Below are 144,179 nucleotides of genomic sequence, written 5' to 3'. Positions count from 1 at the left end.
GTGTATGATACATTGATTTCTGTCAGCAGACCACAGTTAGAATATACTGTGGTAGAAATGAACTCCATCTTCCATTCTGAATTATCTTAAGCAGCTCTGTTAATATAATAGGCTTGTGGGCATATATTATACAATGACACAAGGCGTAACCTTTCCCTTTCAAACAGTTTCTCATTTCCTGACTTCAACAAACATAAGAGAATATCACATGGTAAAAGAATGCTGTGAAAAGTATATTGAATCATCTGGCAGTATTTAAACCATGAGATGACATTTTATTTTGCTTATTCTACATGGAAATTCCTAACATCAGCTCTTACTCAAATACATCAGTCCAAGCTCTGCTGTTTCTTTTCAAACATTCTTTATTCCTCTCTTCTTGTTCTTGTTATATCTTTTTATCTCTTAGCTGGAATGTGGATTTCTGTGGATGTCTAAACATCCACAAAGTCTGAACTTTTAATTTTTCCTTCTGAAAAACTCTGAATGCAGAATTATCTAAAGGATTTTTTCCTTTCTCTCTTTTTCTCCCCCTAAACTACTCCATAGCTAATTGAGTGTGTTTATAACAAACAATCTATGGCTGTCTTAATAACTCAGGGAAGCTCTAAGGATCCTTCAATAGATGACTGTCAAAGTAATGACATTACAGAGTTTATATCAATTGATTTCAGGCAAAGTGGCCACTGTGCTCTGGAAGTTTTATCTAAACACAGGGTGCTCCTTAGCCCAGACTATTTGTACACCTAAAGCTGACCATTCTCTTAAGAGCTTTCTTGGAGAAGGCCCAGAGCTCTCAGCACCTTGAAGGAGTGAGCCTAAAACAGAGAGTTATTTCCCAGAAGAGGCAGCACTTAGTGAAGCTATTAAAAAAAACAATTCAGTGGGAAAAAAATATATAGGGAAGGGAAGGGAAGGGAAGGGAAGGGAAGGGAAGGGAAGGGAAGGGAAGGGAAGGGAAGGGAAGGGAAGGGAAGGGAAGGGAAGGGAAGGGAAGGGAAGGGAAGGGAAGGGAAGGGAAGGGAAGGGAAGGGAAGGGAAGGGAAGGGAAGGGAAGGGAAGGGAAGGGAAGGGAAGGGAAGGGAAGGGAAGGGAAGGGAAGGGAAGGGAAGGGAAGGGAAGGGAAATAACTGATCAATTGCATACTGCTAGAGACAGGCAAACAATGCATTACAGCCAGAAAGTAGCAACTGATTTCTGCCATTTGAAACAAAGGGGAAAAGTTTTGCTGTTAGCAGTAAGGGTCTTATGACACCACATATTTTTTCATGGATTTGAAACCCAGAAAGGACTATTAGATATTCCAGTTTTACTTCCCTCATAGCACAGGCCATAAAAAATCATGCTTCTCGTTCCACTCAGTAATGACTTGTGTGTTGGCAAAACCAGAGTGCTCCCAAGGGTACCTCCAGCCTTAGTCTGAAAACTTCAAGAGGGGAAGAAGCCAGTCTCTTGGCCCATATTGTGTTGTTACAGACCATCTATTCCAGCAAAGGTTTACAACCCACATGCACTCCAACACCAACATTACGTTACTCAGTGACATATAATTCTGCACGACAGCCCATGATTCATTGCTTACAAGTGTTCCTAAATGTACATTGGTTATACTCCACAACAGATGATGACAGCAGGTCCCAACTGGATGGGACACTCCTGCAATGTGCTACTTCACTCTAGTGCACATACTGTAATTTGGAAAGAACCAGTCTAGCTAAAAATTAGCTCATGGTAGCTACCATACCTCTGTCCATCATTTCTGCCTAGAGGAAGGTAGAGATATTTGAATGTCATAGAAAAGTTCTGCTTATCTCAGAAAGCTTGATCTCAAATTCTCATTAATCACAAGGGAAATCACTTTCTATTTCATCTGACTCCATGGAAGACACCTTAAGGGTAGACTTACTCAAGGAAAGGAGAAATATGAGATTACATCATTAGGTATGGTATTAGATAGGCCAAAGCACCATGACCTTACTGTGTTCTTTAGGTTGGTTCCCAGTGAATTGCTCCAGTGCATATGAAAAAATATAGTTTTTGAATCTAAGAGTAGTAACAGTTAATCTACATCAAAATGGAAAGAAGTAGCTCCCAGAACAGGCTGTAACCATACTTAACTCACAAGGAAAAATCATGTATGAAAGCTTTTTGAAAGGCATTTCTTTCTACCTTTCCCTTTCTATTGTTCTCTTTCTATTTCTTTCTCATTCCCAATTTCTATTTCTCATTCCCTCTTTCTCTCTCCTTTTTTTTTTTTTTTTTGTAGTAATTCCTAAACTTATAAAAGACATGTAAGGATCCTCTCTATATTCTTCTGTGTTATATAAAATGGAAGCCTCAAAACACATTTGTTGTCTGGGTGAAAAGATAGTGCCTATATAAGATGTATAACCACGCCCAGCTTTTGTTGAGGAGGGCTTCTGTGTTGCTTTGTGGTTTTGGTTGGTTGGTTGTTTTTTCTTGTTTTGCTTGATTTTTAAATAATGAAGGAATTGACTAAATTGCATCTATAAACATACGCTTTTTATCATGGAGATGCTGAAGTTCTGCAATTGTAGCGGAAAAACTTGGTGAAACCATAGAGGGAAATTATTTTCAATAAACTCTTTGGACTACAACTCTGGTGTCAGCACTATTAAAAAACAAACAAACAAACAACAACAACAACAAAAACCTTGGAAGTGTGGTATAGAGCACCCCCAGTCTGAGATTATGTTCCATTTGTCCTATATTTTGCAATAATGCAAATTTGGAGTTTGCCCTAGTCTTTAATAAATGTTGATGAGATTTGTGCATACAGAAGATGAAATTGTAAATGGCAAATGGAAACAATGGCAGCAGCAAAAGAAGTCCAGGCCCGAGGGGATTTTTCCAGAAAGCAGAACAAGAGGTTTCATTGTTCCTATGTGGTGCATATCAAAAGAAAGGATAGGGAAAAATCATTTAGCTCTTGTAGAGCAAGTGCAGGCTTTCCAAAGAGTGAAAGGGAGGCGATATGGAGGAAAAAAGAAATTAACTTGATTAATTCAAGGCACAGTTAGACTTGCTTACAAACAAGAATTGATCAGACACAAAGCCCAGTCTTTGCTAATGCTCAGCTTTTATTGAATTACATGGATGCTCTGCACTCTGCAGCAGTTACATTGCCTATTTCAGTATTAAAAGAAAGCTGGAGGCTTAGGTAACCCTGCCTGACTTTCAGTCATCCTAGTAACAGCCAAACAACGAGCATGCAGAGTCTGTGAAACATCCAGGAGATGCCAGACAAATTAACTCTAAGATTTTTCCAAAACAAAGGAGAATCTTTAAAGAGATTTTATTATCCATAAACAGCTCTGAGACAGATAGCAATTTAAGGAAGGCGAGCAACTTAAGAAACAGTGGAAACTCTGAATTTGTTCCCAAAATTAAAATAACTTTTTAATGGCCTTGCCCTTAAAGAGGAATTAATGAGGTCTCTTTTACATCTTCACAGAGAGCCAGACTCTTCCAGATGTGAGATAGATTACTACGTACAACATAAACAATATTTGGTCTTTTATACTTGCTGCATGGAGCAGACATCTCTGCGCTTGAACAGGAGATCATCAGAGGATGTAAACGACCCCAGTCACGAGCAGTGCTCCAGGAGCCCACAGGAATACCTGGGTAACATTTCTACCAAACCCTGCAAGCTGAACTAAGGGGCAGATGGGGGGAAATGGTGACAAGCCTGGGGTAGCAGGATTTGGCCCAATCATCAGGATTCATCATTAGTATTTGCTTTTGTACAAGCTGAGGACTGCCAGCCCCTGCCCAGCCGAATGCTTCAAGCTGTAGCTAGGAGACTAAACTCTAACACACTAAAAATACATCCCCTGCACTGGGCAGAGACAGCTTTTTTGCAAGCAAAGAGAGGAGACCTGGTGTCAGCAGGAAGGGGCAATTGGCTCCAGCACAGCACAAGCACCCGATGCAGGCACCCCCGGACAGGCTCACAGCACCCTGCTTTGGCATGGGCTGCCCAGGCTGGTCCCACTCCTGCCTCGTGAGTCACCACCCTCAGATGGGTGCTGCTCACCCAAATTCCCACTAGCTGGTTGGAGCACCCTGCCCTGCTGAGAGGCTGTGTCTTCCACTCACCCCCTGGCCAGTGGGGTGGAGGAGACTGCAGGGAGCAGTTCTGTCTTTGGCCCTTATAAAACCAGTCCCCAGCTTTCTTTTCTGTACTCCAGGTCACCTGTGTTGGATATCAACCAAGCTTTGCCACTGCAATCAGGCTGTGGGCGGTGTAGGGACTCTGTCTCGCTGCGCATGGGCTGGAAACAATGCCCTGGGGTGCCCTGGGGCAGTCACACATCACATTTCCAGACCAACTTATATATGGCTGTAGCTGATTTTTCATCTCCAAACTAAGCTGAGCAATGCGATGCGGTGCTGCACATTGGTCTGTGTGTGGTCAGCAGTGGGAGGATGGGTTAATTTGGGTCATCAGCTAGTGAGATGTGCCTTGCTCATGCTGAAAACACAGCTCCAGGATGAAAAGTACGTTAGCATGTATGCCAGAAGAGAGAAGTCATTTATTGCCAATTATCCCCCGGTAGCACTGCTCTGCACATTGTGCCAAGCTAAAGGTAAGACCTAGAGTAAACAATTATGGGATTCTTCACAGAGATTTCACTGTGTCCAATTTCTGCAGATATCTGTGGCTATTCCTAAATTTCCATCCACATTCCAAACACATGCATTTGCAACACAGGAATATTTGTTTTTCACAACTGTGCTTTCATAGTACAGCAGGAGCCCTGGGCAGAGGAGCTATGAGGAACAGTATATGCCATAACCACAAAGGTACCTTTGAGGAACTGGATCTCTTACGTTTGCACATTTATGATCAAAATTAGGGAAAAAAAAAAAAAAAAAAAAAAAAAAAAGTAGTTTAACTAGAAAAATCTATACCTCCTGTGTAACATCAGTATCCATGGAGACACAGCACCAAAAGCTATTCTAGTGTTGTTTTATGACATCTTTGTTTGAAACAGCAGAGAAGAACAAGTACTAATACTGATTTAGGTGCTTTGAAATGAGTAGATACAATGTACCACACCATCCACTGTACGTGGATGCATACAGCCACAAAGTCACCTTCCCCTCCTTTTCTGTGCTCGGGACTTTCTTCTGCACTTACTTCTCATTTGTATTAGTATCAATAATTCTTAATATATCACCTTACAGTAATCAATGTTTAACGTCAATCTCTTTCAGTATTTCAGCTATTGTTACACACTGGAATGTGGACAACAGCATTTGGGTGGAATCTGGGTTTGCAGGAGCACAAAAACGGGTTTTCAGAGAGGGAGCAGGTAATGGAACACCAGGTAATTGTTTAAAAGATCACAGATTGCATATGTTTATTTGAGACACAGCACTGCAACAAAGGATGTGCCTACCTAGCATTGTCTTTCCTTTTGTATTTCCTCTAATATCCTGATACCTTCAAGCGGTTAGTCATAAGAGCTTTATTAAACTTACTGAAGATATTAAAGGAAAAACAAATAGAGTGACCTGATAGAGATGGAGCTGGCAGAAGTTTGAGAAGCCTGCCTCTTGTTTTCCCTTTGAAATCTTGGCAGGCATGCAGAGTGCTCAAACCTACTCCCACAGCCTGGTTGTCATTCCCCATCCCATGCTGGCTACCCTCATGATAAGCCAGGTATACATGTAGTCCAGAGGTTTTTATGAGTTTCACAAAACGTGTTGCACAAGCTGGAGACAAAACATATACAGAATATATTAGCTCTTGTAGACAGTTTTGCAGACAGCGGCTCCTGCAGACAACCACAACTGTTTACAGTAAATGCTATCGTCGGCTGATCAGGTATCCTGTTGAATCAAGACTGGAGGCCACGTCCCGAGGTGCCTCAGCTGTGCACAGCTTTCTGCCTGGCACCAGCTTTGTGGCTGGCTTCTCCCTAAGCTGTTGATAAACAGCTGTTTTAATATTGGTTTCTAATGTGCTGGAAGTCTCCTGCTACCCCAAACAAAGCCGTGTTTGAAAGCACCTTCACTTTTCTCAGACACTGGGCATGCTTTTGATCCTTTATGTCAAATCACACTCTAAAGAGGAACTGAAAATGTTCCTCTGATTCCATTGCTTTTGTAATTGGGTTTGATTGAGAAGGAGTCTAAAAAGCACATTTGCATTGTATCTATAAATCTAACTAGCTGGCATTTTCAGCCAGATTTGCCAGGGTGGACAGCAATAGCTCCCCCTACCCTGACTGTCAGCCCTGAACTCAGTAGTCCTGCTTGTGTGGTCAGGTCGACCAAGTTCAGCACCCATTACAGAAACTGGTTGTCAGCTCCTTGTTTGTACAGCTGCTCAGGGTTTGTTCTCCAGCATTTTGGGGGTCGGGGGCCTTTTGCTGATGAGCTGTGAGTGTTAGCACCCTGTCTTCTTTGGGGGGGGTGTGGAAGGATGCTAGCTTCGCACTCCTGCATGCCCGATGGGCACTGAAGAGCTTGCTGCACAACTGTTGATATAGTTATAGGGATACCAGACAATGAGAAGGGTCACCTCCAACTCTTGCATGAGACTAACTGGGGAACAGAGGTGCAGAACAGTTTCTCCAAAGGTTCAAATGACGTTTCTAGCAACACTATCCTGTGTTCATTTGTACACTCCATGGGCATACCTGTGTATACATGAGAGTGTACTTTAAAGCATAGAGTTTAATAATATTCTTGGAATAGGTATCATTAAAATACATTAATTTATGGAAAACATAGTTTTCCATATGCTGCTGACTCCTCCACTTTCTCGCTTTTTAATTATGCATGTATATGTTTCTCACAGTCTTTTTTTTTTTCTACTTTTTAATTTGAACTCTGCCCATGTTGATGTTGCTCCTGCTTTCTATTTCCCTTTCGGCATCCTTCTCTGGTATCCATCTAAAACACAAATCCTCCTCTTCCCAAACACTTTCAGACTACTTTGTGTTATGGATAGTTGTTTGGTTTTTTGTTTGTTTGTTTGTGTTGTGCTGTTGTTGTTTTAGCTTTTATTTTATTTATTTATTTAAACATGGTCATTAGGAAGCCTGAGGCCTCTCTTAGCTTCCTTGATAATGGTTATGAAAAACTCTGAAGGTGGCTGAGATGGGCCCATTCCAAGCAGTAGACAGAGAACTGCCTTTCCTCTTACTCTGAGCTTGAAAACCTGGTATGCGTTGACCCTTTCTGCAGTTGTGTGCCAAAGCTAATGTCTCTTTAAAGAAGGAGAGGGAAGAGCTGATTCAGTGCAGCTTCTGAACAGAGTGGGCTGTATGTTCTCTGTGAGTGTGGTGTCTGCACACCCTTAGCAAGACACACTAAATTCTCTCATGCAAGCAATGTCCCTGCAACACAAAAACTGTTTTCCTAGGATATGCAGAACATTATTTTCAGTGTGATTCCTGAAATATATAGTCACCCATGCCTCAGAGTAAGAATAAGGAGTCTTTATATGACAAACCATTTGAGAAGAAAATTATTATAACTACAGTGACTAGGCTTTCTCCCACATATTGAAATACAAAATCAAGAATAAATGATCAAAAAACAATTGTTAAGGGAAAAGCTCTGAGGATGGGTGAGCATCCAGATGACAGCCTTTTTTACCCATATTAGATAACACAATACTATGCTAGCTGCAGATGACTCACCAGCAGTATTCAGGACAGTGAATAAAAAAAATACCTTGCAGTACTTTAGGATAATGATTTGCTAGGGACTAATATCATCATACTACATCATACCACCCCTAGAAATACTATGCTGGAGTATTGAGTTTTTAAGTTATATTTTCCAGGACCTTTTCTACCCATACAAAACTGTGTACACAAAGTAGAGGCTGTGTGGAAACAGCTGTCAGATACACAGAATTGCCCCAGCTCACAGTCCAGTCCTTTGGGAACCCTGGGAGGCAGCAGGAGGTGAAGTAGACCAGCGAGCATCCCTGAAGCCCAGAAAAAGACAAATGGGAGGCAGCACAGCAGCATGGGGTCTCCTCTGTGCTGGTCACAAGACCTGGGGCCAACTGAAGATCTCCCTGCGAGATAGGCCCTGCACCTATGACGTTGGTATGTGATGGAAAAAGGGATGCACTACACACCACAACAGCCATGGTGAAGTGGTGTCAGCCATGACTGATTAGGAAAGGAACCGTGTCATTCCTTATCTTGAATAACTTCTCTTATCTCCTGTATATTTTTTTAGCCCCAAAAGAAAACAGTGGAGGTTGGTAGATGGGCTGGAGCACAGTTAGCTATTCTGCTTCAAGCAGCTGCGACTTCTCTTGGTCTAATTTTAACTGAGTCACAGTATGTATTTGTAATTGAAACCAGTCATTTTACTTTTAGGAAATCCTATGCTGTCGGGACAAAACATCTGCTTTAATGACCCTCAAAATGGTTTTCAAGTCTATGTAAAACCACCTTTTCCTGTGCTTGTAGTTTTTACTGTGTGCTCCCAGCAAAAAACACCATTTTCAAATCCACAATCTTGCTCAAAAATACCTCAAACGATGCAGTGTTTTGATTCACATGGCTATCCTTATTGCCAAATATTTTCCCCCAAATCCATGCCATGTCAGTAAAGGAATATGACTAATTCATACAGGTTATCTCCAACATCTGTCACATGAAAAATGAATTGATGAACTCACCCATATTTTTATGCTTTTCTAGTACACAAGCCAAGTTTCAGCTTTCAAACTAAGCAGAGATGTGCCAAATATCATGTAAGGCTGTTCAGTGCTATGTGTACAAAAAAAGTCTACACACCTTTTTCTCCCCTCCCCAGACTCTGTTCGTAAAGTTTAGTGATCAGCTTAGAAGTTCAGTTCACTGAAACTCAGTTTCTTACCTGCTGCTTCTGAAGGTAATGCCTGAGTTGTCAAAGTGGAGAAAAGGTTGCAGATGGCTCTCTTGATGTTTTTAAAACACCAGCAAGTGCTTTGGATGTTCTTGGAAGTAACATGACCCAAATCATCACCAGCTTTTGCCTATACAACAAAATTTCTAAAATCAATGCTTCATTTATTTTTTATAGGAAAATCTGCATAATCTAAGAAGAAAACTGAAATATTCAATTTGAGACTTGCAAGTTTAGCTGGTTAGCGTGTATCTTTTCCTGTCACTTTGCAACACAGGGTAAATATGGATGTTCACACACTCACCCCACGACAGCTTACGTCTTTAAAATTAGTCTCAACATTTTGGAATTATGATTTATATTTCAAATACTGAAAATGTAAAGTGGGCTAGAAGTCCTAGAAAAGTAGCAAAAGTATAAATGGACAAGCATTATCTAATTTGATTTTCCCTTCACAGTATTAATGTTAAATAAAGTCAATTAAAAATCATGATAAAGACATTTCACTGGCAAGGAAATATTTATGGTGCTATATACTACATTTCTGGATTGATGTGTTTTCAAAAGAAAGCTAACAGGATTTAAATTATGAACTTGTAGAGACAGCAAACAGCTTAAAAAAAAAAGCAGTGCATTGACTCATATTTTCTATTTGCACTTTTAATCACAGATTTCAGCAGACAGGCCCCTTGTAGTGACAGTGGTGTTACCCTGAGAAGCTCTTATTAGGAATTAGAAAACCAGCAGTGCTCTATCAAAACACTGCTGAAGTAACAAAATTGGGGGAAAAAAAATAATAAAATTAAATTAAATTAAAAAAAAAAAAAAAGAAAAAAAAAACCTTTTACTTTGTTTGTCACAGAAAGGAAAGCTTAGAAAAGCCCCAAGGAAAAGACATGCGTATTATGTTTATTCATAAATCCAAATGATATGACCTGAAACAATTAGGTAGTAGTTTAGAAGAACTAACTTCAAGCCAAAGTGCTACAATGATATTGTACTACAGATTCATTAGTTGGCACTAAGCTTTGATTACTCATGTTCAGGGACCAGCTTTAGTCAATTAAAAATGATGTATATCCCTTTGTCTGAATTACTGCTTGTTTTAGGGATAATCCATCCATCCAGAGAGTAACATCCATCTAGCTTTTGACAAGATTTCTTTTTTTCTGGAAGTCCTATAATCTGATTGGCCTACATCAGGCGGGAAGGTTAAATAATTAAGTGTATATTGATTAGTATAGCTATGGCTACATTTGTTCACTCTGCTGTGCTATTGATGGGGGTGGGAAACCCTTTCTATTATTTGCTTGGACATCCTTCACTCCCTGGGAGAACGCTCTACCCTCCTCTGCTACCTACTGATTGCTTGATAATTGAGATGGACAAGCAGCCACACACCACAATTGATTCTGAGTTATTCAGCAGATGCTGGAAAGTTCAGATTAAAATGTCTATCCAAATGTTGCTGTTTTTCCACATGTTTATGTAAGGGGAAGGGAGGAGAGACTGGCAGCTCTGGATGTCATGGAACAGACAGTGACAGAAAAACAAATGGAGCATGAAATTAAGTTTTAGAACTTGTGCAGTGCTTTCTACCACAGTGATAGTCAGGTAATGTAATTCCCCAGGTTCAAAGTATCAAATGATTTCTATAACCCCACATACTTAATCCTGGAACTCAGTCAAGTAACGATTAAACTTGCCAAAAGAAGGTCCACGAGAATGTAGTTAGATTTGACAAAGCAGTCAGGAGTTTGAAGACATTTCAAACCTTGAAACATGGTGGAAATGTCCAGTCCCCAAGCAAAGGAGCTTCATTCTTTCCACAGAGAGAGGCAATCTACTCACTGATCAGGGAAAACATCTGTCTAACACCATCGCAGGAGGAGCCTAAACACGGCTTTTGGAAAAGGAAAGGGCACTCCTTTCAAAGATCACACAGTGATTTTGAAATTCTGTTTTGCATAGGTAAGACTGAATATGGAATGTTTTTCTTTCTCTCCTTTTTAAAGAACTTCATCTGTGAACTTTTTAGCTCCCATTTTTATGCTCTCTTCATTTTCCAGTCAGCAAGGATGGTTGTATATCCCAAGTACTGCTGTGGTTTAAGTAGTCTTCCTTGAGAAGGTTCAACAAAACTGGAAATTTTCTGCTTTATTCATTTTAAGGCCAGATAAAAGGCCTACAGGAAAAGGTACTAGCTGTGTGAGCCAGTCACTTAGAAATCTTCAAGTGTACACACAACTGTCTTGTTCTTTCTTAAAAAAAAAAAAATACTTTTTACTAGTAATAACCAGAACCCTTTAATGCAACTTTATTAAACACATTTTGAGAGACATGTGACAAATGCAAAAGCAAGAAAATATAATAGATCTGATTCAGGATAGTGTGGGTTTCTTGAAATAGCCAGCTTGTCTGTATAGAAGTTGCAGGCTTTATTTGTTCATTTCGTTTAGACCATCTTTTCCTCAAATAGCTGAAATATTACTCCACCAGATAATAAATCAGTGCATTTCTCTTGATTCTCTTGTCTGGTCGATCACTTCTTAATCTGGCATTTATTCCTGCAACTATAGTGATTAAATACATTCATTGGCCAGAGTCACAAAACTGAAATTTCATCCTCATTTGTCATTACTGAAAAATGTGGCAATTAGAAGTAGATTTTAAAAATAGTGAGCTTTTCTCTTCCTTCAATTTGCAAAGCATATCCAGCCAGTTTGGGGTGATGTAAAGTGATGCACAAATAACTTCTGCACTGGGTTCTTTCTTATGCTGTGTTTACTGTCACCAAGGGATTAGGTTCCAAAAAAACACCAGTGAAATTTGTAGCATTTCAACAGCACATAGCATGCATGTCAGTGAAATGAAATGCCAGTGCATCCAGCAGTGACATGCCCCAGCTGAAAAGGCCTTCTGCGACATGCATTTTACTTCACTGAAAGCCATACCAAATGTTATAAAATGCAGAAACTGTTTTGTCACATTAAGAAGATCCATTTCCATTCAGGAGTGCTTTTGACACAGGACATATGAAAAAGCTAAACAAAATGCAGAACATTTTTTACTGTATGCAAGTAGCTAATTGTTGCTGCTTTTGTTTCTTTCCCCCTTTATTTCATATGTTAAGTATATTTGTCCTTCCCTGGGTCTCTGAATAGGTGTAATCCAGACATTAACATGAAGAACTAAAATTTGACAAGGAAGGTAATGAAATCACAAAATTATCCCAACTGTTAAAGCTTGCATTTACTCATCACTTAGTTGAAACAGGGGTTCAACGACATCTGTCTAAACAGCTTCTTGCTAATACTAATAATTTGAGGCAGTAAATGAACCTCCCGAATGATGTAAAGTGCACTCACAAAATTTGCTCCCTTGATCAGGTGGTACTCATTTCACCTATCTGGGTGAATGTTCATGTTTAAATTTCTGGCGATCTTTCCACCATGTAATCTGAAGGGCCTGTCCATAAACCACATTTAGACCTTAGAGCCCGTGGTCCTCAGAGCAGGAACCATAACTCTCTGAGGATCTGCAGTGCAGTGTCTGAGTATGAGACTTCAACTCAAAGGATGAGGATTCTGAAATCAAGGAAAAAGAATAGTTAAGGAATAAAAGAAAATTTGCAGTGGTGCAGGATTTAGAAGTTTGTTGGGAAGCATGAAGCTTTGCATGCCAGGAAGTGCCGGCCAGCTCTCCATGGCACAGTGCGGCGGGGCTTTGGAGCAAGGATAAGCCAAGAGACAGGAAGGGCGGTATCTCCCAGAGGTACTTTTAAATAAGATCCTCAGGGCTGCAGATTTGTTACGGGAAGAAGGAGGTTTGGGTTGTATCCCATCCAAGTCTGTTGGTGGTGTAATCCCTCACTGTCAGGACATGGGCTCCAGCCATTCCTTCCTGGAGGAGGTGGTGTTCCTCACAGAACAAGGGCTGGGATTCAATGCTCAGGCTGTAAATCACACCCGCGGGCAGCTCCCCTCATCAGCAAGCCCTGCAAGATAGCAGGGCCCGGCCAGCCACCGCCCTGGCCCACCTTCACGGGGTGAGCTGGGCTCAGCCATGGCCTGGGTGTAGGCCAAGCTCCCAGCTTCGGCAGGGAGAGCCATGCTGGCGGCGGGGAGATTGCGCAGGTGTGGGGGAGAGGAGATCCTGGCTCTGAACAATCCTAAGCATATGTGCAGTCAACGCAGGCTTGCTCTTTTGTGGCTATTTTTCCTTCACTTGCTCAAAGGGAATGCATATGGCCACAACACGGCTTCAGACAGGAATTCCCTCGTTTTGCCTTATCTCTGAGTGACACCAAGAAGGGCATCAGAAGGAGTCAGTCTGCCTTTTTCTAACGTGAAACATCTTGTTTTGATGACCTGCTCACATTCTCCGTGGCTGTGTGCCACCAGAAAAGTGTCCCGACAGCCGGGCCCAGCAGACTTTACGGGCATTTCCGAATGAAGCCCCTGACACCCTTGCTGAGGCACTGTTATCCTACAGCCCCAGAGGAACTTTGAAACAGAAAGGGATTAAACACATTCTTCAAGGTCACATAGCAAGTGTGTGACAAAGCTGGGAAAAGAACATAAATCGCTGCAGCTCACCATCCTTTGTCTCCATTAACTTCCGGCTTTTGTTGTTATTGCTATTAATACACACCAGTGTTATTACAGCACATACAATGAGGAGCAGAGACCCTTGCTCCAGGCATTGCAAAAATGCAGATGGAAGGCGTGCCTCTGTCCTGAAGAGATTGAAATCCAAAAATAAGCCTTCCAGTCCCTCGTGCTGCTGGGACGATTCTGTTCAACCTTGAAATTTTCACTGGCTGGTCACTCAGCATTTTACAAATGCCCTGTGTGAGAGAATCTGCATAGCCCTCCCACGCATGTGCAGCAGGCTACCAGAAGGGCAAGTGGCCCTAAATTTCACCTTTCCCTTTTTCCTTGTGCATCTTGGGTTGAAAAGCACTCAAAGCAGACAGGAGTTTTGCTCATTTCCTGCAAGTGGAGCTGAGAGGCAAAGCTAGTGACGGCACTGCGCGCGACCTATGAGAAGCACACACAGAGCTGAGCAGGACTGTGCTCAAAATTAAAATCAATAGAAACCCCTGTACCAGCCAAGCCTGATTTAACACCAATATTGCAGCATCTGGTGCTGCCAGGTTCAGTCCTGGCTGCCTTTACAGACTGGTCACAGTTTGCTCTTTGATTATGAAACAGCTTCCAGACATCAGACAAGAGTGCAGTGTGCTGACTCACTGCCACGTATGTCATGCACAGGACAATAATGTCCGGGAAGTGCAAGAACCTGGATTTATTTTTAAACTTATTTTTATTTAACACTTCTTAAGAGCAATAACAGTATGTTTCTGTTTTTTCAATTCCTCCTATTCCTGAGTTACAAACTAGGTGACCAGGCAATGAGTAACTCCAGGCACTGAATTTACAGGGAAATTGTTACACTTTTCAGGTGGTTAAAGTCATTAACTCATACCTTATTACAGCAGCTGAGGCGTGCAATAATCAGCCCCAAAAGTATTGCTCTTTAGGTCTCAATGCTCAATTAATTTTCTGGAATCCACATCAAGAAACAAAGGAATGAAACCACAATAAGAAGAACTAGGGGAAGAGTTATTATGTTTCCTTCATTCTTTAATTTCAGTCTTGTTTTATCAGAATTATAAATACTTCAACAGAAACCCATGCAGGTCAAGCTTTGCTGCCAGACCAAATTGTTCTTTCCTCAATTTCCGTTGAACCAAACAGGGTTAATTGCAGAGGGCAGCCATGCTGGTCAGACAAAAAGTCCATCTTCCTCAGTAAGAGTTTCTAAAAGAGCCCTGCAACGGATGCCTGGGGAAGAATAAAAGCATGGGGCATGCAGAAAGAATACACCCCAGACTCCAGATTTCAGCATCAGTGCAAATCAGAGAAGGTGTGTTTCTATCTAATGACCCTTTTTTATTCCAGGTCTATCATGTTGTCATCTATAGCATTCTGTGAAATGAATAAATATGAGCCTACCTTGGGTTATATGAAGAAGTGATACGGACCAGGCAACTGCCAATTTTCTTTTACGTCATGACATCCTTATAATGCTCTCATCCACTGTGTATTATTGGGGCATCACATAGAAAAGCCATTCACTAATCATCCAGACTCCCAAAATAAAAGGTTTTCGTTTTTAAATGAAACAAATGCTGCTTTCAGTGCAAGGTTATTATAAAAAGTTATTAGGAAAAAAAAAAATAAGAAGAAGAAAAAGAAAAAAAAACACACACACACACACACAACAAAATATGCATACAACAGAAGACAAAATGCACATGTATATTTTGCACAGGCCTACAGAAGAGTTTTTATGTCTGAAACACTCAAAGTGTCTGCCCTACAGGAAGCCCTTACCAGTGTGCTACACTTCAAAGCAGTGCAGGGGTGCAAGTTTCTGGCCAAGGCTCAACCTCCTTTACCAGAACAGCTATGCGGGAATGTTTTCAGTGCAAGCTCAGGAAACAAATATGCATCTCTGTATTCATGATCCAAGTTTAGTACTCCTGAATTTTTCTGCTGCTTACAAGGCCAGAGCACATCATTCTGATTCTCTACTCTGATCACATGGCTAACTAACTTAAAGAAGTACTTCTGTCATCAAGCCCACATTTACTGCTGGAGATAAAAAAAATACTCATGCTAATTGGGAATTTAAGAACACTCTCTTGGGTGCCAAAAATCCATAGCTGAGAGAGACATCTACAATGTTCTGCTTTGTTTTCAAAAGAAAAAAAAATAACTTAGAAGGAAAATATAATAACGAAAGTCACAAAATTATTAAAACAAATGGAAAGCCAAGAAAGCTGACTGCATCAAATATCATGGTACAGTGGGAAGTGAATAAGGCAGGAAACAGGACACAAGATAAAATCTATAGAAAAAAAAAAAAAAAGAAGATTAAGGACAAAATAAAATTTAAGTATAACTTAAATAAATGAAATCCTAACAATGGCTTTAGTGCAAGAGGGCAGAACTACTTAATAACTATTCCTGGACTTGTGGTTAGGAAAAGACAGATTTATATATTTGATAAAATATTTTTCATACCAATTATAACTATCCCTAAAGAGTATGCTAAGCAGCAGATTCTGAATAAAGATTTCATATCAACAAAATCAGATAATTCCCATGTATTAATTTTAAAGAGCCAGACAAGAATCTCCTCAATATATGTCATCATTTCTAGTAAATTTTGGAGCACCTAGTGATTCCAGAGGATTATCTGAATGTTATCTTTGTGACATTACATTAAAAGGGCAAGCACATATCCTGAGTAATCATGCTTACAGCAGCCTGGTATCAAAAGCAATGGAAGAGCTACTGTTGGTTTCTATTAGTAACAACTTTTACAAGGCAATAAAAGAAATGCCAATCAACATTCATTTATGCAAAATGCATGTTGCCAAGCTAACTTAGTATCATTTTCACAAGATTACAGGTTTGGGTCATTCTTTACACATTCATACACTGATTAATATCAGAACTGGAGGCAGAGAGGGCAGAGAGGTGTCTGACAGACACCTCCCCTGATGGAAGGTGATGGCACTGAGGGAGGACACCAGGAGCAGGGACCAGGCACAGCACACAGAGGGGCCAGGGGCTCCTCAGAAATGCAGAATCAAGAGGATATAGAGGTTTCATTGTTGTAGAAGCCATTTAGAAGTAATTATTTAATTAAAAGGCTGATGAAAGACTATGAGGCAGGAGAAAGGTCCACCTAGCCCTGTCCAAGTCCTAGAGTAGCCAAGGCTGGAAACACTCTTAAACACTGCTTTGTGAAGAGTGTGTGTACACAGTATGTAGGCTGTACCTGCAAACATGGTACCAGTTGCTCTGAGGTTTCTTTATTGCTTCTTTTTTATGGATTTTTTTTATGTGCTTTGGGTGATGACCATATGACAATATAGTTCAATCAGGGTTATGTTCCTTTACTAATTTAGTCCAATACATATTGTTTTATGGCTGATCTTTGCACATAGTTAACAAATACTGCATCTACCTATAAACTCTGCTTCTGACCAGCTGTGAGAACACGCTACGGTTTGTGTATCCCACGGCGAACAGAGAGGAAGACTATTTAATGAGATCCAGTCCAAGCAGTTTCTGAAAAATTAATTTAGCAGCTACATTCCCAAATATATGTATATTAGCACCTATTTCATGCACTGCCTAGTGTTTATGTTGCACAATTGAAAACTTACTTTTCATTTTCTGCCCACCACCAGATGACCAGTTCCAGCAAATTAATGGCCTAATATGTTCTAAAACATTCCCTTGCTTTATTTATTCAATCCTCTGTTCATTGTTAGCTTTCTAATAAAAAGCAGTCTTTCAAGTCCAATTTCATAATAAATCTAATTTCTCAAAATATTAAAAGCCTTTAAGGCTTGCAGTGAAGTAGCCCATGGATATACCTTCACCATTTGTCTTTTGTCATAAAGATTCATAATCTTTATGAAATAATGGCATTACAAGGGAAGGAAAATTAAACTTCAGATGGCCAGTGCTTGTTATATATAAATAGGTGTGATTCCAGAGAATACTTGAATTTTCTAGAGGGCACTCAGTGAAGCAATCATTTCTCTGCCTTTACTCCCTGTATGCTTTTACATCCCTGCTGTAGAGTAACCAGGATTTTTGCCTGTTTAAGAAGTGCTGAAGGAATGTAAGTGTTGAGTCATCAAAGAGCATTTGTCAGGGGCACGGATTGGAGGCTGAGATGCAATGCAATGGAGCCTCGGCTGTTGATACCAATGGAGGAAGCATTACCTTAAGAAAATAAAAGTCAATGAATCTATCAGCTGCTCCTGACACTCAGTTCCTCCCTCTATTTCCTGCTCTCTCCCACTCCGGTGACCTCCAAATCCCCTTGTTTCCTATCGTGCTGACTTCTTTTTCAGCATCCTCATCACTGTTATCTTTAAGCATTCTGTTGTTGGCCCTCCTTCCTTCTTTTCTGCATATTGTTTCCAAGAGACCATTTCTCAGCAAGAACCTAATAGCCATTATGTGGAGTAGGAGGCAGCAAAGGGTGAATGATTATAAAATATTAATAAAAAAAGATTCATTAAAAACATGCGTGTTGGACTGATTCCTGCGAATCCCCAAAGGTGAGAATATCTTTGCAACAACAGAATGAACTTTGTGGGAGCAGCATTTTAGGAAGGACTGAAGAAGAAAGCTGTGTTTAAAAATGCAGATGGCTGAATTCATTTCTTCAGTTCTTTTAGCAGCTAACCCAGCTACTGAAACAATTCAGATTTTTGGCAGCTGTTATAGAGTCAGATCCTATTCCATGCATATTTTGAATGAGCAAAAACTGAAGTGGTTAAAATACTTCATATTTTAAAAACATATTTCTAAATTTTGCCTTTTTAAAGAGTAACATTTAGAATGTAGAAATAATTTAGAAAAGAAATATCCAGTGAAATGCCCAGTGAATCCAAAACAAAGCTTCAACTGCACTCTGCCCAGCTACCAAAAGAAAATATGTTCAATATATGCCTGGCACTAACTATAAAACTGACTTTTGTTGCTGAAATATGAAAGTATTCTGCAAATTTAATAAAGGATACAATTTGAAATAGTTTCCTCTACTGCCATAGCAACTGATACCTGAAACTAGTACAAATGGAAGAGATCAGCAGAACTGTTTAGTCCATTTCTTGTGAGCAGATGCTGTCAGAGCTTCCCCCGTTACGAAGACTGGGTTGGGGTGGGGTGTTGCCCATCTTTGTGCTTCTTTCATAAAGCAGAAGTACAGAGAGACACAGCACTGGATGCAGCAAACGTGCTTACAAAGCCCAGACCAGTGCAGCAGGAATGTGAAGTAGTGGCTGCTTTGCAGTACTCTGGTATGATGTAGCAAGGTAAAAATAGTGTTTTATTTACTTAGATGATTTTGAAAGCAGTTAACAGAGAAGCCTATCCCAAGTTCATTACAAACTCCCCAAAATAAAAATGTATGTGTACAACCCACTTCCATCCATCCTCGGTGCCTGTGCAGGGAAACTGGTCTGTCCCCAGATATGGATTACAATATCCCATGCTCCAACATCCTCCATCCCCCCTAGACCCTGGGGAACAGCTTCACAGCGTGCCCAGGTTACAAATGTGGGCTCCAGGGCAGAGTGCAGCCCAGACGTGTTGGGCTGACAGGGAGAGCTTCCTTTCAGCAGCCCCTCTGCTAGAGCATCCAGACAAGTGTTGTGGCTGGGAAGTATGAGAAGAAAAGCTGTCTCCTAGGCGTATGAAAAGGTGACTCAAACTCTGCTTGACCTTTCCTATAAATGGAAAGATAAAGCCGTCAGCTGCTGAAATTGCAGCTACAGCAATGTGGTTGGTATGTGTTTTTTCAGTCTCATAGTACTTGTAAGTATTCAACAGAACTGATGCACTTTTTTTTCCCATCTTTTTCCACATTTATTTTGGTTAAGGGACAAAACTTACTCTAGATTTTAGCAGATATCACCATGGGAAAATAAGATGTGTCACCCTGGAACTGGCTGGCAACCCTGCTAACAAGGGTTCTGGTCTCTGAAAGGGGCAAATAGCAAACAACTGATGGAGAAAAGTGCAGGAACGTTTTCTGTCTCACCAATCTTTAAATCTCTATAGAAACCTTCACCGCTAAATTCTTCGTGTCCCATTTCTATCAATGGCTAACAGTGTGGTGCAGCTGTGTCCACAAATTCATCTCCTCTCGTGTGAAAACGTGTGGCCTTCTCTCAGCCTTAAACTTTTTGCTGTCTCGTCAGGAAGCGGGCTGATTGCCTTGCCTGGTGCGGTCAGCATTTCACAGGCAGCAGTCACATTCCCTGTTGTCTCCTCTCTGAGCTAAACATAGAGCAAGCTGCCTTGCAGCGGGCAGGCGGTGCGGAGGCACAGCGTTGCTGCAGGGGCTGCAGCTCCCCACCCGCCCGCGGTATCACAGGCGGCCTCTCCCTTGCTGCAGCATCTCTTCGAGAGGCCATTTCTCCTTAAAACTTCCTTGAGACCCCTTTTCTTAAAAGGAGATAGGTCTTATATATACGTCAGCCAGAAAACAGCCAAGCAGGCCAGCAGAAAGTCTGCTAAACAACCATCTCCATGCTTGGTGTGCGCTGACTGCAGGGCCACAGTGACTCTGGGTTAGCAAGGAATGTTCCAGCACCAGGTGTCAGCTCACAGCTGAGGAAAGCATCTGATAAACTAGGATTTTCCAAAGTAAAAAGAGTTGCTGAGAATTCATCAACCTCTCTAAGTTCTGCTAGCCTAATTTTACCCTGTCTGAATGCTGGACTGTGTGATGTCGTTCTGTAGGCATATGTATCACTACATAGCTGTAAGTGAAAATCAGGGTCATGGAAATTAAAGCTTAAAGAGTTTTTACGAGATTTATTGTTAACATTACTGTTATTGTCTTGGGATTTAACTAGAACTCCAGAACTTTACCTCTGTGAACAATGTCATTGGTAAATTGACTTAAATTGGTGCCACAAAAATGAATTCTCCTTCTCCTTCTCCTTCTCCTTCTCCTTCTCCTTCTCCTTCTCCTTCTCCTTCTCCTTCTCCTTCTCCTTCTCCTTCTCCTTCTCCTTCTCCTTCTCCTTCTCCTTCTCCTTCTCCTCTTTTGAATAAATCAGATAATCATGAAGCAGACATTTACTTGACTTTCACTACGATTTTGGAAAACACTAACAAAATTTGCTTTGTTCTTATCAGAGTCTGACTGGCTTTGTCAATTTTCTTCTCTAAATATAATTTCAAAAACTAAGGTAATTTTCAGGTCAGTAACAATAGTAAGAAAGTGAAACGAGATCGGCTGGCTGGTACTCAATGCCAGCTGTTTGCGATGGATGCTGACCTACACAGACTGACATTGAGTATTAACTGTAACAGGGTTTAAAACATTTGTGGAAAAACCCAGGATTTTGAACTCTAACTATGTGAATTTGAACAGGCATAAAATCATCCTTGAGAGGAGAGACAGTCAGAGGAAGTATATTTATTTACTTTTACTGACTTGTTTATTTTAAACTGTTCTAGTGTATACAGCATAGTGAGTCTAGTATTATTTTAAATCAGGTTTTCATAGAAAGGAGGTGAATCTCCATAAAAATGTTTGTACATCCTTTGTTCATCTCAGAAAAGTATTTTTGTAGATGGTTTTAGAGAGGACCAACTTAACAAAACCACCAGCTCCTACCTCTGGGAAATGACTGTCACTGTCACCTAAAGCACCGACTATCAGTCCTGTGAGCCACGGGCAGCAATAAGCAAGTTTCCAGATTTTTTCGTACTTTGGTCCACAACTGTATGCCCAGCTTGCTTCACAGTCTGAGATCTGGATGCTACTCACAATCCTCGTAGATTTTTTCTCTCTTCACTATGGGAAAAGTCAGAGGAACCACTCTGATGAGAATGCACTTAATGTAACTCTTGGTCCTTGTGGCTGTAATGTAGTGGCTGGGAACAACGAAGAGGAGCCATCAGCATGTGACCAGCCAGCTCCCCACAGTTTATTGTCAAATACTCCACAGACCACAGCCTGGCAACACTTCAACCCCCACAAAGCCCCAGATTCACTGCTTTCCCAACAAACCTCATTCCACAGCAAGGAGCTATGAGCAATCCTAACTTATTTTACCCAAAGATACAGAGCCAAACACAGGTCTACCTGCAGCATGGTGACAGCAGGTCCATATTTTCCAGGAATGCCCACACTTGTCCTCATCCTGTCCCATGTTCTTCACAGAGGCTCAGGACATCATCTGGGGCTGCGGCGAGGAAGTTGGCTGTGGTGTGAGATCACAGCTCCATCAAGGCTGTGTCTTTAGCTGGTAGCATGAGCATATGAAGTGTGGGCTATAAAAGAGTTTCCATTGGCCAAGGAGTCTAGAAAGCTATCCACAGAGAGCAAACTGGAGGAAAATTTAAACTCTCATGCAATCTCCTTACATTTGGGAGTTTCTGTTCATTAGCTGAAGACCTTAACACTGGCACATTCTACCTCTGCATTCCTGTACAGGAGTTGAGTGGAAAGCTGTTTCCTCTGTTTCTTGTTACAGCAAAATTCTTAGTGCTGGGGTGCTCTCCTGCTCTCTGCACAAAGCACAGGACACAACCACATGTGTGTTTACATGATAAACTGTTTCAATCTGACAAAGGCTGTTTTCTTGTAAAGGGATTGAAGCAGCAGATCTTGTATCTCCTGCTGTTGGCATCATTGACTGAGTCTGCACCAAGTGATTGTATCAGGATCTGCTTCCCTTTCTGACCAGCAGAAAGGGGCATTTGTGCATTAAATGAATGCAGGAGAGCAGGAGATCCAAAAAAAAAAAAAAAAAAAAAAAAAAAAAAGGAAGACGTACGCAATTGGAGGCAATTCTGGGGCAGTAATATTCTGTTACCCTCTTTTTATACTCCTTCCAAGCACAGACTTTCAGCAACTATCCGAGACAGTCGAGAGGACTAGGTGGACCTTTGGTGGGTCATGATAAGTCCAGTCCTATATACCCAGGAGGACAAGCCAGTGGTGGGAAGTTGTGCTTGGCCATCCCCCTCCTGCTCCTTCTTGCTGAATTTCCCAGCAGGTCACTCCGCAGCTCGCTGTGCTGTCTTGGAGGGAGCCCAGCTCTGGGGAGGAGATGTGAGCCTGGTCTCCTTCAAGCAAGGAGCCGGGACACAGACAGGGACTCTCCAGGAGAGTGTCCGTGAGGCACACCACAAAGAAGCCATAGCACAGACCCTGCCTGCGGGAGCCGAGCAACCGATGTCAATAAGAGAAAGATCAGACGCTAGTGCCTAAAATTACTTGCTTTAAGTTAATGTTAAACATATTGCCAAAGCATCTTACACAATTTCAATTATGCACTGAAAGAATCTGCATTGTGGAGTTCAAATTTAATTATATTGTCATTTACTCCAAGGAATGTTTGTGGTTTGAACAGTGTTTACATTTATTATCTTTTGGTTTACATTTTTTCCCAGATTAATAGATCATAAGATACCACTGCATCAAGATTTAGCATTTAGACAAAATACTATTTTAATGTTATGTGGTAACTCTTTAAAAAACAAACAATTGTCAACCTCATCCTGCTGAAGTACTTCTTTGTTCCAAATTCATGTCCCTCAAAGCCCTGGAATGTCCTTGTGGCAAGTACTGCCAAGTCCTTAAGCGAGTGCTGGGGTCAGTTTCCCTGCTGGTGCAGCACTAATGATTCCATGAAGATGTGCCAAAAGGGATTTTGGCCATCCATGTAACCCTCCCAGGATGTTCGATTATATGACACAAGCCCATGCTGGGAACGTGGAGTGCCCCTTGAATGATCCAACCCAGCAAAGTAGCTTCATCAGCTGGGTAATGCCCAGAAATAAAGAACCTGAATGATATGTTAACAGCAGGAACATGGTCCCAAGCGCAGAACTCTTTAGTGTAAGCAGTAATTTTGATCACAAACCAACCATGTAATGACAGACTAACCGCAAGACTAGTGCATGTCTGACGGCAGCACGAGTGCACTCAGGGTGCTGATCATGCCTTCCCCGACTACCCAAGGTGCTTGCACTTGCTGGCACTTGTACATATGTGCACAGCCTGCTCAGGACAAGGGACAGCCATCAGAGATTATATCTCCAGACAGAAAACTCCTGCATTATCAAAGCAAGATTTTATTTGCACAAAATTATCTAAACAGTATCAATAGCATTATTATAGTATAGGAAAAGTAGTGAACTGAAGGTATACTGTAAAAAAAAAAATGCATAGTCACAACACTTTACATCTTACAGATGTATAAATATTATGAAAAGGAGGAAGAGAATTAAGTCATTTATTTTATTCTTTCCTACTCCCTTTTATTTGGGAAATCCATTTGTCTGTGTTTCATTTCAGATTATCATGTAGGTAGGATGAAATCTCCTCAGGATGCATTCAGCCTACACAGACTCTAGATATCTCTTCAAGCAAATGTGTATCATTCAATGCAGTCTCAAGCAGAAAAGAAAAATGCTGTGGGATCAGGGAAAATATGTTGTCATGACATAATACACATACTATACTGGAGTAAGTTATATTATATAAAACAATGAAGAGAAATATGCATATATATTCACAGATCTGTGTGGGTCTATTCTTATCCCTTCTCATAACAAGGAAAAACATATGTGAATTTTAGTTGAGCTTTAATATAAGCTGTGTTTTTGTGAGGACTGCAGAATCAGGTCACATGAGAAGTACTAATAATGTGAGATTTTGTCTATATCCTCGGGTGAGTTACATATTAGAACAATGTACAAAGGGCTGTCACCTGTACTAATACTTTACTAAAATATACATGATCTGATCAAATCTATATACTTAATTCATATTTACTTTTTTAGTTAAATGTCAGATGTGTCCCATATGAATGATGAATATGTGTGGAGACTGTTAAATTCCTCGTTACAAATTCAGACCTTCCTGCAGTCAGTGAATTACTTGCAAATAAATTCTGATTTCATTCTAATGCATTCTGTACACTCAAGGATCCACCAAATATTTTGTATGACAAACTTTCAGCTGATGGGTGCTGCTCAGCATTCCCTGAGCACAGCGAGTAACCCACTGTGCAGTCCTCACCTTGATTGGATGGGAGAGAAGAATTTGTCAACAAGAAAACAAGGCATAGTGATTAATTCACTTCCCATCTGAATTTTAAGGCATTCAAAATCATTCATACTAAAACTAATGAGACTTTGAAGATTTATTCATACAGAGAAGTTCAGCTCGTCTGTGTAGAGACTGATTTGGTGAATCATAGACCAGTGACCAGCTCAATTCTTTTGTGAATCTGTTCAATCACCATTTGTTCCAGATTTCTCATTTATTTTCTGTTTTTGACCAGTTCTAAAATGAGACTCATAAGTGTTTTTACAGACATATATATATATATATGTGGACATAGGACAACAATACATTTCTTCCTGGTAGTATTCTTATACTTAACAGTTTATCTTTTTCTGCTTTCTGTGCTCCTAAGCTCCCCAAAAGACTGGAGTGTCTAAGTTACAGTGTGGTGGTCTGGCCCCGGGTGAAGCTGTCATCCACTGAAAGCACTCTTCAGGACTCAGTGAAAGGAAAATAAAGTCCTCCACCAGCAGCAGGAGGGCAGGAAACACCATGGTGGCCACCTCCCTGGAAATCTGGTAAGGGGTGGGAAGCTTCTGTGACCAGGGAAATACTCTGCCCCCATGAGCTTTCTGCATATCCAGGTTAAAGGAACTTGGAGGAGAATGAATCAGATCAAATTTTAGCCATCTAAAATTTAGACAGCAGTTAGGCTGGTCAGCCAGATGGTGCTTTGCACCCAGAATGGAGATGGCCCTTCCACAGTGCAACTCACCCCAGCAGTCCCAGAAGGGAACAAATCACCATCTGGAAATGTTTAGCTCTATCTATGGGGAGATGGCACTGTGGGGACAACTGAGGCAAGTAGCTTCCTGAGAAACTCAAGTCTTGTGTAGTTAAGCATAAGTCAGATGTCTCACCCTTTTGTCTGAACTTGGGAAAATAACAATAAAAATAACAATAAAATAAGGAAGTCATAAGAGACTCATGTTTTTGTTGTTGTTGTTGTTACTATTATTATTATTATTATACTCTGCTAAACCTCATACAAACGCTGGCTAAGGCATTTCTGTATCTACAATAATAACATGAACTGACATTGCTGGCTGCAGTTTTCTTCCTTTCATTCTGAGGAGGCTGCACATGGAAAACAAGTCACCAGGAGGGAGGGAAGCATGAAAAATGTGTCTCTGTCTGCAACTGGAACCTTTCCCTTATTAATTCTCAAAGGACTTAAGACAGAATCTCATGGAGGTTTGAAATCTGACAAAGCTTAAGAAAAAAAGAGGCAAGTACTAAAACTTTTAAGGTAATAAATCATAGACCTCAGATTGCCCATTTCTTAGAATGTCAGTTAAGATGAAAGAGCCTGAGAAGGAATAAAATACTCTATCTTCTTTAATTATCCTTCTTCCAAGTCATTAGTCCTGTTTCTTTTTATTTTACCTACAGAAGACTTTTAATATTTTTTTCTCAGTGTAACTTACAGTTAATTTGCAGGGGGTCAAACTTTTCCATGACTTTTTACAAAGAATGTAGAATAATCTCTATGATAGACTGTCATGAAATAAATCCTAATCTACCATACTGAAAAATTATCTTGATTTTATCTTCTATTAGACAGGAGAAAGATGCATCAGATCACACATCTATTATTCATATCAGTCAGACAAAGTATCGTTCTATTATATATGTCCCTGAAATTATAGAAAGAGTTGCAAAGTTGCAAAGTACAGCATACAGATGTTAGAAAGTCCCAAAATTAAGGGTGTATTAAGTGCAGTGCTACTGGGGCTTCACTGTACACATCCGTACCAAATTTAACGTTCCTGGACTGTGCACAGAACTCCCTAGATGCAGCCAACAGAAATGCCACATGTAACAACATTTCCTCTGGTGCTTACATGATTAAGTCAAGACTGAAGTCCAGATTGTGCATAGACAGTTTTGTCCACTTGGGATCTAAAATTCTGAGTTTACTCCAGATAGTAGGTGCCCATGTAAGTGCAGTAAAGGAGGAGATGTTGTCACCACAAGTCATGTTTGCAAAAGATCTGAATAGGTGAAGCACTTGACCAGGAGGAAATATGTTCTTAATTAACTTTGAAACAGCATTTGAACTGGAACGGTGTCACATTCCAGGAGACTCTGCTGACCACTAAGAGGGTCAGCTGAGTGTGAAGGGACAAGGTCACACCCTCATCTTTGGGAACGCTCACTGCAGTGGAAGCATGGAAACACTGTGCCACCAAAAAGACAAGAAGGAAGAAATACAGCAGGGCTCGGGTGCTTTGGGTAGGCTGGTAGGCTTGTCCCTCCAGAGAGTTAGGTTGTATTTAAGGAAGTCTCCACTCCTCCATCTGGATCATGGTGTAAGAAAGCAGAGACTGCACTCATGGCCAGACAAGTCAGTCTGTCTGACCTGCTGCAAGGCCTCCAGCAGCAGGGCAGGAGCCACCAGCAGAGGCCTGAGGAGGATTCTGAGAAGAAACAAAGTCATACACTACTTGTCCCAGTTCTCACTGTAATTTCTGATGTCTTTGTGTCTGATAGCCCCTGATGGCTTTTCCATCTGCAGACTCTCCGTCTTGAGACATCTTGAACAAAACTAAGAGGAGAGATGCTGATGGGCACTCATGTGCCCCCACAGGGACCTGCAGGCCCAGGGCGATGGCAGGCCAGCAGCAGCAGACAAGGCTCCTGAGGTGCTCCCAGCAGCCAGGTGCCCAGGCTCCACTCCAGCCTGCCAGAGGTGCTGAAAATAGCTAGACTCAGCCTGGCCTCAGGGGGTTAATGTTCCTTTTATTGCTGAGGCAATGGCATAAAACATCTGAGCAACAGTTCCAGAATGTAATCCAACACATTGTTTTGTTTGCATCTTTTAAAAATAAAATTACTAGGGTAAAAAGGCCTTCTATGAGTTATTTGGCTTTCATGTGTACTGGAAAATGACTTTTGAAGGCATTCAGAATAAGAGTCTGCTGTGGAAGAGACTGAGTTCACACACTGAATATAACACGATCTTATGACCTGAGAGGGGACATCTTCAGAGAAGGTAATCCTTAGCATTATTTTTTCAATTAATTTCCTTTGACCTGTGCAAGGGCATGGGCATTATGGATACAGCCGGGATGCTCCTTCAGCCTGTTTTAGCCATCTCCCCTCAGCAACCTCATCAACACAGACCACTGGTGCCAGAACTGGTCTCCTGCGTCACACCTCGGGGACCTCAAAGCAGACAGCATGGCCACTCCAGCACAGGTTGGATTTTCAAAAGACTTCAGCCCCTACAAGTGGGTCCAGACTTTTAAATCTGTGCGGCATCGACCAGCTCCCACGAAAGCTGAGAGCATTTAACGTTTCATCACTTCATTTAGCTGCCTACGTGGGAACTGGTAGGCGCTGAACTCTTTCTAAATGCCTGCCCTGTGAAACTACCCTCCAAGCACTTTACATCACAGCTGATGGTGTCAGTGCCTCCTTCTACATTTTGAGTAAGTCAGATCCTGACATAATACACTATAATGACTCCCTGTGCAGCTCTTTAAGGCTTTTATGTAAAGACACACTTAGACGTCTTAATAGCTCCGAGTTGCTACTTTTACTACTCATAGATACCTTACACATAAGGGTTTATATATCAAGTCATGTCGGTATAACTGCTAGGCATACATATTCACTTAAGCCTTGGAATTTTTCTTGGAAAATGTTTCAAAGCTTTTCGCCCTCCCCATAGAATAAATTCCATATACTTGATGGGGTGCTTTCTCCAGTATGCAAAAAGGCCATTGCTACAAGAGTTAACCAAATATCTGCCCAAAAAACAACTGTAAAGATATGCCTTTCTGTGTACCCACTAATCTAAGTGTTTCTTGGTCCACTTAATTAAAACAAGTCTGTGTTTTAGTTTCAAGTTTTTAAATTAATCATTCTTTGTTTTCAACTTTGGAGAAGTTTCTTCATCTAACCATTGAATTCTTGGAGGAAAAAAAAAAAAAAAAGAGTTTGTTTGGAGCTCTAGTGTAACCAGAGAAGCAAGCCTTCAAATTACATGTGAATTTTAGACTACACATCTTTTACAAACCCACTACATGTGGCTACATTTAACAATATAAAAGTATATCAGAATGAATGAAAATTTAAAATTAATCATGTAAAGGACAGGGGAGATCTCTGGATTAGTCACAACAGTTTATGGGTGGTCCAGGGTACGCATGTAAAATTTTATGCCGAGCACATTTAATATTTTGTAGAGAAAAAAAAAAAAATCTACTTCAGTCTACTTCACCTCTGCACTGCCAGGCCTTCCATTCTCCAGAATGCCCCTAGAAAAGCCAGCAAGGGCTCAGGCTAGGAGCTGGACTCAGCCCCTTGGAGCAGAAACCTTGGTCAGTTCCTGGGCTGCTGTGGGACTGGCCGTGTGGGTACGTGTTCACCAGCAGGCAATCGCCTCTTCCACTGGCATTAGCCAGCCTGGCAAACCAGCCCCTGCCCTCTGCTTTCATGTGTTCCTGATGCTGTTTGAGAATGTCTGTGTATTAATGTCTTTGGCTTTATTTTTGGCAAAGCAGACTCTCTGAACTCAACTCAAGACAAATAGTTTTTCCCCTGTAGCCTCTAGTGATATGTAAATAGGTGGAATCACCTCATACATTTGAAAAATAATTTAAAAGTTAGAATACCGTCAAGCTAAATCCACTTTTTCAGATCTGACATTTATTGTTCTTCCTGTTTATAAAAAGTAGGTCATGGTGTGTGTTCATTTCAAAGAAGAAACTTTAAATACACCTTTCAAGCACAAATTAATGTTTTCCAGTTCTAGCTTTCTGTTGTGTTCAAAAAAGTTATTTTAAATAACAAATTTATCATGGAAGTAATGAAAAAAATCTATTAAAAGAGAAAGGCTATCGTAATTTACTGACAAATGCTTGTAAATTATCAGTTCCATTAAGGTTATAAACAAAGCGATAAGCCTAGTAGCATCACTCAAGGAATAACTTTATTGGTTACGATTATAATTATTACACAATTCCCAAGCAGTATTATGTCTTTGTGAGAAATGTGGAGCTACTGAAGCGATATTAACTCAAAAACTTTCCAGCGAACAAAGAATGAATAAGTGGAAAATAATGTTTTTATGTAGAATAATTTATAGTATACATTAAGTGTCCTTTAGCGTATGCCCGACTGAAAGCTATTCAAACAAGAAAGTAATCCAAAAGCAAAAGCTGTTTGCTATTAGCATTAAATCTTCCAGGATCTTCTTCAGCTGTGATGGCAAGAGAGGAAAAGCAGTGGCAGGTTTGGTGTCCTCAGCTGTCTGCAGGAGCTCCCAGATGTGCGGAGCTGTACGCGGAGCCCAGCGCTCCCCTCCAGCCAGCACGGCGGCACTGGGGCAGTAGGAAAAACAATTTCCTCCCAATCATTATTTTTCCAATAATGAGCCAGATCAGAAAAAAGCCCTTAGCAGAGAGGAATGACGGGAACAACTTTGTTTCCCGCACAAAGCTTGATACAATTTTGGTTTTCCCTTGGGGCCTAAGGAAGCGAAGCCGTGCTGATCGCTACCAGCAGCAGCGCAGCACAAAGTGCACTTGTCGCCTTCAGGAAAATAAGAGCTTATTCCATGCTCAGTGAGCCCTCTTGGCTAGATGCAAACAATCTGGTGCACGGCAGCGACAGCACAAAGTGTCCGTACAACTCTGTTTACTGTGGTCTGAGGCTAGATATGCATGAGCTGGAAGCCACCACACGTGAAGCAAGGGGTGACTGAAACAACTGATCAGCCCCAGCACCAGCACGCCTGTTGGTGTCCCTGCCAGAGCCAGTGCTCACCCAGGTGCTGGTCCAAAGGCTGCAGGAAGGTGGAGGGAAAATTGGCCAAGAGACATGAGAGGAAATGCACTACTGCTGCTGCCTACATCATCTAGGATATGTGGATGGAAAGTTTGCCCATACAGCTCTGCAGTCTTAGAGCCTTTCTTTCTTGTGTGTACTCTTTTGTCTCATTTCCGTAATCACAAAGGAAGAAAACAAAAACAGCTCATTCTTAATGTTAAAATGCTCTTTCTTCATTGCTCAAGCTAAGAAAAGGAATGAAAGAAGATAGATATTGAAAAAAAAAAAAAAAAGAAAGAAAAAAAAAAAGAAAAACCTGTTGCTGATGTATCATAGAGGAAAACCATCAGGTTTCCAGTCTGGAAGTTCATTTTACAAAATCTCTCCAGCATTACCATTTTTCAGCTCACACCAAACATGTACAAGGATGAACAGGTCATCCTCCAACCCGCTGGCTGCAGAGAGTACCTCTGCGTATACAACCTCAGACAACCACAGATTAAAATAAGTGCAAGCAAAGCTGGTGTTCTAGACCCCTATTGTTTGGATCTGGCAGCAGAAACAAGGCAATAAAACTGTTAATAAATATTTACCTACAATACCTACTCAGTCATGGCTAAACCAGACCAAAACCCAATATTTTTTGGAAAGGGGGAAGAAACAGACACTTCATTTCTGCATCTCAGCTTCTCATGATCACAGCACTTTTGTAAACCTGGCAGGCTCACAGACCTTAAAGTTACAACAGCGTTACAAGAGAAAAATGTTTCAATTCACCCTCAGAAATATCTAATTGTGAGTCTTCTTTTGTCTCGGTCCACTGTAAGTACAAAGAGCATTAACACGAACATGCAAAATGGCTGGGATGTTGTTGACGAGGTGAGAACCCAGACAGCTTTTTCCTCCTGCCTGGAAGGATTTTGGTCAGGAAGGTAAATTCATGGGAACTGCTGGAATGTAGATTAAAACCTAATCCAGCTGTAATTGCAGATTAGAGCATTTTCATCAAACACAGGGTGAACTGGCTCAGCCTTTGGTTAAGATCAGCTGCATATATTTACTTGCGGCTTTGCCTCTCCTGAGCTATGGAGTCATCCCTAATAATCACTCCCCAGAGGACCCAAGCCCCACTGGTCAAGGGGCTGTACACACAATAAAAAGACTGTCTCAAGGAGTTTAGTCTATCTAATGTACAATCAGAGAATCAGCTGAATGCCAGCTGTATTTACTTAGCTGTTTTTTTTATCCCAAATGTACACAATATGTGTAATTTCTTTAAAATCAGTTGCATATTAGCTGAAAATTAGCTTAATAAATACAATTGGTAAAATACATTTAAAATACATTCATCCACTGATTTCTTACACTAGTTATTTAAAATAATAGCATATGATTAAAAATTGTTTTGGCTAAACCAAAATATCAGTTGTCCCAACCATTAAAATGTCCTGGCTGTGCTCCTAGGTGATGACAGTACTATATTTAGTCACTGAGTACCACCAGCTGTCTTGCTAACAGAAGTCTGGCATTTTCCTTAATTGAGAGATGCAGTATGTGTGAAATGATACCACTCACACTCACTCATGATAATACTAGCATGACCTAGTTGAAAGCTTTTGATTTTTTTGCTTCTTTGTTCAGAAGAATAACAGTTGGTTCAGTACAATGTTAAAAACTGAAACCTATCCAAGGAGTTTATAAGGAATTCTCGGCAGATTATGATCTAGAAGCCTCATTTTTCTGAGTCCCTCTGACAGGGACGAGAAGGTGAGGGGGAAGAAGTGGAAAAAGTAGCCTTCAGCATTTGACAATTACCTTTTCAGCCATGTCTTGAAAGTTTTGGTGATTCTTTATTTTTATTTTTTTTTTAACTTTTTTTTGCTTAAATCAACACTGGGCCAGAGAGAGCCCAAGATATTATTCTGGTGTATAATACTGTTTCCTGGAAATTTTCTACTTTAAAAGCAATGATAGAACTAGATGTTGATGATTTTTGTTGTTAAATAGTTCTTCTGCCCCAAAATTAATTTTGTTGTGTCCAAAATTACATTTGTGAATCATGCTTGGAATTCCTAGAGCAGGCATTTCAGGGAGGAGCCAAAAGTCCTTTTCACCACTCTCACCCCAAGGCTGTATTGCCTTTTAGTATGTAGGACAAACATCAAGTCAGAAATAAAATTAAGTGCACCACTTTCCAACAACATCTCCTAGGTGCTGGTGTCTAGGTGAACATTGCTCATTTACATGTATTTTCTTTTGCTGATGTAGTTCACTCATGTTCACAAACAAACATTCACTGAAGCAGCAGCTAAAAATCTGAAGTTCCCTTTGTCAAATGACCTAATCACCACCTTAGAAAAATATATTTTATTCTTCTTCCAATAATATTTTAATTTTATTTCCTAAGCAGTCCAGCCATAAAAGAAGATGCCATGAAACCCATGCATCAGCATACCCTGCAGCTTACTTAATGCTGGGGATATTTTGAGTGGGGCAGCCCAGGGTTAAACTTCCTGCTGTGGATGAGACAAAGAGGGAATCCAACCCAAAGTTTCCCACATACAACATGAATGTCCAGTGCTGGGATTTAGGGCACAGGAGGGAGGAACAACCTTAATACCAGCTTCTCATGATTACCTCATTCCTCTTGTGAATCTGGCCCTTGAGGTTCTTTTTACAGTGTCCTAAAGTGAAACTGAATGATTCAAGGTGAATTAAATGTTGCAAGTGGTCCAGAACTGCCTTTTTTTCATTGAAAACATTGAAAAGACTTGGCAGGGGAAGCAGTCGACCTCAACACATTCAAAAAAATGGAAGAATGGTCAATGAACAGGAAATATCCTTATTCACTCTGCCTGCTCCCAAACAGCCAGCTGGAGCTGACATGTGCAGCCAGCCATCCTTACTGACAGTGCAATGGCTCGTGAATGGACAAAATAAATATTTAATATCATTCACAAGCACTGTAGACATGTGAGGAGGCTGAGCCTGAGCCCAGAAGTCAGAGCTGTGAATTCAGTTCCCAGCTGGGCCACATGATTCCTGTGCGTTCTAGGTGAGTTGTTTACGCCCTGGATGTGCAGATGCAAATTCTTGCATGTCTCTCTACTTCTGTGGACTGGTTATACCAGATGGGGATCTGGGCCCTGCACCTCCTGCCCCTCAGTGTAACGGGGGGGCTAATGTTTCCCTAGACCTTGAGCAGCTTGTACTACTGATAGTCACTAATGTCTCATGGGTGCCTACTGTGGTAGTCTCATAAAGACCCAAAAATACAGAACAATTAAAACTAATAACAAGGGAACACATTAAACAACAATTTCTTGTATACTACATAGCAATTTGTCGTATACTATATAACACTAGGATCACGGGCTTTTAAAATCTTTAAATACAGGGTGTTGTCCTCTTTTCATTCACTTGATGTCTCCTCCCTAAGGGAAGCTCCTGGTGTGTGTGGCAGATCAATAGTTCATATATTCCTTGTTCTGTGAAGTTATATTTTTTTAAAATGAGGCTGAGACTTTTTGCTTCAAAGGTTATAAAGAAGACAGCTGAACCCAGACTACTTAGGAATATAATGTAGCTGGTCAGAATTTCTCACCATATATTAACTATGAAATGTACTTGAAAATTGAGAATTTAATTAAAAAGTCAGTGTTCTTACCTGACATAGCTGAAGGGTCACTGAGCATCACAAGAATGCAAATGAATTCTGGACTGCATTAGTATTGGCTAACAAGCCACAGAAGATTATAATTTCTCACTTAAAGGCAAAGAGCTGAATAGGAAATGCAGTGTTTCTTAGCCCAAGATCATCAGATCTGTTTTTCTACTTTTGTGGTTCCATACTTGTATCTGCCATGGGGAAGAATCCAGAAGGGATGAGCAGACTCTCAGTCATTGCTTAACTACCTTGGTTTTCATAAAAGTATGAAGCAGAAGTGTTGTTTTCCACTGCATTTCACAGCTTTTGCATGTTAAATGCCTTCAGATTCTTGCAGAAAGCTAAATCTGGTGTGCAAGCTGCAGCAGGTAAACAAAGTATATCTTAATGAACTGCCAAGTAATAACAGGAGGGAACTTTTTAACGTAGCTTTACTTTCATTACTCATTCTAAACACCATGACTGCTCCCATAGCCTTTAAGCCCTGAAAAAAAAAAAGTCCCTGTGATTCCTGATGTAACACAACTAAAAGACATGGAGACAAAAACCTGACCCTAATTTTGTGCAGCTGAGTCACAAGCCTTTACAGAAATAGTTGCCTAATTATTTTTAATCATTTGTTATTTTTGTAAGAGAAAAAAAAGAAAATGTTCAAGCATTACATCTAATTAGAGAAGATGTTTGGTTTGGAGAATATACCCAGCAGGGTGGCACCATGGAGATAAATCAAGATGGTGACTGCTCATGAGTGGTGTTCCCCAGGGTTTGGTGTTGGGGCCCATCCTTGTTCATATCTTTATTGATGACTCGGTTGAGGGAATTGAGTGCACCCTCAGTAAATCTGCAGGTGACACCAAGTGTTGATCTGTCGGAGGGTAGGAAGACTCTGCAGAAGGACCTGGACAGGATGGGATGATGGGCAGAGGCCAATGGGATGCGGTTCAACATGTCTAAGTGCCGGGTCCTGCACTTTGACCACAACAACCTCCTGCAGCGCCACAGGCTTGGGGCAGAGTGTCTGGAAAGCTGTGCAGAGGAAAAGGATCTGGGGGTGTTGGTTGACACTCACCTGAACATGAGTCGGCAGTGTGCCCAGGTGGCCAAGAAGGCCAACAGCATCCTGGCTTGTATCAGGAATAGTGTAGCCAGCAGGACAAGGGAGGTTATCATGCCCCTGCACTCTGCTCTGGTGAGGCCACACCTTGAGTGCTGTGTTCAGTTTTGGGCCCCTCACTACAACAAGGACATCAAGGCCCTGGAGAATGCCCAGAGAAGGGCTCCAAAGCTGGTGAAGGGCCTGAAACACAAGACCTGTGAGGAGCAGCTGAGGGAACTGGAGTTGTTTAGTCTGGAGAAGGGAAGGCTCAGGGCAGACCTTATTTCTCTCTACAGCTACCTGAAAGGAGCTGGGGGTCAGCCTCTTCTTGCAGATAACCAGTGATAGGACTAGAGGCAGTGGCCTCAAGTTGTGCCAGGAAAGGTTCAAATTGGAAATGAGGAGACATTTCTTCTCAGAAAGAGCAGTCAGGCATTGGAACAGGTTGCCCAGGGAGATGGTGGAGTCACCGTCCCTGGGGGTGTTCAAGGAAAGGTTTGACATGGTGCTTAGGGACAAAGTTTAATGGGTGACATTGGTGGCTGGGCAGCTCTTGGACCGGATGATCTTGGAGGATTTTTCCAACCTTAATGATTCTATGATTTAATAAGAACACCATCCCTTCTGGCAGTGGCATGTCAGAATCAGGGCTCCTGGTTCTACCTGATGTTCAAACATTGCCCAGAACATTTTAGGATCTCAAAATAAGATGTGACAAGTTGTAGCAAGCAAGTAAAGAGGGCTTGAAGTGGGTAAGCAGGGAAAAGGAAGGTCAGTGTGGTTTTGCTTAGTGTGAATTAGGCACATGGTCTTTTAAGAAAAGCACCTTCCATCAGCTGGCAGTTTGTCGTAGTAAGAAGTCTTGAGAACTCACCTGGAGGAATCCTTCTATTTATTCAGGCAACTAAGAACAAGTAGGATGTTCAATAGAAAATAATTCTCACACAGAAATTGCAAGACTCCAGATTTCTGCGTTCAGAAAGAATGAGATGAATGACTTGATAAAATTCTTACTGAGTTACTCACAAAACCCGGTATTTACAAAATAACAGTCAGCTCCAAGTTTTTTAACTCAAAGACCTTGTCTGGAAAACAAGCATACAAAAAGAGGAGATACTATATCCAATATCTTGCTTTGCAATAAACCAGGGGCTGCATATTCCATTTGAAATTGCTTTGTTTCTTAGGGTTTCTTGCAGGGTCATTTGCAATGTCACACTATCCCTTCATATGTTTCAACACAATCTTTCTTCTTTCTAAATCTGCCACATATTTCTCCTCTAAGCCTTCATTTTAAGCATAGTAAAATCGCTGGCCTAACAGTAAAGGAAAATATGAGGTAACTGATACAAGTTCTCTGAGGTTGCAAATCATGTGAAACAACAGCTTTGCTGTATGTAACCTGCTATCATTCATCTCGATGTGATATTAACAATGGCATATTAATTAGGAGCATAACGCTACTTCATACATTAAAACTTTAATCTATTTCACAGGTCACTTCTGTAAAATCATCACCAGCTGATGACTACAGCAGCAGATGTTATGAAGAGATGCAACAGGCAGCTTGCTGCTGTCACTGTGGATTTCAAGCATTCTTTGCTAAAGTATAGATTACTGATCAGAAGGAGAATATTCAGTTTTTACACTGAAGGCCTCAGCTGCCCTCTATTCCCAAGAATCACATCCTCTTTCATATCTTTGTGTCTCTCAGCCTCCTGGTTCTCCCAGGGTTGTTTTCTCGTGACATATGCAGTACAAAGCTGAATGATACCAGACTGGCCAGCTGACCAACAACTAATTTAGCACCGATTACATTGTTCCACGTGATGGCATATTTTTCACTCCCATACAGTTAGTGTTAGCTGGCTCTGGGTTATTTGCTGACTCATTATGATCTATTTCTTAATATGTAATGTAAATGCATGCATTGTATTGTGCAGCAGTGAATAAGTCAAGCTGACCTATATACATCAGAGCATCCATATTATGGTCTCAACACAGGAGCCAGATATCTAGTACTACATACAAATGGACCAAAGATTTTATGGTGTGGGTTTGTAGGGTTTTTTGTTTGTTTTGTTTGTTTGTATTTTCTGCCTATGTTAAGGTCTTAATACTTAATACTACTTAAAACAATAAGCATCTGATAGAATTTATAAAAGGTCCTTGTGGAGTTGGTGGGCTATTGTGTACTGTTTAGACAGTATAAAGCCCACAAGGGTATGTCTGCAGAACCTGAAGTTGCTTGAATACCTTTAAAGACCTGGAAACCTCAACACTGGAAGGTGCATCTCTGAAGATGTGCATTTCATGAGATGCTTATTATCAAAGTCAAAGAGCCATAAACTGCAAAAGGTAGAATCTGGTGGCAGCAAGCATTTGGGGACAAGGAAGGAAGTAATTGGAGGGCAGTAGGGTGAAATAGCACCTAACAAGCTACTAGTGTCTTCCTAGATTCAGAAGCCCATTGTGAAAAGCCTCTGAGTAGGAAAAAGAGCAGGAGCAGGAAGAATGGAAGCAAAGAATTACTCTGTTTGGCAGATTCTTCCGTCACGTCAGAAATTGGACAGCTGACTGTAATGAACAATGCCAGAAATTTCTTTGAGCCTGTGACTTTTCCAAACACAGTGACTGTGCAAAGAGACCAGCCATGCTTCTGTGTGATGCGCACTTAACAGGAACTTGGGTGAAGAGGGCATAAATACATCTGAACGACCATGGCTGGCATGTACAGTAAAGAAACCGAGGTCTGCGTAGCTTAGAGGCTTTGCCTTCATCAATCTGAAGTTGCTAACCCTTCTCTAAACAAAACTGTGTTGTCGCTTTTACAAATGGATTTCTCTGCTTTCCCATGCTCTGCCATGAGTGGAAAAAAGGATGGGAGTTCAGTTCCAAGCTAAGCATTTTTTCTGGCTTAGCTCTTTCTTGACTAAGATGAGCACAAATGAGCAAGGAGATAAATCACATCACACAGCTGATTCTCAATAACTGAAGCAGAGGGCACATAAATGGGTAAATAAATAAAATCTGAAAATACAGCAGGATCCATTTATAAAAATGTAGGCCTCATTTGCACAAAGTTCATTCCTTACTTTTATATATAAATTGCAGTGGAATGTCTTAAATATTTTCCATGGCTATTTATCTTACATTATTTTCATGGATCTAACCTCTTTTCCCCTCTCTGAGCCATTGTGGCTGGAAAGCCCAGCTGGGATGCAGCTGTGTACTGTCCAGCTCTGGTGAACTATAAACGTTTTCCTTAGTGCTAATGTTGTGACACTGCCTGCTGCTTTGGTTTCTTGAATGCTGGTGGTTAAAAGGCAGATCTGAAATCCTGGAAAATGTTCTTCTGAGTCGAACATTGTTCTCCTGCCTTTGTATCAGCAGTTTCTAATTAAACAGCACCATACCAGAAGAGCTGAAGATCATTAAAGGTGCACTCAGGGTGTCCGAAAGTAGTAACACAATGCAGGTGTTGTTCCTTCAGTGCCTTTCCAAAATGGACTGGTCAGTCCCCTCATTGATTAGTAATTGCACTAAATGTCTTATAAAGTCTGACCCTAACACTGCTAATACCTTCGGTCAGCCAAATAAATTCCTTCAAACTTTCACAGTGGAAAAAACCTTCTATTTTATGATTTTATAACCCTGTCATTAGAAATCTTTGAAACAGCATTCCACCCCCAGGTTGCGTTCTGTGGTTATGAACTTCATTTGATCACTGCCCCATCTATTTGACATTAACTGCTACAATTTACAACTGCTCTGGCTTTCTACCTATTATTGTCGTACCTCTGCAAGTGCAAAAAACTGCTGCCCAGGGGAAGTCTGAAAGAATGCAATGTCTTGTTAAAACCTGAAAGGGCAAGGGGGATGGGGGGAAGAACCTCCTAGAAGAGAAAACCAAAGGTTTGATAATGAATAATGCTTCAGTCTCTGCTGTGAACACGGGTGACCTGGCATGTAGACCACAGCAAAGTAGTGAATAATTCACTGAGAGAGTCATAGACCTCCTGGTAGACCACAGCATTGCTTTGTCTCACAAATATGTTCTCCCACAGAACAGGGCTCGACAGGATGTTTCAGTCTACAAATGTTTAAACAAAAGGCGGGTCTGACAGGGTGTGCAAGGGGAGTACTGTACATTCGAGGGAGCCAGTCTGCATGACTATTTTTCCATTAGCAGTTGATTGATAATTCTGTAGGTATTGCGCATGAGGGCAATGGAGAGAAGAATGGCTTCGACGGAGCTGAGGCACACAGCTCACATCCGATTGCTAACCCACACAAGACACCAGTTCCCTCCTCAGAAAGGGACATTTCGGCAGCTTTAATAGCTGGAGCTGAAACCACAGGAGCACGGACAGTTTGAGCAGCAGCTGGGATCCAGGCTGATTTCCTGACCTTTGTGCTCATACAGGGAAAAGCCTGCAAAACAGCCACTGGGGCTGGAACACGGTCCCAGTTTCCATATGAGTTGGTTTGTGGGTTTCTCAGCCTGACAGACAAACCTGAAGCCAGGCTGTTTCTGCCTCGGTTTGCAAAGGCAAAGAGACACAAGTGACTGAACACTACTCAGGCCCTACCTCCTGCCTCTGAGCCCAACACTGTGAATCCAGGCCTGGGCCATGCTGGGGAGGGGAGAAGAGTGCAAAACCCCCTAGATCCCAGTTATGATACCAGTTTCAGTTGTGTTTATGAAGAAAGGTACCAGACACTTCTTGTTAACTTGAATATCATACTGTTTATAGAAGCTTTTTGTCATTTCTCTGTTGCTTTTCCATCTTTGTAGCCAGAAATATTTTGATGCTAATCTCATGGCCTATCTGAAATTTAAATTGTTTGGTCTGATAGGGCTTCTGAGTAAGACACGTCTGTATCCAGATCCTTTCATGTTACCTTACTCACACTAAAAAATATCTTCTGATTACATTGTGGCTGTTTCCAGCATATAAAATAGCTAATGTCTAGCCTGTGCCTTTCTTTTCTAATCCCAGATGAGCTGAACTATTCTATAAATTACACAAGTACCAAGCAATTATTCCTAAGTTATTCCTTCTGACTATGTTCCCTGTTGGACACCTTCAATAGATCTTTTTCTAGCATACCAGACAGTGCTTTGTCCTCTCACGCGGTGAAGGATAAGTCGGAAGTGCCAGCTCCTGTGACAGGAAGAGGATGCTGAGATAGAAGAATCTAGTTTGGGACTGTGTCCTTTAGGCATGGGGCAAAGGACATGAGTTCTGCCCATGACATGGCAACAGCTGCGTCTGGCTCAGGAGACCACCAGGCAGAAGTAAGGCTTCAGGCTGGCACCATGCTTCAGAAGAAAGCAGAATACAACCCCAGTGTATGGAAAGGGGAGGCAGGAACCAAGCATGTCCCCTTCCCTGCCAGCACTTTTTCCTCAGCACCATGGCTCCTGGGTGATGCTCACTATGACTCAGTTCCAGTCAGCATCACACTCTAGGAAAAAAAAAAAAAAAAAAAAAAAAAAAAAAAAAAAAAAAAAGAGGCCTTGCTATTGTGCTTCTGTGTCAAAAAGCATTTCAGCTTTTTCACTTGCAGGTCATTGATCAGTAAGAGTGGGACAATTTGTTCTGAAAATGGCCTTTCCAGTAAATACAGGTTCTGCACAGCCTACACTGCCTGAAATACTCACAGTAACCTAGTTTTATAGCTAACCAGAGCATTATTTTAACAGTTTTTCAAATGGATAATGTTGATTTTCACTGCATACTGCAAATCTAGCTAATAATTTCATTTTAAAAATGAAGCCATTTTGATTTAAGTGACTGCACAAAGGTGGTTACTCCACCTTTTTTATGGTGCTTTTAGCTCAGATCAGACTGGTTCTTCTCAGACAGTAAAAACATAAATACTTTTTAATATCTGGTATTTTTATTCCAGATTCTTGGAATGATTTAGCCATCTTTTTGGCGGTTTAAAAGGGATTTTAGAAGCTACATGCAATATTTACAAGCTTCTACTGTAATCTTATTATTTTTCCAACCATCGACATCACATGGTCTCCTGCAAATTGGCTCATGGAACACCACTTTCTCAGTATCTTTCCTATTATTTCCATCTCTTACATACCCTCAAGCTGAGAGGAAACTTTGAAGGCACACAGTTAAAGAATCTTTGTTTATTATTTGGAAGAGCTTCGATGTATTTCCTTTGGCCAGATTTTATTCACTATGACTGGAGAGCTAAATGTTCCTGTTCTTTTTAGTAAATAACCTTTCAAATACAATTTTCTAACCCATAGCGGATAGTAGCAGATAACACTGCTATTGATATCAAATGAGCTTTCATATTTTCCCAATCATTGGGTGCCTGGCAACTTCTACAATAATTTTTATTTTTTTTTCCTGAGAACAGACTTTCTTATTGTTCAGCTTCCAAAAGCAAGGCTCACAGGCTGGATCCCGCTGCTCACTGTCTCCTGTTTTCCTGCCTTCTCAAGGGGTCTGGTTTGGCTCCCGGCTCCCACTGAAATCCAGGGGAACCAGGAGCACTCTCAGAGGTCACTCAGGGCCCTCACAGGGCTGAATCTGTAATTTTCAAGGACGACTTCAACAGCCTGTACAAAGTAAAGCTCTGATCCCATTTTAAGTGGAGAAGCTTGGAGAGCCATTGCACAACACCTCCTGCAGATGTTAATAGGTGTCCTACCACCTTCAACAGAGCCTGTTACCAATGCGGTAAATCTCCAGCGGGTACTGCACTAAGCAATTTTAGATCTGCTTCCTTATCAAGGTGTTGCCCCTGCTGTGCAGGCACCACTCTATTACTGACGTGTTAATGGGACTTCATCTACTGACAGTGTGGATCAGGCTGTTCCCATGGTGCACACCGAGAGGTGCTCTCCTTCTCCAGCTACCCTTCAAAAACCAGACTGACAGAATCTACCCCCCTGCCCTGCAAAAATAGCACGTTGTTCTGAAAGTCAAAATGCAAATAATTCGTGAATTTAGTAAACATCTCTATGGGAGGAGAAAAATGGTAGGCAGAATTCGAGTCTGCTATTTTTACCCATGTGCCTAGCTGATTGCATGTCATTCTTCTCACACAGAACTAAATATCTTAAATGCAAATAGCCAGAGGTTGTTGTACATTTTTTGCCCTTTCCACAGCTGTTCATTACAGAGCTCAATAGCAGCTGACAGCAGGTGAATATGTGGATGATAGGCCATGGATATATTCTGTTAACTAGAATGAATAAACCATTAAATGATCTTATTCCTTGATATGCCTGAATGCAAGCTGCATCTACAAGCAAAGCAACATTAAATTCTGTATAGTAAATCCCTCTTGTATTTTGCAGCACATCATTCATGCAAATTTTATGCTACAATCTTTTGAGCAATTATACCCTCCGTTTATTTTTAATGATATAGACTATCCTTTTGCTTTTAGTTCTAGACAATTGAAACAAGAGTGTACGAACCTGGAATATGAGACTACTTATATCTGCCTCATTTTGAAACTCTATTTGGTGTTTTATGTAAGTTGTTTGAGCTGGGTAGCAAAGAATAACAGTGTACCTTCCTTTTTTGAGAATCAATATCTTTGAAATTCTCTAATACACTAATTTAAATGTATGCCTGTGTGACATGGCTATTATAGGAACTGAAAACCATTTGAAGAGTACCATTTCAGAGATGATGTTTATTGCATGTATGAAATATGTACATGTACAAAATTTACATAAAAATTGCAAATTTTAAGCAACAGGAATGAAAAGATTAAAGAAATCATAAAATTATTCATAAGACATTATCTCCAAAAAATAACCACAATATATCTGACTACTGTATGATATGGGAATCTGAAAATCTGATTCTTGGAGATGCCTTTCTTGAATTTACAGCATACTATTTTCCACAGAAAGCACTACTTCAGTTGTAGTTCTGGTCTCTCTATTTGCTCAGAAAAGAGACACATTTCCCAGTATTTCCACATATAGGACCTCCAACACTTTTCCGTGGCACACTGTCATACAAGCGTGACCCTCTGCCAGCCCAAAAGGTTTTTAGAATCAGGGATTCGTTCAGGTTGGAAAAGACCAGTAAGATCATCTAGTCCAACCTTTAAACTAATACTAGTAGAGTTTTGGGCCTGGTCCGTGTGAATGTGGATTTTTGGAAGTCCAAGCAGATCAGGGCATCCCTCTGTATGCCCTGGAGGAATTAAGAGGGAGAAGTGTAGGACTAAGGAGGGTTGGCAACTCCACCTGAGGCCTGGTGTCTCTGCACAGCCAGTGCTCTACCTCCAGACGTGGAAGTCAGTGTGAATATATTGCCCTCTAATTCAATACAGCTCAGATACAACAAGTTTTACTAAAGCAGCCAGAGAGCATTGAAAAGGTAACTATCCCTGCCTTGAGAGGCTATTGTGGCTTATTGCTCACTCTCCCTTCTCACCTTGTTTGTGCAGCAGAGATTTTTGCCTGGACTTCAAAACCTGAGGAGAAGCCCTGCCACCCTTGCGGAAAACAGTGCGGTGCTGCTCACTTTGGGAGCTGCAGGAGAAGACATCCGTCTTGGATTAGTAACGCCTGCCTCTGTGGAACTTGCATGAACATTGTGGAAAACAGGATGAGCAGCAAAATGAGCAATTCCAGTAGCACTGAAGGGCAGCTGAGCAGAGGGTATTTGACATAATTAGGAGATTTCAAACTCCTTCCTTTCATGCAGGCAGAAGTCAGCGTGAGTATTTTTTCCTCTAATTTAGCAAGGCTCAGATACAGTAAGTTTTACTAAAATCTGGGCCTATGAATCACAAGCTCTAGTAAACCAGAGATATCTTATCCCACTGGCCCACATGAAAGCTAGACTCCAAATCTCCATAGCCCGCTGCTATTATTTTTTGTGTGGAATTAGGTTGCATTGTACAGCTGGCCTAATACTGTTTCTTTGCAGCCAACTGTGGACCAAAAAGCATGAGAGAGAGATTTAGTTAATTTTAATCCTTTGTTTTCTGCCAGCTTCTGGAAAGATACTGCGTGCTCTATATTTGGAGTTTTCTTTCTTTAGAAAATTCTTCTGTTACCAGCTTCCAGGGAGCCCTTTTTTTCCAGTCATACTGCTGCAGTTTGGCTTAGGCCACAATTTTGATCTCGTGTGCTTCAAAGGACAGCTGTGCCATTTCTTTTTAACGATTGAAAGCCATGAAAAAGTGCTCGATGGTTATCTGTGGAATTGTCACAGGTTTAAAGGAGTGTTTTTTGCTATTAGCAGAATTAAAGAAGTCTGTCAGCAGAAGCATTTAAAATACAGTGATAACAAGATCTGAACATAAAGAGCATAAAGGAAAAGTAACTTGTAGGTTACGAAAACATAAACTAGATATGATTTATATATTAAAACAGACTTTAGTAATGTACAGAGAAGTTGCATTATAATGAAAAACAGGCACAAAACCGTCTAGCTATATACAATAGTATAGATTTGTGCATGTAAGGGCTATCATAAAAAATGAACATTGAACCAAACCCAGTTAAACAGACCAGAAAACAAAGAGCAGCCCTGTCAGCGTACCAAGTTTCAGTAAGATTAATCTGTGTTGCAAGTGTTGTTCCCAATGTATCTCTCTGCACTCATTCATCATCTCCCTCCATGAAGCCAACACGAGCTTGCGGCCTTTTGCTGCCTAAGGCAAACTGGTGTATGTGTGCTTGTGTGTAAATATAGATTATTTGTCCAGCCCCCCAGCCACCAGTCCCCACACAATAAATAGCCAGCAGGACATTTTTCTGTCCCCTCACTGGGAATATCCAGCCGTTCCCCTAATCTTACACTCCACAACTAACTCCAGCTGTTAAAAACCTGATCTTTTCAAATCCCATGAAAACCAATGGGAAAAACTGGGTGCTTCCAAAGAAAGGAAGTATCTTAGATACCTATTTTAAAACTATGGAAGATACTATGTTAGCTACAGAGCAAGCCTATTGTATCTAGCTCAAACTAGACACCAATTTTTATAGGGTTAACAGTAAGTGGGGGAGTTTTACCCTTAGAAAGACACATCCAAGCCACATTACAACCTGCCACAAGTGACCTCTGCAGCCGCCAGAAGCTGTCCATAGCCTGAACATTGTCAGGCATCTGAAAACAACCACAGGTTCCTCTGCAAGTTGTTCTCTGTCTGGCACACGCTGACTTAACATAACTTGCTCCTTCTTTTTCATACAGTAACTAATAATGACACTTTTCCAAGGCCTTATACACAGCACTAGTCTCAGATTCCAGTTCTGCCATTAATTCCATGAATATTTCCCATGTCTGCAGCAGAGACAAGGGTGAAGAGGGATTTCTCAGATTCCCACATAGAAGCTGTGTTGCCATCTTCTTCCTCCCTCACAGATCTCCTCTGCTGGCATCCCCAATGTCATCACTTGCACAGAGTGGGGCTAACACACATCTCACAGGAATTTCCTGGGTGTTAATTAATAAATGTTCATAAAATGCGTGGAAACCTTCAGGCTGAAAAATGTATAAAAGCCATCCTATAAATATTGTTCTTATTTTCCATATCGAGATACTATGTCTCCAGAGGCTGCCATGATTTTAAAGTAGGTCAAAATTTGTCTCTTAATAAGTTGAATTGGGAGCTCTGAAAATTTCCTCCAGACAGAATTTCGTATGGCGTAAATTAAGAAACGCAAGGCTCGCACCCGGCTCTTTGTTGCGGCACCCACACTGGGACTCTGTCTGTCCTAATCTTCCCAGCAAGGGCTGAAATTATAAGCCACATGTTATATATTATAAGCACACATTTGATTCATGCCACCTAACCAGGCAGAACATGGGCTGTTAAAACTCTCTCCACAGACCGACTGGTATGGCACCAACCCCTAAAAGAAATAAGTGGCATTATGCTTTTCATTTCCATTCTGTAGGAACAGACACGACTGAGACACAGGGTGTTTCCTGAGGTTAATGATAACCTGAGGTTAATGGTTTCTGGCTGAACTTTAGGCCCTCAGCTCCCCCTAACCTGTCATTAATCCCCAGGAAATGCCTGAAACCAAGCGTATTATTTAAATCTGGCAGCAATTAATTTATCTCTGGACCTTACAGATGCTCATATTAAATTAAAAAGAGGATGATTTATGGAGAGCACCAATAATGTCCAGATCTAGGCAAAGATAGATGTTATCCTTAATATTTAAAATTCAGGTTTCCTTTTTCACTGAGGCATTGCTATCAGTTGGATTAAAAATTCTTATTTAATTATTCTAGCAAATAAGACCATTTCACTAATTATTCCTTTTAAAAACACTTTGTCTAGCTTGTATATCCTGCCTTCTGCATTCAGATTTTATCTTTTTTCCTCTTCAGGAGTGTTTCATGAACACCGTTCACTGTTGCATCTGAATCAGAAAATAAAGCTATTTTTAGCAACTTAGCTTAAAAAGAAGCAATTAGAACAAGCGGTGGCATGCGTAAGAAATAAGAATTATCCTCTAGCTCGGCAGTAGTGTGCAAGTCTCAGACAAAATAACAGCTGTGATTTTATTTTCACATATTAAGAAGATAGGCCAAAATCACTGAATGAAGTTGTCAGTTTCCAGAGAGCCAGAAGGTGAAGCTCTACATCGTTTTCTATTCGCAGTTTTTCTCTGGCTTGTAGGCAAAGGCTGCCAGCAGTGAACACACTGTCTGCTCAGACTTCTGAAGCCTTACCAGAGCTATTAGTAATGTGGTTTGGCAATAGGTACCGCTAAATCAGAGGCATGGGCATCAATACAGTTGGCTCCATAATTGCAAACAACAGCCATAAATCCATTCAAACTAATCCATGTACCAACTGAAATAAAATCCTTAATCTCTCCTCCTTTCTGTTTTTCAGCTTTCACTTTCAAGTCTTATCACAGCACAGCGCCATTAGCTTTAGAGATAAAATGGAGTCTTCCAGACTCCTTAAAATCTGAATTTATGCTATAAAACAGCTTAAGAAAAATATTCTGTACCTTCCAAGTTAAAGGTGAACTGCAAGGAGATGAAAGTCAGACTTGTGGATTTTTTCCTCCTTTGTAGAGAATACCTCAGGTAATATTTTTCATGATAAATGATTACTGAAAAATCACACTTTATGCTATAATATTTCTGTAAACTGATTAAACCAATCTCCTACAGAAAAAAAAAAAAAAAAAAAAATGCCTGCATTACAATATGAGCTCTACTGATATGCAGTATTACTCCACTTTTTTTTTTTTTTTTTTGAGACTAACAGGAACAATCTCACATGTGTATATGTGGTCACACATCTGGCTTTCTGCAGCATTAGCACTCCCTTTCCTGAAATCAATATCTCCTGTATATTTTTTCCTTGAGAGCCTTTTCTCACATTCTGGCTCTGCTGTCCCTCAGCAGTTTCTGGTAACTCACCTACAGGGAAGAAGCTGGGGCAGATGAGGTGCCCATGCAGCTCTGGTAGGACACCTCCTCACGGAGGTGGGTCTCAGCTTCAGCACCACCCTCTCTGAGTGTGTTTCTACCCTTGATAACACCAGTCTGCACATGCTGGGAGCACTGAGTACTGCCATGAAAATTTCCTCTGAGAACTGGAAGACAGACATTAGCCTTCTCCGCTGACATGTGGCTTCTGCGTGTTTGAAGAAAATGATCTCTCTCAAGATAAATTGTAGAAAGTGTTTAGAAATGTTCATTTAACTCCTTTTTTTTTTTTTTAATATTTCTTTTAGAAGCTTAGTTTCATGGAGTAGAACTTCAGTACTTCTTTTGGCTACAATGTCTTGTCTCCTTCATCATGAAAATATTGCCATATGTGTTGCAGCTACAGGTGTTGCCCTGTTTAATCACTATTTAAAAGACACGATTTTCATGAACATTTGTGTAAATGAGTTATAGCAAAATGACTATAAAGTGCTGCCCAGGGAAGGTAAGGGTAGTGTCTGCCACAGTGGTACCTTTCTCTTTCCTGCACAGTCATGTACAGTGCATATTTCTTCCAGGATGCAATCAAGCACCTAATGAGCTTCATCGGCGCACTGGAACCTTCTGTTCCAGCTGATACAAGCAGCTTGCATTTTTTTCTCTTGGAGCAGTCAAAATGTTTTAACCTTGACTGAATAGCTGAAGTGCCCACAAATTTTAATGAGGTAAAGAAAACATATTTCTAGTGTTCCTGTAATCACCTAGGGCGCAGCTTATATCCTACATCATTTAGGAGGGGCTTTGCCATCCACTTCACTAATCCTGGGTGTGAAAGACATGGTATGTGGTGTCATGCGTGTTCTGTAGAGATACCTATATGGCAAGAGTCAAATTCAATGTTGTTTGGTAAATGCTGCTTGGTAAATGAATACTGTTTCAAGAAAAAGAAGCCAAATATGAAGCTACTTCTACATTTCTTATGGTTTCCTGATTTTATGCCTTCTGGTATACCTAAATCCTCTAAATACGAGCTACTGAATCAGCATTTTGTACGCTCATGTGTGATTAAAGCTGTTCAGAGGACAAGGATTCCATTTTGCTGTAAATTTCGAGGTTTCAGAATTTGTTTTCACTATTCAGAGGAATGAAAATAACCCCTTCAAACATTTTTGCAAATGGAAATTGTTATGAAACGTCTGTTTCTGGACCAAAAACTTGATCTTTTCAGCTCAAGTTCTTTCTCCTCTGGCCATAAGTGACAAGGGAACCCCAGGCAAAAACTTTCTCAAGAAATGTTTGTCAAAACTGATATGTTGATACAACATTTTGGCTTTGATGAAGTGGCATATTTCATTTCACTGAAAATATTCTGACCAGCTCCAGATGTGATTGACTTATTCAAGCTAAGAAAATGATACATTGTGAGAGTCTGAATACACCAATAAAATAATAGAGTAATGCAATATTCTTTCAAATTGACAACATTGGATCTGAATTATTCTCTTTGTCTATGGGACAAATTCATAAAATATAAACAAATTCTTAGAGTAGAAAGGATGTTTATATCCATCCAATATAATCTTCTGTGTAATACTGGCCATTTACTTTACAGTCCTGACGCCATAGGAAAGCAAACTCTGAATCCGACTTTCTCCTCTGCTGAACAATTACTGTACTTAGAACTTGTCTGAGAAAATTTTGTTTAATGTATTCTTAAAATTTTGTCACAAAAGAGAGTCTAAAACTTCCCCAGATGGCCATTCCCATACCAGCAGGATATTCTTATCATTAAAAATATTTTCTTACTTCCTAACCTACTTTCTCTCAATGAAGCCTCAGCTAATTAGGTTATGTTAAATTTTAAAGATCAATTGATCATTGCCATCTTTTGTACAGGTTGCAGATTTATTTCAAATACAATGAAACTTTTTAATGTCCCCACTTGATATTCTTTTTTCTTCACTAAATAAAACATTTCTTTAAATGTTACCCAACAATGTGTATTTCCTAAATTTGTATTTTTGAAGAGAGAGAAAATGAGCTGATTTTATGGAATGATTTCTGAAACATATTTGTATTTTCTGATTAATAAAAAAGCTGTCCTTAGAAGGACATTGAATTTAGATAATGATTTCAACTGACTCTTAATTCCTGACTACAATGCCAAATTAGTTGTTTCAATATTTATACAACCATATATTCCAGTATTTAGGTAGCATCTTCTACATGAGGTTCCAGCTATCACACCAACTTTACTAAGGGTTCTTGACCTCCATTTAATTAGAGGAAGGTGGACAAATCATCCCCCACTTCACCACCTCTGATTGTCATAGTGATGTCTGGTGTTAAGTGGAGGTCTGACCATGTATGTCATGCAAGCCTTGGCACCGCCACCAAATGAAGAAAATGTAAGATGGCTAACTTCTCGTGAACTTCACACTTATCAGGCATTGGAAATCCCTGCCTGAACTAGAGCTTTAAGTATCAGCTGTGGAATTTCCTGAGCTATCTGACAAAGTGCAGGTATCACATCAATAGCTCCTGCCAAACCAGAGCAGTGATCCAAATGTCATTTCCTTCTTAGTGTGCCGAGAAGACTGGTATGTTATCAGCCCAAACTAGAATTAAAGCACAGAGACCCAGAGCAGAAGTGCGAGTGTCAAAGCAATGTGCTCAAGTTTCTCTGTGAACAGAAAAGAGAGACCAAATAATCTAGCTTATTTGTTGTGTTGTTTTCAAAGCCAAAAAAGACCAAGAATTGTTGCATTGATTTTGCCTCAAATCTATACACAGAAAATGTGGCTGGGCTTTTGTTTGGATAACAAGTCTCTATTACAGTTAATCAAAGAAGATGACTTTCATAATTAATTTGGGATGTTTGCCCAATTAATATAATTGCAGTATCTACTTGATTCAGAATTGAAACAATTCGGGTGGAGTTCAAGCACCAGTAGGAAATAAAGCCCGATTCCTAGTCCTTTCTGTTGGGAATAGCCTGTCCAAGCCCACATAGATCAGAAAATCTGATTCTTACTGTTTTCTCTTCAAGAACACTCCTGGGGCCAATGGAAACATATGAGGTTTCATATCAGGTCATTAAATTGCCATGCTTTGTCCTTTGATTTAATTAAAATCTTCTTAGTTATGCAGACTTCTGTGCTGCAAGCTGAAATGTAAATGAATGGGAAGATGAATAGTTTAATATAATATCTGCAATGAAAAGACAATTTTATATGCTTTCTTACCTGAGAAGCTAAAACTTGATAATCTATCTCTAACTCCACACAAACATTACTTCTCAGTATTTAGAATAACTGCATTTTAGAAAGCTACAAAATCTAATTTATAGTTTCTGTACTACAAATATTCCCTTAAAAAAAAAAAAAATCTTCTTTTTCTGTTCACCAAATGTTGTTTAAAATGTTATGGAGTTTAAGGGACTGAACAACATCATACAGATCTTTTTGATGTTTTCATATATGGCCTAAATAAGCACAAAAGCCAACTGATATTGTTCATAATTCAATATCCTCCTTTTTTATTCCTTTGGTGAATAGGAAAACAGTTAGTCCCATGGCTATAATCTACTTTTTAATATACCACTAATGATTTATTATAGTTGTCTCTCAGGAAGAAGAATAAGATTATTTTGCATTCTTCCTCTGCTGACTTCAGCAATATAATCAGACATTTTATTTTATTTCCATTGATACCACTAAGTTCTAAAATCTAAGAAAAACATGTGTATTCCTTGATACCACTGGAAACTAACATTCAACACAGATGTTTGTATTCTGCACTTTTGCATTCTCCATATGTATTCTGTTTTAAAAATCTCTGCTTAGTGTAGACGGTAACCTACTCAATTACTCGCAGAGCATTTTGCTCTTCTAGACATAACATCTGCAATTCAATTAAATGTTTCATCTATTTTCTTCATATCATTCCAGGATATAAACCTTGATTCTGTTAATCCAGTGTTGATGCTTGTTTCATTCTAAAAAGGACATTTTGCAATTCTTTAAAACAATGTAAGGTTTGAGAAGTGAAAAGAAAACAGAACATTTTGACTGAGGAAATGCTACTATGGGATCGGATCAGTGATTGCTTCATAATCACAGCTTTTCCCTGGCAGACAATTAGAGAAGATCATATATACTGGATTTCTCTGAGGGCACTGAAATGCTCAGTTTCTGTTCCAGTTTTGAGTAAAAGAAAAATTAACAGTTTTACGGATTACATTTCTGTGAACAATTCCATTTTTTCATCTACTTTTTGTATAATTTTATAGTAATTTCTGCAAAAGTCATAGCTTTCAAACAGCAGATTTGCAGAAAGAGGTCTCACATTAATAGAGCAACAGAGTAGAGCAGCCCAACACTAGACAACCTGCAAAAATAGCCAATACTTCCACAGATACACTAAGAAATGCCTGCTTATCCCACATAAGTGTTTTTGCAGGCTGTTCTGCATTGCACTGGTTTTACACGACCTTGTCATTATGGTATCTGAACACACCCAGGCATGAATTGACAGTGCTAATATCTGTCTTGTTTCTTTCGTTCTCTGTCCTCTCTCTCTCAAAAAGACAGCACTGCGCAGAGTGCAGGATATTTACACTTCCTGATGCATTCACTTGGTATGTCCAGTGCCTGTATGAGTCCAGCCACTCTGGACTGTCATTCTGCTGTGTCCAGGGAGGTCCCGTTGCTGCAGGTGGTACCCATCTGTTGGACTGAGAGGTGCTGGAGATGTAACGCTACAGCTCGTGGTGCCACTAGCTGTACAGCCGCCCACACCTGGCCCTCCTCTCCAAGCTGACCTTGAACACAAAGTGGCTGAGTTACAAGTTCTGCACCATATACAATACAATATTGCATGTGTCCTTTGTCTGAAATAAGTGCTCCCTTCCCAGCCTTGCCTTTTTCCTTCTGCTCACTTCCTTCACGCTTTTAGCTTGCTGGACCAATGTGCTTTGTGCTAAACATACAAAGGACAAAGCATTCAACCAAACAGCTCACAGAGGAGACAACTTGTGACAATAGCATCGAGTGTTTATACCAAGGGATTATTATTTTATAATAGGGACTAGAACAAATTATTTTTTGTGAAAGAAAGTCTGCTTTCTCAAAAGCATAAAGTTTATATAATAGTCAGAAACTGGCCAGTTCAGCAGATTTTATACATATAAATGGTATATGTAATATTTTATGTATAAATGTTCCAAGTTTACTCCAGTGTAAAGCTTTCCTTTAAAGAGTAATTCTCACCCCATAATTCACTTTTATGATTTTCTTAGGGCTTTAAGTGTAAAAGCTCAATCTGGTTTTGTTTTATTCTTTAAAAAAATAATAAAAAAAAAGGCACAGAGCAAGTTAATTTTTACATTGAATCTGCCAAAGGCACACTGTCAGATCTGAAGCTAAACATGTCACTTTTGCAAACACATGCACGCACACATACACACACGTGCACATGCAGATACACAACAGCTTTTTAAAGCTTAATGACAATAGAAATAGTTTCATGCAAGTGGAAGAAGGGAGGCCCTGACTGGAGCCGATGACTGCAGCAGGCTGTGCTCATTCTTGGGCTCCTCTCCAACCCTCCCTCAGGCCCTCCTGTTTCACATCTAGTGTAAAGATGTTTCTCTCCCCCAGACAGTTTCTCACAAATCCAAAACTCGGGCTTTCTGCCAAGTGCTGGATCTTAGGCTGAGTCCTTTGCCTGACCATGACCCTTTCCTTGTCTCATCCCCTCCCTGGCTCTCAGAGGGCTGCAGCAGGGCAGGTTCCTTATTTGCTCTTTCTCTTCTTCTCCTGCCCCATACACACAGGGAAGCGCATTCAGTCAAACCACATGCACACTTTCTCAGATGTTTAAATGTGAACCTGAAATAGAGGACTTGATGAGGTAGAAAAAGGAAATTGTTTGGACTGGAATGTTATCAGATCACAACACAAATTTAAGCCCTTCCTTAGATCCATCAAAGCCCGGGACTGCACTGCTTCCTTAGAAGAACAGTAAGAATGATTAACAGAGGTGCCCGTTTCTTCCACCTTCTTTGACAGCTGCCAAACATTCAGACATATCATGAAACCGATCCCTTCTTTCCCCTCTATATATGATTTTAGACAGAAATTGCTTCCAGTCTTTTCCATGACCTGCTCCCAGAACTGCAAAGCCAAAGCTGTACATGGATGGCATTACCAGAACTGACTCTGCTGGGGTCTCAAGCCCCAACGCATTTTCTTCTCATGTAGATTGTGCTGTATTTGGGAGCTGCAGGGATTCCTCTTGCATTTGAATTTATATTTTAAAGTGCTTGCTGGAAGACAGAGATGCTCTTACTATCAAAAAGTTACATGAAAGTGCTTAAATCTCCTGTTCATCCCCTCAGGGGCTCCAGCACAAATAATGGCAGCAGCCACTGCCCTGCCACCACTTCCAGAGTCACTGTAGTCTTCTTGCTATGATAACTTCATAGTGGCTATATTTAATGAAGTAACACTTAAGGGTCAGCCAGGAATGTGGGCTCAAGGTTCATGGCATGGCACAAATACAGAACAGCTTATAGGATTCCTGCAGCTCTTGAGCAGCTTACAGTTTCTGGTGTGAATGTTCCTCAGTTATTCTACCATTTTTCTTTACAATCCTGTTTACAGAGGTTGATCTAGTTGTGTTAATGTCATTTTTCCTATAGAAAGAGAAACATTTCAGTCAAATGTGATATGCCAAACTCACCAAGGGCAGTCATCCACACTGACTGTCAGAAATGAGAAATAAGCATTGGTCTCATGGGATTATGGATGATTCCTCAAATCACTTAGACCCACAATTATCCATGGTGCTCATATGTTGGTTTATTTTTCAAGTGAAAAAAATTGTTTCTCTTGAGGCAAAAGCCGGGTGCAGTTCTGGGGACAGTGTGCTCCAAGAACTGCTTACTGTAGAGGCTCTTTACCAGCAAGTCATATAGTACCTGCTTGCATGTAGGCATGCAAATGATACCCTCAACATCATTTTGTAAAAACACCAGTCTGCAATATTGCCTTCACATTTCAGACACTTTACACTGAAAAATCACAAGTTAAAATGTGTATTTATGCATACACACATGCACATACACATACAAATGTGTTATAGTCACAGAGGTGCTCTCTGGGGCCTATATGCACTCAAAAGATCTGCTATAGAAAAACTAGCCCAAAAAGAGCGTGAGGGAAATGGCTCTATCTAGACTGTTTAAGCACGGCTTGTTACCACCTTGCACTGTTCTTACTGTCCTGGAAAAGACATCATTCCTTGGCACATTCGAACTGCTCATTTGGTAATTGCTACATATCTGCTATATGAGGCATGTGATCTATAAAGACAAACATATAAAGGGTACAGCAAAGGAAGTGAGCTAAGGTTGCATCAGCATCTTAATTTTGGCATTTCCTAGCTTATGTATGACTTCAGTTTCAATTCTGTATGCTATCTTGTTATGAGAATTCCCATACTCCTTTTAAAGATATTTCACAGCTGCAGCTCACAGAAATTTTGATCTGAAGTGCTCCAAAGTGGGTGCACACCTTCCCTACAACTTAATTGCTTCTGGATCCCAACCATAATGACTGGATAGTTTAATGTGTCACCATAACAACAGCAGAACACTTCGGTTTAAGTACTTTTTCTCTACTCTTTTGTTCAAAGAACCATTAGCTGAGTCATAGATTTCACACTTTTTTCTTTTTTTTCTGAAACAAGCTTAATAAGACCAAGTAAGCCATTTTTTTTTTTTTTTTTTTTGTCCCTCATAGATGACAGACCACAGGGCAAACTTTCCTTTGGTCCCAAGGGGTAAGTCTACTGAAGAAAATACTTTAATGGTGTTATTATTATTGTATGATCAGCAGAAATGTGTACTCTTGACAAAATTTTGTTAGTTTTTGATTTAGTTGACTTTTTTTTTTTTTAATTCATTTCCATTCCAGAAAAATCTTGAATCAACATAAATAAATACATCTAAGCAACAGATTTCCTATATCCATAGTTTCAGGGGGATTTCTTATTCTAGTGAGTACACCCTCATAGATTTTCAGATGAGGTCTAAAATCTTGGTTCTTTTACAAACAATTACTTTACTGGATTCAGATATGGGAAAACATTTGATAACAAACCATTTAACTAAAATAGCTCATATTACCTGAAGTAACAGTTGGATGCATTTCAACTCTGAAGGGTTTAAACCAAGCGTTATGACAAGTAAGAATAGCATTCCTACCTTGAAAAGTAATAAAATCTCATTTAAATTCTTTGATAACCAGGACTTACTGATGTAAAAAATCATAAAGTGAATCATAAACTTTCATCACAAATTCCCTATAGAACCTTCTTGGTGTAACTTAGTTTTTGGGGCTGCAGACAGACATGGAGACTGAGCTTCTACTTGCTTCCATAATCGAGATACTAAGCTACACAAATAATATTGAAACACAGTGAGGAAAAAATCTCAAAGATACCTGATGCAATATCATTCAGAAGGCTTTCTGAGCTTTGTCAGACTCAGACATCAAGATTAAAGGAGGCAGTTCTGCCATAGTCTGGGAATATCCATACATGTCACAAGGCTGGGATGCAAGACAAAATGGTGGCCAATATCAAACAGAAGCAGATGTGTGTGCATCATGCCCTTGTGCATCACACCACTTCTGGGTGGCTGCATAGCATGCATAATTTTTAGTTTTCATAATAGTGATGTCCCTAGTAATATAAAATGCAGCATAAAATCCTGAATGGTGAAATCTTAAAGAATTGCTTATACCTTTCAAAGCTCATTTACGTTAGTTCAAATATCCAGTGTAGATGTCGGTCAGTGAACTTTTTAAAGATGTTCTTCAGCATACTGGGAATGGTTAAGATGTAGATCAGCTCAACACAAATCCTCCTTTGGTCTCTCTACAGCTGAGACCACAGCTGAACACCTGTAGGAAAGATTATGTACAGATGTCTTCAAAGATTCAAACAAAAAAAGAGCTTTAAGGAAAACAAGGTGCTGTGAATTCAGGAAACTATATTTGGATCACTACAGTCGCCAGAGCACTGCAAAAGTCAGACTAATTTTTCATCCAGGAAGCCACAAAAGCTAGCTCTGTCAAATAAATGTGAACCACCACCATCCCCTATCCTGTTTCCTGGCTGTAAATAGCATTTGATTAAGGAGCTGAGAAGATAAATTAATTAAAAAATAATAAAATAGTTTGCAAGACTGTAGTAGTGTTCTACCCCGAAGCTGGCTATGTAGATCTAAAAATGATTTACACAGATAGGGATCATTCGCTGCCATCTTCCAAGAAAGACATGTGCTTTTAAACAGCATCCCACAACATGTATATTCATACACATTTTCTAGAACAGACCAATTTGTTCATAACTCTTGATTTTTCTAGAAGAACAAGTGGATCTCTAGAAAATATTGCACTGTTTTGAAGCTGGACCTAGACACACTTTCAATCCTAACGTTACCTTGTGCACACAATGCTTAGTGCAGTGCCAGTACCATCCCTTTTATTTCCACATTTTGGTGTGATCGCATACTGATATTCAGAAGAACACTCAAAAGTCATTGTTAACAATATTTCTGTAATATTTACTTATCTAGCAACAATTTGATTAAAAATAATTCATCCCAAACACAGTCTTGTAAAAGTAGTTAAAAATATAGAATAAGCTCATCTGGCTGAGACAGTGATTAAATTACCAGGGATTTATTGAAGCATGCTCAACCCATGCTTAGAAATGTTGTTGAGATTTCCATGGAACTAATAGATTCTTATCTTTTCTATAAGAACTACAAAGGATGAAACAATGTAGAGGAAAAGCGATCTAATTTCAAAGAAGGACACTGCAAATATAGTTCTTTGAAGATATAACTACAAATTCCTGCTTTGTATCTGACTCCCTGTTCATATAATAATTTCCCCTATTACAGAGAGTGATATGAAGCTTTCCACGCTAAACAATGTGAGTGACTTCAGCAGTACAATAATGGAGCCATCCAAACTCATAAAATAAACAAAATAAAACAGATAGAATTTATGAACTCCCTTCTTCCTCAGGAAACCCTTTTGAGGATATCATGTAAAGGCTTTCCATTACCAACAAATTTACCAGATGTGACTGCAGGACCCACTTTTACTGGTTTAGGCTAGTAACCTAAACAGAGACAGGCTGAAATGCCTGCACATGGTCATCCACTCTGTATAACTGTTAGCAAGCTCCTTGTGAGCTCTGCCCATCACAGCTCGCACCCTTCAAACCACACCTTGATGAGAGACCTGATAAAAAAAATGCTCAAAATCAGCAGTACAGGAGGAAAGAACCTGTTTCAATGGGACAAAAATGTTATCGCTTGACCTGTGCAATGTTGTTTGCCCTCAGAGTGCTGAGGGCCAGTAACCCAACACCCTCAGAGGCCACGGTTCATTTTATTCACTAGACCAAATATAAGATCAGAATCCCAGACCAGATGTCTTCCACGGACATGAAATCAGCATCTTGTTTTTCACTGATGGTGGTGGAGGTGGTGGTGTCAGTATGTGGAGGAGGACAAGGCATAACAGGGAAGTTTTTCTTATTATGCCCCATTCCCATAACCTTCTTCATATTTTCTTTAAATCCCAAGCATACGTTCCTCTTTCTGAAGAAAGATGCATGCTTAATTTAAGGCCTAAAACTGAAATACTGCTTACTGTATTGCTTTCTTGTGTCTTACTAACTTATGAACTCTTGGTGGATTGCCCAGCACTCAGAGCAGCTTTTCTGTTATTTTCCAAGCTACATCAAAGTGTTTGTCTCAAGGGCTCAACTTTTTGGTTTTTGTTTTTGTTTTTTGCAATTTTCAGTAAGCGAAAACCTCAAGAACAATCTTCTAATGCTAGTCTTGTGTGCTATAACTGCATTTCTCTCTTTATACTAAGCTTAGGAGTTCCTCTATACATAGCACAGAAGGGGAACAATACTCCAACACTAAACACAACTGAACTTTTGGGGCACTGCAGCAGGTATGACACGAACCTTACAACAGCCCCTACCATTCCCACATACAGTAGAACTACATGTGAGGAGCATGTATAAATTCAAAGTTTTCTCCCTAGCTGGCAACATTCATATATGAAGATGAATCACAAGAAATATGGATTTCCCAGGTGCACATGCTCTTTATGGTGGCCAGCCTTCCTTCATCTCCTATAAAGCCAATTTGTATGGCCAGCCCTGTCCCCTATAACTACATGAAGCCACAGCTACAGAATAAGCATACTGCTGATAGGATTTGGTAGGCTTTTAGAGCAGCATATCTTAGACTCCAACCTCTGTTCCAGCTTGTCTTGGACAATACATAGGTGATTACCACCTGTACATTTTTTGAGCTACACAGGATGAACTTCACTGAGTAATGGTCACTGTTCCACAGAGTCTCATCAACTTCTCCTGACACCTCAAGAAGCAGCCACAGCAGTGCTCAGTCAGAGGTGCACAAGCACCAGAAAGCCCTTCTGCCTGGGCGTGGAGGAAGCAGGACCAGCACTGTACACCACTGAGCAGCAGCGTTGTCTCTGCTCAGATTCACCAGCTGCTCGCACCCAGAGCAGGCATTTATTTTGCCACCATAGTTTTCCTCAGCTGTTTCTGGAAAACTTAGGAGCAGGATATCAGATTTTGATTCTTTCTACCATTTATTCTTGTTCTGGCTGGAAGCAAAGCTTATTTTTGGTAACATTTTCAGATACATCGCATGGCTACTAGTACAGTGAAGAATTCAAGTACTGGCACATAATGACGCCAGTGACTCTGAATATTTATTGCCTCAGCAGGGGACTGCAAATCAAACATAGCAAACCAGCAGCTTTCCTTTCAGCAAACAAATGTCCTGCCTTCACTTCCCAAGGGATCAGAGCTTCTCAGTCTCTGGCCTGTGCTTCTTAGAGAAGAAAAGTGCTTACATTTGTAAGCCCCAGAGGTCTGTTTGGCTACAAGCAGTCCTCAAAAACAGCCTGGGGTGGACCTAAGTCTGCAGTGTGATTGCTTTATGTTGCTGCATGAGAAAAAGGAACCACAGTGACCTTCTAATACAGTACTTAGATTAAGGGCAGATTTGTACAAGCAATAAGCAACGTGGGGACACATCTGGAAACACCAGCAGGACTTGATCCCTGATGGAGCTCTTACAAAACAGATATAGATACAGATGCATGTTTGAAAGGAGTTCAAACATTGGAGGGAACCATTTTATTTGTTGCTTTTTTGTTGTTGTCTCATTGTTGTTGTTTGTTTGTTTCCTGTGGAGTAAGGGAGTACGTTGATTAACCAGGACGTGTGCAGCGTGGACGAAGAGAAAACAACATCCCTGTGGGACGGGGAGAGACCTATCGAGAGCATGCAGACACTGTCCTATGCCACCTGGACAGGCACAGAAAAACCCAGAGGTGCCTTCCCAACTGCTTCCCTCATGTACCAGGGGACGTGCTGGTGGCAGGAGGCAGTTAGGTCTTTTGGGGTTCTCCCCTGGGCTCGAGAGGTAACGTAGCAGAGTCAGGCCTCCCAGCACCGGCATTGTGTGGATCAGGGTACTCTGAGTCTCTTTGCAGCTTACAGTAAGCTCTTTTTGTGAGGATTGGGTGGTTTTATACTACATGCATTGTGTTGTACTTCTCCTTTAGTACTGTGGCTTCAAAGAAACACAGTCATTCACTCACTTGGGGCCAAAGGCAGCCTCAAGTGACCCCAAAGTCAGGGGCAGGTAGCAAAGGCAAGACCTAGTCCTGAAGCATGTTAATGCTGAGTCGTGTTGGGAGTTTTGTCTGAACAAGGATGAGAGGATTTGTCCACAAAGAGTTTGTGGAATCACGGCTCTCTCAGACAAGGTAACCTGTTGAACTCTTCCCAATTAGTAATCAGGCTCCTTTCATTCTTCTGAATTACAAATAGCAGCAAGAGAGGGAGTGAGAAATCCACACCAACACTCTACATCAATTAATTCCAACCGAACCTCAGAGTTTGTGTATTACTAAACCTGCTGTATAATTACAGCAAAACCTCTTGCAGTGCTTCATGAGATATTTTAACCAACTGCTTTGTTTCTATATTGGTTCTTTGTTTCTTTCAGGATTTTATCTGCCATGAAATACTTCATTATTTTTTCCAAAATCTCACAGTTCTTTGGGACTGACTTGACATCTTCCATCAATAATGTTGCAGTAACATCAGTAGTAATATAGGATGCACTGTGACCCCCGTCCTCAAAACAGACAGAAGCTGTGTGTACCTTTGACTTCAGTATAATTACTTCTGTGAGCATCTGCCCACCAGTGGGAAGTGTTCACAATCCAGCATGTGATGGTTTGTTGGTCCATAGCACCGGCACTTCCAATTTCAGAGAACTTTTGGGAAGATAGCATCATATTATTTATTCTGTCATTGATTTCAATCTCAATAGTCTTGCAAATGAGCACAGGTAAAGGAAAATATTTCTGTTGCCTTTGTTTTACTGATGATGAAAGGTAGGCAGAGGAGCTGGTGTACCAGTTGTAGGCCTTGCTTCACGGGGGTTTTAGGAGCATTCGGTACTGGGGCTCATGGGCATTAAGGCAGATTGTCAGGAGACTGCTGTCTGCAGCTCCTGGGTTCGTGCCTTCTGAGGCTAGGATAAAATCCAGACCTAAGCTGTTCCTATCTATTATTTGTGTATTTATGGGGTGTCAGTCGCTGCAGCACGGAGAGGCCAGACTAGCCGGAGGCCGCAGACTCAGCCTCCAAGCAGAGTTCAGAGCCCAGAAATTCCTCCCTTCCATTCCCATGCTCTGTCCCCTCCTCTGCCTCACATGAAAGTAACAGCAAAGTTTTTTCCACTCTTATCTGTAGGACATTTTCATTTGATGTAATAGAGGCAAGTATACTGTCACTGCTGCCACTAAATGTTTACTCATTTTGTCCACGTCTCTACAGGAATGCTATGACACAAAAGAGCAGTGCTGCAATCGTATAAACCAGGAGACGTATTTCAGGATTGCCACAATAAGCCAACTGCATTCCGCTTGTTTGGTGTGGACAAGAAGGAATAGGAGGAACCATAAGGACAGAAAATATATGTTAACGTTCGTCCACATATCTGCTGTGCTCAGCAAAGTGCTTTTTCTTTTTCTTAACTCATTCTCATGCTCCTTTATGTCCTGTTTGAAACAGTAAAAAATGCAGCTTTAGAAAGGAGTGAAATAGTGGAAGAGGGGAACAGCTGTCTTTATTTTGTATTCTTTTGTTGCCCTAAGTGATTATCTTTTTCTCATAATAAAATAATGTTGTGAGCATTGGAGGTGACCTTTCATACAAGTCTTGCAAACTACAGGGACCTCAGAACCTTAAATCAAAATCTGCTGAGGAATCTAGAAAAGTTAATTCCCTTATTCTCTCTCTTGCCTAATCCATGGTTAGAAACAAAGAAACCAGGCTGCCCCTAATCAAACATATATGACTGCATCTTGGTTCGTTATCAATGTCCCCTTTTCAGTTATGAGAAAGAAATAGGCATCTTTGTAAATGAAAGGCAGATAAACTTTACTCTAATTTTTATTTCTCTCTACTACTTATGAAGGGGTTTTGATGGCTACCACGGTGAGCTATTCTAAAGTCCTATGAGACAAATCCCAATCTGAGTCACCACAGTTTAATCAGCTTTATCCTTATCGTTTCTGGATTGCAAACAGTTTAACACAAGGCATGAAGCGTATAGCCTTTTATTTTATTTGCTTGAAATACATATCATAGCTTATCATTTCCCTCTTCTTGGCCCTAGGGGACCAACTCAGTGGGTATCACTCAGCCACAATTTCTCCTCAGTGAGTCAGAAACAAGGGCCAAAGACTTGCAGAGCTCACCGAGCTCCTCTGTCTTCATGTCTTTTAACTTTTCTCTCTATTCTTTGCTCTCACCTAAGCTCTCATCACCATCTACAGCTTTTAGCAGCTGGTGGCCATGATAAAACAGGTCAGCTGCTGAAATTCTTCAGATAACTTTTGACAGTCAATTTGGATCAGCAGTCTACAGGAATAGTGCGTTTCTGAAAGCCACACTCAGTTTATACCCCTGTGCAAATGGCTAATGTTCAAATATGTCAAACAGCTCAGGATTAACTGTACTGGAAAGTATGAATTTAATTTCCTCTGTTTAAGAATTAGAAGAGAAGATTGTTTTCAAACTTCACAGTTGCAGAATACTAATTTAATTTTACTTTAGGGTTGTTTTCTGAGGGGTGGGGGTTGGTACCATGTAAGGCATCAATTCGACAACATTCTTCAGCACATACAATTTTAAGCAAGTAAGCAGCCCTAGTAAAGTAAATAAATTAATATTGCTCTATACTTCTGTGGGCAAGACCTAAAAGTCTGAAAACATCACTTGTATTTTTTTCTCCACAGAAAAAAATAAAATAAAAAAGTCAAAACACTTATTCCTTTAAACCCTATTCAGACAGTGACTAATGGCTTGACATTGGGCTGTGGTATTGTCCTGATAAACTTTCTTTCCAAGGTACTGCTTAGTTTACAGCAGAACAGGAAGAAAGCAAGCAAGTGAGAAAGATTGACACAGGGTTGTGTTTGAGGCCAGATTACCCAGAGGCACAAAGTGGCAGGCAGCCTTCCCCGGGACCCTGCTCCAGTGACATAGTATGTCTTTTCATTAGAGGAAAACTGCTTTCAAAGACATCATAGCAAGTCCTGAAGGACGCTCTGACTTTCAAACTGGGACCACAGACAGAGAGTTACTGTTTAACACTGAAATACTACTTATTAGATAAACATTACATTTAAATAGCAAGAAAACACATGAAACCTTTGCAAAAGCTGATGTATTTTCTTTGCTGCAGCTTTGTCTTTCAAGTTACTTTTCTTGAAGAAAGAGTTTCATATCGGAGCAAAGGTGCAGAAAGAGCCCATACTGTAAACTGCAATTCACTTGCTCAGTGCTGTTCTGTATTCTCTGTGCTGACGTCACTGACTGTAAGGTTTAGTCAATAATCACACCACATATGTGCTAATTGCTGCAGGAAGAAAGTAAAAATTTCTGTGTCTGTGACATCAGCCTGCTTCCACGACAACACGTGTCATCTTATGTGCAAGATTTTGGGCTAAATCCTGCTCTTAATTATACTTGATTAATGCTTGCGTACTTTTGCAGAAATGTAAGAGATGAGACATACCTATTGTGAGACTATTATGGGTAGAGCTTAGCTCCTGTACTAATCACATCTCACTGGTTTCAACCAAGTTGCTCCTGATTTATATTAGTTTACCAGAGATCAGGTTCAAGCATGAAAATTATCAGGAAGTAATAGACCTTTATTCAAAATACAAATATTTTTCTTCATTAATCAGAAAAGTCCATGGAAAAAGTAAAGAAGAGACTTTATATTTGCTGATATGTGGGAACATTTGCCCAAGTACTAAATCCCCCTTTAAAGAAAAATAACATGTGCTAAAGCTTTAAAAGGAGTCCAAACAGAGGATTAATTGAGGAGATTGATTTCAGGTCTCTCCACCCAAGTTTAATAGGCTTTTTCCCAACTGGATTTTGGGGAGTTTGGTCTTTTAAACAACTTTTTCTTAACAGCAGTAAGGAAAAATCTGGGAATTGATTTATTGTGAGGATTTTCCATTGTACTCAATGGGCATTCTGTACAGCCTTTTTATACATACTTTTTAGCTGGTATGAATCTGTTAGGTTTTATACTTTGCATCAACTAGTATCGTATATCTTACTTAGACAGTAAATACGAAAGAACTGGAGCCTATATTAAAAAAGGCAATTTCATGTCAATATTTTACTGCAAAATATAGGTCTTATTTTCGGGTTACTTGGGACCATAAACTTGCCCATACACTACTGTGCTTTGGGAGTGCTGTGTACCAGCCGAGTAGCACTGAGCCAGACCAAATCTGAGAACCAAAAATCTTCCATAATGTATGTAGCATTCAGCCACAGACCGAATCCTGCTTTGGTTTTGGGTCGTATAGGTGCAAGTCCCTCATCAATCAAGTTCTTTTTGAACTGATCTGATTCCAGGACATTAACTCCTAAGAGCCCCAGGAGCCAAAACAGAGAGGAAATGACTCCTTTTAGCAGTGGACAGTCTCCTAGCTGCCAAGACAGAGCTGTGTGGCACACCGGGGGAGCAGGACCTAAATCTTCTCGTGGTCACATCGCAGGTGGGGACAAGCAGTTGGAGGCAGATATTTCTCTGCAGCCCTCCAGCCGGCTGCTATTTAAAGCCCTGGCACGGAGCAGCACGATCCTGCTTTCCTGCGGCTCTGTTCGCAGGTTTGGTCCTGCTCTGTGTACGCTGGTGTAACTCGCAGCTAAATCAGACGCGCCAGGCCAGGTCCTTGGCTGCGTTTGCGGACCACACACCTAGCAAGCTGAGCCTTGCTCACATCAGCTAGCAACAGCTAGAGCTGGTCAGAAACCAGAAGGGGAATGCTCCTTGTCTTAACAGCGTGATTTTTAATTGCAAAAATGTTCTACCAGGCTTATTTAAGCCACGGGAAATCAAAACAGCAGGCAAGGGACCAGTTCCCCAAAAGAGTAACCCAGACACACCCCTTTCTCTCTAGAAACAGATATGCCCATGCTATGGCCAGAATTTGCTGACTCTGTGATGCAAAGCACATGATCTGGCCCTTACACTACATTTTCTGTCAAAGCTGTACCTAGAATTTATGAAACTCTGGTGATTTTTTTCCCCCTCTGTTCTGTTTTAGATCAGGCTGAGAATCCATCTGAGCATTCAGAGATTTTTAATATCTTCTCTTTTGGCTAAACAGATATAATGTTTTATTATTTTCCCACATTGCAAGCTTTCCAAAATGTACTGCCTTTATAAGTATAAATGTAAGAGGAGGGAGAGAAAATGGGTAATTATATGTCCTATCTCTTCTTATCAAAGCTGCATGTTGGGAAAGAGGGAAAAATTGAAGAAAAATGAGAATAAAATTTATTGCAGACACTATTTCTCATTTTAGTGGCTGAATGTCTTCCAGCTAAGCTTCCTTTCCCAAACCTTGTGATTTCAAGGACTGTGTATGCTACGTCTTGTATGCAAGGATTTTTTTTTTTTTTTATGTAAAAAAATAATGTTTCCAGTCTAACTCAAATAAAAAAAAAAAAAAAAGCCTGTTCAGTGATATATCCAAGAACTACAGCTGCATTATGATTGTGCACAGAATTTAAAATGCCTGGTCTGCCTATGGAAAAGAGCTGGGGAAAACAAAACAAAACAAAAAAACTATTCCAAGAGGAACTTGAAGGAAAGCACAATTAGTGGATATTCTCATTTACTCACCAAAAAGGTGTGATCTTTTCCACAGGACGTACATTGGGGATCTCAAAGGAGCCTATCACATTACACACTGGAGCTTTGAATCAATATTTGCCTACTCCTGTCAACCTCAAGCACTTAAAAGCCGTGACTCCTACCCCAGGCCAGGATGTGATGAGCTCCCAAATCCTTAGGTGCTTTCTTTTTCTGGCTCGTCCATTTTTCTTTAGATAGGTTAGATGGTATTTTTATATCATATCTTCCCTTGCCAGGTACTCGCATGTTATTTACAGTGCTGCCAGCCACAAAATATTGAGAACATTGAGAAACACTTCGGGAAGGCCTTTGCAGGGCCTCTGCTCAGGAGCCCCACCTGTGGTCATCTCATAGCAGCAATGTCTGGGCAATCTGTCTCCCTCCATGTCATGTCACTTCATCCCCACATCTACACCGAAACTTTGAAAGCATCTCAGCCTTGAATCTGAAAGCTAACACAGGCTCTCTGGCCATGGAATCAGCTCAGCCCCTGGCCTCACATCTGTTTCCTGACCCAGCATCACCCCTCTTCAGTCTTCAGTGTCGGTGGCTCCGCGTCTGATGGGGTTGATCCATGGAGGGATCAGAAAGAGGGACGGAGGCTCTGGCAGATGCCTTCTTCCACCCACTCCATGGTGTATGATGAGAACAGCACTGAGGGAGCAGCAAAGCCCAAAGTCATTTTGAACTGCTGTTTTTTTTCCTACTTCCCTCTGCATTTTCCCTCCTGTGGGATTAATATGGGGTTCTCCCTCTCCCTCATGACTGCAGAAAATGTCTCCAGCTCCTGTGTGACAGGCAAGGAGTCCTCAGGGCCTCAGGTCCTTGAGCTCTGTTGGATTCCTGGTGGCTCTTACTACCTAGCAGCCTTAAGATGTGGTCACAGTATTGCTTCCCACCCCTCCTGAGCAGCTACTGCCAGGCTGGCTTATTCGAGTGCCCCAGTGGTCGGTATGTTGTGTCTAAAGCTGCTTCCCAGCCACTTCTTTTATCTCTTTGACTAGAAATTCCCTGGCACTCCCTTTCACAAAGCATCTCCTTTATCACTGTTTCTCATTACTTTTAGTGACCAAACTGCAGAGATATCTGTTGCGCTCACAGCTCAATACTCAAGTGGTAAAACCAGCTAACAAGTCACATGAGAGGCAAGCTTGAAATTTGGCCTCAGTTTCTGGGACAGATTATTGAAGTTCTTAGAAGCTGTGGTTTTACTGATCAGTTATAACTGGCTGCTGGAGTTACCCCAGCACCACTGAGAAAACGAGGTAATAAATTAAAGCAATGTATTTTTCACCCCTGCATATAGGCGTAGAATGTGGATCAAATTCCTTGGATGAAAAGTGCACAGCATGACATGAATGTTGTGGGTTAGGACAAACCCAGAGGTGTGTGCAAAAGATCATGTACCCCAGAGAAATTCACTTTTGAGGTGAAAGTGAGCTTTAGGTTTGAAGTTAACACAAGACAGTCGCCTTTCACATCATGCAACACACTCAGCTCCTCTACAGCTGTTTAATGCTAACCTGCTGGCTCTCTGATGTTACAGCATTACACAGCTAAGGAGGAGTCACCAATTTGTGAGAATACATTCTACATAGTCAACGCTATAAAGCACAATGAATACTTCCACATGACCGTGTTTTTTAAAATTACTTCCAGCCTATTGGGTAAAGAATGAAGATGGCATAGGTGGGAAGAAGTGTTGTTGTATGACAGATTACTCAGATGCAAAGCATCTTTATCGTTTATGAGACAATGAAGAGGTAATGTGCCTGAAATGGCCTGCTGCAACAAAAACACTCAGGTAACACAATAACCTTATCTGTAATAAACTGTTCTATGTCAAAAAAAAACATTGCATTGTTCCAGGGGGGTTGAAGCTGAATGGCATACATTTACATTGCCTGAGCTGTCAATACTGGAACAATAAAAAAAAAATCAAATATTTTCCAACTCAAAAAGTGATCAATTCCCATATAAGGAAATTAGATGTTAAAGCTATTTTCACAGATAAAGAAGAATTGATCACAGACTAAACATCACTGATAGTTCCGATGTAAAAAAAAAATATAACAACTGCAGTTTTTTACATGAAAAAGTATTTTCAAGAGTCTAAGTCAATAACATTTGAAGTTTGTGCTTTAAAAGTTTTCTAAAAACTAATCTGCAAACATCAAGCCAAATGCATTGAGGAAAAGAAGTTTTAAAGTGCAAAAGCAGGAATGATAAGAAAACTTTTAAAGAAAATTTTCTTGGATTCTCCCAAAGGCCCACAATCATGAAAGAAAATTGGTTGAATAGCCAATATCGCTTAGAAGGGCATGAAAAGCAGCTATAGAAGCATAAATTACGCATGCAGGAAAGGGAAAGCTAATTGCAAGTAATATAAGTCAGAAACAAGCAAACAAACAAACAGTGAAAAGACACAAGGAGAAAACAAAGCCCAGAAGATTTACAACAGTACGTCTCTTTTCAGATGGTTGCAGCTCCATCTTCCTTCATCCTTCTTAATTCCACTCCCCCTGTTACCAGCATATTTGGCACAGGCACAGACTACCTCTGGCTGTGTCCAGCCATGGCAACTCCAATTCAAAGAAGATATTGAGAGGCTGAAGGAGTCAGAGAAGAGCCACAAAACTAAGTCAATACAAAAGGACCTCAAACCTATTTAGTTAAATAAAAAGAGAATGAAGGGGTAGTTTGACCAGCCAACAAACTCTTGCATCAGTAACCAAAGGAGGACTCACCAGCCTAGATGGTAAAACAAGTCCAATGGCTACAAGATTAAACTAAATCATTTTAGGTTAGCAATAAGACAATTTTTATCATGATGAAACCCAGTGTTTCAAACAGCCAGTGGAATGAATCACCCGGTATATTCTGCGGCATGGGTTGACTTCCAGGTTCAACTGCTTTTTCTCAAAAGATAGGGTCAAGTTCAAGTGTTAACTGATTTCAAGGAAGTCTGTTGTCTGTATGATCCCACACATAGACTGTCTAATCACTATGGTCTGCCCTATCCTTTGGTATCTGGGAAATTATGAAAAGTATTCAGGCAGTGGAGGTCCTCGTGACATTCAAAGCAAAGAATGAGGAAATCCTATGTGAAACTAGGCTGAAACATTCAGGACAGCAATCTAGAGACGGCTGCCTTAACTTATGGGTAGAGAAAATGGAGAGAGAGTGGTTGCCTGTGAAATAAGAGTAACAGTTAAGTAGTTCACTACTGATGACTAGAGCAAAAATAGGAAAAAAAAAAAATCAGGGGATATTGCAACGATCTCAGTAGGCTCTAGTTATTGTTTTATCTCGGAGGTCAATCTTTATGTGTTTTCTTCAGTCACGGCCCTAGGGATGGCATTAACATCCTTACATCCTTCCTTATTGCTGTAGTTGTCAAAGAAATTGTACCTATGTTATTTACATCTTTTCACCTCTGGAGGTCCAATTAAAGGACTTTTTGATGACTAGGACCTTGCATGAGAAGCATGAAGACCCACACGCATTTCAGGCATTCAGGAGCAGAGCCCCAGAGAGCAGAGCTCTCCACCATGGTAGTGTATAACCAGGAATCCAACAGCGGCTTTCCAACACCTAAAGGGGGCTACAGAAAAGCTGGGGAAGGACTCTTTGTCAGGGGGTGGAGTGACAGGACAAGGGGTAATGGCTTTAAACTAAAAGAGGGTAGATTTAAATTAGACATAAGGAAGGAATCCTTCACTCAGGGGGTGGTGAGGCACAGGAAGAGGTTTCCTAGAGAAATTGTGGATGCCCCATCCCTGGAAGTGTTGAAGGCCAGGCTGGATGGGGCTTTGGGCAACCTGGTCTGGTGGGAGGTGTCCCTGCCCATGCCAGAGGTGTCAGAGCTAGATGATCTTTAAGGTCCCAAGAATATTTCAGAATGGGATTCATTTTGTCAGTTGTTTCAAGTTCTATCTCAACTGTTTCATCTCTTCCTCCTCGAATAGCACACCCTCTTCTGCTCACCTTCCACCACACCTATCTGCTGCATTGATGAAGGGTCACTTTGCATGCTGATGGTGATCCACCCAAAAGGTCAGCCTTTTCCATTTGAACAAAATTCAAGAGGTTCAGGAAAGCAAGGCCAGCAAATCTGTAGCAGTGAACAAAGAAGCACAGTTCCTACGCTACTGCTCTCCAGGCAAAATTCTGCCTTCACTGTAGCACAGACAGCTCTCGTTGACCTCAGCAGGAGCCGTGGGGGAGTATCTGAGGGCAGTGTGTCCCTTTGATTTTTACCTTGGATCAAGGAGAGAGAAACTGGTTATTCCAGGATTGCCAGATCCAAACTAAAGGAGAAAACATACCCAATACTTTATATACATTTTAGACATGCTCTCTTATATATTGCCTTGCACCCTGTATATCATTTGTTTTTTTTCCTGTGATAGGAGCACAGCAATAACTCTGTGCACCCTAAGGCAATCTCACAGAGGACTATGCCAGCAAAGCTCAGCACAAATGAAGCAAGCTAAATCCTTATTTCCACTCCTCCAGAACTAGATGAATGGGCTTAACCTTACATTCTGTAAGTAGTCCTCTCAGAATTAAGAAAGAAAAAAAAAAAAAAAGTGCACATTTCTCTTCCATTCAATTTCTGTGAACAGTAAATCAGAATTCAGAGAGCTCATAATTTTTGCTGTTCCCTCATGAGGGGTTGAAAAAAACAGTTATGGACACAGCATAGCTATCCTAATTTTTGTGTGGAATGGGGTCTGTTAAACAAGTGCCTGGGTCCCTGCAGGTAGCTCCTGACAATGACACACACAACAGCAGAGGTAGGATGTGGGTGGTATGTCGGTGGGGGGGACCTAACAAAATGTCACAAAATGAGGTAAAAATGAGAGCCCGCTCCTCCTCTAATCAGCTGTCAGGTACATGCCTAAGCAATTTCATGAATGACAACCTGAAAAATCATCTGGATTTAATCACTTAAGTTATCCCTATGGCTCTCAGCAGCTCACTCTTAATTTTTTTAAGGTATCCCACAGTGATTATCTATTATTTATTTAATAGCTTCTAGTTTAAAGTGCTTGGCTAAATGACAGACCTAGGATAAAATAATTTCACTGAGTAAGAACAGGGGAATAAGGGAGAGCAAAGCTCTTCATTGCGGCAGCCAAGGCTGTACCACCTCTCAGAAAGGAGTGAGACGCACGAGGTTTGGAAGAGCCAGCACAAGGTACTGAGTGACTGTGCTGCCCAGGGACAAGGGCAGCCCTCAGCAAAGGGAAAGGCCTTGATCCTCGTGCTTCAGGATGCTCACACAGCACAAATTAAATAGTCACCAGTGAAATAAGAAACAGTGCTGGGAAGGCAGATTACCTCAGGTCTCCAGTTGTGCTGTCTCATACCTGTATTTCCTTATTCCTTCTTGATCCTGCTCCCTTTTTCACCTTCCCTGGTCAAAGGAATGGTTACTTTCCTGCCCAGCACCCTTGCTCTGTTTCTCCAGCATGTTTTTTTAGGTCATTCCTCTGCAAGGTAGGAGATACAGATTTTAAGTTATGGATGGAAGAGAAGCAAGGGAGCTACATCTCGGGGCAGTGTTCTTGTGATCAGACCAACATTCAAAAGATGGAAACCACCTTCTCTGGGTGCTGCAATGTGGATCTGGACTAAACGTATGTCAATTTGCATGCATCCCTTTGATTTTCTAAGCAAAGGCTGTCTTTAAGAAAGTACCAACAGCAGACATATTTTCCAGTGTGATCTCTTCACTGTTTGCAATGTCTGCAGTGTCTTTGACCAAGTCTTAACTTCAAAACTATATAGATTAGGAAAGAAATTGCTTTCACTTAACAAATCCACTTCCTCCTTCTTTCCCCCTTTTTATCTGTTTTCATTTTTTGTGTGTGTTTTAGATACATTTGATAAACCATGAGTGAAGGGTCATTGAGATACTGCAGTGGTTTGACATTGATTTGACAAGTACTGACTACTCCTGACAAATTCCCCATTGATTACATTTGAAGATACAATTTGGCCACTAGAATAAAGAATAGAGACTTTGTAAGACACCTTTGTGGGTGAGCAAATTCCTCAGATCAGTTCGGTGAGAAGAATTAAAAGGGCCCCAACTAACATAAGCAAAATATTGTTTTCTAAGTATGAAGGAAATGTGCAGAAAGATTTTACTAAGTCCTGTAATTGTTGCACACAATTTTGCGTGCATTGACTCAGGTTTTTTCCTTTGATGAGATTAAATGTGCACAAAATAAATCATGTTGCATTATAGGGAATCTCAAAATAATCTGAGGAGTCAGACAGTCCTGAGAAAATTCCTTTCCCAACAGTTTAAAATGACCAAATAATTCAGTGTGAATTTGCCAAATTCTGTTTCACTGACTCCAGCATTTAGATTTTCTGGAGTTTCTGTTAGATCAGGTTTAACTGTATAAAATGCATGCAAAGAAATGTAAGGCATATTTAGCTGACAAATCAGAAGACTTGACATATTTTCATGTCAACCTTGACAGATAGATAGGCAGTGCCTGAGAAAATGACACCTACAGAGGAACAAGGATGCCTTTCTACATCCAGAACCTCAGCCTACTTAATCGTTGACACTTCACAGAGGCAATTAATATACAACGAGCCTTTCAGGATGGAGAACGAAAAACTACGAAGATTTGGCAACACTCCCCTCTCAGCAGACCTAGAGAGAAACTTGGTTCTAAAGGGAGCTGTCAGGCCTGGAGTAAATTTTGTTGTGACACTGCAGGGAAGAGAATAAACCTGAAAAATGGATCAGTGCTTAATTACAAGCTGTTTGGGTTGCATCTTCAGTGAAAATACTTAATATCTGAATCTGGCAAATACTGGGGGAAAAAAAAAGAACAAGCATTCAAATTTTGCAAACATTTCTGATTTTCAGAAATGCTGCTCACTCATTATCCCTTTCCCTTCTGTTGGATTTCTGGCTCTTTACCATCTCTAAAAAACATCCTTTGATATATTTACTTGCATGTTTTATGTTGCTGTGAACTCCCATGCTACCAAGTTTAACAACTCAAATGTTTTCTGAAAATGCATTTCAAAGTCATTTTAAATTGCTAAAGGAAGCAGAATTTTAAATTTGTCTGCACACACGCTAGCAGCACAGCTCTTTTACCCCACTTGGCAACACAACCAATGTAGGGCGGTCTGCTACATGGAATGGAATTACACGGAATTTGAATAATGAATATCGAACACTGAAAACAAGATATGAATATAAAACATGGATGGACTGCTTTTCAAAAACTATTTTCAAAATTTACTTTCAACAAACATTGAAGACCATTCACTTGTTGACACTTTATGTAAAGACCCAATAAAATGTATTTTGTCTAGCAGAGAGGAGACAGAAAAGAAATACTTCTAACAACATTACCATATTGGTCTAACATTAGAGGTCTAGCTAAAATGTCATTTAAATCTGAATCTCTTTGCCCTTATGATTAAACAAAATAAAAGTTATTTAGGAAAAAATGGTGATGGAATACATTTTCTCTTCATGTGTGTGTATATTATTTGCAAACTTTGCCTTTAACAGTTCTGAACTGATTGCTACAATATATGTTGTTGAGTCAAAAAGACCTTAGAAACTATGAGGCAATTCATACCTAAATCATAGCCCTAATCATAACTGAATGCATATTCCCAGTACATGAATTTCAAATCTATCTAAATATTTGCACTCTGCATATTACCACACTCATCCTATCAGCATCAAAACAATGTCATGTGAGGCTATTATTCGTAAGTAATAGATGCAGTCAGTTACATAGCTTGAATAGTGATTACGGCTAGAGAAGTTTCCATTCCTGGTGTTGAAAAATCCCCTTACTTGATCAGTCCTTTTGAAATATTTTGTTTATTTGAAAAAGAAACACAGCTTTTGCATTAATGACCTTCCAGTTTACTTCTCCAGATGGAGGAGCATTTTATTCCTTTATTTTTTTTAGCATGATAGTCAAAAAACACCAAACCTTTCAAGACAGCACTCACACAGTTTGGGGATCAGGCTTCACTTTTGCCTGAGTCCAAATGACTGACAAATTAATTTATTAAAAGTGGTTTTGATGGAGATTAATGCTTATATTTTTATTGATTGATAGGGATGCTTGTTCTAGGTATATTACATTACTGAAGACAAAAGATTTTCCATTGATTAAAATGTCTAGCGGGTCAGGTCCTTTATTCATGGAGGCAATAAATCAATTAATAAAGTCAAAACTCCATAAAATTTGCAAAGCCAAATCCTTACATTAGGAAAAAATTTTTCCGTGCTAATTTTGAATCTAGATTCTGGATTCTACACTTAGAATGAAATAACACAATTAAGCTCAAGATAAATCTAGCATGGGGATTAAATATTTAAATTGTTTTTAGGAATGTGTTTTACTCTTTGTAACACACTGATGGGTTTGTCACATAACAATGGAGGAGAGTAAAAACTACAATCGTAACAGCATCCCTGCTTCAGACAGAAGTAATGCATGGGGAGAAATAGAAAATATTTCAGGCAGCAAATGTCATCTGTGTCCCCACACATGAATAAGCTCTAGCAGATTACACTTTTGTACAATCACTACTCAGTGCCTCAATCAGGATACTCACATTTTAATTTCAATTTGATTTAATTGCAAGAATTGTAATTTCAAAAGAAATTATCAGTACAGAATCCAATAGTATTTTATCTTAATTGCAGCTTATTCTTCATGTCATCTATTCTTCTCTGAAGATGATGAATAATTGATTACATGATTTGCCACAATTATTTGATGAATAATCAATGGGATTCAATCAATTTGTTTAGCGATTTTACTTTGCAATTTACATTTAAGTAAAAGATTAAGATCTCCTGCACAGTTAAATAACGAACTATGTTTAAATAACGTTAAAAGTGTAACACAGCGAAACAAAAGCTGATCGAGTTAGGGTTTGGTTTACACCAGTGTCATTATGGAGAAGGAAAAGGACAAATGGTGTGGAGTATTATACTTCTGACACCCTGGCTTCTCAAAGTGGAAATTTTAGGTAAATCAAGTTTATTGGCAACATCACAGGTCCTTAACAATAAAAAGCACTTGTTGCCTTCTATCAAATCTTTTCTATGTAGTGCTTATAAATATGGGTTGGTCATATGAAATGGCTCATGACCAAACATCTCAGTGCATGTGGGATCAGACATATGCTCTCATAACTGTTTCATCTCTCATAGCGGGGACAACAGAAGGCTGTTCACTCTTGTTATCTCCTGTGCAAACGGAAACGCCTCCAGGCAATGAAATGGCCACATTCCTGGGGAAAACGCTGTGAAAAAAAATCCATGGTAGCCTCATAAGTGTGCAGGTAGGAGTCTAATGCCTAGCAGTACTGGGAAACATGCTCAAAGGCCACTGGATTTCTCAGCCTTCATCTGGAACTAGAGAAATGCAGGGAGTTTTGGCATTATCTCTTGAACACAATTAGATTCATCTGAGACCACTCCAAAGGCAGAGTACAATCATCCACAGTTGGACCAGGAACAGAAATGTTCGGATGCCTTCCAAGAGCTGCTCCAAACATCACAGCAGCTAGCAGGGCTGACTCCAGCTCCGGTGGGAAGGAGAACAAGGCACAACAGCGGATCTCAGAAACACGATGGGGATTACTTACATGTATTGCAAGTGAAATGTTGTTCTTTTCATCTCAGTCAAATTGCCCATTTTATCCTAGTCCAGAGGAGATAACTAGGCTAGAAGAACTGACAGAAAAGTCTGTGATCAAAGGCAGAGCATGAAGCCTTCAAATAAGAATGATATTTTAGTCTGGGCAGGGAGGACAGAGAGAGTTAGGCAACTATGGAGGATGCCTGGGAATGAAACCCATAAGGGACTTCTTTTAGCAGGCCATGCAAGGATTCAATCGACTTTTAAACAGAGCTTATGAAGGACCATGTAGTTGAAAAAGTTTTGGAGCCAAGGGATAAGGCCAAAGCAAACAAAAAAAGCAAAAAACCAGCAGAGAGCTCTTACGCAGAAATGAAGGACTATTGTAAAAATGAGCCAAAAAAAGGAGATGGTGTAGCCTGAAACAAGACATGAACTGGAAAACCTGAGAACGCACCCCCTCTCCAAAATGCAGGCCTGCATTCCAGCTTTGTCCTGAATCCCCACCAGGATGAAATTCCTTCCCTCTCTCCATGCTATACCAAGGCTTATGGGGGAAAAGAAATCCAACCGGGATGATGAGATGGAGTCCTAGCACTCCTCCACCTATCCCTGCCTTGAATGGCTGGGGACAAGGTTTCCAACGAGCCTGCAAAGACCACCCAGCACTTGGAGTGGGTTTGATGGAGATTGTTGGGACTCCTGAGGACACAGAGGAGGAAAGTGGTGTGCCTGATAAGGCAGTGGGGAAAACAACCCTCTTAAGCACTGACATTCTGAAAACTAACTATTAGCACTGCTTCATAAGACTGTTTTTGAGCCAAATCTATACAGCTGATAAAGAACATATTGCTAGGTATAAGCCAAAGAAAAGAGTTGGTTTGATAAGAATCAGCATTTGAAGGCTTATGCCTAATTGCTTCAGGCAGACTACATGACTTGATTCTAGTTAAACTGGCCCAGAAGCATCCAATGCAGAAACAGAACAAGGTGTTCTCAATAATATTAATAATTGATGTGCTTCTATATAGCTTTTTGGACAAAAGGGCTGCACAAATATTGTCTGTGCCTTACAGGTCCCATGTCATGCAAGACAGTTATATTCTCTGCATGGAAACAGGGAGACCATGGCATTCCTACTGCTACTTAGAAGTAAAAATAGGAAAAATGGCCATTGTACCTATTGTGAGCTCCCTTCCTAAAGGCACATGAAGAAATAAAGAGAAAGTATAAAATCCAATGTACAGCGTTGCAGAAAGAGAGCAGCAGTTACAGCATTGTTCTTCTCCAAAAGTCCCCAAATGAACCCAGAAGCTGACCTTCGCTCACACCACTGCAAAAAGTTAAAACAAAATGAAAGAATCCAATCTGATCTGACAAATAAATAAATAAGTAAATAAATAAAGCCTCATCCCTAATCTGATGCTAATTTTGTTCTACATATAGAGTAAAACCACCGTGTAGGCACCTGTGGGGTGGCTTAATGCCAGTACAAACCCACTATGCTTCACTCAAACTCTCCGTCTCGAGGGATGGGTATTTCCTATTCCCCCATACTTTAACTGCTTTGGTAACTAGACATGTTTAGTCTGGCCTGTGTCATCTGTAGTGGCTGAATCCAAACTCTCTGGATCACAGGATCACATAACAATTAGAGTTGGAGAGGAAATCTGAAGGCCATCTTGTCCAGCCATCTCTTTCAAGCCTCAAAGCTACATCAGTGCTAGATGGTATTTCTGCTACCTAGCTAAGGAGCTATTCTTGTGCACCCACCTGCAGCTGCAGTTGTAATTTTCTACATGTGATTTACACAAGAAGGGTTTTGTGTGACTTCTCAGCTATCAAGGGTCAGCTAGTCCTTTCAGATCTGAAAGCATGGGATACCTTAAGGGTAATAAGAAATGCTAAATGTAGTCACTGGAAGAGGCAAGACTGGAAAAGAAAGTCTTATGGATTGCTCTAGGCATTTCCTTCTGGGGTACCTGTGTGAATCTACACAGATACTTTTTCCTCTTAGAAATCACACAACAACTCTTCACACTTCACTTTTTAAGAAAACCTTCTGCAACATAGGCTAAAAATTGCATTTTTCACATGAAATTCATGATAGCTGAAGTCAGCACGACTTTCTAGAGAAAAATCCTAAATTTGGAACATATTTTAAGATATATTTTCATATGTTAGATAAGTATTGCCCAGAGTTCCATGCAAGTCAGAGTTTCTACTATGTCAAGGTAACAAAACTGGGACTCAAGCCACTTTTAAACTTGCTTATTGTCAACTTAGATATCTTTTCTTGCATAAATATTTATGAAATATTCAACAAGAATTTAAGACAGACGAATAGCTATTTTAACCCAGGGCCTCTTTTCTGTGCAAGCTTTCCTTATAACGTCTCTCAACCCACGGCAGTAGACTCCATCTTCAAATTATCTGGACTTCAGGTCAAAGAAAAGTGCCTCCAAGCAAAAAATGCAAACAGTACAGAAGGTAAGAATGCAACAAATCCAGGGGGAGCAGAGCAGCTCCCACAGAAAGTGCAAAAAGTTGTTTGAGAATATCATATCCCCTTCCTCAGTACTTGCACTTCTGGGTTGCATTTCTTCCCTGTTGTTGGTAGGGCTATGAGTGTATTTTCTCCCCTGTAAAAACACAATATCCTGTAGGTCCAAGAGAACTGTTTCATCACAGCTACAGTTGGTAGCTTGGACACGCTTTATTTCTGTCCCTATAGTGAGAAACAGAGCAGGCTGTAACACTATTAAAGCAGTTATGCTGGATTTGCATTGCAGACAAGGCTGTAGAGTGGGTAAATTACATTACTGTAGCAAACTTCCCAGCCTACCCATATGGTTAAGTAGAAACTGAGGGTTTATAGCTTAATTAGAGGCATTTGTGAGTGAGGATCAGATAAACAGATATACAACTTAAAAGAGTGCATTGGCCATAAATTCTTTCATTCCAGATTCAGATCTGCTAATATATGACTGTAAACACCTCTGACAAGGTTATTTAAAAGCCAAGCAATCTTATTTCCTATACCTTTGGAGCTTGAAGTGGGAAGGAGTAAATGACGGAAATCATGTAGTGCTGCAAGCACAGCCTAAACATATTTAGATCTTAGTGATAAGAGCTACAGAAATGCTCGAAGAGGTGGCATGGAAGAGCACGGGACAAAGGACAAGCAGAAGCAGAGCAGCAGGGGGGTGCAAGCAGCTCTTTTACCATCTTTGCTGTCCTTTTCTTTATTCCTTCCAGATTATTTTTTTTTCCACATTTCTGCTTGGTCCTTCATGTTTTCTCCTAAATTATAGGAGACATCAGCATTCAGTCTGATGGAAGAAGTGACGGAGACCTCTGCTAATGAGGTGTCACCTGCCTGACCAAGTGTCTTTGCTTTCTCTCCGACAACGTCCACGCAGACGCAGTCTGGAGGTGCTCGTTTTCAGACTTGGTTAAGATTTAAAAGGAGATGTTGGACTGTGCGCTGGTGATGCTGCATGCAGACGGCGAGGAAGCAGGGCAGAGGGGCAGGGTGAGAACTGCCGCTGAGCCTTCCCAGGCGCTAAGTGGCTCTGACGCTCTCGCCTGCCATAAACTTGGAGCCTGGGGTCGCGGGCTAAGGCAGCTTCCCGTGAGGGCTGCGTTTCTGTTTCTTTTGCTACAGAAGGCCGGCTTTGACCAGATTGAATTCGAGATAATACACTTACTCTCCCAGCACAGGAAACCCAAATGTGCTTCAAGACACGAAGGGAAAGCTGTCATTTCCTAACCCCGAGCCATTTCTTGGGTAGAGGCGAGAGAGGCGCTGCCGGCCGGCCGCACGCGTCCCAGCCTTGGGGAGAGCCCCTGTGCCCCCAACACCACGGGTGTCTCACCAGGCGGGGAGAGCTTGTGACCCCAGCACCCCCTCATCCACCATCATCTGGCGGTGGCGTCCACCCAAAACCCCACAGACACCACCGCTGGACGGCCCCTCTGCCGCCCATCCTTCTACGGGGCTTGGGGACTGCGGGACCACTGCAGAGCCACGAGCAGGCTGCGGGTGACCGAGGCAAGCTCCGGCGGCCTGAACGGGGCCGGGGCTGGGCAGGACGGGACCGGGAAGGGGACCGGGAAGGAGCCCGAGCCCCCAGCCCCGAGCCCCCGGCCCCGGGCCCCGAACCCGCGGCCCCCGAGTCCGCGCCCCCGGAGCCGCCCCTCTCCCCGCCCCCTCCGCCTTGGCCCCGCCCCCCGGCTTTTCCCGACGGCGATTGGCGGGCGCGGCGGGCGGCAGCCAATGGGCGCGGCGGAAGGCGGCCGCCGCCGTCCCGGGCGCGGAGCGGCGGAGCCCCATTAGGGCGGGGAGCGGCGGCGGGCAGCGGGCACTCGCGGCGGGGGCGGCCGGCGGCGGCTCGGCTCGGCTCGGCTCGGCTCGGCTCGGCTCGGCTCGGCTCGGCTCGGCTCGGCTCGGCTCGGCTCGGCTCGGCTCGGCTCCCGACGGCAGGGCACGGCACGGCACGGCACGGCACGGTCCCAGCGCGCTGCCTCCCCCGCTGTCAATGCGGGCGCCCCGGCGCCGCGGGAGGTAAGCACCGGGCAGCACCGGCACCGGCAGCGGGGGGCGGTGGTTGCGGAGCGCCCAGGGTCCCGCCGGGACCGGCCCGGGGCTGACAGCGGCATCCCCCGGCGGCAGCCGTCCGGGGTAACCCTGCTGCCGGGAGCGGGTCCCGTCCCTTCGCAGGGGCACCCGATGACTTTTTTCTTTTTTTTTTTTTAATTTTATTTTTTTCTCCGTTTTTATTTTTCAATTTTTATTTTTTTCTTTTTTAAATTTTACTTTTTTTCCTTTTATTTCCTTTTTTCCCTTTTCCTTTTATTTTTTTCCTTTTATTTTTTCTTTTCCTTTTTATTTTTTTCCTTTTTATTTTTTCTCCTTTTTACTTTTATTTCCTTCACCCTTTCTTTTTATCCTTTCTCCTTTTCCCTTTTATTTCTTTCCTTTCATTTATTTTCCTTCCTCATTTAACGAAAATCCATCAGCTCCCCCCCACCGGGGTGCTGCGAGCTCCGTGTCCCCCCATACAACTTGTCCCCCCTCCGCTGCGGTTCGTGGGGTGCGCGGGGCACCCTATAGGTTACCGCCGGTATCCTACACCTTGAAGCCTATAGGGGCGTCGGGGGGCAGCGGCCCCACAAGTTGGCTGGTTGCGGTGCTGGGCAGGCTCCGAGCGGTGTGCCTTGCGTGGCAGGCTGCGGGCTGCTTTGGGACGGGTTCCTTTGGCTTTCGGACGAGCTGCTTTGGCCCCATGAGCTCTGGTGGAGCACCGGGATGTGCTGGTGGAAGGCGTTTGGCCCCTCTGAGCTGTGGTGGAGCAGCGCAGGGGGTGGCGTTGCTCGGATCAGGGCAGGCTTGGAAAGAGGAGGATGGCAGGGATGCTGGCTGCGGTGACAGATCCTCTTCTCCTGAGCCCCAGCACCAGGACAGCTTATGGGGCTGGTTACCCACGGGGCACGGAGCTGCTCCTGCTGGATAACAAAAGGGGCTGCGAAGAGCGAGCCCAGATCGGTCATATAGGAACGTTACCGTCGGCCGGGCAAGGTGTGCGAGCGGGGACCTTACAGGGTTAATAGCTGAGCTATTAAGATTGGAGTCAGATGTGGGTAAAAGCAACAGGAGAGTCTGGTTTTTCCCTAATATCCTGTACTATGATAACTCTGAAGAAGGTAATTGTTTAGGGGAAAAAAAAAAATCTGTTTCAATTTAAGATTTATGAAGCAAGAATAGCCTTACGTAAACACCAGAATCCTTTTCTTGTTTAGAAGGGCAAGAAATGGCCAGAAAATGTCAGCCCAGCTTGAACGTGGAAGAGCACAAACTATGCGTGGATTTTCATGCGCGTGTGCAGGAATGCTCCTAATGGCACTTCCCACCGGTCCCCCTGCATCTTACGGGGACAGGGGCATTAACAGGGACTCGTGGAAAATGGCTTCTGTGCTTTATTTCTCTAGCAAACCGGTTCTTTCGAGCACTTAAGGCATTTGGGGTACACGAGCAGAAGACAGCAAGTGTCCTCCGAAGGAGGAGAAACGGGGCGCAGGAGGGGGGAGCCGGGTTTTACTTCCATACCTAATAAGTTGGGAATGTAAATTTGTATACACGACGGAGATCTGAAGAATGACTTGGCACACTAATGACCTGGCTTTTCAGAACTTCAAGAGTTTGGTCTGTCTCCCCCTATGGTTATAATAAGAGATTAAATGCACTTGGCATATTTAATTAATTAGCATATGAAAATCAGATGGCTTTGACTTTGTCATTGTTTTCCTGTGAAACTTTTCTATGCTAATGAACGTCTACGTTTTACAGAGGAATTTAAATGGCTTTGGTTTGTATTATGCCTCTGCAGTTTGCTTGGACCCCTTGTAATGCTCCAGCCTCTGTATCCCAGCCAAAAAACCCTTTCCCTTTGTAACGTGGCTCTTGCATAATGCATTGTCAGCGGCTGCTGTGTGCCGCTTCTGACAGAGCGGACCGAGAGCTGCACTTCGGTGTAAGGGCTCTGCCTGCTCGGGCGCTGAGCCTCCTCGTTCCAGAGGTAACCAGATGCGATGGTGGAGGCCCTGTAAAACAAACAAGCTGGGGTTTGTTTCCTTTCTGCCACTACGCTGTCCTCCTGCAAGGAGATCCCTGCTGGGGCTGAGAGGGGGGGTTATAAAAGAGCATGCTCTGAGGCATCGCTTCTATTTATTTTTATCATGACAGTGATCCCCAAGTGCTCCTAGGAAACTTGTTCAGTGATCTTGTATTGCATTAAGAATACTTGATGATAAGATGGGTGCGTAATGACCAAGTGGCTTGTATCAGTATTAATTTCCTCCCTTGTATCAAGGATGAAGCTCCAGTTTGGCCAGCACTGTTTTCTCTTCATGCTTTCTTAAACAGAGGTAAACTCGAGGTTAGCTCTGTCCTCTCATATATGCTCATTGTAAGCCCTGCACGCCTAGGTCCTGCTCCTGGAAGTGTTTACAGAAATGAGTAGCTTTTACTTGTAAGCCTGAATTGTTTGGATTAAGAGTTGTCTAATGGGAAGAACCAGCTTGGAGAGATATAATGCAGCAATCCCTCATCTTCCCCCTCCCACCTTATTGCTGAAGAGTGATGGGAAGAAACGTGTTTTACAAGTCATAGCACACTGAAGTTGTGACATTTCTGGCAAAAATACCAAGACAGACTATCACATCACTTCACAATTTGCCAAAATTACATGTTTTTTACAGAAACAACTCCTTGGCTGCTGCTTCGCTATCAGAAGGATGTTTCCGGTTACTGAAGCAAATTTCTCAAGTGATCTGCCATGATTCTTCGTGTCTTGTTTGTTTATGTTGTGAACCAAATACGTGGCCCTTTTTTGGGGGAGGAAATTGAGCAAACGATCCCCATGTGAGCTGACAATTCTCAAGCATATCCTTGTGCGAGGGGATTTCTATTTTATTTTTTTTAGTGCACAAAATGAGTGAAGTGCTCAGGCACAGGAGGCATGAGCCAACACAAACACTTCCAGGATTTCTTAAATATCTGCAAATGGCAGCTTCTTGCTCGTTCACCTTTTCTTGGAGCTCTGCCTGGAAGGCTAACTTCTTGAAAGTTCTTAACTGCAGCCGTAAGATTGGTGAGCTGCTCTTCAACATCATTGTGAACCTATCGGGCTCAGAGTGTTTTTCTAGCTCGTACACCCGTGGTAGACAGCCTCCCAGGCAGGCCTTTCATTTCCAGTGGATTACGCATCAACAAAAGCTGGAAGTGTGTTATTTCAGTTGTTCTGTACTGAAGTCATGTACTCCTGTCTAAGATTCGTGTTAGAAACATTGATTTATGGCACCCAATAGCTCGTGCTGTTCAGCCTTGTGTGCCTCTCTCCATTTTCCTTCCCTCTGTGCCGCCCCCTCCTTCGCTCTCCAGTTCTACCAAGTTGGCTGATAAAAATGTTATGGAGTGGGCTTATGGATTTATACCTGCTACAGTTTTACTTGGTTGCCCTCTTTTTTATCAGAGCAGAGATCCCACAGCTTGCAATTACGGTCCTTGACTTCACCAATTCTCTTTCTTTTGAAATGTTTCCAGTTACACAATATTGGCTTCGTGGAGCAGCCACATGCCAAAAAGCATTGCCAACTGCCTTCCAAATATTGAAACGTGATTGCTTTGCTTTTTGAAAATAAATTTTGTTTCCTGTGATGTTTTTATAATCGCTTTTTTAGCTTGTTTGCTGTCTAATCTTGCATCCACTGGCCCCAGTCTTAATATTATATGACCTCCGAAGTAGGTTTCTCTGATGGCAATGCACCAAATTCAAAGTCTAATCTTTGTGTTAATGTAGCATATACGAAAGCTCTGGCTTCTCCCAGGATTTGATCACTGATTTGTATAATTGCAACCAGCGTGATTAAAAATCTGCATGTCAATACCGTGATGCTTATAACAAAACCTACAGAAGCTTTTGAAATGGGATGATGTTAGTCCTTAAAAAAGGAAAAAAATGAAGTGACTCTGTCTAGGTTTCTTCATTTCTGAAGGTGTTTGAGTGTTCTCAAAAGGAAGTAACAGATGCAGCTATGAATATAGCAACGTAGGCTTCAGGGCTGCACCACCGTGCTGGGTGGTACAACTCTCCATCCATCCTCTTGTGCTGCAAGAAAGCTGCATCTTCTCTCGCTAGCCTTTACGCCTGCATTTTTCGTTGCAGTCACTTGAACAGTGCAACTGAATTTCTAAAGATATTCTAGACAGATACTGCTATGCCCCTCCTCGAAGCACACATCTTTTCGGTATTGCTCCCGCGAGGAATATAAACCTCCTTCAGCACAAGCCCTACAATTTTTCAGCTTTTCCCATTTTACCCTCCCATGATCTCTTCATTAATGGAGTACCTGTGTGACGGGGATCGTGCTGGCTCAGCAAGAGCCTGCCTAGCTGCACAGGCACTCTTGCTCAACCAGCTGAGCTCGCTGGCTAGTCAGACACTGCCCTCACCCATGGCCCATTTCTCTTGCAACACAAATGCATGGTAACCATGGTACAAGTTTAAAGCCTCCTTGCACTTTCAAGTGTGGATCGACTTGTCTAACCGCAGCAAAAGCCGAGTGGTTTCAAAGTACATTAAAAATTAGTGCCTGATTAGCGAAGGTGTTTTTTAAAGAGCTCTTTTTGTAACCCGGTGCTGTAGTTAATAAACCAGAAGTTTGTACGTGTTTGTGTAAAGAAACTGCATGTGTTTTGTGTGCTTGCTTACCATGAAAGTATTTTGACTTTATTTTGGCCTTTTTCCAGAAGTGTCATATCTTTGCAGGTTCGGTATTTCTGTACAAAAATACAAGCTGAGTTAACAATTCAAAATGTGAATATTTATATTCTTCTAAATGAATTTTATGAAAGCATTGAAGAATTGTCTGAACCTGGTGTATTTGCATCTCTCAATGCAGACTGCCGAATGAATTATGCTAGGTCTAGAACCTCACTGGTGAATTGCAGATGTCTTTTTTACAGAAGCATACATATGGCTTGCCGAGAGCTTTGAACTGCTTCCTCAAGCTTTGCTCATCAGAAAGATCACATGGATAAAGTCCTTGTGAGTTTTTCCTGTCTTGTTTGCAAAGCATGGTGGATCTGGGCGATAAATATTGAGTTCCCATTCACCCCAGTGCTGAAATGAGTTAGTTTTGTGCATATGGAATATGGGAGTAAGATACACAGAGGATAGGTTTATATTTAACAAAAGTAGTAGTTGAAAATGAGCGCAAAGGAACTTATAAGCCTGAACAGATTAGCAGGCCAATAGCCAAGGAATGTCTTTGAGCAGTGCCAAACATGCAAAATGCAGACCAGGCTCTCATCTGTATGGAGGTCCTGGAAGCATGCTTTACCTCCAGCCTTATGAGGATGTCACCCAGAACTCAGCTTTGCTGTCTTCTCAGCATTTAGGTGTGGGTCTGGATTTCCACAGGTGTCTACTGTGAGATACCACTCACAGGAGAGCAGCGTGAGCAGTCACATTTTGGCAGCCCTTCTCCACAGCCTGGGTCCCCTTTGGCATTGACCAGTCTTGGGAGGGTACAGGGAAGGGAGCTGAGTACCAGGGTGAGGATGGAGAGGTTGCCTCCACCTGAGGAGAGCACCCCTCTGTGATAAGTGTGAGCCTCAGATACTGCCTTTGTAGTTAAATAAGAGCTGCCAAAAAACTGTTGAAGTGCACTCTGCAAGTGGGGCACAATCTAGTTTGCTACTTGTGAGCCCCATAAACACTGAGCCTTACCCCAACCCTACAGTCAATCTGCTTGGACAATTTTCATGGGGGTTTTCAGGTGGTATGAAGCTGTAGTTCAGTGGTCCAGCCTATCAGCCAGTTTCTTTCTTGGTTTATGATTTTCCTGTTATGTAAAACTGATCTTCTTGTGAGACACCAGCTCTTCTCTCTGTAAGAGTAGCTGCTGACATATTGAACTTGAGCGTTGTAGGAATATGATGGAACTGAAGGGACCTCAGTGACATGCAGTCATCAGTTTTGTTGCTGCATGTTTATTGATTTTCAGATTTCTTTGCAAAATTTCCTCTGACACGCAAAACTCTATTGTCTAGTTCTGCATCTGCCACCTTCTCGGCTGTAAGTTCAGTGGGTTTATTTTCAATGTCTCCCTGTCTTTCTTCTCTGGCACTATCTGTTTATAAACCTGTCTGATATATTAGTTGCTAAGCATGTCTTAATGTCTTGGACTTGAGTGTAAAGAGATACTAATATGATGGAGACTCTTTGACTGTGATATAGTAGCACAGAAATATATTTGCTTACCTTATTTTCAGAATTGAGGTGATACCAGGCTGCTGTTCATTTAAGGGTGTGGTGTTTTTGTTCTTTTCTTTGTACAAGTCAGTGTTCAACATTTAAGCACTAACTCCAAAACATTTCAAGTTGTATATTCAAGAGCATAGGCGTTTGTTCTTGGGTCTTTCTCCACCTTCCCACAGCCTCTGGAAGTAGACTAATGCTTTGAAAGAACATCTCTCATGGAAACTAGCAGGCAGATCTGGAATTATGCGATAGGTAGAAGCCCTCCTTCTTCGTCCAGTCCTGTGCATTTACCTTCTTCCTGCTTTCTGTTGCATACTCAATCAGTCAGTCAGGACTTGATGCCAAAGTGGGAAGACAATCCAGACTTGCTTTTCAAAAGGAGACTTCTGGCGTGTCTTTTTACTGGAGTGCAGGGAAGAACCTAAACAAGTATATGAGCTGTGGCACTGGTTGCGCACATGAATGAGGGTGGGGAAAGGGCATCTCCAAGCTGGTAGTTACAGTCATACTCTGGCAGTGTTGGGCTCTTAGCTATAAATAACTTTAATTTTGTATTAAGATGGCACCCCAATATAGCAATGAATTCAGTCTGTATTCCCTATGGAAATGCTCAAGCTATTTCCCATGCAGCTGAATGGTTATGCTGGCATGGTTCAGGCAGGGAGCTAGCGTTGGGTTGAAAAAATATGGTGTTTTGGAGAGTTTCTTGTTTCATTTTGTTTAAGTGGGCTTTCTAAATCAATGTAACAGTTGTTTTAGTACGTGAAGTTCCTCTTTAATGACCTTGGCAAGGATCTCCCTAACTGTGAGCTGCTGCCTCAAGAAATGATGATAAAGCAGTAGCTTCAGTTGTGCCATTGGCTCCCAGTAGGTCCAAACCATGAAGGTGTTCTGCCATCTCTAAATTGTTCAGTACTCTGTCAGGCTTGACTTGTAAGTGGTACTGGCTGCTCTTTCTAACTACTGTAGCACTGGTTATCTGAAAGACTCTGAAGGATTTGGGGAAGATTTTATTATTTTAGTTTGGGTGTGAGTAATTTAGGCACCATTTTCTAGTACTAGAAATCATTCAGATCCCCTTCCTAGTTTCAGGGAATGGAAAGTCTGTTCTTCACAAAGCAAATGGCCCTGTCCTTACTCTGCAGAATATCAGTAGGAAAATATAAATCAAAAATGTCTGTCAGAAAGCAAATGTAATACTTATTTCTAACAATTTATTTAAAAGCCAGTATAATGACTGGGTTTCTGACTTCTTAATGTCAATCCCAGGTCTTAAAAAGAAGAAGGGGGGGAGAGCTGTGGATAAACTGCAAGCTCACCACCACCGCTACCCCCAGCTAGAGCCTCTTTGCCTGCCTTCACTTGTGTACTCTATTGGTTTCACAGTTCATATACTTGTGTTTTTTTAAAAATCTCCCCCTGCACTCTGGTGGGAAACATGTCTGCAGTTTCCTTTTAAACACACAAGGCTTGATTCTCCTCTCACAATGGCATAAATTGTGAAGAACTCCACTGAAATCAACGAACGTAAAGACATGTAAAATGGGGTGAGAGAAGAGTCCAGGCTCTGGTTTCTATTTTTAAGTGAGTCTGGGTAACCTAAAATTGGTCAATGTGCCACTGTGACTTTATTTTGTACGTATCAGTTGCTATACTTGTTTCTCTTCATACATAATGTTTCATTTTCATATATAATACATTACAGCTAGTAATCAAATCATGATGCACGTTTCTTTGATTTAATACCTCAGTATTACTACATCAACTTTGGTAGTTAATAATCAATATGCATGGTAAAGTACTTACCTTACCAGGGTCAGACCCTACAAAATGTCTGGAGCGTAACTGTATTTCTGTGCATGTCCCAAAGGAACGACAGGAGTGACTATGTCCATACATCTTTAATTTTTGTTGTGGTTTTATATTCTCATCTGTGAACCTTGTTCCTTGTTATCTAGGTTCAAGATACTCATTCTACATACACAAAACCTTTTCAGCTGTTTTTCCTGTGCTCGTGAAGTGTTTGGCTCCATTCTTATGTTTTGTACATACTCAAGAATTTATTTTAACTCCAAATTTTCTCTGAACAGCTAAGTACTTGGCAATAAACCTGGAATATCCACACACAATTTCTGCCATTGCCTAAGTTTGGGTGGTTGTTAACATTTGTTTATTTTTTTGGCAATGGGTTATGGTCCTTAATTACCATCAGTAGTCAAATAACTGAATGAGATTATACAGCAGTGCTGTAAAAACTGTTCATGCTAGCTATGATCTGTACATGTGTGGGTATCTTTGAAAACAGTCGCTGCATTCATTAACCGGTGCAACAGACTCCAACCTTGCCACTATTTAGTTTCTGAAATTAATGCAGTATTCTCTACCTAACTGAAACGCTGCTTTGACTGCCTCCTTTTTATGGTTTAAAAAATAACACGAAATGGTTGACTCCTATAACGCGTTCTAACTTGGAGGAGATCTATTGGCTCACTTGAATTTTTGAGTGAGTCGCAAACTGCTGATGGCCACAGGGAAGTCTCTTTAAACTTGAAGAATGGGGTAGGCTTAGCATATCACTTAAACTTTCTCTAACATGGTGATGGGAGTGAAAACCCTGTGGTGTTTAGCCTCTTCTGATGTTCAGTCCTTAAGCTTTCCTCTCCAACTTTAATCTGCACCCCTCTGCCCCCCAAGGATGTTAAGCCCCAGTAGCTTGCTAAACCAGTGTATGGTGGTGTTATATTGGTGAGGTATCAAGTCGAGAAAATATTTAAGAGCTGATGCTTCTCACCTTTGTTCTGGTAGAGCAGTCCTTGTTGTGGAAAGGAACTGACACTCTTCTGAACGCAGAGATGTACTAGATGTCTTCCAGTGGCAGGTCTTGTTCTTTTCTAATCTGATGGCTTTGAGACTCATTTTGGCATGCCATTTTTAGAGCATTTTTAAGCTCTTCTGGGACTCGTTATTTTGGGGACTGTAGTTCATGGCTGGAAGAGACACCAGTTTTGGTGGAATTTTCAACCTATGAGCTGCAAAAGTTGTCTTACCAACTTTGTGGATGAAGCAGCTTCCACTGAAAAGGTTCAGGAGTAGAAGAGCATCCTTCCAGCTTTGAATTGGTGTCAACCCCTGCAACCAATAAAAAGACAGTATCACATAATAAGGTTGACTAAAGTCTCTGAAAAGACTTCATCCATCTGCTGTGTGGGGAAATGGGTGACAGAAGACTTGACCTCAGGAAATGAAGATGTATTTAGAAAGATGCAGAACTTGAACTTGTTTGGAGAAGTTGTTTCCATAAATACCTAGCTGATGGTACAGTGCTTCTGCAAGACAGAAGTCTACTTTAGGTTTAGAGATGTTTCCAAAGCAAATTTTAGGAAGCAGTCTTTCTAGTATGTAATTCTAGAGCCATTTGCTTGCAATCTTGGTTTGTATGTAGGTATCGTTTAAAGATCATATATATATGACCACTGGATAGGTTATGTGTTTATTCCAGGCAACTTTTTTAAAGGAAAAATGCAAAAAAATAAATAAATAAAAAGCAAAAATGTGTAGGATCAGGAGCACATGGCACTTGAGTCATATTGCTGTTCAGTTAGAGGTCATCTATATGCAAAGAAGGGGAAACCCTCTAAATAGGTTTAAAACTCTATTATAATATGTAAGTGTTAAGGACAAAGACATTCATGGGGGGGGGGGGAAGAGGGGAACAAAGCAACATTTAAAAAAAAAATCCAATAGATTTTAAACTTTGTTTTCTGACTCTGTGGCCTTCTAAGGAAAAAAAAAAAAAAAAAAGATTAAAAACTGGTGTACTGTGTAATGTATATATAAAAGATACATTTCTTGACAGTGTTCCAAAACTAGTGTTTGAAGACTTTTGTAACAATGTCTAACAAGTAACTAGTAACCTCAGCTTTCTCTCCTGTGAATCGGGTCTGGCCTTCATGTCCTAGTTAGCTTGCTTTGTGGTACTGTATGGCATAGATATAAGAAGGACATCCTGCAAAATAATTTCCAACTTTCTGACTGATGTATGCACACAGCCTGGTACGGGTATGGATTTCTCCCTTTAAAAAGTCAGAAGACATGAGCCTGTGCATGCCCACCAAACAGCCTTCTATTTAATTTTAAAAATGATCTTTAGGGCTATGGGTTAAAATAACTTTATGGAATTTCAGCCTGGGGAGCAGCTCCAGGGCTGAGGTGTTGCTGTAGCTGTTAAACCAGCGCTGGAAAGCGAATTGCCAGCCTGGAGGGCAGAGTATGCCTGCCTGAGGACATCTAGGTGGGTCCCAGAAGTCACTGCCACACAGGCTGGCTGGGAGAAGATCACTTGAACAGTCACCTTGAAACTGCCTCAGTGTCAAATGCAGAATGAGCGATAGTCCTGGACGCTTTTTGCTTAAATACTGAGATACGGGCCTTGAGTTTTAACTACTTGGCTTTGCAAAGGAAACCAGACTTGTCTCCCGGTGCCCGCCTGGGATCTCTTGAAGCAGGTTATTGCAGGGAAGAGATCAGAGGCAGGGTGTGCCAGCAGGTGGCTGATCAGCCCAGTGGAGCTGGCAAACACCGTGCTCAGGCTCCAAGGCGGCAGGAGACACGCTCCTCACTGCTCTGGTGAGGCATGGGAGCCGCAGCCTGTGGTGGCAGGACTTTGGCCACTACCAGCCTCCTGTGGAGACCTCTTGGTGTTGGTGGAAAAACTTTGCGTGCTTTTATCTCCTCATCTGGGAGAGGCGTGAGGAAGTTGCGGCTACAAATGTGGCATGAAGCGTGCCGGGAAGGCGAAAAAATACGATAAGTTTTTGCTCTTTCCCCGGCTCTCTGCAACGTGGAGCCCCGCAGGGAGCAGGAGCAGGACGGCCGGTGGCCAGGGGCAGCGGGTGGCCTCGCCGTGCCGCCGGCCGAGGCTCGGAGGCAGAAACCAGCGGCTGTGGCTGCGGGACGGCGCCGGCTACAGCCGCAGCGCGGTGCTGGGCCCGTGTGGGGCCGGGAGGAGCGGCGGGGAGGCCGCTAGGTGGCACCCGTGGGATGGCGCCGGGCTCGGGCCGCGGCTGCTGAGGGGAGGCGAGGGCGCGGCGGCCCCGGGGAGCTGCTGGGGGAGCCCCCAGCCCTGTGCTGTAGGAGGGGAGCCTGTGCTTCTCTCAGTGACACTCTAGAATTAAATAAAGTGCACTTCCTTTCCCTCAAATTATAATAATCCTACTCGAAATCAGGCGAATAGGTGGATGTCGAGGGCAGAGAGCAGCCTGCCAATGCAGGAACCAGGGGGCTCGTTAATCTTTTCCATTCCTCTGCTGCTTTTGTCTCTGTCAATCTGCTGCTGTCCAGAAATTGTACTGAAATCCAAAGGAAAAGGAAACGCGCCTGAGGATCCTAGCCCATATGCTCAAAAATCTGTTTGCATGAACACCTTGGGGAGTGATACCTCACCTCACTTTTCTGTCTGAAAGAGGTGGAGCAGATTTTGGGGGGGTGTTATGTGAAGAGTTAGAGAATGTGAAATGAAACGAGACTTCAGTCTGAGACTGTTAAGCCTGAGAGAGGGTGAGGTAAGGCAGAAGCCAGTGCAGTGGTGGTCTGTGTGACGGACCGTGGCCCTCCATAATGGAGCATGAGCCTTTCCTCACCAGCTTTCTTTCCCTAAAAAACCCTCAGACAAGCCTGTTGTGGTAGCTGCTCCGTGAGGATGTAAGTGGTTTACTCCCCGTCTGAGTGAATGAATGGAGACAATAGCCTGATAACAGCAGCTCCACAAACATGGGAGACAATGGAAGAGAACCAAACACTTTGAAGTCTGTCTCCGGGCCCCTGGTAAGCTGCCCCAACTAGTTTAACCAGGCCCAGGAGATGGAGGAAGAAATGGGCTTTGCCGAATACCCCAAGGAGCACTTCCTTATCATCCTCATTCCTAGAGAGCCTTTGTGCTGAAGTGAGCCTGTCCTGCAGATACAGGACTCAGATAGGCCTACCTGAAATGCATCTGGTGGGGTTAAGCATTCATGTGTCCCTGTGTACATACAGTTAATGATAGATAATAAAGAGGGGGCTGTTTGGGGTCAGTAACTATTGGTCATTCTTTCCAAGGAGAGACAGGCAGGTGCTAAGTTCAGGTCTGAGTAATCCTGTTTGGCATACAAACCGTGGCTGTCATCGTTCCCCCTACAGGCTTTGAGAAGAAAAAAGGCGCCTTAGGAGGTAATGACAATTCTAGGTGAACTGCTCTGTCTAAGGAAAGCATCTATTTCCACTGGTTATATAGGGGAGGGATGCAACTCAAGTGGCAAACAGCAGAAAAGGTAACAGTCTGTACAGGCGATAACCAGAAGCTCTGTGCACACGTGGAGGAATCAGAACTGTTGAAAGCTGAATCCTGAGCTCTCTCTGTAGTAAGCCTCCTTCAACATGCATTCCTCTTCCAACTTCAGAAGTTATTACATGTGGGCAGAATCCTCAGAAATATTCAGAAAGTCTTATACAGAAAAGAAATTGGGAGGAGATGCTGACAGAACTTGAGCATTTGGCCAACTTCACCAAAATATGGCTTAAAAGTAAAGCAGTGATTTTCTTGGAATGGTAGGCATGTGGTTTGAGAGTTTTTAGCTAAATCCTTGTAGGTGTTATCCTGTTCGCATGAAAAGTGTTACTGGCTTTATAGCCTTTCTGATAGGGATGTAAGACAGGAGCGCTAATAATGAATCACCTGAGTGGCAGGCATTGAAGCCATTATCAAATAGACTAGAAGGAATTTTTTCTGTCCTCTGCAAATAGTGGTTAGTGCTACATCAAACAAAGACCTGTCCCCCATATGTGTACCCTTCTTCCCACAAGAAAAAGAAAACATTCTTTCAGGGTTTTTTTTTTGTTCCTTGAATTCAATCTTGGGAAAGGAAACCCTCAGTAGTAAATAATTAGGTTAGGAGCTAGCAGGACGGACTTAAATGAAAGTGCCTCCTTCAGCGATTCCTCTCCCATCTTAATTGTACAATGGACTTTCTCAGTGCTGCTTCCTGGTATTCATCCAACCCTGAGTACCTGTAAACAATTAACATTCTCCCACATGGCACACAAACTCTTGGTCAGTGTTTAACAGGGTATTTGTGTGTGGCAGCAGATTAACCTCTCCTCGAGGAATCCCTCTGTCCTCGTTCTGCCTCTCTTCCTTTCCGCTCAGCTGTTTGTTGCTCAAGCATTTGCATTATATGCAGACTCTACACTCTTGCTATATGATGCTAGTCTCCTCTGTCCTGAGAAGAAGCTCTAATTGCATCAAAATACTGTTTTTTCAATTGTATATCTGTAGTAGTCCCTACCTAATCTGTTTGCACCTACATAATCAGTTTGTTGTAGTAATAAGCTGCTGATAGGAATGTGCTGTTCCAGTCTTAGTGGAAAACAATGAACTCTCTCCTGGGCATTCTGTAAGGTTTCTCTTACTGCTGTTGTCTTCTCATACTGGATTTGAGCAAAGTATTTTACTACTAGCTTCTGAACTGGGGCTCTGCTTTATTTATGGCACAAGAGTGCCTACTTTGTGCCATGACACAGAGCTGGAGATGCCATGTAATGCGACATGGCTAGTGCCAATATCTCCCAAATTTTAAGACTGTATTTCTGCCCAGCCCCTCTGCTTTTAAGACAGGGTGCAATACTTGCCTCGCAGATGTCTGAATGCTCTAATGTTGCATTCTTGTGCAATGGCTTGGAGATATTGCAACTGTGTGTTTTTTAAAGAAAGACAGACCTGTGGTGCTCTACAATTCACGGAGCCCTCTAATGTGGAATATGTACAAATGAGCTCACTCTGGAAAGCATTTATTAGCTAGTGGTAAAAGTAACTCCATAATAACAACCCACCACCCCAATCCACCTCCTAGAAAAAAGTAAAAATGGACAACTCTTGTGTGCTTCTGGAAAACAAAAGTTGTCTCTCAAATGACAGTTTTCTCTCCTGATTGCTCAGTGCTGGTGCTAGGCATCTCATGCAATCAACAGGACTTAAAATTGCTGTAGGGAAGTGCTCAGTGCTGCTTTTAGAAAGGAAAACAAGCCTGAAATTTTTGAATGTGTAGCTGTATCTGAGATGTTGGTCCCTTGAACATCAGCAGCAGTTGGAGCACTTCAGGAGTCAGTAGTGCATACTGCCTGTAATCATCTTAGTCTTGAGATCGTCTTGGCCTGCTCAAGAAGGCAACTCCAAGGATCAAAGCTGCACACATCCTACACTAAAAGAGAGTAGACAACAAATTACTGGGAATAATTTTACCCAGTAATGTAAATGACTGACAAATAGACCAAAACCTGCAGAACAGGGGAGGAATAGGAATGGCCCTTACTTCTTAAGCAACTTTTCAAAAAAAAAAAAAAAAAGTTAATGGAAGACTGCAGTGTCTTAAATATACTTTGCATCTAAAAGTAGAGTTAATTTTATTTGAAACTTAGTACTAACATTTATATATTCTAAGTTCTGTACCGACTGTTTTGTCTGTCTGGCCATTTCACATTAATGACAAAACTAGGAGCAGATTGGAGTGATAAGGTGGAACCCCGAAGCTGCTTCCTGTACATGATCTGTAGTGTTTTTTTAAATTCTTTTCTTATCACCTTCTAATCATGTCTGGCAGCATAACACATGCCTTCAGGGGATGATAGTCTGTGGTCATGTTGGATTTCTGTTTTTAAGTCTTCTAGCATAGATTTTAGGATGCTTATATTGATCAGGTAACATTTCTACCTCTGAGTGGATCGTGTGCTGTCTGCATACCCATGGGTATTACGTATGAGTAGTGCAGGAGCCCAAAAAAAATGATAATGAAGGCAACAATCTGCAGTTGCTATTCCGTAGATCAATATTTATGCTGTGACTGGAGCAAGCTAGGGTTCAGCAGGGTTATTAGCTCAAGGAGAGCCTAGTGAGGTAAATACAGTTATCATCTCAGTGTTGCTTCAATCTTAAATAAAAAAATCAAAACAGAAAAGCGTGGTTCTGCTCGTCTTTGCATGCATAGAGACAAGCGAGGCTCAGAAAGGCTCTTTACAGAGGCAGCTCTGGCATCTCTGTTCTCTGAGTTGGAAACGTGCCTGTGCAACTCTGCCAGCACCAGCTGAGATGTGGTTCCTGTTGCCTGTTAGTCCTGCGATAAGTTGGTTTGAGTGGATAATTTCAAGATGTGGATCTAGAGATATTAAAGAAAACTGAAACAACTGTTAACTTCTTTTTATAGAACTTGCTTATGAATGTCACTACTGCACCTGAAGTGGGGGGAAAGGATGAAATGTCTTTCCTGGAAGCTATATTAGGAGCTATCATAGGGCTGATCAGTGGGAAGTGCCTTTTTATTCTGTAGAATATTCTTCATATCATGTGTTGGTTCTTGTCTGTTAACTTCATCGGATGGCCTTTTCCTGTTTCTGAAACACTTTTCTTCACTTTTAATACCTCTAATGGCTGTTCAGTCACTTCAAAAGGTAGGCAGCTCTCTCCCTTCACAGAAGCGTGTAATAAATGTCAGAGATGTTTTCCAGTGCACTTTGTCTTATCCATAAAACAAGGACAGGGTTTTCTTGTTTGTTCTGGAAGCTCAAGTAAGTTCACTGGAGGGCTCACGTTACACAACTGACTACTGATCACTGCTTCCCAGCAGCACTTCTGTTTCATAAAACCAGCCTAAAATATTCACCGCCTTGTTCTGTGGGATGTGTATCTCAGGTGCCACTGGTGTCTCTTTTTTTTTTCTTTAATAGGATTGAACCCATTTGAAGGACACCATTTGTGAGCTGCTTCTTTAAAGCCATCATATGGTGCATCAGGGCAACTTCTGGACAAAAAACTTCAAGCATTTAGTAAGCATTTAGTACCACTGGAGAGCTTTTCTTTTAAAATGTATTTCTAAAAGCACAGAAGAAGCCATCTTGTTTTTCGTTGCACTCTGAAGTTCCTAACTCCTAAGCTGATGCTTCATGAGGCAAAACTCTTGGGCAAATTCACCTGGTTTAAAAATAATCACTGAAGCTTCCAAAGACATTGCCAGTTGTAGTCCAAAGTTATCACTTTGAGACCAAGTATATCTTTTTAATCAAACATCTGTACCCTGGTAAAGGCAAAACATGTAATTTAAGAATTTATTGTCTGTTCAAACATGTATAATTCTCAAGCTGTACCTGTTCATTTGACCTGCCTTTAGTTTGTTCAATAAAATGCTGCAGTATGATTGCTACAGAATACCTTCAATGTTGGGAACAAGGTTAACTTCTGGCAAATATTGATTACTTTGGTATTTCTTAGCTGTGCTTCCAAAAAAAATTAAGAGGATATCAAGTAAAGACTTATATTTAAAGTCTGAATGTGCTTTTTTTCCTCTCACATACGTTTTTTCCCTTATCAGTGGGTCTGTCAGGAAGGCATTGAGAAAACTAAGCTTCCTACATAACTTGTCTCCCTTGCATCCAAAGTACTGCTTATATATATATATATATTTTTTTTTTCCTGTTGGTGGTTGCCTTGCTCCAGACTTAGGTCTACTCTTCTCCCACTCAAGGACTTGAGCTCACTGGTGGTTATAGAAACGTTGATTGTGGAAAAAAGCTTCTCATAGGAACACGGTAGTTTACCATTCAGCAGTAAAGATGCAGGAGGCAAAGATCAACTAATTGAGAATCTGGAGATAAAGAAGACAAAGTAATTACCTTATCTACTTCTTAAACTGTTCCTTCATTTACTTGGACAGAAACAGGCTTACAGTTACCCAGTATGAAAAGGGTAATGAGATGGCAACATAGCTCTGAGCAAAGTGGGAGCTGTACGCTTTGAAGGATAACTTAGCAAGAGCCTTGTACTCATCAGCAGACAAAGCTGTTGTAACTCACTGAAGTATGAGCAGTTCTTATATGTGTGTATCTCATGGCTGTTTTCTTTAAATAAGAGGGAAAAAAGAAGCAAATGGAACTGGCATTAGGCTTGAAATATTAAAAATCCTGGTTCACGGAGGGCAGCCATCATGCTGCATGTGAGGAGTTTGATCACAACTGTAAAACATCAGTCTTCACATCCATCAATCATCAGAAAACTGAGTTTTGGACCCTAATACTACCACCCACATTCACTTGTGTCAGGTCAAACCCTGATACAAAAGCTCTGTGAGGGTTGGCATGGGTACTATGTTCTCCCCAGGAGAAGGAAACAGCTTCAGGAGGTCATTTGGCCTTACCTTCTCTCAAAGCAGTATCGACTGAATTCAGATAATTCTGAATCAATGCAACATCAGAACTTCTGCACCAGATCTGTTAGCTTAGCTGATCTCTTTACATATAATGTTTTCATACACTAAAGATACCTGTAATAGTTCTTGCGTTCCAACTGAAACAATTGAGATAATAAAAAATCCACTTTTTCCTTGCCTCGTATGCTCAATGAACCTTTGAAGGTACCGTACTGCATCACGGTTGGTGATGGTGTGTGTATGGACACACTCTCTCTATGGCTTCCTTGGTTCTTGGGCCCTTGACTGCTGCATGTCTGTAAAAGGCACATCACTGACAACATCTTCCAAGAGCTGTGAGGAAGTAATTTAGAATCTATTAGGTTATAAGTATGATTTCTTCTGGAAATAGGTTCTAAAATATTAATTTAGAAGCCATAGTCATGAAATATAGGCAGCAATTCTCCACTGAATTTGGTTTTATGTAGCTGTTGTGCTATAAGTGCTAAAGTGCTAAACAATTGAGCTTTGTCATGCTGAAGAGCAACGTCCCACAGCAATCATGGGACAGCCAGCCCCCTGTGATCTGCGTGGCCCATGAAACAAATCAGATTTGTTCCCAAAATGTTTACAAGAACAGGAAAGGCTTCAGAAAGAACCACTTAGGAATGCGAGTCTACATGAATTCCAGAGGAAAACATATATGAAATGATAGAAGATTGTCATCTCCTAAATCTCCATGGTAGGAAATCAGGTTTGGAAACTGGTCATTTGGAATAAATGGAAGTCCAACACAACTGAGCTCAGACCTCCACATTTGGTCTGGTTTACATACAGGACATCTGAATCGTGCTCCCTTGCAAGCTGCTTAAGTCGCATGCTCGTGTCTTTCAGACAAAGTTTCCGAGTGTGGGTTCCTTCCAGGTGATCTGGGAGTAATGGAGAAGTTTGATAACTCATAACTGCGCTTTAATGAAAAAGTAAAACTCTGAAATTGTGGATACCCAAAGATGGGTTCCACAGGGGTTTGGTGGAAGTTAGCTTGGGTGGGGATTATGATAAAGATTGTTCTGGGCATCTGAGGGCAGTTTGAGAATTGTTTGAAGCATTGGGGCATAACAGGCCTGTTGTTGGTGAGGGCTGATGGTGTAGGTAGGTAACGTGGCCGTGCAGGGAAAGCACACACTTTCTAGGGACTCCACTGTTCTGCACCAGTGTGCAAATCCAGGCTGTGGAGCAAACTTGTTCTTTTTTTTTTTGTGTCCAGCATGCAAGTCTACCACTGTTCAGTCAGATTGCGTTGTTGTAGATAAATAATTAAAGCTGCTTTTTTTTTTTTTCCATAAGTGTAAATCTCTGCTGAATTCTTGATTGAACATTCAGATATTTAGGCTGGATGTAGAAGGTGATATTATACTTTAAAACTCACATGCCCTTTGCAACTCCAGGTAGCTAAATCCTGCCTATAGTAAATTTTTGTCTCTTCCCTCTTCCTTACCCCAATGTGCAACTGCAAAAGGAGAGGAAGATCAAGTGTGTCAGTCTGAACGTGCAAGAAGAATGATTTGGCGTAGATACGAAGATAACGCCTTGAGAAGAGGAGGGAGAAAAGTGCTCGTGTAGGGCCTGCTTCAGTTGGCTTTGAGTGCTATTTAGATAAGCCCGGCTGTGGTCTGTCTCTTCCCTCGCAGTGGCGTTACTGCTTGTCTGACCTCATGGTGAACCGGCTTAAGGAATCAAATCAACAGGAAATTTTTCTTTTTTTTTTTTCTTTTTTTTTTTTTGGCAGAGTTTGCTCTCTGCCTGTTTAAATTCTTGAACGGTTGCACCATGAGATCAACCGAGTGCCAGTGCTGGCATGAGGAGGCTGCACAGTCAGCACAGAAGAGGAAGGACAGAATCCTCACAGCATCCCAAATGTAAATGGGTTTAAGTGGTCCTTACAGTGTACCTCGAAAAGCCCACAGTTACCTGGTTCTTGTTTATCTCTTGCTGGGGGTACACCCTACTTCTCTCTCTTCTCTCTGTTGGCTACCTTAGGACCCTTTTCTGAGAGTGCAATGGTCCTCAGAGATGTTGGCGTGTGTTGAAATCATTGTGGAGGCTGCTGCCCATGGTTTCAAGGTGGCTAGGTAAAGAGTGCTGAGGTGGGGCAAGGGGAAGCATATCCCTGAGTCTTTTAGGTCTGGGATGAGAGAAGTAACTTACAAAGCTAAGCACTCTTTTTTTTCCTGTAGACAAAATCTGAGGACTCTTTTCCCTACTGCCTTTCTTTAAGGTACAGTAATCAGTACAGTATAATTACTTCTAAATTAAAAAAAAAAAAAAAAAAGTATGTAGTTAATAGCACATTCGGTTCCATTTCCATCTAATCTTCTGAGCCTTTTTCTAGGGCACTGTGATTTGTTTTTTTGAAAGTACCAGGAAAAGACTCCAGAGTTCCTCTTCCAAAGGAAGAAGGTTTAGATTTGCACGTCTCAGTAGCGTCATGAATGATCTTGATACACCTAAAGATCAAAGAGAACAAGAGCGAGAGATTTAGGAATGCTTTGCAATAATCATCAACTTCTAAAAACTGCTAGAGCTTTGATAGATATTGAACACTGAAGTTGGTCCATCTGCAGTGCGACTGTGCTGCGTGCTTTTGGAAACATCTTCTGCATGTTCTGTCATCAGCTCGATCATTGGATCTGTATCATACCCACAAATGCAAAATCAGGTCTGCGCTCACAAGAAGCTCCTTGTCTACATCACACACAAGCAGAAAAACAAGAAAGCTTAACAAACTTGACTGCATTCTCACTGTGTCCCCATTACCGTGCTCTTAAGGGGGATTTCAGAGATCCCAGATTCGGGGGCTTAGAGAGGAGTGCGGTGCCAAATTGCTTGTTGCTTACTCACTCAGCTTAACTGGCTTTCAGTGTTGACAAAGACAACATTTCCCTTCCTGAAGAAACTCATAGGGCACTAAAACTAAGTAACTGTCATTTAGATGACGATGCTCTGTCGTGAATTTATATTGTTATAGATATCTCTGTAAAACACAAATGCACTTAAAAAATATTAGTATATTCTTTCAGAGGGCAAACTTCGTGATTTGAGTGTGTTACTGTGAGTCAGAAAAACTGGTGATAACCAACTTCTCAACTTTTTTAATTAAACAGAAATTAAAGGTGTGTTGTGGCTATGAAGTCCTTGCCAAAATTTGTTACTTTATTATATCCTGCTCCTGGGGGAGGTCCTTATTACAGCTGTGTAATAAGCAGGCCACACCATGCTTTAGCAAAGAAGCCAGTAATAGGTGTAGAAATGAGTTCATTTGAAGTGATACCTGTAGTTAAGCGAAGATGGACTGGTGAAGAAAGTCTGTATTGCCAGCAATCTGTGCTGTTCTTACTGTGCTTTAATTTACATATGCATTCTCATGACTGTAAATCTCTTTTTTTTTAAATAATAATAAAAAAAAAAAAAGCACCAGATTTATTCATGCAATTAAGAATGCAAAACAAGCCACACATCCTCACACGGCCAGTTGAACTATTAAGTGATCTCTTCAGCTACTATGTTGTTTGCTGATCAGAAAGCCTGGATGTTTAGAAAAGATGAGTACACAAACACAGAGCAGGAAAGGACTGGAACATAAAGCCAGATTGTCCAGCTGCAGGAAAAAAAGGGGGAAAAAAAAAAAAGGCAAATTCAGACTGAAGTTGCTGAGGTTTCTGCAGTGCTTGGTCGGTAATGCATTATCTTGCTGTATTCTTGACTTCGAGCAGCTATTGTGCTGAAGTGTGGGTCCCGGCTGTCGAAGGGTTTCCCACTTTCTGTCTGCAGGAATGGCTGGAGCTTGGAGAGGCCAGATTGTCTGGCTTTTTTCTCTTTTTTTTCTCTTATTTTTTTTTTTTTTTTAACCAACCTTGTTTCCAATCTGGTCTGAATGCAATCAGTTATCTGTAGATAGCAAGCAGTGACTGGCTATGAATAATGTCTGTGGTACTTGCGAGTGACATCTGTGACTTGCCAGACAGCCTACGTGAAATGCTTCCAATCATCTAGATGGTGCTCGTGCACGCACGCAGGAGGGGACCACAGCCCTAGAGCAAGGACAGGGCTCTGCTTCACTTCAGCAACCCCAGTCATGCACTGCTCTAGCCCAGGATCCACAAATTGGGGTGTACATGCACCACTCTGAGGGGATGCCCAGGCTGGTGTGGGGCCACCAGCCACTCCTGCTGTTAATGGTTGTGCCTGCTCCTGCCATTATACGAATGGTGAGACACAGGAAAATGAAAAGACTTTGGAAAGCCTTTGTTTGAATAGTCTGCAGAATGCTTTAGGAGCTTGCGTATCGCGGGCAGCTTATAAGGATATGGAAAGCTGAGTTTTCACTTCAAGGCTCAAACCCACAAATCTTTTGAAAGCGGTAACATGGATGGTAGATCTCCCAGCAGATCTTCGTTGTGGCTGAAGAGAGTGTATTTTAAGAGACTTGTAAGCTTCATCTGTCCCTAAGAATGGAGCCGAGGGACAGTTGCTCTGTAGCAGGTGAAAACATCAGAGCTAGGGTCTAAAAGCCTCTGGTCCCTCTGCAGTAAGGGGATACCAAACAGTCTGATTTGAAGGGCTGCAGTTGCTTACTGCTCACACTCACAATCTGGAGAAGATAATGATAGCAGATTGCTCTCACTGCCACAAGTTCTTTATTCCACTTCATTTCATGATGCCAATAGGCTTCAGCCTAGCGATTCTGGAGTGTTTCCCTGCATGCCCCAATGTGCCTGCACTTCTCTGTGCTGTTCATGTTTCCAGGTGGGTCAGTGTTTGCAACCCTTCAGAAGAGATGGAAATGTTTCTTTTAGGGCTGAGGGAAATAGCAAAGTTCTTTAATGGAACAAAATCCACTCATTTTTCTGTAGCCTCTCACATCTGTTAACAGTCCTGAGTCTTGACTGATGTGGGAATCTTTAGAGAGATGCTCAGTTCAAAGGAGAAATTTGTCTGCCATGCCTGAGTTTTTCTGCGGGGTTGGCAGAAGGAGGAAGATGACTCTCACACAGGTGGTAGGTATGCTAAGCAGAGAGGCTGTTTGAGAAGAGCTGTAACAGCTGCTTCTTTCTAAGACACAAGTCTTACAGCTTTGAAGCCTGCTGATGTATAGTGCTGGAAGCTGTGTAAGGGTACTGTTATTTCTATGATGTCTTTATGCAAATCCAGAATGCAAAATATTCAGAAGCTTAAATAGAGTTAAACTCATCGTGCTAACTTGGTCTTACAGACTGAAAAGCAGAAAAAAAAAATCCCAGAACGTAGCTATTACTTGTGTGGGATTCCTTGCCAAATGGGCTTGACAGTTCAAGGTAACTGAGTTTAATTATGTTTGTGTTAATTAGGATTTCTGCCTAAGGAAATCAGCCAGGGTTGGGGTAGGGATGAGATGCTTCATGGTACTGACCACATTTGCATGCAGTTTGTCCCCTGGACCGTGGGTGCTCTTATGAGACTTCTGTTAAGGACAAATGGATAAAGCTTGACTGCAGTGTCATCAGGAGGGGTTTAGCGTTTGGGGCATTTTACCTCAAGAGTAGTTAATTTCATGTTTACACTCTCCAAAAACTTAGCAACAAATAGGATGTGTTGTTCTCCATCATCCATGCTGTTACTGATGGTTTTGAGAGGTTGTAGTGGTCGCATACAAAGACTTACCTTTGAAACTGATCCTTGGAACTGCACAGAGATGACTTTTTTGCAATGGATTAATGACTTCTTCACAGACATTAAGGTGAATATTTACACTGAATAAGTTCTGTTTACTCTCTAGCCAGGAGATGGCTCTGTCTAGCCATTCCCAAAGGACATCAGCATTTCTGAAGCTGGAGATAATTGGTATTCTCAGGAGAAGCGTGTCTTAAACTCTGGTATTTATTTCATGATTTTCAGGGTACCTATAGGGAAAAGCTTGAACAGGAAGGGATCTGAACAAAACTGGAGTAAGAAAAATGAATGTATATGGACATGCTTTCCTGCAACTGAAGTTATGTTTCTGGAAGGCCAAGGTAAAGGCCTTACAGTAACTGGAACTTGGCTATAAAAGCTGGGAAAGCACTCGTGCAGTGGTCATACTGCCTGAAACACAGCCCTTGAACTGAAGCATAAGTAGCCATCAATCATGGTTTTCTTATTTCTTTGCAAGTGCTGTTAAACTCGGTGGCTACTTCCACTGATATTAGAATAAATTAATAAAAGTAGATGTTGAGTGACTCCATACCAGTGGGCCACAGATATTTCAGTCCGTGCCACTCACAGGAAGCCAGAGAAAGAAGAGGACTAGTGATCCACTCCATGGTACATAGTGGCCCAGCACTAGGCTATGGAACCCAAGAGGCAGGAATAAGCTGCAGATTGGACAGACTAAACTGAAGCAGGATAAATACTTGGGAAGACCCATCTTCAAAGAGCAGTTGTTGACCACTGTCTGTTTAATATGCTGCCAAAAATGAAAGGAGCACTCGGAGTCCGAGTCTTAGGTACTGCAGAAAGCCTGCCTGGCTTGGGTTTGGCTCTTCTGTTGCCCTAACGGGAATGTCAAAGGACATCTGACAGACTGCCTCAATGCTTAAATCAGCATTACTGTTATACCTGGATCTTGTTTTTGTGAGAAACATTGAAAGAGCTCGGACTCTGTGTGAAGATGCTGAAGAGAAACCAATTAAGTGGTTGTGCTTAGGAGTGTTATCACCGCTCTGGGATGCACAGGGTGAGGAGCTGAGGTTTGAACAAAGGATGTAGCATTTAACTAATGACTAACTAGAATGAACTTACACATTCCTTAATTACAAGTAATCCATATATTGGACTTTACAGCAGTTACGTTATTGAAGTTGTACGAGCTATTGTGTGAAGGAAACATGTTGGGCATATGTAGCGTTTCCACAGGTAAGGGACTCAGCAAAAAGAAACAGATACAACCTGGCCATGAATTGTAATTTTGAAGTGTTGATTTTTACAGTTCTTACCCTATGGCACTTCTGTTCTGTGCCATTGAGATGTGCACAAATGAATCCTTACTGATTATTAGGTCAGGTGAAGTAATTAGTGGGTACCTTGGTACTGTCACAGGTCAGAGGAAACCTTAGTGTTCTACTGGAGGTCAGTATGTTATTACAAGTCTTTTTTCCTTTTTAAATCAATTGAAAACCAGATAATTGGCTAGTATAAAACTTATCTTTCTGTTCTCGTGTTGTCTTCTCTGTTGCATTGCAGAAAACTTACTTGATTTAGACCCCCCAGTGATACCTTATTTACCAAAAATGTGTCTCTTAAGTTGAAGACTTCTGTCTAGTTGTACTGTTTACTGATAATAAACTCTACTAAGACTTTGAATAGATGAACATTACTGAGAAAGGAGGAAACTTGTATTTCCAGCCCCTAAGACTTCAAGTGGAGCCTTCTTTGGGATTCTGAAGTTCCAGGCACAAAAAATGTCACATAATATAATGTAGTTGAAGCTGTTGCTGTAATATCATCTTAAAATGGCTGCTACTTCTTTTGTTGTTCTTAATATTTGGTGATTTTTTTTTTTTTTATCAGTGTTTTAATGCTGAGAGGATCAACTTGCAACTTGTGAAGGAAAACCTGTGCATTTAAGCTCAGGGAATTGGCAACTTTCTATTGAGAAGAGAAAAGCAAAATATAAACACTTTAAAGTTCCAATAAATGCGACAGTGTGATGGGCAGCATCTATTGGGATAGGACTCAGTTTAGGACTTCAGGAAGTTTGAGAGTTTCTCGGTTTCCTGTTCCACTTTATTTCCTGCTTCCTGTACAGACAAGATGATTTGCATTGTTTTTAATACTATGATGCCTTTGTGATCTAGAGATAAGAAACTCAAATTATGCAACACTTCTAGAAAACTCTGATTAGTAAATATGAATAAATTTGCATTGTTATTGTCCCAGCTCCTTAAAAGCTGGACTTTTCTGTGAGGTTTCAAAATGGTTAGCTTTGTTTTGGTTGGGAGACACAAGATTTTAGTATTTTTCTCCAGGGACTTTGTGGAACTGAGTAGCTTTTGGGCACACAAGACTGATTTGTTTGGATGCTCTCTGTTTCTGAGAGCTAACACATTTATATGATAACACTCAAATACTTCTGACTTCTTTTACGAAGAGTCTTCTGGCAATGTTTTGCAATGTGACAAGCTATGAAGATCTAATCATCAGAGGGAGCTGTGTGGAAGAACAGTATTTTCATCCTTAATGTAGTCCAAGTTCTATGAGGCAAGACGAGGTGATTTAAAAAGCTTTTGAGAATTGCTTGAGCTGCCGTAAAATACCGCCGGCTGTTTACTTCAGACACTGCTGTAAACTGATTTAAATACTTCAGGGAAGTACATTCCTATACAAATAAGTATAACTGCATTTATTTATTTACAAATATTCATGAGTCCATAGGCTGATTGTAGGAAAGTAATTCCGAGATGCAGATCCCAACTTGGACTGTAGATACACTGGGGAAAAAGTTGCAAAGGTGAATGGAAACTACCCGTTATTTTTAAGTCCTCTGTGTCCCTGTAAGGTTGCAGGGCAAAGCCATGTCTTAAATTTTCAAGAGTTGGTTTGTCAGATCTCATCTACAACAGTACAACACGTCCTCGCAAAGAAAAATAATTGTACTTTATTTTTCCCCACCCTCTTTAATCCTTGTACTTTTGTTAGCTGTAAAGTAGAACAGTTTAACATCGTTATTACTGAGCATCTTAGAGTAGGGTGGGACAAGCAGGTGGGAAAGGAACATCTACAATCATGAAAAGATAAGTTATTCTGAACTCCTGGCACGTCCAAGTATTACAGGATCTAGAAAGTAGACTTAATAAGCTTTTTGTGAATCTCTTTGATTTATTTCTTCTGAGTCTTCTACCTCCGTGAGAATTTATAAGTGTGGCTTTTAGTGTAGCGCTGCATTAGTAAGCTCTTCACTTGAGATGCACAGCAGCTGGTTGTTAAACATGTAATTTTGCCAAATTTAGAATAAGAGATTTAAGAAAGAAGCTTTTTCTTGTAACTTGTACATATATATAATTAGTAGCTTAGTACCATTTTAAACTTTTCCATCTGCATGATTGTTCTTTTGCATTACATAAGTCTTCAAGAACAGGTTTAATTACCTAATTAAGCCTAGGGTTATTATTTCCTGTGGAACATTTTAATTACAAATAAAATCTGAAGCGAAATATCTACTGTTGAAGGAGAAGGTTTGTCCTAAGATTTTACAGCCATTTATGCTGGTGTAACTTAGTAAATGTTTCCAGATGAAACCCCAAGGAGCAGGAACTCTTATTTACATATATCCATCCACAGGAGCACTCCCTCTAAAGGTAGCCTGCAGAAAACGTTTTTGAAGTTGCTCTGAAGACATCTTTGCTTCCTATCTTGAAGGAGTAGGCCTGAAAATAGATGCATTTGAGTGGTATATGTTCTTTAAATAGTCGTTTCTAGCCTTAGGTGCAAAGGGTATTGAATTGGTTACCTTGATCTTGATGGACTGGTGCCCAGGTTCTCCATAAGCATATGTTCTTGGAGGTTTATGGGTCAAGAAGTAGAATTCCTTCAAAATTTACATTACTGAAATATTAAAATGTATTAATTAGTTCCTTCATGACTAACTAAAAGGAAATCCTCCTAAGTGATTAGGTGTTTCTTCATGATGAGAAGGTGTTAAGAGTAAATACATGCTGACGCTTTCTTCAAGTTTGGGATTTTCAGGAAAGAGGCTGATCTTTCAAATGAAAACCTGGAAGCAGTTTGGCTGAACCACTTTCCTGGCTCTTTAGAATTCAAACTTTTCAAGAGCACAGTGCCACTTTTAAGTGGAAAGATGGCCTCTATCTCTCACCCTTCAAGAAAATCCAAGTCAAAATCCCATTTTTTCCCAATTATTTTGTCAATAACAAAAAAAGCCGATAATGTTGTGTTTATGACAAAGTTATGAATTAATGCTTGTCAGAACCTGTGCTTTCCTTTAGACAAGATCTGAAACTTCGGAGATAAGATGATTTGAAACTAAGAGAAGCTTATTCAGAGAAAAACACTATAAACATCAAGTCCACAGGCTGCTTTTGTGAACTAGAGGAAGCTGTATTCTCATTTTTACAGTAGAAGAAAGTGAAACAGATGGACCAAGTGGTTTGGCAGAAGCAGAAAGTTTTTATTGTTGGAGAGGATTAGAGTTCAGGAATTTCAGTTTAGTGGCTTGCACACACCCTTCTGACTATTTACTTATTAATTTTTTTAATAAGGATGTGGTTTGAGATGTAGGATTTCTTGAGGGATTTTTAGGGAGGGAGGGGAGGTAGGCTTGCTTGACAATTTAATTCATATGTGCTTAATGATATGCACTGGAAATGCAGCACAAACAAAGCTCCAAAGATGAGCTCCAGAAATCTCTCTTCTGCTAGGGAGAGGAATATCTGCAATGTGTTTGCCTTGGTGAGGAGAAATGTGGTCACGGGTACGTGCTCGTACTCAGGCTTTCCAGTGATTGGAAGTGTTCCGGTGGAAACAAAACAGATCTTCGTGCCGCTCGCCAGGATGAGTGTGAGTCTGCATGCTCAGTGAGCCTGTGTCGGAGCTGGGAATGAGAGAGTTTAACCTTTTTGATCTTTGTTTGTGAAGCTTCATGAAGAAGCTCTGTGGATGGCTCTCAGTGCAAGTGGAAGACTATTTTCTTCTCCTTCGAGAGTCCACGTTGGCTCAGAGCTCTGAAGTGCAGCAAACCACGAGCTGTACCACCTGGCTGCTAGGTTAGCATTGCAAGAAGAGTGGGCCACTTGAAACAAGCCATGGCTCTACACAAACAGCTTGGGTCTAGCCATAAAAATATGTATACATATAAAACACCACAATTTAAGGCTTGTTGAGTTTGGCAGGGATTTCAGGTTAACTTCTTTCAGGTCAAAATCATCATGCACCCACACAAACAATTAAGAAGAAAATTATCTGAAGTCTATTTGCATGAATTACTCTGGAAACAAATTTTACTCAATACAGAATGAATTATTCCACCATAAAATAGATGGAGGCACTTCTTAGAATAAACTACTTTGCATCTTTTAGCTGTCAGCTTGCTCTTTTAGACTATTATTACTTACTTGTCTCAGCCTGCCTGCCGTTGTGTCCTCAAGTGCTCTGGAATCATCTTGCCTGGATATAGTCTTGCCTATCTGTGTGTATATATTATATTGTATGTGTGTGTGTACTTATATATAACATGAGTGTATGTTTAGTGTATAAGTATAGCAAGAGCGTGCAGCTGAGTGTCTTTGTAGCTCGGCCTCTGTCCCCTCTGCTTCCCAGTGGTGGTGCTTCAAGGCCTTTCCCCCCTTGCACTTCTGAGTCCTGTTCCAGCAATAGTCACCAGGGTGCTGAGCTGTCTTCATTTTGGATCTATTAAAATGAAAGCGGGAGTGCATCTGGGCCAGTATTGTGGTAAAGCTGCAAGAAATGAGATGGCCTTGGGTAGAGAAGTCATGAGGCCCATATGTGTCACTTTTGAAATTAACCGTGGTTGTGGGGCAGCTCCTCCTTTCGCCAGGCAGGCTGCCAGGGACAGTGTTGCCATCCCAGTGTGGCTGACAGCTGAAGCCCCATGAGGGCTCAAGCAGAAGGAAGTCTGATGCAAAATGCTGTGGCAGTGCCAGGCATCCTTGACCCCGGGCAGAGGAGCAAGCTGGCAGCGCTGGGCTGCGTGTAAAGCAGGGTGCGTTCTCCATGGAGCAGCCCAGCCTCTCTAGCCATGGCATACCATGGTTTTTTGGCTTGCTGCTCTGCCTTTTGGGCCACGGTGACTCTGCCCAGGAGTGTCTTTGCCACAGGGGCAGCTTCTGGAAATGCTGATGGTGTTACCAAGCCTGCAGCAGGAGCGGTAGATGTCTCGTGGCCCACAGGGCTGGGGTCACCATCTTGGTGATGCTGGCACAGCAGGGCACGGTGAGCAGCAGCGGCAGGTTGGCACGGGGCAATTCCTCTGCCTCCTGCCCTCTGCTCAAGTGGAAAGCACTTCAAGGGAGCAGAACGAAGAAAACGTGGTTGTATTGCTTCAAGATGAACTCTTTAACATGAAGGAAGAGGGGAGGGAAGGGGAAGTGATCTCCAGCAGCCCACAGTGTGCGGTCAGACCTCTCCTCCCAGTGCTCTTCACTGTGTGTAAGTAGTTCCAGAGATTTACATGGCTTAATGGAGGTTGCCTTCTGCTGCCTTTCCCTTCCCTTCCCTTCTCTTGTTTTGGCCTAGGGCTACAGGCCTCCCTGAGAAGCTTTCCTCCCGATTCCCAAGTCCCAGCTCAATCTGCTGCGTTGGTGTTGGCTTTATCCCAGAGCTGATGGTGCTGACTGTGCTGCTTATTTATCCCATTGGACATCATTAAAATAAAACTTCAGAATCATTTTTTAGGCTGTTTGGCAGATCGGGGCCCATGGTCTCACCAACATGCAAAGGTTTAACTGCAAGCAGTAATCCTTTCTGAGTTTATTCTGATTTTTGTGAAGGACTGAATTCCTATTTGAAACTTAAACAGCTTTGCTCTTCTAATATCTTTTTTTTTTTTCTTCTTTGAGCATCTGTTTCCAGATCTGCACTAGCTCTTTGGTCCACCTGGATCCCCCCTCCTGCTGCTGGGTACGGCAGCTGCTCAGCAGGATGGGGCTAGGGGTGGGGAGGAGGTTGCTTATTAGATCCCATCCATCCTTAGCTGGCAGGAAGATGGTGACTGATCCCATCAGCTTTGACTTGGAGCATTTCTACACCCCAGATGTCTGTTCCCAGCATTCCCAAATTGGCTGCAGTTCCTTGGAAGCAGAAGTTATGGGGGAATGCGATAGAGACATCCAAGTTCAGCAGCACAAGAGCTATGCAAATGCGACTGTACTGTTGCTGGCCCAAGCTGGATATCCAGCTGCACTGCATCATGTGGATTTATGAGCCTGAGTCTCCACTAGCTTATGAATCTCTGCTCTTGGTCTGTTGCTTGGTGTAGGCACGCACATCTTTGCAGATGCGTGTGTTCGGGGTCCAGGCTCAGACAGCTGACGCTTTCTGCATTTTTACCATTTCCAACACCAATTCTAGAGCTGTGACAGGCCAGCAGCCATATCACAAAGGTGCCTCATTCTCTTCACTGACTGAATCTTGAGTCACATCTAAGTCTTGGACCCTCCAAACTTTTGGATGGAGGGTCCTGGTGTTTCACTTTGAAGCATTCTCCCAGGAAAAAAAGTGGTCAACTGTGATCCTCAAAGTGCAAAGGACGACGTAAAACTTTTGTCTTCTCAATGCCATGAAATAAACTCTCTAGCAAGGTTTTCCTTAGGGAGATGTTGCTCATTGCTTTCAAACCACATGAGAAAACCCAAATGGATGATGGGATACTTTAACATAATGACGTTAATGAAGAGATCAGCTCTTCTAGATCAGCAGTAGTTTAGAAAACCTAATCCATCAGTTTTGGATAAAACCTTACATACAGACTCTTGCTTTGTTCTGTTACCAGGGCTATCCTGGCTTGCTTGTATTACACTGTAAAGCTACGCACGTGGTGTTTTTAATAAATACTTATTCCTGTATCATGGTCCACTAAAGAGATGTTTCAGGATAAGTTGCACACTGCAGAATCTAATTTCGATGTTTTGTTTCTGTTTCCTCAAGTGAAGTTACAAGATGAGAGGCTGTGCTGCAGGTCAGGCAGTGTTGTCAAGGAGAGCCATCTAGATATGAACTGATGAGATCTCAGCTTGGCTTTTCAAGGTAGAGCTGTTTTGTCAGTCAGGTTCCTGTTTGTGTGTGTGGTGGAGGAGTGGCACTGAATTAACCGTTCTCCACGAGTTAAAAATGACACATGCATCTTATCCTGATGTCCTACAGCTTATTACTGTAAAACTTGCCCAAACCAGTGGACAATAGCTTGATGACTAAACGCCCTGTAAATGACTTGTTTTAAGCGGACTTGTGCAATATATGTGGCAATTCATGGCTCAGGAGTGCAAATAGTACTTACTAAACCTGAAGTATTAATAATAGCACAATGCTAGCTTTTCTTCACGCAAAGCCTGCTAAATGTCATTAGATCCTTGAGGATCATGGATCATAGTCCTGCTGTGTTGGCTTAGATATTTTTTCTAGAGCAAGGAATTAATCTGTTGCATCTAATAGCTAACAGAGGGGAATGCATGGAAGGACCCTGGCAATTACAGGAGGAATAAGCCCGTCTTTTGGCACACTTCTGGTGCCTCCCATGGCACAATGCCATGGTGGCTGGCTGGAGAAGTAGAGCTGATGTGGCTTGGTATAGAAATACTTCCTGTTTTGAAGTGTGCATGCCTAAAACAATATGCTTACAGATGCATGGAGACTTACCTGTTCAGGTTACCTCTGACACTCTCACATGTTGGTAGAGCTGAAGAACGGTGGCAGCATTGCCAGTACTCACCTGGCAGTCCTGGCTGTCTCCTGACTACTGCTGTATATTACAGGACAGTGGGAAAATGAAAAGAGTTGCTGAAAAATGTAAAAATCTGTACAAAGATTCCTTGCTAATGCCTTTGTGACAAACTTTATTCCACCTGCTGGAAGGAAACTGCTATGCCAGTAGAAGCATATTTCTGTTAACAGCATTCATATCCTCAGAGTAATACAGCTTCCTGGTCTAGACAAAGCCTGAGGTACTTGAAATAAGGTATGCAAGAAAAAGGATAACAAAGCAAATAAATGAAGGGAAATGCAGCCACTGACCCTGATTTCAGAACTAGCTTCACATGCTCCACTGTTTCTTCTTTTCTTATAAACTATATCAATTTCCTACTAACCTATTTTTATAAGTCCTGTTACTTCTACAGCATAAGGCAGGCAGGTGCCCTGCCTCTGTGAAATGTAGAGAAGTCCCTGGCCTATCCAAAGTGTGCTCTAATTAAAGTATGGTCAGAAAAAAGAAGGTAGTCTTAACTTTTAAGGTTTCCTTAATCCAGTGTTTTTATTACAGGTTGCCAGCATAAACATTTAAAACATCCCTCTCATTCCTCTGATCCCGTTGTCTTTATTCTTCTGAGATTGCTTCTCCTAGGGACTGGAAGGCAGGTACTCATGTTTGTAAATACAAGATGGTCTAAGAGATCAGAGAACTGTGTGTTTTACTGCACTCTGTGACTAATTGAAAGATAATGCACTAGAAAGGAGGTGGGAGGGAGAGGACAAAAGAGAACAAGAGAGAATACACGTGTGCAAGTCAGAGCCACAAGCCATTTTCTCTGCTGCCAGGGGCATGGAAGGAGCGGGTATAGAAATGTAAGCTGAGGTGGAATAAAGCCCTCAGACAAAACTGTTTATAATTTATAACCTGCAAGTTAGATCAACCTCGGCCTGTCAGCAGCGGAGATCAAGGTTTTATTTTGCCCTGGTAAGTTTTATTGAAGCTACAACATGCCTTTGGTCATGGGCACCCCCTGGGGAATGCCTGCCCGTGTTGCTGCCCGCTGGCTTGGCCGAGGGAGCTGCAGCATGCTGCAAGGTGCAGCGCCTTGGCACAAGCTGCTCCTACAGCTTTGCTGCTGGGATGCGGGAAGGCGTGTGGGGCTCCCTTCCTGGGAACCTGCTGCTGTGTTGTACCTCACCCCAGTGAGTTATTATAATAGCTTTCATTTGCGTCCCATACTCTTCTAAGCTGTGCTTGCGTAAACTGTACAAAGGAGGTCTAAGTGAAAGCTTCCTTTACCCTGGTGAAGATTTAATTTGAGCAGAGTGAGTAGAAAAAAAAAAAAAAAGACAAAATCAGAGCAATCCTTCAGTGAAGATTTGATACTAACGCCTAGCTCAAATTAAGCTGCTTTCTAGAATTAAATCTTAATTTAATCAAGCTCTATATGCATTTTCAGCAGACGCTTTAGAGTAGATGGCCTTGATTTGCTCTGGGTCACATGTTTACTCCTATGCGTAAACTGTCGCCTGTTGATCAGACAGGAAATGTTTCGGGCTGAAAAGCTTCCTGTGGTGTCCTCATTCATGTGAAAATGAAGCTTCTTGCTGTTGCAATCCTCCCTGGCACGTCTTGCTAGGGGCGTCCCAAGGGTTAGGAGCTAACAGGTCAAGGGAACTGCACTGCAGACGGTCAAAAGAGATTGCAGAGCTGTTTCCAAAGGCTCTGCTCCATCCAAGCAGATGGTTGGCCCGAAAAAAAAAAAACAAGGCTGGGACTCTGGGATGTTTCCCCCAAAAAAAAGCAGTGAGGGAACTAAATGAAAAGGAATTTTAAAAGATGAATGACATGCAAAGTTCTTGCTTTTGGGGCAGGGGAGTTTTAGTTAAAACGTATGGTTTGTGTGTGAGAAAAGGTCATGGATCAAATGCTGGAAAAGGTGTGAGGCTAGTCATCCTAGATCTAGGTAAAGGTACGTGTATCCAGCCCTAATGCAGCCCGACGGGTGTTGGATGACCAAGTAAGCTCCTTAATGTGTACGATATGCATCAGATACTCCTGTGATAACTAGGGAGTGACCAGCCGGTCAGTGCTGGCCGTGCCCAGTCTCCACAGCTTCATTTACTTCGGAAGATAGTGACAAAACCCCGTATCTTGTAAATCACCAGAGGGATTTACAGAAGACCTGCTCTCCTGCCTACACAGCCTGTGTAAGATGAGCCCAGCCAGTTCATTAGACAGGCAGCTAATCAACAGATCTGCTCATCTGAATGCTCAATCCTGCAAATTCTCCTCGGTAGCCTTGCTGCCCCTGTGTTTTCTCCTGTTGGAGGAGGGTGGCAGGTTGTGGGATACGAGCACGTTCCCCTGGCTGCAGCTCCCTGTTCCAGCAGGTTAGTCAGACCCATCGTGTAGAAACCTCATTTCTTGGCCACATATGGGCTGCTTCTTATCTTTGAAGCACTGCTGATGTGAGCCACTTGTATTACACCTCTTGCAGCTGCTGTGGCTGTCGCTGCTGCCCCTGTATTTTGAACCCTTTCTGAAAAGTGGCCGTGGTGGCAGCAGCAATGCAAAGCATGCCTGGGTGCAGGCAGGGGCTCGAACACAGCAGAGGTGAGTGGGGAGATGCCACAGACCTGTCATACCTCTTGCAAATGTGCTTTTCAGCCCTAATTTTGTGTCTGGCACTAATTACACAAGTAGGTGTTAGGTATTTTTTGCCAGGTCTGGCCCAAGCTGGTGGAGAAGACCAGAGAGAGCCCACGCAATAAACCTTGCCACCATCTCTGCAATATTGGGCAGCTGTGCCTAGGAAAACCTGGAGACCTGGTTGGGGAGCAGAGGCACGGGATGGGCTCGCTGCATCTCCCGTGGCTTTATGCCCTGCTTTGCACTTCCCTGGTGAAGAATCCAACCTCTGCATGAAAAAGTCCGGCTGGGTAGCGCTGGCGTACAACACTGGGCAAAATCAAAGCATTTACAACATCTATATCTTTGAAGTGGCTGCTTAATGGTGCCGTTGTCATGCCAGTTGGAGGCAACACTTCTCTTTGCAAGTGAAAGGCTCAGCGGAGCTGGCTGATAAGCGCTGGTGCCCTGCTGTGAAATTGACCCTTTGAACTGGGAAGAATCGCTCCAGATAAGCAAGTAATGGAATTTTTATCAGGTCTGGCTTTTTATTGCAGTGTGCTTGGAGTTGCCAGCCTTTCTATGCGGCAAAAGTGTTTTCTCTCTACTTTTTGTAGGGGTGTGGATAACGCAATTGTTGCATTTTAAAGATGCTGCTTGCAGGCTAGGAAGAAACAGCCGTGTCATGCCTACAGGAACAGAAAGGAAGCAATGCCAATATAACTTAAATAACAAACGTCTGTTGATTTAAGAGCTAAACTTGTGAAAGGCTGAGCATCCTAGCTCCCAGGGAAACAGAGGAGTTACAAGGATATTGGTAGTATCGTTCAAAGACAGATAAAAAGATAACAGTAAAAAAAAAAAAAAAAAAAGAAAAGAAAAAAAAAGCTTGGAAATATTTTACAAACTTCTGTTTTCATTTCACTGTAGAAATAAAGGTTCTCTTTGAATTATTTATGAGTTAAAACTCAGATACATTTGTCTCAAGAAATACAATGTCTGTCTCAACAGCGTGACAGTGTTTGCAAGCAGCATGCTGCTAAGCACTGGGCTGCATCTGTGCCAGGGAGAATCTGCTTTCACTTAAAGTAAGGACCAGGCTCTTCAAGGCTCTCCCTTCTAAGCTGTAAAATTGAGCCATTAGACTTCTTGTCTCCAACCCCAGCACCACAAGAGCAAAGGAGAGGACTTCAGACTTGACCTGGCGTTGAGGCTCATTGTGTGCCTGGCCCGAGCTGTTGATATTTCCAGTCCCACCAGCACAGGAAGCTGAAATGAGGATCCTAGGGGAAGGCTGCTGCTGTCCGGGAGTGTTTGAGTCGGCTTTGTGTGCTCGGGACCAGGATGTGTTGGATTCAGCACGCGCGAGCTGCTTGGCAAAACAGCCCTTGCTGGCAGGCTGCGTGTAAAAATACAGATGGTTTGAGTTCTGAAGCTTAAAACAATAACAGAAGATATGGCTCTATTAAAAATGTTGAACCGAACGGATCCATCTTGTGGCCGTCCTCTCACCGAATAAAAGGAAACGCGAAGGGAGGGTATTGTGAGGCGACGTGGGAAGCTGTGGAGGGGCGAGCATTGCTCTGAGTAAAAATTCATCAAGTTCAGGCTGACATTCCTCCGTGTCGGGTTTCCCTGTTGGTCTCCCTAAGATACTGGTGGTGGTGGTGGAAAACCTTCCCCTCAAGTAGTTTTATCCTGCTTAATTGCTTTTTAAAATGTGCCCCCTATTCCTTGCTAACAATATAGCACAGCAGCGCTGTATTGATGAATATGTAATGTAAAGAAGGGGGGTAGGGGCTGACATATGGCAAATACATGCTTTAGTTCTGGTAAGCACATGATTTTGAAGATAAACAAAGCTGTTTCCTTATCCTCAGCATGTACTTATTTTGCTTTGCTGATAATGTGAAAAAATTAACACTGCTTAACATGATTGAAAACAGCAGTATTCCGTGAGATGCATGGCTGCCTGAGTGACACTGAGAGTCTTTTGGCCTCTTTGCATTTACCCTAAACTAGAGTTCATCTCTAAGTGTAAAATGTGTTTAAAAAATAAAATAAAATCATCCCGACTCCAAAAAGCATTTCCAAATCTCTCCAAGTTAGTTTTCTTTTTGGTCTTGTAACCATTTTTTTAATTTGCCTCTCAAATCTGTATGGCTAAATACTGTTTTTATTAAAAAATGCATTTGTTTCTATCAAAAAGTTTCCAAATGATGGAAGATTTTGTTTTAATATTTTATAACAGACATTTTGTATTGCTGTTTGTAATGATGACTTCCAGCATTCAGCTTGGAATAAATCATATTTCAAATTTTTGTTTTATCAAGAAAATTTTGTAAGCCTGAAAACTGAGGGGTATAAGCCTAAAAGATGAGGAAAGGCAGCAGTTATTCTGCTATTACCCATTTTATAGGGATTTAATAAAGTTAGTAGAAGACTTATCCGAATCCTGAGACTTCATCTGTCTGGGCTGCTTTTCATTTTGTGACACAGTCACTGGTTCCCTGACCCTGAAACCAAAAGCCAGACTGGCCCAGTCCATGTTGCCTGGCCTTTGCCCATAGCTGCACTGTGCTGTGCAACCCACGCACACACACCTTTAATAGAGACATTACTACTTTTTAGTGCACCTACCCATGCAACAGGGTAGGTGACTGTAGGCTACTGCTTCAGCTCATGCCTTGGCCCTGTTTTATCTACTAGCACAAGGTCAGCTGTGAAGTCCTTCCTATCAAAGGACAGCTGAGATACTCTAAATCCCCTCGATTGCAGTGGCTGGCTGTATTTGGCACTGCCCCCAAAGGATGGAGCCACAGCAGTGAACCTCACTGAAGGCTCACGGCAGATGTCTTGCAGGTCCTCCCAGCCCGTGCTCCAACGTGAGTGTTCTCCAGCACCCTGTGGGCTTGGTGCTGAAGGCTCTCAGCCCTGCAAAGATGTTTGGTGTGACCTCCACACTGCAGCTGGCCAGCAGGGTTGTCCATCCTGGCTGCTCCTCGGGCTTCCTTTCTTTCAATAGTCTGCAAGGGGGCACGGGGACAGGAGATCATAGGACACCATTCTGCACAAATAAATGTGTAGTTAGATTGCTACGCTCACACAGTACAGGAAAAGTTCATCTAGGGTGTAAAAGAAGAGTGAGGATGAGGAGGTGCTGCATGTGGCCCTTTCTGAGGCTGAACTGGGATCCATGGGCTGTCCAGAAAAGAAGTTGAGTGCCACTGCCTTACGATACTATTGTGGAGGCAAGGTCATCTTAAACTCTTTGCCAGACATGTTTTAGCAGAGACATTTTTGTAACCTAGGATCATGGGAGAACAAAAATAAGAAAACATGCAATTTGGAAATCTTTTGTGTGTATGTGTGTTTTTTTCTCCTTTATCTTTTAAAATAGGGAGGTGATGTGTTCTGTGTATGTTCCTTCTCAGCTATTTCCACGGAGAGAGCTGTAGCTGTAAAATCCTTGGCCCCTTGTTATTACGCTACAACATTCTCTGACAAGGTGACTGTATTTTGACCAGCACAGAAAAAGAAGTGGGCTGCTTTATGCTTCATCATTGTTCTTCTGATTAACGATGTCACTCTAATTTCTTCTAACACCCCTCCTGTAGGGGTTATGGCTGTGCTCTTTGAAACAGCTGTACAACTACGACAGTAATTAGATCAATTCCAGTGACCGAACTTGGCCTGCTCTCCCCAGAGGGACTCTGCTATTTTGCTTACACCGGTGCCCAGGAGCAAGTGAAAACTAGGCAGAGGAAAACATGGTATTTAGGTGGAAAAGTGGATGTGTCTTCTGGGGAAGAGATGTGGACACTGAAATCTTTAGTGGCCAAGTTCCAGTCACTCAGAACAAACTAAGCTACTCTTTTTTTCATGTTTGATGAAGCTGATTTATGGGTGAGTGGAGGCAGCAGTGCTTTCGGCATTCTTGCATTGTTGTCCCTTATCCTGAAACATGCTTTCTTGCAAAATATCCAGAATTTCCCTATACATTTGAACAGTGTAATAGTAATGGCTCAGCTGTTGTCATGGAAAGCTTTTCCTTGCCTCCATTCAATAGTGTCAAAGTAGTGAAATGTTGTTTGTAATACCATGACATGCTGCTTTACAGTGTTGTCAAAGTAGTCTTCAAATAAGTAATCAATCCTTGCAAGACAGGCTAGTGTCAACCTATCTTTCAGATGAGGAAAGCTGACAAAGAATTTAATGGTTCTACTGGAGATTTGTTAGGAGTCACAGAAAAGTGATGCTAAACCTTGATCCATACTGTAGGGTTTAAATTGGTATTGTTTCACTCTATTTTCATCGCTGCTGCATCCTTTATTAAATCTTCTGTGTAGATCTAACAATGCAGAAGCTTCATTCTGTCTCATAGATCAGAACTGAAAAGGTAATGTGTAAGTGTCTTGCTGGAAAAATGTGCCTTGATTTGATTATTTGATAGTGGATACACTTGCTACTGTACAGCTCTGCTTCAGGTAGTCGGCGTTGTCCCCCCAAAATAATGCCCACTGTGCAAGCGGTTCAGTCCTTGATGAGATGGACCATGTGCTTAATTATTGCCCTGCTGCTTGGAGCAGAGATTGGCTTTCTAAATGATGGGATTTGCTTTGGGTTCTCATTAAATGTTGTATGCCGTAGTGTGACACACGATATGCCCCGCCGAGTGTCATGTGCTATGATGCTAATCAACATTCAATACCAGAAGAGGAGAGCAGCTGCTCTGCAGTCAGCATGTCTGAACAGTCCTGCGCCCAGCAGGGTATCACTTAATTCACGTTAATGGATGAAGAACTGGCCTCATAACACTTATGTAAATGAGGCTAATGATCAGAGAAAAAATGCAAACTAGTTTTCGTTTATTCATGGAGATAGGTGTAATTATATGCAATAACTGGGTCCAAAAGCTGGCTCTCCATTTGTTGACAGTACAAAATGTGAATGGCCCATTGCACCGTTTGTCTTTTGTGAAGTTATTAACTTCACAGAGAAGTTGAAGTATGTACATGTATGTTCTTAAGTTCTCATTGAGAGGGTTACAAGGCTTAATGGGGAAAAGCTACAGATAATTGCATCCCCTGGACTTGCCTCAGTCATTTTCGCTGTGTGGTAACAGATCTCTATTGAAATCCATTGCTGGGGAGGATCAGCATATTGATTCAGATCCTTGACCTTTTTGTGTTAGCTCCACTGTCCTCTGAAGATCAAAGAAAACTCAAGAGGAGGCAATCTGTCCATTGCTGTTGTGACAGCTGAGTAACAAGATTGTAATTAGGTACAAAAGTCTTATTTTAGCATCTAAAGCCACCATCTTCTGTTTCTCCCAGTCTTCTTCCTCTTCCTTGTTAATGAAATCTGTTGTTCCACTTGTGTGTGTGCTGTCCCAGCGGCACAGCTGGTGCCACTTGGTCTTTCATGCCTTGAGGAATCAGTCAGCTATGGTGGCATAGTCTAATGGTATCGACCAAGACTTGGATCTAGCTGCACTTTTAACAAGTTGTCATCTATTTGGGTGCTTTGGACAGTGCCAAGTACACACTTTTGAACCTACACTACAAGCTAGGTTTGACTATGCAGATGTTCTCTACACAGTGATGTGCAATGAAGTAAATCCAGCCTTAGATCTCATTCAGAAGAGGAAGCTGAGTAGCACTTGAGGCTCTGTGGTCTTGGCATGTGCTCTTGGTATTTTATGTGGTTTAATGCGGTGCGAACTGTAATGCATAAAATTCTACGAGAGCTGTTTTCACTCCCACTGAGCATGCATCTCCCTGGACCTTTGCATGGTAAGGCATGTCAAATTTTAGAGGTTATCTGATCAGCATGATAAGAATTACTTGAGGAAGGACGTTCTAATCTGACTGTATAATGGCACCAGGTTTGTTTAGAAAGCAGTTGTAGTGCTTTCAAGATCAAGATTTCAACAAGGTCAAGATTCTTCTTTCAGTAACTGAATTCTTCTTAAAGGAATTGTAGTTAGTTTAACTAGATTGAGTTTTTTTAAAGCCATGTATCTTTTTCTTTCATTTTTTTCCTCCTAATGTCCCCATTTTGTATAACAAATTCTGTTTAGGTCATCTTTCCAGTAATGGAGCTTCTGCCATTCTGAAAGAATGTATGGGATATTTGCTGATGTCAGTGCTGGTACATATGCGATAGCTGCCACTTGTCCAAACCTTCCAGGTAATTCTTGCCCAAATCTCCATCCCTGCTCGTTGTTGAAAAAAAAAAAAAAAAAAAAAAAGTGTTTCTTTCTTTAAAACTTACCTGGTGTGAATTGCAGAATACCTTCAGAAGACTAGAGCTCTTGTTATGATGTTGGAAGAAAAGTCCAGGCCAGCTGTCAATAGATTGCATTTACAAAAACAATATAATTATCACTGACTCATTACTTTTGCATATCAGGGAAAGAGAATTATGAAGGAGTACCAGTGAAGAGAAAGTAGATGATGACTGAGGAGGGAGGGATATGTGTGAGTGTAACACAAAAATCCAAAGATTACATCAAGTTGGAGAGTTGTGTATGTGGTTGTTGTGAAACATTTATTCTCATCTTTCCTCTGCTTGCTAATTGTCTGGGAGTTAAACTTGTCTCAGCAATAATTGTTGTAGGCAAGAAAGCAAGTCAGGAGAATGGGCAGGTTTAAAGCTACTAAATGGTCTAAAACTAAAACTAACATTAGACATATGCTGAAGACTTTTTATAGTCTTGGTATCCGACAGTTGCTATTGCTTAGACCTGTAAAAACATTATGTCTTGACAAATCACCTGTCAGACATATCTGCAGCCATACAAAGCAGCTATGACATTCAGAGTTTTTACTTAATAAAACCGTGTTTGTCACAACATAGTGTTTTGCCATTAATTTATATTGCTATCTCAAATGCTTGTTTTCAAAACCTGTTTAAGAGATACTGAAGCATTAAGTACTGGGAAGGTTGCATATTTTCTGCTGGCTCATCCTGAAAATGATTGAACTTTTCCCTTATAAGCTGCTGAATTGGAGAAATTAATCTTGAACTATCTTTGAGGAAATGTCTTGACGCTTGAGCACCTCTGATGTTGGAACTCACAGCGGAGGTGAAATGCTTCAGTTCATAGTGATTGAATGGCACTTGTTCACTCCTGGTACTCTTTTAAAGCTGACATTGCTCCTTCATGGCTGCGCGTCCAAAGGAATCCATCTTCCTAAGTAAGCTGGTAAGAAAGAAAAGCTGGTACATATTGGCAAGTCCAGGTGGGTGTAGCTTAAAGCTAGGTGGCTGACAGCAAACTATGAGGTGTCAGGTAATGTCAAACAGTTGCTGTTTCAGCAGCTGACAGTCCCGTAAGGACTTAAGAATAAATGGGTGCTTGTACAAAGGTCACTCGCATCAAGAGCTCCAGTTAAGTGTTCCTAAACAATCTTCACTTGTACTGTATACCTCCTACATAAGGATTTTCATTACTGTGAATAATCTAAAAACTTCGATTCTGAAAAATATACTTAAGTAGTCTTAAGCTTCTGCACATGTTTCTATGAATACGGTTAAGAAAATATCTATTAGAGGCTCCAGACTTGTGTATATTAATGTTGTGTTGGTGATGAGGTGAAGCTTGATATTTAGGGGACTTAAGATAATTTTCCCTGTTGTAGTCATGATTAAATACCTTTCGGTTTGTGTAGAAAGTCTAATGACTGCTAGCCAAAAAACATAATTAATTTTTATTTGAGTATTGGTTTAGCTGAGATCCTCATTGTTATCCTACTGAAAACCAGGTGTAACTCGCATCTTGAACAGGCGTTGCTTGTCCAACTTGGCCTTGAACTTCAAGCACAGTCAATATAAAGAGAAGGAAAGGAGTACTTTTATGTCTCTTCCACCTGATCTAGCTATGTGGTTAAGGGAATACTTGAGAATAGAAACTTGTCTCTCACAAGTTGTCTTTCAACTGTGTCTCTACTAGGTTTGTTGGGTTTAGTTTTTTGTTTTGTGTTTTTTGTTTGTTAGTTAGTTTGTTGTTTTTTTTTTTTTTTAACTGATCTAGTACGTCTTGGCTAATCTTTCTCCTCAGTTCATACCTTTGTGTCCATAATCCCAGCAGCACTTGGCAGGCAACCGAGAGAAACGCTGGTGGAGCCATCTTCCCTGGCTGCTGTTTGATGTGGGTTTGATGTATCAGTGTAGTTATAATAGCTAGCTACTGCCCAGCAGTGGGACCATCCCTCTGCGCTCACCTCCCATCCCCTCCCTTGTGCCAACAATCTCACACAGCTCATGCTACAATAAACCAGTTCTGGGAGATAGACCAGCAAAGAAAAACTAATCATACTTAGGGAAAGGAAAAAAAAAAAAAAAGAAAGAAAGGATGTAACCTCCCAAATCATCATTCCTCATTCTGTTAAGTGGAAAGCTCATTTGAGTTTCCCAGAAAACAGGCTGAATCATAATCCTCGTAGGAAAAGAGAAACTGAACATAAACCCTGCATGCTTACCCTATATCCTACTTGGTCATGCAAAGTTAGATTAATGTTAGTTAGGTGAAGTTTGTACTATGGGGAAAACCCCTTTAATGTTGATTTTACCTGGCTAGGCCTGTAAACGGTGGTTGCTTTGGTGCCCATCTTAGGGCAATGGGTTACATTCCAGTAGTTCTACTGGGAAACCAGACATGGGGATTTTTTTTTTGTTTGTTTGTTTTTAGCAAGATGCCGGCTTATGGAGATTTGTAACAAAAATCAAGAAAGATACCTTAAGGGAAGTGGCATAGAGCACGAACTGGCTGGATAGAAGATCAATGAACCTTTGCTGGGGCAGAAGCATGCCCAGCTTCGAGACAGAGCTCTTTGTTTGCTGAGCAAGAAGTGAGAGGATTGTTCCCAGCCTTACTTGGCTGTAATAATTGTTTACCAGTTGATCTTTCTGTGAAAAAAAAAAAAAGGAAGAAGAAAAAAAAAAAAGAAACATTTATCTTCCTTTGGTGATGCCTTTTAGTAGAGTTGAGTGGCCTTCGGTCTTGACAGCCCATATCTCTGGCAGTCTCTTTTTCTCCTTTGCAACTGCTATGCCAAAAGCAAATAAAGGTGTCATGCATCTCCTTATCCATCAGACATATTTTATGTTCTCCTTACTTCACTGTGCCTTGAGGTCAGCCTGTGAGGTTCATTCAATAAAATAAACTAATAGTTAATCAATCATTGTTCTGTCCTATGTGTTTATGGTGCACGGTGCTTTGTATGGGTTTCAGAAAACGGCAGCATAGCACTCTGCTGGCTGCCTGCCTCAGGGACTGCTAGATTTCCCTCCCTCCCCAGTTTTAAGCAACTGGAGGTTACCACAAATCTTTGCAAACCTCAGCTTTGGCTTTAAATTGGGGTTTGTTTTCCCTGAATATAGTGCTGCAGCAGTGGTAGTCAACCTCCATGTCAAACTTTGCCTTCACTTAGGAAAACAACAGGTGATTGAGAGTAAGTCTGGCTTCAGGGCAGGCTGTTGAGAAGCACAGCCAGCGATGGGGCAGGCCACGAGCAGCTGGAGCATCTACTCATCCCCAAAACTGTGCTCATTGAAGGTCTGAAGTTCTTCTTTAAATACTGGTTTGTTTCTTTACGTGGATGCCCTACTCCTGGGATGAATTGCCCTCGAGTAGAAGAGCCCCGCAGAGTTTACACCATTTCCTTTTTTAATCCAAATCGATTCCCAACCCAATTTAGGTGAATCGTGATGGGCTCTTTGGCGGCAAGGCCTGAGAACAGGACCTGACACAGATAAGAGTGACATCATTCAACAACCGCATAGGCTTTGGCATAATAGTTGGCTGAAAAATACCTCAATAAGCACGCAGCGCATTAGCACTGGCTACGCAACGCCTTCCACGTTGCATAATGGTGTTTGTGCTGGTGTGTTATTAAAAAGCCAGGCAACCATCCCACCCTGCGTCAGCTCCGCTACAGGCAAAGCGTCGCAGGCACAAGTTGTTGCAACTCTCTCCATCGTGCCTCGCACAGCCTGGGAAGCGGGCAGTGATTAACCGAGGGTGTTAATGAGGCCGAGATAGCCCTGCTGGTACCACAGAAGGGTGGCACCTGTAGGCCCCTCGGCCTGTGGCTGCAGCGCTGCTGTGGGCCAGGCCTGGAGAGCCACCGGGCTGTCGCTTGCCCACACGGCGTGTGACTGCAAGCTGTGCAGTCAGTGAGGATCGAGTCAGAGTGCTGTCTTTGAAGGAGCCTGCCCACAGTGAGGGCAGCGAAGAGGAGCGGAAAGTGAGTGCCCCGACTCAGCCATAAACCTGTGCAGGGCAAAAATCACCTCTTCCTCATTTTTTCACTTGGTGCACTTCACTCGCGAGCTTCAGTTTAATCCCCATCTCTCTCCATCTCTGCTGCACATCATCTCATGTCTACCTGCCTTTTACCGAGCTGGTTTTCTCTGTGTTTTTAAATTTCACTTAAAAAATAGCAAGGATTCAGACCCTGGAAACATCAGAACTCATGCGGTGCCACCTCCGTGCCCTTTCTTTGGAGTATCAAAAAGAAAAACATGGAACAAAAAGAAGCCTCTCTGCCTCTCTGCGGTTCCTCAGCCCCCTCCTGGTCCTGATGTGTTGGACATCCCCCAGCCCATGCTGGATCCACTGTGGAGGGCACATGAGGCGGGCAGGAGGAAGTAGGGCTGGACATGGAGAGCACATGGAGGTTGCACATGTGGCTGCAAGTGAAGACACAAAGAGGTGTGAACCTGCTCTGTAGGCTTATTACGGTCCTTCAAAGCTCCAGCTTTGCTTTAAAGGCGTCCCGTGCATCGGGTGATTATATATAGCGGTAAAATTGTGCAAACTGTTCCTACATATGAAGGTGTACCTCCACACTCTTAACCTGGAGGAGGCCTAAGGCCAGGTTTGACAAGGTGCTTAAGTGACTGGAGCTGCCGATGGATGTCCATGGGGCTTTCAGAACACACCAAGGTGAACATAGTTAAATTTCATTTGTGTTTTTGACGTGTAGAGTGGTCTTTAAGGGGTTGGACCTATGTTTTCATTGTGCTAGCATTGGCTAGTTCAGGGAAACAAACCAGCATTTTTTCACTGGGCTGGGGTTTTGCCTAGGGCAGCTTAGACTGCCATGGGACTGCATCCCTCACCCTGACCTCTTTGCTCCCTCAGGGTATAGACCTGGGGCCACTGTAGGTGGAAAGCATCTGAGTGCCATAGAGCTCCCGGTGCTGCAGCCTGAAGTCATGGTCATACATGCTCTGGGCACCTTTCCTAAACTTCCTTGAGGGTACGTATGTACAGGAGCGCACCAGGCCTGGGCTTTGATTTGTGAACAAACCTTTGGAGAGCAGTTGTAATTCCTGTTCTGTGGACTCTTCCCATGCTGTCAGAAATATGCAAAATCCTTCTTGGCTTGTTTTGTTTCAAAACATGAAACCTGGTCCTGGTTTATTTTGAATAGTTTTCTCATTGAGTTCTCTGAAATAATTATTACTGACAGATTTCTTTCTTTTTTTTTTGTTTGTTTTGTTTTATTCTAGCTTCCATTCACCTTACTGCATACTTTCACCTTTCATAGCTGACTCACTTTTTTTTTTTTTTAATGGACAGATGAGGTGATGCTTAATTAGAAGTCTTGGAGTGAAGGTGGTGATCATTAAAGGGTGATGATATAGTGGGTGAACTCCTCTGTTTATTCATAGAAGTAATCAGGTGGGTGTTAATGCCACCGTCCTACCCAGAGAAACTGCCTCTAAAGCACAAGAGGTTAATTCATTCCCTGCTCCTTGGTCTCTCTTCTGTGACTGCCAACAAAGGTAGCAATTACTGGTGTTATCTCAAGGGATGTTCTGTGATGTGGGTAATTGCAAACTGTGAAACCCCACTGATACTCTGAGCAAATTTCATACAGGCCAGAGAACACGCGTGGCCTGGTCAGTAGTAAAAGAAAGTTGTTACCCAGACTAAATTTGTGCGAAGACCTTGGGGCAAAAGGTTCCATATCCATTACAGATCCCCTCAACTATCCGGTTGTTTAAAGAATTAGCTCTACCCAGCTGGATCCAGGAATGTGGAACGTGCCTTAAAGGGCAGGGAGGTTTGTGATCATCTCTCTCTTTTTTTTTCTTCTTCTTTTATTTTTTTAGGTAACTTCTGTAGCATAGTTTATGCTTGGGATGAAAAGTATGTATGCTGCTATATTTGTTGTGTAAAAATAAAAAGTCATAGCAACGCATTTGTTCTGTGGAAAGAGCCTGAATCAAAAGAGATAGCCAAGAAATGACTTGCACAATTTGCAAATGCCCAGGGGGAGTTACGATAGTTGATTCTTAGCCTAACATTCAAGGGTACAATTACGATCCAGTGCTTGAGCACTGAAATGCAGCAATATCGGATTAGAAAACACAAAACAAAACCACCCCAAACCAAGTTGAAAGTGATTGACTACTTGAAACAATTTAGCAAAGGGCTGCAGTGGATTTAACAGGAGTTGTACTGGGGTTTTCTGTACTGGTACTTTTAAATCAAAATCAAACTTTTCTTTCATACAGACAGTAATTTTAAGAAAATCTTATGACCACATTGTAGGTGATTTCAGGCTAGAAGATCACAATAGTTGGTTTTGCCTGATAATCTTTAAATGCATTGCCCAGAACAATTTAGTAGTTTTTGTGCTCGAGCCAGAAAAACCTGGGAAAAAGAGCAGCGCAGGCAGCTATCTGTGCACGCCCTCAAGCTCTTCGGTCTCAGTGTGTCAGCAAGACTGGGGACAGTCTGGCTGCCCAGAAAAGTGGCTTCAGTAGGCTTTAGGTTTAGGAAACCCTGCAAACTTTTCTGTAGCCACTGAGCTGCACAAGTCCCAGATGAGATGCTCCTTCTCATAGCGTGCTGCGCAGCCAGGGTGAGTCCTTGCTCTAAGGAGGACTGCTGAGCAAAGGTCAGGCACCCCTGAAAAAGGAGAAGACAATATATGCAAATTGCTGTTGGTGAATTCAGTCGTCTAGCAGGGAAGAGTAAACATTATTCCTGACACTTCCATTTTTGATTAATGATGAATGGAATTGGCAGATGTTCAGCTGGCCACCAGATGGGGGCTGTTCAGTCCAACAAACAGAGTAGAAACAGTCTGGGTTTTGTAAAGCCAACACTGACAACCGCTCTGACAAAATCTCTAGTTCATCCAAGCGATGTGCCAACTTTGACCTTAAAAGAACTTAGCCATTTAAGAATCGAGGTGGTACAACCAGCGAGACTGCTTATGGCAGGGAAATGGGGTGTGGAGGGGCTGTAGCTGGTTGGTTTGGTGGAGTTTCAGCAGCTTTTGCCACTGCGGGAGCCACAGCGTGTGGCTTTGATTTGGTGGGGTTGGACCCGTGTGGGACCTCATTCACCTGTTTTCTTCTCAGTCCTGAGGAAGAAGGAACACAAAGAAGATGTCAAGGACAGTGAAGAGCATTTGGCCAGTGCTGGGGCTGGTGAAGTCTGTCATGCAGATGTTGGAAGCAACCCCAGGCCTCAGGCTGTGGCGGTGCTGGTGGTGGCAGTGGTGGTGGCATGGTAGTGGTGGTGGTGGCGGTGGTAGTGACATGGTAGTGGTGGTGTCCCCTCCGCAGGGACACGGGCCGGGGCCGCAGGGCCCTGGCAGCCACAACCTGCGTGCTCAGCCTCGTGTCCCTCCTGGGTGCACCAGGAGCGGGGCTGCTGCTTGGGGCCTTCTCTGGCCACCATTTCCGCACCGAGGAGCCCTCTTTGGCTACACGACGGCGTTTGAAGGCCTGGTGGCCAATCAGGCTGGGATTGGTCACAGGGATCGGCTGTAGCTGGTGGGCTTTTGGTGACCTTAATCCCGCTCCATCCCACCCCAGCTCTGGGCATGACGACCAGGCCATGGCCACACATCTCCAGCTGCAGGGCATGGCGGGGGGCTGCCAGGGACACCTCGCTAATAAACGACCTTTGCTAATGACTTCCTGAGGGAAACAAAGAGCAGTGGGGAAGGGGAAGGGGCTGGTGGGGCTCTCATCCTTTGGCTTAAGGCTCAGAGGCACACGCGGAGCCCCCAGCCCCAGCAGGCAGAAAATGTCGCCAGAGCCCGAGCAGCTTGGGTGTCACTGCCCCGGGACAAGGGCTGGGACGCCTCCTTCCCACTTGGGATGTCCTAAAAAGGTGGTGATAGAAAAAGCAGTGATAGCAAAGGCACTGATAGATCGCTTTTTTTTTTTTTTTTTTTTTTTTTTTTAAGTACACTCCGTGGCGGGACAATCGTTTCCCGGCTCTTATCAGCCCCCAGCTCCCCCCCGGGCGCCTCCCTCACGGCGGTGCCGGGGCAGGGGCCGGGGCAGCCCCCGGGGCACACAATGCAGGGTGGGGTGGGAAACCTATTTCCAGCAGCGGCACGGACAAAAGCGGGCTCGTTAAAAAACACATGTTCGCCGCCTCCCCGCCGCACAAACCGAGCTCTGCCCGGCACCGGGGGCAGCGCTGTGTGTCCCCCCTCATCCCGCAGCAGCCGGGGCCAGGGGCCGGAGCAGGGTGAGGGGCTCGGGTCGGGGGGCTCGGGGGGTGGAGGGGGTGTTTTTGGGGAGGAGGAGCCGCTCCGTGCCCGGCCCGCAGCCCCGGGGGAGGGGGCAGTGGGGCGGCACACAGGTATCTGGCGGCGGGCGGGCTGAGGAGGGGAAGGAGGAGCCCCCCCCGCCTCCCCTCCCCTCCTCTCCTCAGCGAGCTTGTGCCTGGCCGCTCCTCCGAGCTCCCCGCTGCAGCCCGAGGTGAGGAGCGGGGATGCTCCGGGGGGGGCCGTGCTGGGGGTCGGGGGCTGGGAGCGCTGCGGGTTTCGCCCCCGGGTCCCCCCGGCGCTGCTCGGGGCTGGGGACCCGCTGAGGGGGGAGGCAGCCCTCCCCCGGGGGCCTCCGCAGCCTGCCCCTCTCCCCAGCCCCGTCGTGACCGGAGGGGAGCGGGGGGGGCCGGGGCTGTGCTGTGCGGAATTTGGGAGCCCCCGGCTCGAAGGAGGGCCGGGAGCCCTAACAAAGGCGGGGGTTGTTCGGGAGCCAACAGGTGACGGGGTGAAACCTGAGCGCCCGTGGAAGTCTGGCTGCTGCTTAAAACGGAATTATATAAAAAAAAATAGAAAAATATCAATGGGGGTGCTGTAAAAGGCTGGGATCCTGTCTCGCTGGGGCCGTGCGGGACGTTTTAGGGAGCTGGGGGGAGGGATTCCCTGTGTGTCCCCCCTGCCGTCGGGGGGCGTTGCGCGGGGCCCCGAAACAAGCAGGTGGCTGTCACCCGGCCAGCCCTGAGAGGTGCGATATGTGCGATATGTGCGATATGTGCGATATGCATCTCGCGTCCCCTCCGGCCCCGGTAACAAGCCTTCTAACAAAAAAAGTCGTTAACCAATTTGCCCCGCAGGACGCAGGGAGGCGGCAGGGGGTGGGCAAGGAGCTGCGCCCCCCCCCTCCTCTCCCTCCCCGGCTGGCACAGCCGGACCCCCTCCGGCCGGTGTGGGGTCGTGGTGGAGAGTAACAGAGATGGAGACCCCTGGGCAAGGACAGCCTTGTCCCGGCGAGAAATGGGTCCCCTGGTCTCAGAGGTATCCCCATGCAGCTTTTTGGGAGGCAGTATTTGAGCAGAGCTGAGGCCCCGAGACGTTGCGCAGACTACAGAAGCAAAACAAGCTGCGCTATGGAGATGTCGTGGCACGAGTAGAAAGACCACCTTTCTGCCCTTCCCTTAGAAAGCATTTATTTTTTCAGCTGGTGTTTACGTTCATCTGAATCCTCCTTAGGACGTGATCCTTTCAAACAGCCTTGCTTTGAAGGAGGAGTGCGGTGGGGGGGCAGGCAGGGAGGAAGGACCCCGTAGGCTGGAAACGCAAAACCAAATTGCACTCGAGCAGGAGAGGAAGGAGGACTTCCAGAGCAGTAATTGCTGAAATAGTTGGGCAAACAGCTTGCTGTTAAGCCGTGCCGTTTTTAGAAACCTCGCTCTCAGCAACGCCACAATATTTGCAGCGCGGCCGTGTTGGTTTATGGTGTGGTGTCGGGCGGTTTATGGCTTGGTGTCAGTGCTGTGGTGGCGTTTTTCTCCCAAAGTGAGTGCTGTCCTTCGGGTTACCCCGTCTCGCTGGGATTTACGGACCTGGCTTTAAACGCTCCCAGTCACCTTGTGTGGGGCGGAGCACCCCCATGGCAAAGTCGCATCTCACAGTTAGAGCTCAGATATATTTTTCCCTTATTCTCTACCAGCCGTACCGTCAACCCACCCTGTGTCATAGGGAAAATGAGCCTATGGGTCTGTGGTTCTCTCTCACACTGCCCAAAATGAATGGGTAAAAGGTGACCCAGGCAGATCAATCTTTGTGGAAAAGCTGCACTGTCTCTTATCTACTTCTGGAATTAGGCAGCTGTCCTGCCTTTACATCCCTTTGGTATGCCTGCAATCTGAGCAGCACCCGGCACTGCTTCTTGCCGTATAGAAGTAGCGCATAGCCTTCGTGTTCAGAAATCCTCAGGAAAGTTACCGGGTCTACATCCCTTCAGATTTTATTTTGAATTTTGTTTTTCCTTGTCAGCTGGAGAAATTAAGCCAGCAGAGTCGATCTTCGATCTCACAGAGAGCGACTTTCGACCTTGTTACGGACGCGATGCTGAGCGTTTGCTGTGGTGTGAACAGGCCGGGGTGCACCTGAGGGCTGGCGAGGCTCAGTGTCTCTCTGGTGGAGTTTAATTTTGGGTTTGCTCCCAATGGCATGGCCAAGGTCACCCGGCCTACTAAAACGTTGACAGAGGTGTTTTGTCTGGTGACTCCTTTGATTCGTGGGTTTTCAGGCAGGAGTCGGTGCTTGAAAAGTGGCTGCTGGATCAGCAAGGTTCCCATGACACAAAGCCGCAGGAATTGGGAGCATCAGCTCAGACTTGTTAGCAGCACGTGATCGTGCACTGGCCATCTAGCACCTCAGCGGGGAAATTGCGAGGCAGTGCATCTGCTGCTAGGACTTCTCAGCCGTGCCCATCATGATGAAGGATTTTATTCTTCAACACTACTTGGGTATAGATGATGTGGGACACCAGATGCTGACCCTGGCATCGCCGTCCTTCTGCAGCAGTCAGCACTGTCACTTTTTGCTGTCAGTAATTCCTTAGCTGTATGGCAGTATTGCCCTGTCCCTCTGCACCCCAGCTTTCCAGGAAGAGTAACAACGAGCATACTGACGGCTGACTTCAGGCCCTGAAGGACATGGGCTGGGGGAGCGGTTGTGCACCGCTGACTGCCCCGTTATTTGTGAAGGAAGGGGGTCTGGTGTGCAGCAGGATGTCTGCCTGCACTTCAAATATACAGGATTGAGCCTTTAGGGGGTTGTTTTTTGATTCAGCTCATACGTTGCTTTCTCAGTAGACAATCCAGGACTTCCTGTCACTTTTGTACTAGTGAATAAGGCAATGCAAATCCTTTAATGTGACTGATCCACTAACACTGTCACGTCACTGACAATGGATATTCATACCCAGGGCTTTGGCTTCAGCTCACTAACCAGCCATGAGTGATTGGCACCTCTTTGAAACGACTGCGTTGAAAGGTCAGCTTCTGAGCAGCAGAAGAGCAAAATGAGGGAAAGGTCTCCTAGGGTAAAGCCAAAGGTGTTAGTGGGAGCGCGATCTACCTGTCTGTGGTGCTGTTAATATGCAGAATAACAAGTGTAGGGGGTTGGTTTCACTCGCCGTCCTTGGCAGGGATTGTAACGTGTGGTGATGCCAAGCTACAAGATGTTCTGTGAATCTTCAGTTGTTCACCTACACTAAGGTTTCCGAAATTTACCTGACATCTGACAAGCTCTGTAAGAGGTAGCCTGTTCCTAAAGGGCGGGTTTGTGTGCCCCATAAAATATCAGGTAAATGTTGTATTAGAGTGCAGCTACGCAGTGTAATCATAGCATGTTGGCATCCTAGCAGCACACCAACAATAGCACATACATCTTCAAACCAAAAGTTTTGGAGCGAAGGTAACAAGTTACATTTTTTTGAGCGCTGGCCCAGTGGAGTAGTTAATTAGGTAATCCCACCTCGTTTTATTGGGTGTGGGAACCTACAGACATACTGAAACTGGGAGCAGATAGAATGTGTAATACCGAGTACCATCATTTCTCCAAGCTTGTAACTTCACGTGCATGTGGCTGCTTTCTACTGAGCAAGTTTGGGTCTGCATGAGGCACCAGTTACCCCGCGTGGCACTTGCTGGGGCCTCGTGTAAAAGAGGAGAAGCCCCCGGTGTGCAGGGAGCAGGATGCCTGGGTACCCACTCTGGTATTTTTCTTCCACCGAAGGAAACAGAGATGGCATGGGACCTGCCTGGAGCTGCTAGGTTGCTCTCCCCTTTAGACCCAGCAGCAAGGTTATTTGTGGAGGGGATGAGGGTTTTCTGCAGCTGCCCAGCAGCTCGGGTCTGGTGCTGCCACAACTGCATCCCAATTTGGAGGATGGGTGGAGAAAACTGCCTGAAACGGGGAAGGTGCAGCGCACGCATAGCATAGCGTGAAGGCAAGCTTGTTTCCACGCTCAGGTGTTCAGGATGTCTGTCCTGGCAGAGCACATCCTCTCTGGTTTTGGCAGTCGGTATTTCACTGAAACTCCCAATCCGAATTTCCTAAGAACTCTTGTTTGAATTAATGTAAGATATTTATCTTAATAAGCGTTTTACTGCAGAAAGCTGCGGATGTTGGTGAGAGCCGCCTTTGCCAGTTGTGACTCAAAATGATCCCACTGATATTAAGCTTTGTAGGCTTCATGAATCAACAGAAGCATCTCCCTGTAGGGTTTTAAATTAACAGAACAATCATGATGCATTTTACAGAGCCTAATCTGGCATAATTGGATTTCAGATATTTAACTGGACCAACACCCTTCCGCTCTGATACAGCTAAAACGAGGATCTCGGAGGAATCTAGCAGACATTCATTGCTTTATGCCTACCTTGTTAAAAACAGGATGCTACTTGCACAGCTGTCTTTCCCCACGGATTTCTTTAGTTTTTGACGAGCAGTTTTCGTGTCTTCTGTGCTACTAGATTAGTAGTGACTTCAGATAGAGCTCATCTCATTTGTTTTATGAGCGTTTACTCCATGAGTCTTTCCTATTTATGTGTACGTATAATCTGTAATGTCAGATGAGCAGAAATGTAAGAAGGTGAGTGTTAATGCTGAAACAGGTATCGGCTGCCAGGCATGGTGATGGGTGTCTAGTTTGCTTTTTCTTGGGTAGGTGTGTGGTGGTTTTTGTGTGTTTTTGAGAGCTCATTGGAATACTTCTGAATTGCTTGTAGCAAGTTGTAATGATGCTCCGATAATCTGTGTTCTGGCCAGCAGAAGGAATTCTAAACTGTTGTAAGATCATTTGCGCTGATAATTAGTTGTTGCGTGTTGAAGTTTATTAAAGCTCTGTTAATCTTTTCTTCCAGATCAATTGCTTGATGAGCTGCAGCTGAAATATTTAACACTTCTCACTTATGCCCTTGGAGATGGAGCCCAAAGCTAACAACCTCGTTTTTGGGTGTCAGCGAAGCTCAACGTCTGATGATGACTCTGGCTGTGCCTTGGAAGAATATGCCTGGGTCCCCCCAGGCCTTAGACCAGAGCAGGTACTGCCTGTGGTTCTGCATTATTAAAATAAGCCCCATACAGACTGTCTAAGGGAGCAATAGCAAGCCTTACTGAAACCTTGTAATATAAAACTCAAATTCACCTAGAACCCTTCACCTCGTTTTGTTTCCCATTCCAATCAGGCTGCCCCAAGGGAACTTAATATCCTCAGCATTGAGGAGTTTATATTCCCCAAGATTTTTCAATAAATACATGCCACAGAGGTATGTATTGCCGAGTCTAAAAGTAGCAGAGAATTTTGCTTTCTCTCTGAAGCAAGCTGTTAGGTTTAATTGAAGCTCGTGGCACGGTGCTGTTTGTACAGGCGCAGTTAAGCAGTGACCATCTCTTTAAATAATTGGGCATTTGACATCAGGAACGCTGCTGCAGCATACATAATGAAGGCATTCTGTCACTGTGACAATTACTAATGTGCTTAACGCTTGTTTAAGTGGCGGTGTGCCTGCCATTTGTTCATACCAGCTTCTCCTGTGCCTTCCCTGCAGCCAGCACCGTGGGCTGGTTGGGCTGTTCCTCCCCCTCTCCCTTTGCTTCTTTATCCACTACATCACAATGCAGTGGAAATAAGTGAAATTGCTGCTGAGAGAGCTGCTCTAGGAAACCAAATCGAACCTCTAGACATATTTGTATACTTGATGTTGTTATAACTGTACCAAAGCTGTGCATTCCCCAACACCCAGAACTGGGGTGTCCGTGCTGAAGGGGCAGAGACTTCCTAGCACTAGAAGACTTCCTAGAGGAGGCAGAGCTGCTCTTGGCCAGCTGGCAAGTTATTGCAGTCCATAGTTATGGAGGTGCAAAAGATGCGTCCTTCTTGCTGTGCGGAGATTTTTCATAGTTGTGAATAAAGTCATGTCAGCAGGAACGGCAAATAACGGGCTATTTTTAGGGAAATTCTTTTTATTGCTTGCTTAAGCATATATATGAATCCCGATGAATCAGACCTTAAGGCAACCAGCAAGCTAATGTTCTGTCAGAACAATTAAGTAAATTCCATAAAATATCCCCATAATCAAGCTAGCTCAAACTCATTAAAGATTTCTTTTTTCGAAGAAGAATGACTTAATTTGAGAACAGGGCAATAAACTGGGAGAAGGGCATAAAGTGTCTTTCAGGCTTAACTTTGTACTGCGTGTCGTTAACTTTTCCTGCAGCTTCTTGAAGCGCAATCAGTACTAAGAGGACTTCTGATGTTTAAATTTTGGTTAAATGAAAGCCAAATAATGTTTCATACAACCTTTCCTATATAATTTTGATTGCTTCCTGACTGATTGCTGCCTCTTTTTCATCTGTCTCGCACAGTAATAAGCTGTTGACCTAAGCATTATTTAAATCTGGATGGCAAGTAATATTTTTTGCCAATAGTCGGCTCTTATTTACAGCCCCAGGCCTCGTGACAAGCTGGAAACTGCATAGGAAAAACAATAAATCTGAAGCTGTTCCACAAAAATATTTTTTGCCACCGGGCTTTGTCATAGCATTCATTACAGTTTTCCTGTCATAATTTGCTTCTGGGGGGGAAAAAAAAAAAAGAGTGAAGATTGATAGGTGTGTACACCCAATATTGATTTCTTTATCAAAAACACGCAGCCCATGAAAATTTCATAGTTCATTTGCATCCAACTGAAATGTGCCTGGATCCAGCCTTCTCCCACGGGAAGGATGTTTCCACCTTCTTACCAAAGGCCACATGGAAGCAATGAAAGCTGATGCTCTGGGTGAACCTGATCAGCGGGAGGCTACAAAACAGCTTTTGTCTCAACAATGTGTAAAATGCACAGAGCAAATTAAATTTGTTTACACAGCGCCTGTTTTCTGGAAAGCGTCGTGCCTTGTGTGGTAAATTGTAGAGGGAAACTTGGAATTTCAGCTGGGCTGTTGACCAGCCCTGAAGGGGGTGGGAATAATGAGAACATTAAATGTGCATAATTTACGATACCCCCTAATTGTCACTGCAAATTGCATTCCAGAAAAGCAATTCAGCAGCTTGGTGCTAGTTTTATCAGAGACGAGCCAGGTTTGCTGAGTTGGTTCATCTGGGCCTCGTATTTTCAGCACAAATCCTGTCACAGGTCTAATGTAGCATAGCCTCCTTCCTTTGTAAGTGGGACTTGAGATAAAACAGTAGCCGAAGGTCGCATGCGGTGCTCGGGTGATGTGTGTCTCCTGGTCTGACTTCACGTTGCTCCCGTGCAGGTACAGCTGTATTTTGCCTGCCTGCCAGAGGAAAAGGTCCCTTACGTGAACAGCCCCGGAGAGAAGCACAGAATTAAACAGCTCCTCTATCAGCTGCCACCCCATGATAACGAGGTAACCGGGGAGCCTGGGGGTGCACGGTCAGGACGTAGGTCTCTCTCACCTCCTCTGTATGAATTACCTTCCTGTGTGTTTGTTACAAGCCTAAAACACGGCTTGTGCTGGCATCTGACCTGTGCACTAGCCCGGCGCGTACACTGAACCCATTGTCTAGCTCTGCGTTTCGCTGCTGTGCAGATAAGAGCTGTCTGGAAGGACACTGCCTTTTCTTGTCAGGAAGGTTGGTGTCACTGCAATAAACTTAACACAAGTCGGTTTTATAGTGTTTGCAGCCACCCACCAATTACCAGGAGCCTACAAATTCCTGGGATTTCATTGTAGCACACAAAAAGGATGCTTTGTGATAGTAAAAGGTTTGCATCTCAGATATGCAGTGTAATTTGGAGTAGAAGTGGAAATAACAAACAAACTCTTTGTAAGAAAAGGAGGCGGGGGTGTCAATGCTTAAGATCTTGTGTACTGCAATATTTAGTGCAGGCACTTTACCATAAATCTAAAGGACAGTGTTATGGATGAACCTGATTTAGGTTCATTCCATTATTATGGAATTGCCTTTTAAAAATGTTATTCCTTGCCTGGACAACGTTTTAGTTTGCAAAATCTCTCTATACTAGGCTTGTATTGTGCCATATTAACTAAATACTAAAGCTGTAGAGAAGACTAGCTAGAGAAGTTTAATGATGATTGCCAGCATGCCTGAAAAATTTCTTGCATATTATGTGCTTGCTCATTGCAATGTTATTTTTAAAGCTCAGTACCTAAAGAAAGTTCTTCTGTGTTTTCACTGGAAGGTGCGATACTGCCAGTCTTTAAGCGAAGAAGAAAAGAAGGAGCTGCAGATGTTCAGTTCCCAGCGCAAAAAGGAGGCGCTCGGCCGAGGCACTATTAAACTCCTCTCGAGAGCAGTGATGCATGCTGTCTGTGAACAGGTAACGCCACTGGTGCCCCGAGCCAAGCGGCGGTCTCAGTAATATCTCAATATTAAATGTAGGATTATTTCTGTCTACGCCTGAGCATACATATATATAAATAGGGTATTTGTGAAACTGCATATGAATAGAAAGAAGGTAGCACTTGCTTAAGGAAAACAACCTTTGATACTAGCAATGAACTGAATCTTTGACATATTTGCTACTATTGTTGACCCGTACTAACTCATATTAAAATAATGACAAGTGAAAATCAGGCATGCCTTTCGAAACATTATAATAAACTTCTATTCACACAAGTTTTGTTGATGCACAGAATTGTCTAGCCCAAATTTGAAAATATATTTTTTCCCTTCATGTCAAATTTTGGAATAAAACCTTCATGTTGGGTTTGGTGTTTTAATTTTGTGTAAATGTCAGAAGCTAGCGGTCTGTGATATGAAGTATGTTCTCTTTCTCTTCTTGTTCCTAGTGTGGTACTAAAGTAAACGGCGGCGAAGTTGCAGTTTTCGCCTCGAGAGCTGGCCCTGGTGTGTGCTGGCATCCATCGTGTTTTGTATGCTTCACGTGTAATGAGCTTCTCGTTGACCTTATCTACTTCTACCAAGATGGAAAAATTCACTGCGGCAGACACCACGCTGAACTTCTGAAGCCTCGATGTTCAGCCTGTGATGAGGTAAAATTTACATTTTACAGCCAAACCACCACCCGTCATTGTTCAGCTAACAAACTGCATCGCTTGCCTGGGCAATTACTGAAGGCAGATGCATTCCTTCAAGCAGTAAGGACTGTCCTGCATAGATGTGTTTGAAAGTGGAGGGGTGTGCCATTTCTTGTCAGAACAGCAATACAACAAGCAGTGTGATTGAATTTAGAAAACAGGTACCTGTTTGTATTTAGAATTGAATCTTGTAGATTAAATTAAAACAAGAATCTGTACAAATATTCCAAAATATTGTAACATCAGCTTCTTTGTTGAGTTCTTACCTTCTTTTTTTTTTTCTTTAAAAAGTATTTTTTTCTTCTTTTTTTGCTGTTTAAGAAAATATCAGAATGCCACGGTTGTTATAGGCAATTGTCATTTTAGCTTTGTACTCAAAAGCCAGCTAAACAAAAAATAAATAAGCATGTTAACTCCACAAATAGGGTATTTTGTTTGTTCTGAGTCCTGAGGGGATGTTTTGTCCACTTAACTAAGAGTTCACTTTTCTCTCTGAAAAGATCATTTTTGCCGATGAGTGCACAGAAGCTGAGGGTCGCCACTGGCACATGAAACACTTCTGTTGCCTCGAGTGTGAGACGATCCTGGGAGGCCAGAGGTACATCATGAAGGACGGGCGACCCTTCTGCTGTAACTGTTTCGAATCGCTTTACGCAGAATACTGTGAGACCTGCGGGGAGCACATTGGTAAGTATGTCCTTTATAACTTACAAATTAAGGGAAAGCCAATTTATGGAAAAAAAAAATCACATTCCAGAAGTGTGAAGTCTGCAAGTAGTTTTTGAGAGAACCCAAAGCATTGTTTGTTCTCCCTTTCCAGGTGTTGACCATGCCCAGATGACCTACGATGGACAGCACTGGCATGCTACGGAGACTTGCTTTTCTTGTGCTCAGTGCAAGACCTCTTTGCTTGGCTGCCCTTTCCTCCCGAAGCAAGGGCAGATCTACTGCTCAAAAACCTGCAGCTTGGGTGAGGACGTTCACGCCTCCGACTCTTCTGACTCTGCATTTCAGTCTGCTCGATCGAGAGACTCCAGGAGGAGCATTCGCATGGGCAAGAGCAGCCGCTCGGCTGACCAGTGCCGCCAGTCTCTCCTCCTGTCGCCAGCCCTCAATTACAAGTTTCCTGGTCTGTCAGGCAACGCCGATGATACTCTTTCTCGCAAGCTGGATGACTTAAGCCTTTCAAGGGAAGAGGCCAGCTTTGTTAATGAAGACTTCTGGAAAGGAAGAGTGGAGCAAGAAATGCCCGAGGACCCTGAAGAATGGGCTGAACACGAAGATTACATGACTCAGCTCCTTCTGAAGTTTGGTGATAAAAGCCTCTTCCAGCAACCTGCTGAGGTAGACATTAGATCAAGCGACCACTGGATTTCTGACAGCATTGTCAAGAGCAAGTTGGACTTGAAAAAAAATAACCCAAGCCTAGCAAGTAAGAAGTATCAATCAGACATGTACTGGGCCCAGTCCCAGGACGGCCTGGGTGACTCCGCGTATGGCAGCCATCCGGGCCCTGCCAGCAGCAGGAAGATCCAGGAGCTAGACATGGAGCATGGGGCGTCGGGATACAAACATGACCAAACACCGTGGTACGGAGGGTCACTGGAATGTTTGTCTGATCTGAAACAGCAAGAACAAAGCGTTCGAGACTCGATGGATTCTTTGGCTTTGTCCAACATAACAGGTAACGGGGGGGAATTGCATGGCTTTGATGCAGAGGTCAACCAAAGCATGGATGTTGTAGTACTTTGAACTAAGACTGGTCATATTTGTGATTCTTTTAAAAAGCTTTCACAGCAGGAGATGCATTATATGTTTGATACGCTTTTATCAAGCACATAATTCTTCCATGAGATACACGTATGCTATTTAAATTCTTTTCCTTTTGAATTCTTTTCTTTGCTTGTAACAACAATAACAACAAAAAACACAACAAAACATGATATCAAACTGAGTAAGAATGTTCTTGAACTATTCATTTGTTATATACAAACCACAACCTCAAGCAAATTCTGTACCGTAAGTACAAGAAGTTGCATTCTATACTAGGATCGTATTGAAGATAATCCGCAAAACATTGTAGATGGTTTCCTGATTCACTTGTAAAAATATGTAGAAAATCTGAGAGGATGGCAACCTTCTTAGCCTTAGGAAATGAGGTTTATGAGATTATCTTTCTCTGTTGACTAAAGAGAAACTGATAATCCACTTCTGTGAACCTCCTTGTCAAACGTGATTGAAATTAGCCAAAAGGATAAAAGTCAGATATGCAAGTGCATCTGCGTTGTGTGTTAACCTCCCATTCCTATTCCCTACCATGGAAAAAAAAAAAGCAGAGAATTAGCTAAGAGAGACACATTTTAAAAGTTGTCCTATCTTCTTCTCCATTTCTTTCATTCTAGCACCAAATATTCTAGCTCCTTGCATAGCTCAGAAGCAGCCACATGCTGCACTGCCCATGCAGTAAAGCAGGAACTGATGAGGGGAGCTTGGTTCAGGGGGTATGGAAGGAGGAGGAACCAGAGGTACTGCACCTGGGAGGGTCATAGGGCAGATGAAGCCCTTGTTCTGGGAATGAACGGTCATTTGACACAAACCTGAAGTAAACCAGGCCAGCTTACTGTTGACATTTTATGAGTAAAGATCCTTCTTTGAGAGGAAGTGATCCTAGGTTTCCTGTAGCAACAGCTGGAATACTGAACTTAGCAATATGAGAAGCACAGAATATTTTAGCTTTAAAAATGGCAAGCATGGATCGTAGAGTAATTTAAAGTAATTCTTTTCTTAGTGGCTTAGCTTCATGTGTGTTTTAGCTGTTTAAATATTTTAAATTAATTAAGAACTAGCTAACATTAGGATACTGAGAATGTAAAAAGTTTAAACGTTTGAAGTAAAACAACAAAGCTTATTGTGATGTGAAGCTAGTCCTTTTGGTAATAGTTCCAAAGAGCAGAATTGGAGCGGCTGAGGCTGGCAGGCCCTCAGGAGCCCACCTGCCCCAGCCCCTGCCCAAGCAGGGACACTCAGAGCAGGCTGCCCAGGGCCATGTCCAAGTGGCTTTGGAAGATCCCCAAGGAGGAGACCCCACAGCTCTCTGGGCAGCCTGTGCCAGTGCTCAGGCACCCGCCCAGCACAGCAGTGCTGCCTGGTGCTCATGGGGAGCCTCCTGCACTCCAGTTTGTGCCCAGTGCCTAACACTTTAAGGTCTGCTTTCATGAAAACAAATGTTTTTAACGTTTCATTGCATTACCTCTCTCTCTCTTCAAGGCACTTCTAATTCTCCTTTTCATCCTTTCTCAACTCCCACCCCAGGGGCTTCAATGGATGGAGAAGGCAAGCCACGGACATCTCTCTACTCTTTGCAAACTTTCCAAGAACTGGAGGTAGAGGACTGTGAGAAGATGAGCAACATGGGAACTCTGAATTCTTCCATGCTCCACCGGAGCACAGAGTCCTTGAAGAGTCTGAGCTCAGAGTTGTGCCAGGAAAAAGCGTTACCAGAGGAGAAGCCAGTGCACATGCCTGTACTGAGAAGATCTAAATCCCAGTCTAGACCACAGCAAGTGAAGTTTTCAGATGATGTTATTGATAATGGCAGTTACGAGAATGTTGAAATTCGACAGCCTCCAATGAGTGAAAGGACTCGTAGGCGTGTTTACCACTTCGAAGAGCGCGGAAGTCGGCCTTCTCACCATCGCCGAAGAAGTAGGAAATCTCGTTCAGATAACGCACTTAATTTGGCCACAGAAAGAAGATGCTCTCCAAAAGAGAGATTTCGTTATTACTCTCCTCAGGATCATGAAAAATTTATTCAGAACAAAAGCTCGCGTGAGTTTCGGGCATATATTCAAAACGCGGAGCTGTACGGCCAGTACGCCCATACGAGTTCTGATTATGCACTGCGGAATCAGGTGGTTGATAAATTTTTTGGATTATATGGTGATGAAGATGACTCCTGGTGTTCGACTTCATCCTCATCATCTGATTCTGAAGAGGAAGGGTATTTCCTGGGACAGCCAATTCCACAGCCGCGCTCGCTGAGATACCCATACTATACAGACGACCTTTCTGGTCAAACTACTGCGTTATCTAGTTCTCAGTTTGGACAAAGGACAACCAAATCAAAGAAGAAGAGGGGGCACAAAGGGAAAAACTGCATCATTTCTTAATTTGTTTTAATGGTTGGGAAGACCAGTCAACTCTCTAGCTACAGTTGGAACCACGTCCTTTTATATTAATAATTGTACTTAGGCAAGTTGCTGAGGTTCTTAACGCTTTGCCAGTGTAAATGATAACTCTACCCGAGTTTACATTGTAAAAATAACATTCAGAAATGTCACTATGCCAAATGATGACCTGTTCAGATATTGCTAGGTTTACATGTTTGAGCTGTCAAAATACTGTTATTGCAGTTCTTGATACAGACTTTTTGTAGACATTTATTTCATGCTCTCAATTCACCTGTGTTCAGTTATCTGAGAGAGGGGAGTCAACGAAGATCAATAAATAAACCTGTCAGTCTTGTACTGTAGCTGTACCCACAGAAGGTGAGCCTCAACTCTTTCCTCTTCTCTCCAATGAAAAGGTGACTCTATATTGTGTCCTTTCTTCACTGACAAAACTGATTCTTCCTTCCTTGAAGTTTCCCTACAAAAACTGGAACTTTTTTTTTTTTTTTAAATTTGGGAAAATGCTGCTTTTCCAAAGAGTCCACTAGTAAGAAGGCAAAAATCAGAATGTGGGAGCTGAAATGCTTGAGGCCTTGATATATCCTAAAGCAGCACTAAATGGTTTACACATTTAACTTCCAAGTTTTTCCTTTTATTTTTTTTATATTTTTTTTGAAAGAACTCCATCCTGTGTAAGCTTTTTTATTTTGTGCCTGTTTAAAGGAAGGTATTAATGCAGCTTTTGGAATTGGACCTGACTGCCAGTGAGTACAATGAGTAGTGATGGTTTTTATGTCATTTCCTCCACTCCGCTGCATTGAAAGAGAAAGGTACAAATGCTGGAATCCTTTGCTCAGGCACGTAACCCCATTTAAGTCAATGAATCTACTTACATAACAAATACTTTCGTAAGGGCTTAAAGGATTAGGCTCCAGAATTGTGTCTTTTCAAATGTATTATCCAGGTTTTAAAATGTATTAGTTGCAATTCTAAATCAAAAAAAATGATATTTATAACGTAGTATTTCATAGGCTTAAATGTATTCATAATTTAACAGTGCAAATACTAATGTACATATTGTACAGTTAAAATTTTAAAAGCTGAATATTTTTATATCCCTGAATTTGAAGAAGTTTGTTACAATACCAAACTAGATTTGTTAGGGGTTGAACAGCAGCATTATGGATGAAATATTGCTTGTATTTTAGTCAGGGGGTTTAAAAATATTGAAAAATGTTTAGTGCAAAACAGCTTAATTTTGTCTACTAGGTATTGAAAGCTCTGTATGCATGGTGGGGCTATGTAAATACTCTCTAACCTATGGCCCTCTTAATCTTGCAAGTGTTATTTATGGGTCAAGCAAAATGTAAACTATATAAATGTAAAAATCACACAAGCCTGGAATATATCAGTACAACAAACATGCAACTCCTGTGGATGTGGATTTCTTTCTTATTACTCCCCTCCTTTCCCAAAAAGCGTTCCTCATGTTCACCTACAGCAAGGCAGGGAGAGGTGAGGTGGTTCTAGAAGGCAAGGGGGCCGAGCATGTAATTGAGTTGCCTTGAACTCAGGTGGAGAGCAGGAGCTATTTCACATTAAAATAAGTTTATCAGTGTTTTAAGCATTTCTGCACTTTAGGGCAGAATGTTGTTACTGGAATTAATGCAGACACCTGCGATTTAAAATAGTAAATAGTAAA

The 144,179-nt window shown here is 42.2% G+C and overlaps 1 protein-coding gene across 4 annotated transcripts; it reads left to right on the top strand.

Annotated features, from left to right (window-relative positions):
* Nucleotides 1-79,930: 79,930 nt before the first annotated feature.
* Nucleotides 79,931-143,898, top strand: PRICKLE1 (prickle planar cell polarity protein 1). 4 transcript variants are annotated; one of them, XM_072033975.1, is made up of 8 exons: nt 79,931-80,159; nt 134,141-134,320; nt 136,539-136,652; nt 137,450-137,587; nt 138,060-138,263; nt 138,809-138,995; nt 139,129-139,992; nt 141,621-143,898. In XM_072033975.1, the coding sequence occupies exons 2-8, from the start codon at nt 134,189-134,191 to the stop codon at nt 142,475-142,477; spliced, it is 2,496 nt and encodes an 831-aa protein (XP_071890076.1). In that variant the 5' UTR covers nt 79,931-80,159; nt 134,141-134,188; the 3' UTR covers nt 142,478-143,898. The 4 variants fall into 4 exon arrangements, with proteins under 4 accessions (XP_071890076.1, XP_071890063.1, XP_027312812.2 ...); XM_072033962.1 differs by lacking the exon at nt 79,931-80,159 and adding an exon at nt 129,076-129,226; XM_027457011.3 differs by lacking the exon at nt 79,931-80,159 and adding an exon at nt 129,323-129,459.
* Nucleotides 143,899-144,179: the final 281 nt, after the last annotated feature.

The sequence above is a fragment of the Anas platyrhynchos genome, chromosome 1, assembly GCF_047663525.1.
Source record: "Anas platyrhynchos isolate ZD024472 breed Pekin duck chromosome 1, IASCAAS_PekinDuck_T2T, whole genome shotgun sequence".
Classification (NCBI taxonomy): Eukaryota; Metazoa; Chordata; class Aves; order Anseriformes; family Anatidae; genus Anas; species Anas platyrhynchos.
This window is presented reverse-complemented; position numbering and strand designations above follow the sequence as displayed.

What these genes read in the sequence shown, in the direction of transcription:
- PRICKLE1 (XM_072033975.1), top strand. Translation starts at nt 134,189, where the DNA reads ATGCCCTTGGAGATGGAGCCCAAAGCTAACAACCTCGTTTTTGGGTGT. An exon ending in TGCCACCCCATGATAACGAG is followed by an intron (nt 136,653 to 137,449) that starts GTAACCGGGGAG and finishes TTTCACTGGAAG; the next exon opens with GTGCGATACTGCCAGTCTTT. An exon ending in TGCATGCTGTCTGTGAACAG is followed by an intron (nt 137,588 to 138,059) that starts GTAACGCCACTG and finishes TCTTGTTCCTAG; the next exon opens with TGTGGTACTAAAGTAAACGG.